This window comes from Sorghum bicolor, chromosome 9 (assembly GCF_000003195.3).
Source record: "Sorghum bicolor cultivar BTx623 chromosome 9, Sorghum_bicolor_NCBIv3, whole genome shotgun sequence".
In the NCBI taxonomy this organism is placed as follows: domain Eukaryota; kingdom Viridiplantae; phylum Streptophyta; class Magnoliopsida; order Poales; family Poaceae; genus Sorghum; species Sorghum bicolor.
The window spans coordinates 53,071,803-53,181,920 of NC_012878.2; the positions used below are offsets into that span (position 1 = coordinate 53,071,803).

The window sequence follows — 110,118 nt, forward strand, 5'->3', positions numbered from 1 at the left end:
CATATTTTTTTCTGCTAGCCAATAGTGTTTTTATCTCATAATAATTCAGTGAACAGTATTTTCAGCCATGACTTTTCATACAAACGAACAAGCTCGAGATGGCCGAGGGCAAATCAAGATGTAATCTTAATGTTATTAATTAATAATTGGAGGCTGTAATTGAGCCTGTATGTTAATCCACACGAGAGGCCTTAGGGCCTGTTTAGATTTGAATTTTTTTGGTCTAAAAAGAAAATTTTTTGTGGAATTGGGGCCTGAGAACTAAACGAGGTCAAAAAAATTTTGAGGCCAAAATTTTAGGCTACAACTGTGCACACACTCCCATAGAAGCCCACCAATGACAACTTGAGCTGCATGCAGTTGCAGTTGTCATTGGTGGACTTCTATGGGAGTGCGTGCACAGTTGCAACCCAAACTTTTAGCCCCAAAATTTTTTAGCTCCGTTTAGTTCGTAGGCCCCAATTTCACAGAAAATTTTCTCTTTGGGTCAAAAAAATTCAAATCTAAACAGGCCTAGGAGAAAAATATATCTTAGTAACTCTTACAATAAACAGAAACATATCACAATATTAATTTGGCATATTCCAATGATTGTCCATATTAAAGCTAGTTACGAGTTTAACTAAATACATGCATATTAAAATACACGTAGAAGTGTAATGTAAACGATGAAAACACATATAGAGTAATTGATAATTTGTTTACAAATCGGATAGAGATTATTGAATACTCCCTCAGTCTCAAGATATAAGGCGCGATTTGACTTAGTATGGTCTTCAAAATCATACTTTAACTATTAATTTATATTATTATATATAATTTATGGCAACAACAAAAGTATCATTAGAAAGCATTTGTGAAGACAAATCTAATATTACATGATTGTACTATAATTTTTTATATTAGTAGACTAATTATTAGTCAAAAATAATGAAGTTTGAATTTTGAAATACGTGCATGTCTTATATCCTGAAGCGGAGGAGTAATATCTAATTGTATTGCGTTATAGGAAGTTAATAGAGAAAGTAACATAACCATATTTTAGTTAGCTTTACCTACTGAATTTATCAATGGAACCTTTAACGATACTTATAACATAAGATTTTATGTCACGCTGAGACAATGAGTTGATAAATATAGGCTAATTATATTAGTGTGCGGAAGGAAGTAATTGTTTGCGACTGGGGTGTAGTAGAAACATGTCTGTCTTTGTAGCTAACATCGAGACATATACTACGGTTGGTTGTACGTATGTTCCAATCGAAGAGGCTGGCGTATCGTGTCGAGGATGGGATCAGTGGCTTCATCAAATCCAAGGATAACCACGAGCAAGGATCGGAACAAACGACTGGTTTTGATAATTAATCCCTCCCCCTCCCCCGATTAACTTACAGGGCGGTGTGTGTACAACCCTGCTGCAAGTAACGAGAGAGGACTCATGTTAATTTTTTACGTATCTAAAAGAAAAGTAACGTGGACTTGAATTCTCCCTTGTTTTCCATGCGAGTCATCGAGCAAGTTTTCTAAAAAGTCTATTTTTCCTCTCCTAACTTTCACCCTCAACTTTAAAACCGAGCAAACCACATCTCTTAACTTTTGAAACCGTGTATTTTACCTCTCTGGAGTGGTTTTGCTACAGTGAATGGTGGTTTTTGCTACAATGACGATGGTTTTGTCTTAGTCTTTTTTTATTTTGGCTAAATCTTTGAAAATCATAGTAAATCACAGAAAAATCATAAAATAGAAAATCTAATTTGTTGAATTCCACATGAGTAGATCTACACAGTGAATATATAATATAATATATTTTAGTACAAAGTTTTTGCTATGAAGGTTTTGTCTTTTTATTTTTTATTTATTTCAGCTCAATTTTTGAAAATCATAGTAAATTATAGAAAAAACATAAAATAGAAAAAAATCATTTTTATAAGAATCCACATGAGCATATCTACACAATGAATATATAATATGATCTGCTTTAGTATAAATTTTTTGTTGTAGCTTTAGATCCATGCTTTTCTATATTTAATTAAAATAATGTATAGCTGCAATTTCTATATTTATTTTGTTAGACTAAAGCATATCATATTATATATTCACTATGTATACCTACTCATGTGAAGTCCAACAAAATTGCATTTTTTATATTTATGATTTTTCTGTGATTTACTATAGTTTTTCAAAGATTTGGCCAAATACTAAAAAAGAAAAAGACAAAACCTTAATAGCAAAAAACTTTATACCAAAGCATACCATATTATATATTTATTCTGTAGATATACTCATGTGAAATTCAACAAAATTGGATTTTCTATGTTATGATTTTTTTGTGATTTTATTATGCTTTTTTAAAGATTCAGCCGAAATAAATAAAGCAAAAGGACAAACAACTGTCATTGTAGAAAAACCATTATTCACGGTAGTAAAACCACCTTCAAAACCGTTTAAGGGAGGTAAAATGCATAGTTTGAAAAGTTGAAGGAGGTGATTTGTCTGGTTTAAGAGTTGATGGAGCAAAAATAGAATTTTGTAAAAATTGGAGGAGCAAAAATAGACTTTTTGCTTCTTTTTGGTAGAAAGTTTCCTATCTTCTGGATGCAATGTACTTGGCCTTCCTAGTCCAGCCAACAGCCCAAGACAGTGATGCAGCTAAAAGATGTTACGTTTTCTCAAAAAACAAAACAAAAACAAAACAAAAACTGACAATATTACGCTTGAGACCAAGACCTGTCCAGACTCAGGTGGTCCCGAGTCCTGACCATCGATTGGATTTGTCGGAGCCGACTACTTAGGCTTGTAAAAATGTTTGATTTTGGATACCGCAGTATTTTTATTTGTATTTTATAATTATTATTCAACCATAAATAAATTAGACTTAAAAGATTTACCTTATAAATTACATAAAAACTGTATAATTAATTATTTTATTTAAATGCTCCATATATATAACGTAAGATTTTATTTGGTGTGAAATTTTTAAAAAAATTAGGAACTAAACTAGGCCTTACATGTGACTGAGAAGGTGATGGTACACCACAGAATAGTACTAGTGGAGTACTAGGATGATTTATCAAAGTTGAAAGTCCATCTCGAGGTTTGTACTCACAAAACCCTCAGATCGATTGTTCTTTGAGCAGCCCTATGCAGGCGAACAGCTGCATTAGCGTAGGATAAAAGTGTTATGGCATATAGATAGAAAAATCCGAGGCTTATATTTCTCCCAACACGACATACTGCTTATCTATCATCTCTGTTTTGCATGCACAAAAAAGTAGGCACTGTTTTTGTGGCATAACGTGCAGGAATTGGATGAGCATTGGTGTGGTCTCGTTAAAAATATGCGCCAACACTCGTATTCACTGGTGGCCTGAATTTTTCGTGGGACGGGGCTATCGCCTATCGGCTCCTCTGCAAACCACTGTAAGGCTGCTATTCAAACTTATGTTTTTTTGGCATTGGATTTTTGGCTACTGTAGTACTTTCGTTTTTATTTGACAAATATTATCCAATTATGGAGTAACTAGGCTCAAAAAATTTATTTCATAAATTACAGGTAAACTGTGCAATTAGTTTTTATTTTCGTCTATATTTAAAGCTCCATGCATACGACCAAAGATTCGATGTGATGGGGAATCTTGAAAAAAATTTCGAACTAAACAAGGCCTACCCAAAAACCAAAAAGTTTTTAAGATTCCTCGTTACATCGAATCTGGCGACACATGTATAAGCGTATTTAGTCTGTTATTAGATAATAATTGTCAAATAAAAATGAAAATGCTACGTACAAAAAAAACAAAAAGTTTCGGAACTAAGGCCTTGTTTAGTTCACTCCAAAAAGCAAAAAGTTTTCAAGATTCCCCGTCACATCGAATCTTGCGGCACATGTATGAACCATTAAATATAGACGAAAGCAAAAACTAATTACACAGTTTAGCTGAAAATCACGAGACGAATCTTTTGATCCTAGTTAGTTCATAATTAGATAATATTTGTCACAGACAAACGAAAGTAGTAAAGTACCGAAATCTAAAATCTTTTCGGAACGGAACAAGGCCTAAATATGCAAGTCGTACTGGTTGAGGCCACAAGACAGGGTGGAGCGTTGGGGCCGGCCTCACATGCTTCTCTTTCCTGCTCTAGGATCAAAAGATTCGTCTCGTGATTTCCAGCTAAAATGTGTAATTAGTTTTTGCTTTCATCTATATTTAATGCTTCATGCATGTGCCGCAAGATTTGATGTGACGGGGAATCTTGAAAACTTTTTGCTTTTTGGGTGAACTAAACAAGGCCAAGGCCTAAATATGCAAGTCGTACTGGTTGAGGCCACAAGACAGGGTGGAGCGTTGGGGCCGGCCTCACATGCTTCTCTTTCCTGCTTGTGCATACTAGTCACGGCTACGTCATAACAGCGTCACATCACTGTCTGTATTCTTCCTGTTTCCTGGAATCCTGGCTGCAATGCAGCCGATCACTCCAGCACGCTTTTGCCAAGCTTTTGTCACCCTTGTCAAACTTGCACAGCAAATTTAATCCACTTCTGCCAGTGTCGACATGGTGATGCACGGAAGGAAACATCGGATGTGTCGGAAGGACGTCGGGAGGGGTTTTTAGAAACTAATAAAAAAACAAATTACATAGCTCGCCAGGAAACTGCAAGACAAATTTATTAAGCATAATTAATCTGTCATTAGCATATGTGGGTTACTGTAGCACTTAAGGCTAATTATGGAGTAACTAGGCTTAAAAGATTCATCTCGCGATTCTCAACTAAACTGTGTAATTAGTTTATTTTTTATCTATATTTAATGTTCTATGTATGTGTTTAAAAATTTGATGAGATGGATGAAAAATTTTTGGGTGGAGAACTAAACAGCACCTTAGATTCACCAAGCAGAATCGCACCACCAGAGTCATAAAAGTGGTGCTAGGCATGGTGGCTTTTTCTGCCTTCGTTAACGTTAGCGGTGGTTTTCCCCCAAGAGCGTGCCTTGTTTCGGACGTAAAATATTTCAGTAACAACACGGTAACGGTAGCGATCAACATTGTTGCTGATAGATTATTAGTTATTACTAGACTAGAAGTAGCTTTCAAGCCTCACACACAACCCTCAGGAGCAAAGGGACCGGAGGAAAAAAGGATAGATTTTGATTGAATAAATAAAATAGGAGGAAAAAAAAATCAAAAGGCACGGTTTTCCAGCTTTCTTGCGAGTGCCCGGTGCCCCGGTGTCGTCGTTGTTCCAATTCCAAACATAGTCACGCTCACGCCTGATGCTCTCAAGGCGATTAGCTACATCCACATGCATATGGGCTACTGAAAATCAAAAGGCGAAGAAAAGGGCAAAAAGCCAGCATGCCCTGATCCTAAGAGTCACTTAGGCTTAGCTGAGCCGTTAATCCACTACTGTTTTCTAATAATAATATGCTCCACTGCCACTACACTACAACACTAGCTGGTAAGTTGTGCTCGCGCTTGACTTGCGACGCCCCGCAGCGGCTGGCATGCGTGCATGAACACCTGCCGACGCACTTGGCCGTCGTCCATTATTTTTGTGCAGCAGGTCGCCCGGCCGTCGTCGTCAGACGGCAAAAGTTCTCGGAGAGGCGCCTGATTTTTTCTGAAATGCGGCATGCTTGGCCCTGGCGCCTCTCCCTGCGCTTCCAATTCCAGCAAGGTGATAGAGCGCGGACATTGAGGTTTCTTCTTTATGCAGCAAGGAATCTGCATCATCAGGAGGTGCTAGCAATGCGTCAAATGCACAAAATTCTATTTCTGCAGGTCAGCATAATGAGAATGAAGATACACAGGTGCTTCTTTCATGTGATGAGTTCAGACTTGGCCTTCTGGCCAATCAAGCTATTTGCTGGTATCCAATGCTACTCCGTGGTGTCAAGTGCTACTCTGATGCATCTACTATCCCGGACATGATGGCATCCAATCCAAGAAAAGCAGGTCTTGGGATTTTTATCCTAGACCCAAGAAACCAAGCCAAGTTCTTCATCAAAGGCCTTGTTTAGTTCCCAAAAATTTTGCAAAATTTTTCAGATTTCCTGTCACATCGAATCTTTAGACGTATGCATGAAGTATTAAATATAGATAAAAATGAAAACTAATTGCACAGTTTGATCGGAATTGACGAGACGAATCTTTTGAGCCTAATTAGTCCATAATTGGACAATATTTGTCAAATACAAACGAAAGTGCTACTATTTCTATTTTGCAAATTTTTTTGAAAGTAAACAAGGCCAAAGCCAAGATCAGAAATGTCAGCTCAGTTCTCATGGCTGAGGCAGCTGGTCTCGTCTTGGCAGCTTCAGTCAACTCCTTGCTCCAAACGAATGACATTTCTTTCTTATCAGACAACCAGCGCTGCTTGTCAATTTCTTCAATGGCCAAGATCTCAGCTCACCCCCTCACTGGGATATAAAGCCTTTCACTGATTTTTTTAAAGGAAGTTTCCAATCAGAAAACTGAAGATTGCAAGGAGCTTCAATACTACAGCCCATACACTTTCTGCTCAAGCTCACAAGCACTTAGATGATCAGTGTAATTAATCCACCTTGTATAACTTGTACCAATGAGACTCATGGTAGCTGTTGCCCTTTGCGTACAGCACTGCAATCTGTAATTTGGGATTCTTACTCCCTCATTGCAGCTTCCTGCTGCTAATAATATATTGTTGTATTTGTCAAAAAAAAAAAAAATCCAGCAAGGCAGAGCACAGAGCAGTGCGTGCCGAATTGCCGACTTCACTGTAATTGTCACTGTGAGAACTGGGCGGAGACTTGAAACCAAGTGGTAAACAAAATGTTTTAATTTGGAGAGAGCAACAGGCAGGACCGTGCGCTTGACTTTTACTTTTACTGGTCGTCTGGTGCCCTGTGTTTCTTCCATGTGTGTGTAGTGGACTACTAGTAGTATCGTCCAAGTTCTACAGGGCTAGAGGAGTCATGCCGATGGCCCGATGCTGATGCGAATGCGATGTCGCCATGTCATGTAGCATAGGTATGTGAGATGCAGCAAGCAAGCACGCCATTGCTGCTTTCTCCAGGCTGGTGCTTGTACGAAAACTACGAAGCCTACTTGTGAAGGCTGGTGTTTGAATCCTTTTATTTTAGAGAAACTAAAACCTACTTAATGGACTAGACTATTTAGCTTAGAATTTGACACTCAATAACTTTTTAAAGTTCACATATAAGAGTATCACAAATTCATAGGGTACAAGATAGAAATTCATTCCATAGATCATCATGTTATATTTCTACTCCCCAACTTATAGCACACTCTTTATCTCGTTCCCCTATAGCAGAAATACAACACATAATGGTGCTTATATATTTATCTACTTTTGATCTTCAATTGAAAAGTTGAGTAAATTTAGCACCTTAACTATTAATATTATTTATTTTGGACCTAATGGTCTTATTTTTGTGGATTTTAAGTAGTTTGAGCCTACCTATCATATGCTTCCTCTCTGTCCACACCTCCCTCTCTCCCAACTCACCTATCATAATTTGTATCCAACCGTGCTAGTTTTTGCGCTGCTTACGTTGCCATTGCACTCGTCTCTGTTGTGTGTACACCGCCCTGCAGCTTTGCACACCCTGCGTTTCTAAAGGCTAGCAATTAGATCCGAAGCTGCGTCTGCTAGATGAGGGGGTAGATAGGGAGAAAAATGGGCTATGATGGATACAACAAAAGGGAGGTGGAGCCGTGGAGGGCTCTGAGCGCACACATTCTTTTAGCGCAGTGAGGCACACTACCGTAGACGATGGTGAAGTGAGAGGGAGTTGGCAATGAGAGAGAGAGAGAGAGAGAGGGAAATGGAGGCGACGCTGGTAACAAAATGAGACAAAGAAAGATGGAGTGTGTTACATGTGAGTTTGAGCCGCTGGAACCATCAAAACTAGGGTAAGAGGTTCAAAATAGAACAGTGTTAGTAGTTAAATAGCATTTATCCAATTTTGCAGCGAGAGATCAAATTAGATAAACATAAAAGTTAAGGAGCAAAAAAATAAATCATTACTGTTTCGATGGATGGATTGAACATAACTTTTTTGCCTTTATGGATATGTGCTCTCATTTATATGATGACAAGTTTAACTTCTTGGTGAGATAAAGAGAGAAAGGACAGAGGCATTACCACATAGCACCATGGGGAGGCCAATTTAAGTCATGGCTGAAATTACTGTTGGCTGATTTATTGTGAGAGAAAACATTGCTGGCTGGTAGAGAAAGTGAACGGACTCGATGGAGAACTCTGAGTGCATGTTTTTTTGGGTGTGGTTGGATATAGGTGCTATAGATAGTGGAGTGGGATAGAAACGACGGTAGAGAAAGATTGAGGCAGTGGTAGTGACAAAAAGGAGGAAGAGAGAACTAAGGTGTCTTAGGCCAGTCTCAGTGGAGAGTTTCATAGCGTTGTTTTCAAGGTTGCCATGTCATATGAAATGAAATGAAACTTGGATGAAACACTCATTCTCAATGGAGAATTTCATTCCATAGTTTCATAGACATTTAATTTCAAGACTCATAGAGAGTTGGTAATCGTGCCAAGAGAGTTTCATCTAAAATTTCATAGAGAGTTGGTAACCCATTTCTTCTCTCTCTTCTTAAATACGCTGACATGTCATCTAAAATGCCTATGTGACAGCCTATTTAATGTAGATGAAACCCAGATGAAACTCCCACTGAGACTGGCCTTATATGTGTCCATAGAAAAAGCACTGTAGGATTGAAAAAATTGGTGTTAGTAATTAAGATGATATATTTATTGAATTTTATAGTTAAATATTAAAACTAGATAAATACCAAAGTTAAAGGACAGAAAAGTAGATTTCGTGTTTTGAAGAGGTGGGAACCGGTGAACATTATTGTCACACAAAGGTTATATATAACGAGGAGGCAACGACGAAGCACCCACCACCACCGCTGCTCCGCAATCCACCACCACCCTACCTATATAAAACGCGCGTGGCGCGTCGCGACGGCGGGGCTCCTCTTGGCTACTGTCATCAGACTTCAGTACTCAAGTACTACTAGTAGGCTAGCAGCGCGGCGCAGGTTGCGTAGCTGCGGGAGTCCCTCTTCCCGCGGGAGCGGTCGCTGAAGTAAGCAAGCGGATAGGATCGAGAGAGGGAGGCCGGAGGAGCAGGGCCGCCTTCTCAGTTTCTCACTTGCGCCCCCTCTCCGCTTCCTCCTCCGCTCCGCTTCGTGCAGAACCTGAACCGCCATTTCTTCTTGGCTTCCTGAAAAGAAGAGCTTTTCAATTGATTTTTCAGGTGAGTTCTTGCCAAATCCGTTCATCTGGTTGCAATCTACTTGCGTCGCGTACAGCGCTCGTGTATCTATGCTTTGATATTAATTTTGTTCTCGAGTAATTATGTTCTGCGAATGCTCGCGTTAGCTCAGTGTTTGTTAGTACTTTACTTCTTGGAGTAAGAGTAAAATCTTTTCTACCGTATTCCCTTCTCGGACAGATAAGATTCGATTCTGTTCTTTAGAGGAAATAATCTGTGTCTTCGTCAGTACTTATGCATCAATTGCACAAGTATCCCTGTTTCCTTTGCTAGTTTAGTTGGCAGGTCGTGATTTCAAAAGTAGGAAGGTGTTATCGTCAGTGTAGTTGAATTGATTGTCAGTGAAGCTGAGCGATATATATGCTCAAAAAGGGGTTCAGTCTCATCGCTCTGAGTCATACTTGCTTCCCCTCTCCAGTTATACATTTATTCTGAACAGAGGACAGCTGGGCCAGACAGGTTGTTAGAACATGCCAACATGGTAGGTGCACTACTGAACATGACTATATCATATTTGCACATATGGTCATTATTTTCCCCTCCATTAAAAAAATCATGTCAAGATAGATATTTTTTCCCTGATCGAGTGCAAATCCACATCACCAAGAATGATGCTGCTGCTGCTGCTGCTGCTGCTGCTACTACTACTACTACTAATCATTGTTTTAAATAGAGCTAAGCGATTCTCTTTTCTTGGATGTATATAGGAATTGAAATTTTGAATATTTGCGCTGTTGGGGATATGACAAGTTGCTAATTTTCTCGGAGGGATGGCTAAGTTTGGAGACGTCCTCTGTGCATTTACCCTACTTGTGTTGCTCCCCTGCTCGGATGTTGCATTGGGGCAGACTACTGACCCTTCTGAGGGTAATTTCTGTCCGCCATATGTTAATTCGTGAGAATGTTTGGAACTTCATGCAAGTGAATGAATGGTTTCTTCCCATAATGCAGTCGATGGGCTCAGGGCTATCAAGGGAAGATTAGTTGATCCTATGAACAACCTTGAGAATTGGAATAGGGGAGATCCGTGCCAGTCAAATTGGACAGGAGTCTTCTGCCACAAAGTGAATGATGATGCATTTCTTCATGTGACAGAATTGTATGATCAGCACTTCTATTTTATTTATTCATCATAATTTGTTTCTTCTATCCGTCAGTCTTGGTTATTGCTCTTGTTTAATAAAAATCAATTGACACTATTATTGTCAAAGGTAGTTTGTACGGTCCAGTGCCAACTTCATGTGACTTCTTGAGGAAAAAAATAATGTTTTATTCATGTACACAAAAATCCAACTGTAACATGAACTGCCCTTGGTTGACAATTGTCCAATCATCATGTAAACATGAAACATCAGTCCTGTTAGTCATATCAAACTAAGTTTACAAATCCTAGTACCATTGCTCTCTGGCTTCTTTTCTAATGCTTTTGTTTTGCTTGAAATATCATGGGTTTTGTAAAGTTTCTTTATTTTATTACATCAGCACAATATGGAATATAACAACCCACTAACTCATTAAGTCGTTTCTGTAAGGTTGAAGCTGTTCCTAATAGCATTATATTTTATCTCCATGCAGGCAGTTATTTAAGAGGAATCTCTCAGGAACTCTGGCACCAGAGGTCAGTCTTTTATCTCAGCTGAAAACATTGTAAGTATTACTCTGAAATTCAAACTTCCTCTCTATTTTTAGTTCTCCTGCATTTTGTAAAATCATGGTGCCTTGCTAGCAAGTTTTCTGTCACAATTTGGATTCCTTATTTCATGGTTTCAAGCTGATTTTTGTTCTTGATTCCTTTTCTTTGAGGGAACATTTATTCTTGATTCTTAAGCTATTCAACTAAATGCTGTGTTTCTTGAAGGGATTTTATGTGGAATAACTTAAGTGGTAGCATCCCAAAGGAGATAGGCAACATAGCCACACTCAAACTTATGTAAGTTTTATTTTTTCTATTATTTTCCTTACCTCTCATTGAATTATTCAGCATGCACACAAAACAACATCAGTTCAACATTACCATTTCTAATTTATAAACATTTCTCCACAACATCTGTGTTAAATAACATTGATATAGTTATTTTCATGCCTTTTGCAGACTTTTGAATGGCAATCAACTCTCTGGTATTTTACCAGATGAGATCGGCAACCTTCAAAGTTTAAACAGATTACAAGTTGACCAAAACCAATTGTCTGGCCCCATACCTAAATCATTTTCCAATTTAAGAAGTGTGAAACATCTGTAAGAGTTTATTTCCATTGTCTATTTGTCTCTCTGTTTTTCCGTTTCATTTGTACTTATTTCTAACATCAACCATCCTGTTCATTTTAGTCATATGAACAATAATTCATTAAGTGGGGCCATCCCGTCTGAACTTTCCAGATTGCCTCTTCTACTTCACCTGTATGTGGAACTCTACTTCTTTCCCGATTTTTATTCTTCTGTAAATCAAAAAAATGAATATTAAATTAATCTTCATTCTCATACTTCAATGCAACCTTGCAGGCTTGTTGACAATAACAATCTATCTGGACCTCTTCCTCCAGAACTTGCTGAAGCGCCTGCCCTGAAAATATTGTATGTGCCTAAATTTTCTTGCGATGGGTTTGTATTTACCCCACTGATAGTCAGAATAAAATTGCTTATAATGGAAACATATTACATATAACTGTTTCTGACATCATATCGTTCCATTTCTACTAGTCAGGCTGATAACAATGATTTCAGTGGAAGTTCCATCCCTACTACATATAGCAACATATCCACACTACTAAAGCTGTAAGGATGGTCTTTTCTGTTATTCTTTTGATTGCTTATCGTTTCTCCCTTATTATATGAAAATTAAAAGGTGTGAATATCTTTTGTTCATAATACATCATATAATAATTTAGTTTTAGCCTTTACTCAAAAGGTAATTGCAAGCATCCATGGTCCCAACATCCAGCTTCCATAGCCTAAACTTATACAGAATTAAAAAGACCTGAGGAGAATATTTCTTGTTTTACCAGGAGTCTTAGGAACTGCAGCTTGCAAGGAGCTATTCCAGATCTGAGTAGTATACCTCAGCTTGGCTATTTGTGAGTACATCTCAGTATTAGTTCCCAATTAATGTATTTTAGCATTATGAATATCGTTTGTTGCTATGAACTTGGCTCTTTTTTTTTTGAGGGAACTGGAGGGGTTTACACCCCTACATGAACTTGGCTCGTGGAACAGTTTAAATTAGAAACTTATTAAGATTAGTGTGGGTTTATCCCTCTTCAATAGGCACCGAACTTTTCAGTTCATACAGTTCAGGACATGTCTTAATATCTCTCACATTCATTTTTCAGGGATATTAGCTGGAACCAGCTGACAGGATCTATACCAACTAATAAGCTTGCTTCCAATATCACTACAATGTATGTAGTTAAGATAATGCTTCTCTATTTTTGTTAATCATCAATCTAATTCTAGTTATGTGGCAGTGATTTGTCGCACAACATGCTCAATGGAACTATCCCACAGAACTTCTCTGGGCTCCCCAATCTTCAGATATTGTAAGTGTAGCTTGCTAAACTGTCTTCGAACAGCCTTTTGCATTGAATATGTATATGATTTCTTTTGCATATGGTTGTATTTATTTTCACTGCAAATATATGAACTTTATATACATCTTATCCAGTGAAGAGATTACAACGACTTCTGTTTGTAATCTTCTCATAACTGGATTCAAATCTGTAATCGTTTTATCTAGATCAATATAAACCGTGAGTCATATTAGTTAGCTTATAAAAAATGCATTTGAAAATAAGAATACATATTATTAGACTATACTTGGTTTCTCAAGTGACTTGATCTTAGTGCCCACAATAGATAGGCTTCCCCTTGCTTGTAGGCATGATGACTGGGCACGAATGGCCACCAGTGCTCCGGCACATCTATATGTACCTGCACACTGTGATTAATGAATATCAAGCATTCATACCAGCATTCACATTCTTTCGTGGCATCATTCGCGTAGGTTTAGATCCTTCACCATCAGCTTTCGCAACTGCGCCCCCCCTGGGAGCTCGATCTCCACCGGGGACAGTGCCACTGTTTAGGCGCCCGATCCTATTGATCCCGCAGCCATCCTCGTCGTCATCAGCAGCAGATCGGGCCTTCTCGCAATGGCGCACCACCTCGTCGCCCTCTTCACGCTCGCCGTGGAGGACGCTGGGCATCACCTCATCCCACGCCACCGTGGAGGTGGCCCGAGCTAGGTCGACCCAAACACTGAGCCGCCATGGTGGTGGCCAGCCGTCTGCACCATCCTCATGCGACCTCGTGCGAGTGTGACATGCCGTGCGATCCATGCCACGCCACCTCGTCTGACTCTAGCTGCTCGCGCCGCTGCACGGGACGAGCTGCGCGGGGCCACACTGTCGACCAGAGGTGCCGTCCGATCAGGTCGCGCCGCTATTGGCTGGGTACACCCGATCGGTTTGCGTCGCCCATCGCTTATCGACCTCACGCATACCTACTACAACTTCGGCATTGACTACATCTACGTCTCCATCGTTTGTTCGTCATCGATACCATCATTGAGTACTACGCGCATCTTCTCCGACCAACGAGGCTGCCGTTGTGTCACCTCATCAGGTCGCAGCACCGCCGCCCGTGTGTTTGCTTCGCCATTGCATCTACATCGCGGTCCCCTGTGCATCGACGACTGTGCTAGCAATCTTTGCTGCGCCATCTGTCTGCACAAAGTCTTCGTCCTGTTGATTGGGTCTTCGTTATCGAGTTGCCGCTACTTGCGCCATCGCTGAGCCCTGCTCGCCGCCTGCCCCCTCGTGTCGTTGTTGAGCCTACTTGCCAATGCGTTCGCTCCTGCAGTGCTTCTTCGTCCAGCACAACCATGCAATCAGTGTCGCCATCTTGTTCCCACCTACTTTGTCTACTCTGACAACCGTGTGTTGCACCTTCTACCCCACTGCTCCGCACGCCGCAACCATCATCGAGACCTTCTGTGCTGGTCCGATATTGGCAACACCGGTGTGTGCGTTCGTCCTCGACGCGTTGTTAGGTTTGGCAAACCCAGCCACGCCTTGGCTCAGGCGGCTTACTGCATCGACTTCGGCATCGACCCTCCCATTTGTACCCTGTCTGCCTCGATTGCATCGTCGCCTTTCTTCTATGTCCACGATGGCCTTGACTGTGTCCACTTCGGCATCGCCCCTTTCCATGACGACTGCCTTGATGCGTCTCCGTCATCTCCCTGGTGCCCCTTATGTGCCTGCAGCTCCATCGACACGGCAACCCGACCACAACCACGTCAGCTTCTTCGACTACGGCTATTGTACCCTCATGCTCGGCTACCTCGACATTGGCATAAAGGGCCATCATCTACATGAGTCCTCACAGATTTTCTCTCTAGTCGCAGCATCAGCACCGCGCCAAGTTGTGACTGAGGGGGATGTCAGTTGACTTCTTCTCCAGTCTCACCATATGCAACGCTCCCACTGTGACTGCGGGTGGATGTTAGAGTATATTTGGTGTGTCAAGTGACTTGGTCTTAGTGCCCACAATAGATAGGCTTCCCCTTGCTTGTAGGCATGATGACTGAGCACAATTGTCCACCGGTGCTCTGGCACATCTATATGTACTTGCATACTGTGATTACTGCAAGCATTCATACCAGCGTAACATTCTTTCACATATGTAAAGCTTTTCAAGCTGTCATATTTTTATTATCTTTTGTTCTTAAATCACTTAAATTTTATTTTGCAGGTCACTTGAGGATAATTATCTAAATGGTTCTGTTCCCTCAACAATCTGGAATGGCATCAGGCTTACTGGAAGTAGAAGCCTTATTCTGTATGAACTTTTCTGCAGAAGTAATTCTTTTCAGATCTAACTATACATATGTAATAATATTTTTATAATAACACAGAGACTTCCAAAACAATTCTCTCAAGACAATTCCGGCCGCATTTGATCCTCCCCCAAATGTCACTGTCATGTATGTTCTCATACATTTATGCTCTGCATTTCAATTTTCATCTCTACATTAATAATCCCTGTGCATACTGAATTGCGATTGTGCACCTTTCTTTAATGGATGCAATAATAATTGATATCGTATATTCTGTCAAATTAGAGCTGTACAGAGCTCTTTTTTCCCTTTGATACTAAGGTTTTATATCTGTGTAAAAGTTTGAGACTGTTTTAAGTATTTGAGAACAGTTTTCTTCATATCCTACACTTGAATCGTCATGCATGTGTAAAAATCAGAACTAGAACTGAAGATTGCACTTTTCTCAGGGGCAAATAAAAATATTCCAATTCCCTTTTTGAGTAACCTTTTCATGCAATGGATAGTGATCACTACTGCTGTCATTTTTGGCAGGCTATATGGAAACCCTGTGTGTGAGGATACTAATGGAGCTCTGATAACCAACCTGTGCCAACCCATGTCAGTAAACATGCAAACATCGAAAAATGAACAAGGATATAGTTGTCAACCTTGCCCAACAGATAAAAATTTTGAGTACAATCCATCATCACCGATACCTTGCTTTTGTGCGGTGCCACTTGGCTTTGGACTTCGGCTGAAGAGTCCAGGAATCACAGATTTTCGTCCCTATGAAGATGCCTTTGAGATCAACTTAACCTCTTTATTGCAACTGTTTCTGTATCAGCTAAATATTGAGAGCTACATATGGGAGGTTGGTCCAAGGCTAAATATGCACATGAAGTTATTTCCAAGCAATTCAAGTTTATTCAATACATCTGAGATTGTGAGACTCAGACACATACTTGCTGGCTGGGAAATTACTCTTTCAGATGTATTTGGTCCATATGAGCTTCTCAACTTCACACTAGGTTCTTATGCAGATGGTATGTGTTCACTATGAAGATATTAATTCTATTATTCAAAACTATGTGCTGCTAGTAGCTTATTTTTTTAGTTTTCCTGCAAGGAAAAAGTACAGTGGCAGGACTTCAGGGGAGTTTCTGTGTTTTATTTCGTGAAATTATTTGGACCATTACGATAGCTTTTGTATTGCATTTCTGTTAGCATAGTGTAATGATTACATGCAACGAAACAGCATGCGTTACTTCCTCAAAATTAAAATATTGTAGAAATCCAAACGATAAACTAATGCATTTGCTTTTTACAATGATAGGCTGATTGGCATTACTTTTTCCTTGACTTATACTTCATTGAATTTATGTCCACTCACTTAGCCCAGTTAAACATCTATTGGTGCATAAAAATATTCTATTTATCGCATTTTGCAGAATTTCCAAATGCAGCCTCAACAGGTTTAAGTAAGGCTGCACTGGTCAGTATCTTGGTTAGCTCAATTGCTGGCGCTATTTTACTTTCTGTGGTAGCTACCATGCTTATAGTAAGAAGGCGTTCAAGACATAGAACTGTCTCAAAGCGTTCATGTAAGTCATTTACATTTGGTTTTATGAGTGACCTTTTAGCTGTGTAGCACATAGCTCGTTCAAGAGAGAGAGAGAGGACCTGAAGATACATATCATGCTGTTTGCAGTGTCAAGGTTTTCTGTCAAAATTGATGGCGTTAGATGCTTCGCATTTGAAGAAATGGCTATAGCCACAAATAATTTTGATCTATCAGCCCAAGTTGGCCAAGGAGGTTATGGAAAAGTCTACAAGGGGATTCTAGCCGATGGAGCAGTTGTTGCAATCAAACGAGCACATGAGGATTCTCTTCAAGGTTCAAGGGAGTTCTGCACAGAGATAGAGTTATTATCAAGATTGCATCATCGCAATTTGGTTTCATTGGTTGGCTACTGTGATGAAAAGGATGAGCAGGTGAAACCTTTTGAAAAGGATGAGCAGGTGAAACCGTTTGATTTTAATAGATTGTGAGCATCCCTGAACTGCTCCTCAAATCTTGTTTTGCAGATGCTGGTTTATGAATTCATGTCAAATGGCACTTTACGTGATCATCTTTCTGGTAAGTAATTGGAGAGATCCATTATCAGGTATTTGAACATTTTCTCTTTCTTATGCTAATCAAAACACCTCTTCTTGTTTTCCATCATTTGCCAACCGCAGCCAAGTCCAAGAGACCTCTAAGTTTTGGTTTGAGGTTGAAAATCGCATTGGGTGCTGCAAAAGGAATTTTGTATCTACATACTGAAGCAGATCCACCTATATTCCACCGTGATGTTAAGGCCAGCAACATTCTGTTGGACTCCAAATTCGTCGCGAAGGTAGCTGATTTTGGTCTCTCAAGGCTTGCTCCAGTGCCAGATGTCGAAGGGACATTACCAGCTCATGTCTCCACTGTTGTTAAGGGCACCCCGGTAAGTGTCAGTGTGTCAGTCACATCGACAATGTCAAAATTACCATGCTTTCTTTTGCAGCAGTACTATATCATACCATTATTATTTTGGCAGGGCTATCTTGATCCAGAATACTTCCTAACTCACAAATTGACGGATAAGAGTGATGTTTACAGCCTCGGTGTCGTGTTCCTTGAAATGTTGACTGGTATGAAACCAATTGAGCATGGTAAAAACATCGTGAGAGAGGTATGCACTCTTCAGCTATGGATACATTACACTTGTAAAGGGCAGCCAGTTCTCACAAAATTATATTAAAAAAATGACAGCTGAAACCGGTTCCAATCCATAAGCTTAGACTGTTATTATCATGAGACTTGCTGTCGGTAATAAACCAAGCACATATGTAATGACGAACTGCATTTTCCTATTCCTGTAGGTAAACTCAGCTTGCCAGTCAGGCTCAGTTTCTGAAATAATCGATGGCCGGATGGGCTTGTACCCCCCAGAATGCATCAGGAGGTTCCTATCACTAGCAACCAAGTGTTGCCAGGATGAAACTGATGACAGGCCTTCCATGTGGGAGATTGTGAGAGAACTTGAGCTCATCTTGAGGATGATGCCTGAAGAGGACGTGATTCTGCTGGAAACCTCAGAGACAGACTCAACCGATGTCAGTAAATCGTTGTCAACTTCAGCGACTGGGACCCTCTTCATCTCGTCACAGGCCTCTGGGAGTCTTGATGCGAGCAGCGGCATGATCTCTGGAAGGGTAACTCCTCGGTAGGCATGTGCAATTCTTGTGAATATGCAGCAAGTTTGTTCTGTAACATTATAGTTATAGACTTAGCACTCCCAGGTCCTGTCTTTTCTGAATTATTCAGCCGAATGTATAGTAGATAATAGCTTATGATACACAGGAACATAGCTGGCATTGCCTTCTTTAACCTTCTGATATGTTAATCTGCTTTCTGTAAATGAACACAGCTTTGAATGCTGACACGTTTAGGGTCTATTCGGTGTTAGAACTTAGAAGTAACAAAGTTTTGCCGCAGAAAGTCATTGCAATTAGTCTCTTTGCTAAAGGACACATGGGGTTCTGAGAGCGCAAGTGCTCCACTGTCAAACTACTTATTTACATGAATCAAGGACAACCTACATTGATCGATGTACTTCTCGCCGGTTGTAATTGGACACCCATAATTTCAGAAAGAACAGGTCAACAAAAAGGAGCAAAATGGATGACCTGACAGGAGAGCGCATCACTAGCATGGCGGGCTTACCAAAAAGCAGCATTCCCTTACCAAAGAGTGCCTAATATTGCAAGTTTGATGTAAACTAATTGGAAAACTACCGGCGTCCTCGGAGTTTTCTCCTTTTGGCACCTTTTGGAGGCTCAGCAACAGGTGATTCTTCCTGGTCAGGCTCTTCCTTGGTACCCCCACTGGCATTCTTGTCATCAGGCTCAGCCTCTTTCACATCATCATCAATAGCTTTTATTATATAAATCTGCAATAGAGAAGAGATTTATGCGGAGTTCATACAATCAGGTCCAACAAAATGCAGCTGAATATACACTAGAACAAATGGTTAACCTTGAGTGCCAAAAAAAATACAAAGTTGTTGACAAGATATTAATACAACCTCATATTTATTTATAAATATTGATAGTGCAGGACACAGGAGAAAGGTAAGCATCAATGTCTCTGTGCAGTAATACAAATCTAACAGGCCCAACAGCATAAGATGGCTAAACTGGATTCCAATTCCTTGCCATTGCTTGCTTGATACATTATGGGGGCACTTTTAGAAACACGTTCTCTTCCAGAGTATTCATGCCAGAAACTTGACTTTGTTTTCATTCTTATGACAAATGTGGAATTAGCAGAAGGTGAAAAACTTTTGCAAGTTTAGACAGCCATGATAAGAAAATGAGTACAGTCCACCAATGGTCCTCAAACTTGTTCGATTGTGTCATCCTGGTCCCTAAACTCATAAATCAACCATTTAGGTCCTCAAACTTGTTCATCTGTGTCATCCTAGTTACTAAACATGCAAATCGCTCCTTTAGGTCCTCAAACTTGTTCGGCTGTGTCATCCCGGTCCCTAGACTTACAAATCACCCGTTTAGGTCCTAAACTTTTACATTTGTGTCATCCCGGTCCCTAAATGTTGTAAACTAGAATTGTCCAAAAATTGTAAATCTAATTTTGTTAGACTCCTGGTAGCATGTACTTTAAATTAGAATAAAAGAAATCACCATGTACTTTCTATTTTTAACTCTGCGGTTAAATAACTAAATAGGCACATAAGTTTTTATATGTTGTTTGCAGGAATATTGAGCAGATTGAGAACGTCTAATTTAAAGTACATGTTATGAGGAATCTAACAAAATTGGATTTATATTTTTTGGACAGTTCTATAAATATATATTGAGTTTACAAGTTTACAACATTTACACCATTCAGGGACCTGGATGACACAACTGGACAAGTTTGGAGACCTAAACGGCTGATTTGCATGTTTAGGGACCAGGATGACACAGCTGAAAGTTTAAGTACCTAAATGGTTGATTTGCGAGTTTATGGACCGAGATGATACCGATGAACAAGTTTGATGACCTAAACGGTCGATTTGCGAGTTTAGGGACCGGGATGATACAGTTGAACAAGTTTGAGGACCGTTGGTGGACTTTACTATAAGAAAAATCTATTTGGTCCAAAGTAGTGTGCAATGTCGAAGTAAACAAGCATGATTTAGTACCTTAAATCTGTCATGCTCAGCCAATTCAAAGACCAATGAATCCCCTTCCTCCAGGTTGTGGTGCATTGCAAATCCCCTCCATCCACCACTTAGACCTGTTCGGTTTCCAATATAGACAGCATCAAATTCAACACCCTCTTCATCCTCCAACACCATCCTAAACTCTTTGGAAGGCAGATTATCTTTGCAGAAGCTTGTAGGAAGACCCTTGTAAAACGTAAAGAAAATATCCTTGATTAGAAATTGATCCTATGCTTTTCTGACAAATTAGTCAAACAAATCCTAGAATATCTTAGAGCTTACAAGCCAAAAGCAGCTGGACACATGTGATCGAACCATGGTCTTAACAAAAGATGGGTTATTAGGGTCTAGACTGTCTTGAAGTTTCTCAGCTTTTCTGAAAGCACGTTGTTGCTGTTGATAAGAAGAAATTCTTCCTGTGTATTCTCTTCCATGCTCTGTATTCCTACCACCACCGCGCCTGTTCAACAGAAGAAAGTAGCTCATGGTTGAGTCTAGTCACAAACTCACAATACCATCGAATCTACATTGATAAGGTAAACAAACGCATTACCTTATGCCACGCAGAAAAGTATCTAGTTCAGCAAACTAGCAGAACAAACAAAAAGCATGTCAGTGTCAACATTATTATGAACAAAACCTCCTCGCACTACTAATTTCAAGAAGAACTAATTTGATACAAAATCACAATCTTATGGGATCATAATCGCCAATCATGAGTTTGAGAGATTCTAATGTCATCCCCCAAAATGGAATAACAATCCATAGTGGACTAACTCGGTTCTTGGATGAAGTTCCTGAAACCAAATGCCCCAAAACCATGGGCTTGACTGTTCATATGGGATATGACCTATTCAGGACATGAGATGTCTCTACCCCACACAATCGAAATGTAAAATAGGCCATACTACAAGAATTACAGGAATAAAATTCGACGGGATATTCAAGCAGGGTATAGTAACAGGCAGTACCAATTTCACGAGAAGCGTGTGTTTTTTATCAGTATTACATACAGTCCAATGAAGAACTCACATCGTCCTTGTAGGAAACCGTGGTCTTGGCCCTCGAAGAACGCCGCACCTCGGTGGCGTCGAACTTCTTCCTCGCCTTGGGGCTCGCGCGCACGCCGGCCTGCAAACAGAATCACAACAACAGGTCAACACAGCATCGCCACACTAGCCCGTAACGGCGTAACGCGCACGCGCGAGAGCGGCAAAGCGGTGTACGTGCGGCCCAGCACCTTGTTCTGTTTCTGCAGGCGCGCCGCCTGGAGCAGGCTCTTGGACATCTCCTTTATACCCAAATCCTGCGCAGAGAAAACGAACGGGCGCGAGGGTTTTATTAGACACATACAAAAAGCAGATCGATGGAAGAAGCCGCGGAAATCGGCAGGGACGAAAGGAAGAAATGGAGGGTCGAATGGAAGAAAAGAGAGGGGGATCCATCATCCATGGATTGGTCCGTCATCCGTCGTCTCGAGGAGTAAGGGGAACGGGCCACGGACGGGCGTGCTCACCTCCAGGTGCTTGAGGTTCTCGAGGACCCTCTTCCTGCGCTGCTCCTCGTAGGCCGCGCCGGAGGCGGCTGCGGCTGCGCTGCTCGCTTTCGCCGCCATGTCCGTCCCCGCCGCTCTCCCTCCTCCTTCCCTTTCCTCCCCTCTCCCCCTCCTGCTTCCCTCACTCGGCGAGAGTGGAGCGAGAAAGAGAATGGTGTGTGTGGCTTTTAGAGTTCTTTTCTACTAGAGAGAGAAAAAGGCAGGCGGAGGAGACGACGAGAGTTGCTTGGTATAGTAGTAGGCATTGAAATTTCAAATTGGACGGGAGCCGAGGCCTTGTTTAGAAACCAAAAACCAAAAAAAATTCAATATTTTCTATCTCATCAAATCTTGCGGCAGATACATAGAGCATTAAATATAAATGAAAACAAAAACTAATTATATAGTTTACCTATAAATCACGAGACGAATCTTTTAAGTCTAATTACTCTATAATTAGTAAACAACATTTGTTAAATAAAAATAAAAATAACATAGTGTTAAAATCCAAAAGTTCTAAACAAGACCCGAGAGAGATTCCCCGTGGAATGGGACTCGAGAATCTACACGCCATGGCCGTCCAACGGGCTGGGTTCAGGGTGGCTGACGCAAGGGGTCCAGTAGACCGTGACAGCAAGACGTTGACTCGTGCTAGCCAAGAGTTTACTCCCTTCATTCAAATTATAATATAAGTCATTTAAACTTTTTAATAAATATATTATTTTTGCTACAGTTTAAATATATATTGTACCTAGATATACATGGCTACAACTCGAAAGGGGGAAGTAGAGATTTATAGTAATGATATTTCATTCGTTACAGAAAAAAAACAATTTTTAGGATCACCTGAAGTTCAACTATCTTAAATTTAACTAATTTTATAAAAATAGTAACAATATTTATGGCATCAGTTTAATCAAAAAAATACTTATAGCATCAAATAAGTATAGTATTACGGAAATATATTTCATGGTATACCTAATGATATTAGTTATGTCTTTTTTATATAAATTTAGTCGATCTTAAAATAATTTGACTTAAAATAGCTTTAAAAATTAATTTAATTTAAGACGGAGAGAGAGTAAAGGAGTTCAGGAGGTTAAAAGCTTGTAGAGTCAGCTAATTGCATGTCTTCTCTGTAGTTTTTTTTTCTTTTGTCTCTAGATAATTAATTTATTAGGCTAGCTAGGTAGTTTATAGAATTTTATATACATCAACTTTGCCATTGTTAACTAAAGATGTTCATGGCATATTACAAATAGTTGTTTTATTTGTCCAGCTCGGTCTTCTTAATATAGATTTAGAAACTTTTCATGTTTGTGTGATAATGATGTTAATGATGTTTACCTTCCGGGCATATAGACATACTACCTTTGTCATGTTTCAATAGTCATTCTGGCACTATACATTCATAATCTCCTTCATGCATACGGACACACCCAACGTTCAGGTCCAAAGAATCTTCGCTACACTAGGATGAAAGCTTGCCTAAATAACACACTAGGATGAAAGCTAAACGACTATTAAAATAGGACAAGAGAGTATAGTTATAATTGTATTGTTAAAGTTAGTGCATATCCAACTCGCACCAGAAGTCCATTGATCAGTGAGACTAGTAGATGTGCGCCCCCAACATAAAAAAATAGTGCTCACCTTAACACTTTTGTCTTGTACATACACACTCTCTTAGGACACTCTCAATGCTAATACACACTCTCTTAGGACACTCTCAATGCTAAAAACTATATATAGTTTTTATACCTATTAATTTCTATAGACACTATGTATAGAAACTATAGTTCCAATGGATAGTTTCTATACAATAGTTTTTTATCCAATCACATTCATTCTCTCTCCATTCTCAACCAATCATACCACTTTATGTCTTGGATCTTGTGTAGACATAGTTTTTAACTTAGACCCAGTTTCTATGATTTTTGCTCTCTCTTCTATAACTACCTTGCCACATCAGCCAAATGCTTAGGTGGCAGCATAATTAATGTCTATAGAAACTATGATAGTTTCTGCATTGAGAGTGCTCTTAGACCAATTTCAATGAATAGTTTTATAGTATTGTTTCCAAGACTATCATGTCATATATAATTAAATAAAACTTGGATGATGCATCACTCTTAAAGCAAAGTTTTATTCTACAGTTTCATAGGCATTTGATTTCATGACTCATAGAGAGCTGGTATTCGTGCCAAGAGTGTTTCATCTATATGAAACTCATTGCATCTCTCTCTTCTTAAATACATTGCCATGTCATTAAAAATATCTCAAGAATGTTTTATCTAGATGAAACTCATTCAATTCTCTCTTCTTAAATACATTGTCATGTCATTAAAAATATCTATGTGGCAACCTATTTGATGCAAATAGAACTTACATAAAACTCCCACTGAGATTAACCTTAAAGCAAGACATAACACCGAGCATGTCAGCTTGTGTGGCTAAGTTGGATGAGGGAGCGGAGGGGAGAGAAAATTGCTTGTTGCTTCTGCAATGCCTGACACATTGGCTGGGCCCACTTTGAGTAACGGAAGAGAGAGAATATTCTTTGTTTGCTCTACTGGAGTTTATGAAAGTAGATCTGAAGAGAGAAACAAAGAAAACTAGTAATAGATTGTGGGATCGTGAATGAAATAAAAAAACTATTAGTATATGATTGCTAGAGAATAGCAAGAGACAAGTTATTGTATGAATTGGCTCTAATTTTGCTAATATAGCTTGTCTTATAGACAAAGTAATTGGCTCTATTATTAACCATGCTCTTAGAACATCTCCAACAACACCCTAAATGGAATTCCCAGATCTAATAGGGTCACAAGTCAAGTCCCTACTTTATAGAGGCCCCTAAATCTCCTTCCTCAATCACATCTCCCACGGGTGTGTAGAGAGCTCTCTACACCCCAATCCAACTCACTCTCGCGTGTCTTTTTTCATCATGATCATGACTCTCGCGTCGCTACCCTATTTCCCTACCCCGGCGTGACTCCTCTGGCAAAGCCCCTTGGCCTAGTGTGGCTCCCCTCTCTAAGACTTCTCCGATGGTCCTCACCCTCCCCATGCCATCTCCAATGGTCCTTCCCTCCCACGCCAACATAGCTTAGCCAAATGGGCGAATAATGGGCGAACAATGGATATGGGTAAATAATGAGTGGTCCCATATGTCATTGTCTATTAGAATGGATTTAAGGGTTGTTGCTTGAGTAGATGTGAAAATAGACCCTTGAGAGTAGGGGGAGCCCTCAAATCAAAAGTAAGGGTCCTGATTTGAGGACTCATGGTGGAGCATTTCCAAACATGATAGCTCTTGATTTTAGTGGATATCTAGATTTTTGTGGATATGCCAGATACAAAGTTGTATTGCATCCTAGTTCACTTTATAAGCTAGGAAAAGGTAGCTCCAATTTCGGATGGGTAGAGATCCCGTTTATGACCCCTAGCTCCATCTTCCTAAACCAACATACCGCCCTAAGCATCGCCTCCCCGATCCAACCTCCATCGCTTGAAGCTCTGCCTCCTCGAACTCCACCTCCTTGAATCCCACTCGTCGTCATCCTCGACCTGTGTCGAGAGGCGCACTTTTAGAGAAGAACCACTCTGATCTTAGCCTTGGCAAGCTTATTAATTGTGGCTGCCATCGAGCTTAAAGAGGAAGTGTGGTCGAGGACATGCCCATATGGAGTGGCGACTGTGCTTGATGAGATGGTTTGGAGTGGAGAGGTGCACTTGGCGATGAGTAGGCTGGCATGGGGAGGTGGACAACACGGTGAGGAGGCAGGCTCCAGATCCATCATGGATCTACTCCACTCTGGATTTGTGAATTTGGGGTTAAAATCTTGATCTTAAGACCTGCAAAATAAGGCTAGAGTACATAGTGAAATCAGACTAAAGTACGTCGTTCTCGAGCATATTCTAGCAAAAAAAAACAAAGTAAAGAAAGGGAGGTCATTTCATTTCATCATTTGGGTCCTAACTTTGAGCTCAAGATTTCAACTATTCTACGAGCTTTACTAGGATCCCAGCCCATTCACTTTGTAACGGGCGTCCTTTGTCCGTACAAACCTAGCACGATGTTCTTGGAAAATGGCACATGAACGTTGAACCTAGCTCCTGCATTGCAAAGGTACCAACTTGCAAATAAACTTAAGAACATGTGTTGCACACTTACTTCAGGTGTACTCCTACTTTCCTAGCAGTATGGTAACGAGAAACGACATGTAGGCATGATCGTATTGTAGAATATGTAGCGTGAGTCCCTGCATCAAACCGTATTTATCCCTAAGGTATTGCTAAGTCCTACAAGGTATTTATCCCTAAGGTATTGATAAACAAGGCTCCAAATACCATGGCGTCACCTAATGGGTCATACAAGTTGCTCATATATATGTTCCCAACTTCAGATGCACTTGTCAAATTGTCATTGCACATGAAGGTTTGAAAGTTCGTACCAAATTTTGTGGCTATTTGGCTTAAACTGTGGATGCCAAACTTTGCCTAAACTTGGCCACTTGGACCGGACTGAGTCCGTGTTGCAGTTCTAGCGTAGAGAATAGAGATGCAACATGAGGTATTGCTAAGGTGTATCGCCCAACTTTTTCTCAACAGTGTTTAAGATAATGCCTGATGCCTGAAAATTGATTTAAAAAAATGGTAGTACCAAGCGAGATCTGAACTAGCTAGTGAACTCAAATCCATGGTTGTAGCCTTGTAGGTAGCCATAGCACCTGCAGATGCGATCCATATGCTTGCCAGGGACTATTTGATAAGAGCTCGAAAATACGTTGCACTGAAAAGCAAACAAAATCGAGACAAATACCGGCACACTAGTTCACTGTAACTCAGAATTCTGCACAGTACTATATCTCAGCATTACCAGTAACAAATAAATCAAATGTTCTAATTATACAGCCATAGAGGATACACTACGCATAGTCATCTGTCACTCAAGGTTAATGTCACATGGGATGAGAGATCAAAATTCACCTGCTAGTACAGTAAAGGATGTCACACACTATCAACACCGTCATGAAAGCTTGCTCATGGAAAAATAGGGTGTGAAGGCATGGACGATTGGGGTTGCTGGAGAGTCAAGATGGAGGAACGAGCCTCCGCGGTGTCATTGTTTCACTCTTTTCATGCCGCCATTACTGAAGGGACTAGGAGGAGCACCACCTGGATGTGGACTCTCCTCTCGGAGTGGCGAATTCAACATTGCAAGTTCTCGGAGTTGCTGTCTCTTGTAGTAGTCTTGTGATTCATCCTGTGTACAGTACAGGTACATATTAAGAATTATGGTTTAGAAACAGAAGTCGAAGCAGCTAATTGTCTATTCCTTTGTGGAGAAGTATTCTTAAGCTGTTAAAACCACTCTCTTTTTGGCACGTTTGGATGTTTTGCCACATGTTTGGGATAAGCAGCAGATTCAAAAGCAGAAAGGGAGATGAAATTGAGAAAACATATGCATACCACTGGTTTCAACAACTCTTCGAGGATCTCCTGGGCCTTTGCAAGTCTTGCATCAATCACATTAGCGGGTAACTCAGCTTCAATCAAGATATGGAGGGGTTCGCTCAAGTGTTCATAGCCAGTTCTTCCCTTGAGTTGTTCCTCCTTTACAAGATGAAAAAAGCAGCATGATTAATATTGTAGGATTGCTAAGTGTAATCAGAAAATCAATGCCTACTTACAAAAACGAAACCCTAAAACAATCATGCAGTCATTTTAAGACACAGCACACAGCAATATCCACCTAATTCTAGAGTAATGCTTACCTTGCCAGAATCTTTAATTGAGCCCTTCCCTCTGATGAAAACACGACAGCCTGTAGAGGCTTCAATCCTCTTTAAAGAGTTTCCTCTTGGTCCAAGAAGACGGCCGATAAAATTGAACTGTAAAAAACAGCAAGTTCAAGTATGTGTCATACTGCTGTACCTACCTTTGCAAGTACAAAAAAATGAAAACATACATTAGGGTATGTTTCTGTCGGTACTTCCAACCGCAAAATCTTCTTGACAATGTAAGAACCAGGGCTTTGTGGGGGTCCTTGCCAACCCATAGCTCCTTGTGGAACACCTACTCTCTGATCAATGGCATTAGTGTTAAGGTGATATACTTCTTTGGACTTAGTATATAGGATGTAGGAACTCAGAAGGTCAACATTATCATCAAAAGAAACAGACCAAGAAGGAAACATAATCGAACAAGTCTTAAATATTACCTTCTGCCTTCCAAATGTTTTTTCTAGTATGTCCAAGATTCTGTTAAAACTTAGTTGAGCCACAGATGCAAGCTTGAAAAGGTCTGTTTTCTACAATTATAAATCCCTTTGTTTACACATTTCAACTTCAGTACAAGGGTAAAGCATGGATTCTTTAGTCACCAAAAGCAGATATCGGCTCTTTTGTGCAAGTACATAATATCAATCCTCCACTTAAGTTAAAGAAGAAAAAAATCAGTTTGATCTTATATTTCCTCTAGGAGTGTATAAAAAACTCGACCAGCCGGACGTATGACATCCCCGAGTAGAACTCAACCTTGCTGGCCGAGAAAATCCCCGAACTCCAGCTTTGCTGGTGAGGGGATTTGTTTTAACCAGCCTAAATTCGTTCCCACGGGGAGTCGAACCCAAGGCCTGGAGGTGCTACTAAAGCACTTGCAACCACTATGCTATGGTCTCTTTTGCCTCTAAGAGTATATAACATTAAGCATAGACCTTCTTTCAGTACAGAAATATTTATGACTGCTTCTTTTCAAGCATTTGTTGGACGTATTGGAGGCAGCTTCTTTGAGTTCTTTCCAAACATTTTGCTACAAAACGGAGCTCAATATATGGCAGACACGCTATCTCTTCATGTCAAGTGTGCAGTTCATAGAATATTCAGATGATCTGAACAATATGGATTGTAGATGTAAGTGTTCTAGGATACAGGTTCTGATCGTCAACTTACAAATGAGAAAACTTTAAAAAAAAGGATAGAAATTGACAAGATACTGCCTTAGCAGGTTGGGAATTTGGTGGTAATGGAAATAATGTAATATTGAAAAGGAATAAAATGGTAAAATAAGATAACAGAGAATTCAATTGTTGGTTCGTACCAAACCATTTTCACTTTTAAGGAGCTATGTGCTTGAACACCATAGGTTTATTTGCAGACTTTTACGTTCTAGCGGTATCTTTGATAATTCAAGTGTCAAGTACATTTGGTTATTTGCAACCTCTTATGTAATAAGGATGAGTACGTGTACTTGAAAATAGCGCAATAAAAAGATAGTGAAGGAGAGTAGAGATGAATACATGTGTTACATTGAGATAGTGACTACTGTGGTGCTTGCTAATTCAAAGGATGTTGAAATGGGAAGGGGAAGTGTATCAACAGCACAAATGGAGGAAAAACCGATGGCAATGCCACTTCGAACTAAAAAAAAGGTTCGTGGAGGACCACCTGTTGGCTTATATCTAGTATATATAAGAGTCCACATACTTTGTACTCTTTGAAAGCTAATTCTATTTTGTGAAGGCCTTGATGGATAAACTTGATGATGCAGGCATATTAATATGGCATGGATCTTAACCCTTGTTCGATAACTTCAGAAAACGCAGAGCAACTTATATTTTAGTTATAATGTCTTATATAGATTCTCCTTTTGTCTGAAAGTTTTTTTTTACAGCCCATGCCGCTGAGTAAACAAGTATGCTAGCTGAAGATGACTGTAGTGTATTTGTAGATAACTAGAGCAATTACCTCTGATTGCATCCCATTCCAAGGACTAAAACCGTTTCCACAAAAGTTTGGCATGGGGGGTGACGGATGCATCTGGTTGGGGCTTGCGGGTGGAAACCTGTCAAAGTCCCCAGCAGCACCATGTTGGCGCCGGATATTCGACACCCGCATTATTTCTGGTATCATGCATCCATAAGCAAGCGTTAGCACATAAACATCGACATGGGAACATGAAAAATATCCTGCCACTGAAGAGAAGGCACTGTGTCTCTTAAGAGCAGATGAGATTTTTCATATCATAGAAAGAGCCGAAAACATAGCAGCCAAAACAGAAAGACAGTCATCGAGGAAGTTTTCGTCAGCCAAAGGCCAGTTTACATCGCACGGTGATAGCAAGAGAAGTCCGGAATCCAATCCACTGCAGCCGCAGCAATGCTATCCGCACAAGAAACATAGCAACGAGAGCACGTTTTTCACAAAACTCGGATCGAACCGCTCACCTTGATTCAGCAGCCTGCTGCAGATTGGGAGCACCTGCATGAAGGGCCCCAGCTTCTGGTGCTCCTGCAGCAGCTCCGCCAGGTACTGACTGCGCCACCGGCAACAATCCAATCCGACCACACAAAGGAGACGAGAAATCGAGGCACAGACAGATCAGATGGCCGCCCCGAAAACATCAAAGAACCAATCTTTTCGTTGTTCCGAGACAAGAGAACCCGCGCCCCAACCCCAAGCGCCGAGGCTTACCTGCCTACGTCCGGCGGGCCGGCCGGGGGCCTCACCTGCGGCGAGATGGCCCTCGCGGGGGAGAAGCAGGCGTCCGTACCGTGCAGGCCGTCCATGGCGGCGCGCGGCGGCGGGCCGGGTCGGGGATGGGGCCGCGCCCGGGTGCCAATCGGGGGGAAGCCGGGCCGCTACGGACGGGAGGAGGAAGAAGAGGAGAGGATGGAGAGGGTGTGTGTTTTTATCGCGGTGTGTATCGTTTTCTTTTCTCGGTGCGGGTGGCAATACCCTTTTTTGGGAAAATCTCGGCAAAACCCTCCGCCCGGCACGACGTGTTGCGTCGCGGCGGCATACCTCTGCGCCCTCCTCTCCTCTCCTCTCCTCTCTCTCTCCTCTCCTGCGCTGCCTCTGCCCTGCGCGCTTATAAACCCCTGCCGCCCAGGGCAACTGCAGGCAGGATGCGCATCAACCTACTTGCCATATTCTGTTTCTGGGTGGGTTTACCGGTTTTACTAGGGCTACTACGCCACATGGCTGATGGCTCGGTGTGTCCGCATCTTTTCTTGAAGCTGTACTACGTTGCTCCATTATTCCACTGGCTACGTGATAGGAATAGAGTTAATCAATTGTTGATACAATACGCATATGGTGGCATATAAATCGCGGTAATATATTTGCTATGCATCATTAAGTTTTTCGTATGTAATATAATAAAAATAAAATGTTTATGAGTTATATATATTGGTAACAATTTAACATAGAACATGGTTTCTATTCGTTTTCGAGGTTGCAATATATTCCGCTAGCTCACACTTTTCTAAAACTTTCTCCTATGCATAGTGATGCATAGATAATAGTATATTGTAACTATTTTTTGTTAGAAAGGGACAAGATACATCATCAATTGTCATGATAATTATTGGCAACCGTATATGTGGCATGCTATGATACAACTTCAACAATAGGACAAGTTGTCACAACGATAAAACAAGAGACATTTTGTGTATATTATCTTTATCGGTATCATGTGGGTCTTGTGTTACTAGAGTTGACTATGGGGCTACACGTGTGTTCGGGACGGCGTACGCGGACTGCACAGTGCGGATTGTGTAACGTGGCCATCCCACCGCGACACGAGGATTGTGGCTTTTAGTTATTTTCATGGTGCGGATACCATGTGTGGCGAAAAGAACTGCTCCTGTGGCGAGGTGTGTTAGCGTGATTCTTTGCTTGTTTTAGCCACTATCGCCGAAAACACAGTCTGAAACACGCACTATCAGACATATGGGCTAGGGGTACCCACGCCACTTGTATACGCCCAATTATCATGCCAGCAAACACAACGAAGGAAGCTCGCGCTATCAACTTGAAGTTGAAGGCACCTCAAAAATATCTGAAGCCACTGTATGTGGACAATAGTGTAAGATCAATTTAGTACACATTCCATGTAACAAACTTAGAAACCAATCTGTTAGTCGATCGTCATCATTGTAACCCTACTCCCTCGAGCTATACAAGAGGAAGTAAGGGCCTTGCGGTAGGGATCTCAACTTATTCTCTAATTTCACCCAATCTACTATGTAGTTAGGAGCAACAACCCCTAAAACTAAGCATATGAATATAGAGACCCACCTTTAAACTAGACTCAAGGCACCTCACGTTCCCAAACTAGTATAAACCTTTTTTGTCTCGTGTGCTACCATCTGATTTATCTTACGTGATTAGTTGCTAAGTATTGTTGAAGGTAAATCTTTCGACAACGCCCTACAACCATATTTGTGTTGTGCTAGTTAATTGAAGTCCAGGTCATGTTACCACACAACTAAGGTAGTGACAAAACGCCATGTGTTGCTAGATAGTGGATTTAATGTTCTATAAACTCGTTCAAAGTTAGATAAATTTTATTTTACTAAGGATGGATCTTTAAAACCTTGTTGTGGAATGGAGGGAAATATTATATAAATATTGGTGGTTAATGCAACATATGAATCTGATGAGACTACCACAATTCATCGCAGCACACGTGTGTTAGAGTGGATTTAGGTGTAACTTAATTCAAAATATATCTGAATGTATTCTAACATATGTGAATTAAGGTGGATACGTGTGTATTCAGAGCTGATTTAATATAAGTGCATTAAAAAAAACTCTGGTCGGAGATTTTCAATTTATATCTAGCTTAACAGAGACCGTCGATTTTTTTTTTAAAAAAAACAAAACTAACCACAAGACAGTGCTAATCTCACTGAATAAACCACGAGGGGACAAAAATATTTGCATCGAGGTTTGCTGGTTGACCAAACCGGTAAACCAACCATTGGTCACAACACCACGTTGAGGCCGCGAGCAGAGAGGCGCGAGAGGGCGCACGGAGAATCGCCCGCCCGCACCCGCGCGGCCGCGCCCCCCATCAACACGTGCGGCGGCGATGGACAGGCGCCTGCCACCCTCGTCCCTCCGCCTACGTGCCCGCCCCCCCTGGCCCCCTCGGCGATTTTCTAAAACGGCGACCGTACATCGGAAACGGGGGACACGCACATGCATGCGCTACCTGCTGCCTCTGCCTCTGCCTGCTGCCGGGATTTGTTTTTCTTTTCTTTCCCAACGAGAGCGCGAGACCGACGACGCCATCCCGGAATCCGCCCGCCCATCCCCCCCCCCCCCCCCCCCCCCCCCCCCCCGCGCGCACGTTCGCGCGGTGATGGTGTCGTCGCCACACCGCACACGTGCTCGCTCGCCTTTCCGCGGGGCGGGGGCGAGGGCGAGGGCGAGGGCGAGCCATGCCACGCCGTGCATGCGGCTGCGTGTCAGCGTGCGCGCTCGGCGCTCGGCGAGACGAAGGCTTGGGCCGGGCCTGCTGGGGGCACGCATTGGATGCTCTGCTCCAGTGCTGGGGTGCGGGGGCGACCACGTAGTACGTCCGCGCGCGGCAGCGCATGTTGGCGGGGTAGGTTGCGGTGCGCCCGTGCGGGGGGGCACGTTGAGTGGGTAACCGGTGAGGCGGTGCGTGCCAGTATTTGATGCCGTTCAGCGGTTGCCGGTTGGCGAGGAAGATATACGGCGCTCCGTTTACTCTACACCAGGCAACAACAAAAAAAGTGAGGCAGCAGTGAGTTCAGAAACATCCATGGCGCCTCGAGACTGACCTTTTCTTTTAACCCAAGTAGGCAACTAGTATGTTCTCAAAAAAAAAAAAGTAGGCAACTAGTAGTAGCCTCTGTAAACTCAGCGTACAGACAGTGTACAGCTACAATACGCACGCACGCAGTAGAAAAAGGAGTTAAAAAAAAACGTCGGAGCCTCTAGTCCCCGGGCGCTATACGCCGCCTGCGACGCCCCCACCAGCGTTGTTGCCACGGTCACCACGGCCGGGTGAAAACTGGAAAAGGGCGCCTGATTCACCCAAGACAACCCGCCTCCGCCTGTGTTCTCTTCTCTCCCACCCGGGCGCTCGCTTTCCATGCCCCCCTGCCCCGTGTAAAGCAGCAATATTTTGGGGGGCTTTTGGCACAAATCCAGGCGGCCCTGTCACCCACCGGATCCCCCCCCCACCCCCGCCCCCGCACACCCACACCGGACGGATTCCACGACAAACGCGGCCACGTCTGTTTGTTTTGTCCCACGGCGACACCAGCCATTTCCTTTGGGCCTTTTTCTTTTCCGCCGGGACGACGACGCCGATCGCAACACATTCACACCATTCGAATGGTCACGGTGGTCGGCGGTCGCTGTCGGAGCCCTTCGATCTGTAGGAACTTCCTTGGGCCGAGATATGGAGAACAGCGACACTTTTCCCAATATCTTTCTGCTACTCGTTCGTTTGCCAGGACAAGCAAGCTCGGCAAGTCTAGTCAGGTAGAGAGAGAAGTTAGGTTCGCAGTAGAACCTATCTATATGGGTTTATAAATTCTTGATTTGACGTGGTTGCTCGTTTTTAAAAGTTTGGTGTGTAAAGTAGTGTTTCGTTTAGAGACATCTAGAAATAGGATGGTCTTGTCATTGATTTTCTGGAACGGGATGATCTTATTTTTTGTTTGATTCAGTGAAATAGAATGACTTATAAATTAATAGTTTATTTCTTGGTTTATTCAGAGAAATAAAATGAATGTATCAAAAAAACTCAAAACGACTTATAATCTTGAACGTATAGTTTAGAAAGATACATATGAATAAACATATTTAATTCTTTATAAACATTTATCAAGAAAGCGCTCAATGTTATTGCTATGTGAATCTGGATCCTAGCTAGACCCTATCTTTTCACAAAATTTACAATTAAAGATGGGGAATCCAGGATGTAAAGAGATTGGAAGACATAAAACAAATTAGTTTATTTCTTGCTCCAATATAATATATACAGGACCTCGAACGGCCCATCCTGTTGCCGTGGGCGCCCAGATTTTCGAACAGCGCCTACTGGAAACGATCCAGCCCATCAGGAAAAGGGCGACACACAGAGGCCCAAACAAAAAGCCCCATAGTAAGCCAGTGGCCCACCACGAGGTGCCCTTCCACTCAGAGAATCCGAAAAGCCCGGCCCGCACCGCCTCATCCACCCAAAGGCACCTCTCTCTGCCTGTGTGTCCATTGGCTGACGCCGCGACCGCCCCCAATCCACCTGCCCCTCTTCGGAGATCTCACCGCCGCCGTCGACCTCCGTCGTTCCCCCTCCTACTCAGCGTCCGGCTTACCCGATGGCGCGGCTGCACTGGCTCGAGGCCGTCCTGCCGCTGGGAATCATCGGCGGCATGCTCTGCATCATGGGCAACGCCCAGTATTTCATCCACAAGGCCGCGCACGGCAGGGTACGCGCTCGTCCCCTCCCCTCCCCCCCTGTCTCCCGGTTCGAATCCTACACAGTGCTGACGCGCGCTGCTGGTTCTATCCTGTGTGTATGGATGCAGCCGAAGCACATCGGGAACGATATGTGGGACGTCGCCATGGAGCGCCGCGACAAGAAGCTCATGGAGCAGTCCTCCGGCAATTAGGTGTGGATCTGGTCTCTTGCCTCTGATCTCCATGGATGTTTGCTAGGATTCCCCTTTGGTGTCGGCCTCCAGGGGTGCGCGACTCTGGTGGAATTCGTGGTGCGTTGCTGCGGGATGATTCTAGGGTTTGGGCTCCATTTGGAATTCGTGGTTTGGGCTGGGTTAGGATAGGTTAGGAATTTAACTCTCTTGTGGCCCGAGGATAGAGGAGGGAGGGGGTGTTATTTTAGTGGTTGAAATGGTTTGCGTATTCTGAATTTGTTGTTACTTTGTGCCAACCGAAACTTCCTTGGTCACTGCAATGGAATTGTGGAAATGGGAGAGCGTCAGGTTGTTCCCATATCAATAGTCTGCTCGTTGAAGTGTATGGAGCTGGACACCAGTAGCACCAGTAGACTGTAGTTAGCTACTTATCTCTCTACAAGGAACCCTTCTATCCAACAGATTCCAGTGCATATTTAAAACTACAATCTCTTAACAAAAAAAATATTTATTCAGCTTGTGGCTGCTTTCACCTTTCTTTGCTTCATTTTTGCCTCAATATTTAAGTTTGGGTGGCACACTGTAATTATTCACAAAAATAGGGTTTGGACTCGATTTGGGGCTTGATTAGGTTGTAAATCGCCCCCTCTTGTTGTCCGAGGAGGCGATTTAATCAAGTGGTGGAAATAGGGCAATTCCGTGGCACTCTTGAGTGTCGATTGGCGACTTCTCTGTGATCTCAACAAGGATTGGAAAGCCGCAGGCTATTATTTCTGTTGCACTAGTACTCCCTCTCTTCAAAATTATAAGACATCTTGACTTTTTTAGATGCATTGCTTTTATTAGGTATCTAGACAAGTGTATATCTAATTTCATAGCAAAAGCTATGTATCTAGAACAGCCAAAACATCTTAGAATTTGGAATGGAGGGAGTACTTCTTTTCAATCATATTATGTTAGGCAAACATAGTTTGATCTCTGAAACAACAGGACTGATGTTGCCAACACATCCCTAAGTCCTCTGTACCATAAACAACAAGACTGATGTTGCCAACACATCCCTAAATCCTCTGTACCATAAACAACAAGACTGAGTTGCCAAATTACCATGAGATTGACTGGATGTAATAGATCCTGTCAAGAGATGATTTTCAGCCCTTGTATCATTATTGTGCATGCCTATAGATGCCCAGATGGGCCAAGCCAATTGGGTCGGCACGAGGCCCTGCTATTTTGGCTCGATCCAAGCATGGCTTGGCCCGTCCGATTTGTCGTGCCGTCAGGCTGGCACGTACATGGTTCGATAAAGAGCTAAAAAATATCTCTCCCATATCAGCCTCTCATATCGTTATCCATACAACAAACACCAAACTCTAGGACTCCAGGAGCCTCTCGTTTATCTTGCCTCTCATCTATATCTCTCACTCCCACTCACGGTATACAACCTGCACCATCCCCATGGCAAAGAAGGGGCCGAAGAGCAAGCACTTCCACCCACAGACCAGCTAGGGAGAGGAGTGGCCGTGTGCACCACCAACAGCAGCCACGCGTGATGCACAGGGAGAACGTGGGATGGGGCGGCGTGGTGCGTACATGAGGGTGAGTCGCAGTCCCACTAGGTGGCAGGAGACAAGCACAGCGTGTGGGGAGGGTATGGGTGTGTGGCTGCGGGGAAGACGACGTGGTGTCAACTGCAGGAGGCGAGACTGGCAGGGTGGAGAGGTGACGGGCTGTTGGAAGCCTCCCGGGTCGTGCAATGCCTTGGGCTGGTCTGGTACAGCATAATAGCTGGCCGTGCCATGCCTTAGCCGTCGGGTATGCCCATGGGCGTGCATGGCAGGGCCCACCTCCTCCCTCGTGACGTTCCTAATCACACTCAGTGCTGGGCTGGGCTGTCTGTTTGGCCATTTATATGTATGTCTACTTGTCTAGGGCTCTAGATAGTATTACATAGACAAAACAAGAAACTGAATGAATAGTTCGTTTGATATTGTATTCTACTACTATTCTTTTTCTACAAGCTCCCTCACCCCCTTATATATTTATAACCCTCTATTAGTAGCCTCTATTCTATTGTTATTAGATAAGGAAAAAACAAAAAAAATAAAGCTTAACTATTAGTAGATGCAGCGTTTATCCAAAACATGGATGATCATGCACTTGATTTATGATTTCTTGTACTTGTCTTCTGCTGGTAAGATTTTGTGATGTCCTGTGGACCTCCTTTAACTTATTGATACACGCTCACTGTAGTTGTTTGTTAGCATTGTCAATAATGTAATACAAGATCACTGAATGAAATTGTTATGCACATTTCTGCAGGGTATTGATCAACCTCAAACTTTTCTGGATGTTGACGAACCTCTTTCAAAAGCACAGAAGTACTGCTCTTTAGTTTCCTGTACAATGGGAACCAAGGCTTAATTGTTTTGCTTTGAAATATCAACAGTTTGGAGAATAATCTGTATCTGACATCTGTTTAATTGAACAAAGCCAAATCCTTTGTCAATTGCGTACCACATTTCTTTCCGCCTCTGGAGCAGATCGATGAACAAGAAAAATACATTTTGCAATTGTTTTGACTTTTTGTAAGTATATATATTTTGATCTGTCCATTTTGGATCCAACGGGGGTAGATCTGAATGATATAAGCATATTCTTCTAAAATTAAACAAGCTTCCGATGGTATTTTTCATCAAGGAAAAATGCCAGTGAACAGATGTGCAGAAGAGCACAATAAGCGAGAAAACTACAATGTTACTGATTCGCGGCAATCACTCATCTGAAAGAATATTTGGTCACTAGATATAAGCGCAACATCTGAAAGTAGAATATTTGTTCAACAATAGTTTCTTTATTTCCACCCTGAGTCCCTGATCAGGTGAATTAGAATTTACATTCAACAAAATCCCAATGACAAAAACAGAAACGAAAGACCGTCAACCATCCCTCGTCGTTTCTGGCGAAGAACCATCGTCAGCCTTGAAGCTCCGGGGCGACTCGTTTGTGTTGCCGCCGCTGTTTGTGCTCAGCATCCTAGGGGATTCGCTAGCAGCAATTCCGACGCCGCTGTTTGTGTTCAGCATCCGCGGCGATTCGTGGCCAGGGGTGCCGCCGCTGTTCGTGTTCAGCATCCGCGGCGATTCGTGGTCAGGGGTGCCGCCGCTGTTCGTGTTCAGCATCCGCGGCGATTCGTGTTCAGGGGTGCCGCCGCCGCCGCTGTTCGTGTTCAGAATCCGCGGCGATTCGTGGTCAGGGGTGCCGCCGCCGCCGCCGCTGTTCGTATTCATCATCCGCGGCGATTCGTGGTCAGGGGTGCCGCCACCGCCACCGCTGCCGCCGCTGTTGGTGCTCAGCATTCGCGGCGACTCTCTGTGCCGGGAGGGCGACTGGGGTTCGGTGGCCGGATCGGCCGCCCGGTGCTCCTCTTCCTCCAGCTCAAGTTGGGACGGCGGGGACTTGCAGCGATCTTGGTGGTGCTCAGCCTCCAGCTCAGCATCCTCGTCCTCGACGTCGTAATCATCTTCTTCCTCGATGTCGTCGTCGTCAAGGTTGACGACGTCCTGCATGTTGAGCTGGTGGTACTCGACGATCTCCCGCAGGAACCGGTTCTCGCGGGCGTACACCGTGTTCTCGTGCGCCAGCCGCGCCTTCTCCGCGACCAGCGTCTCCAGCTGCTGCCGTATCTGGCAGTAACACGAGCGACGACGGTAGGAGTGACATGTGAGCATTTCACTTTCACCTCCACCATTTGGCCCGTCTCGATCGAGCACGTACCAGGTCCTCGTCGGCGTCGGCGTCGTGGTTGCCGTCCCGGAGCAGCCGATTCTCCTCCTCCAGCTGCGCGCACCGCTCCTTGGAGAAGGCCAGGTCGGCCTTCACCGTCTTGAGCTCACGCTGCAGCAGCTTCACCTTGGCGGCCATGGCGTTCGCTACCTGAAGGGTCACATTGCCATGCCATTGCCAATGTGGGAGCTCTTGTTTCATATTCATAGGCAGCAGAAAGTATTTCGCGCTTCTAACGTCGTCGCGGCAAAGAAACTAAACTAGCGGCGGCCGCAGCATCCTCCTAACTAATGGCTAACGCGCAAAACGGGAGGGCACCTTACGTCGCGAGAGGCCTTGATCTGAGGCGACTCCGTGTCGGCCAGCATCGGCGACGTGTCGGGGCTGGCCGGGGTCAGGTTCGCGGCCCGGAAGTCCATGCTGCACGCCTTCCTCCTGATCTGCAGCTTCCGGGCGGCGACGACACCGCCGTGGGTGCCGGACGTCGCGCCGTCGGCCACCGCCAGGCCCTCCTGCTGCGAAGCAAACGATCGATGTCTCATTCATCAGGCAACAATGTCGTCAGCAAATGAAATGTGTGCGCTGAAAGCCTGAAACTCACTTCAAGAACATCCTTGATCTTCCCTCCGATGTCTAGTCTCCCATCCAGCGATCCTCTCCGTGACATGGGGCTCTGGCTCTCCGAGCTTCGGACCCGATCGTAGGACCATCGAGATTCAGAAGTCTGGGAAATTCCCATGGGAAAGCGCGGTGAAACAAGGGTTAAAACTGACAAGAGGATCACGTGAACGTGCCTGATGATGAGTCTTTCGTCCCCTTTTGTGTGTTCAGACTTCAGAGTTAGTTGTTACCTGAGTCTGAGCGGCGCGTGGTGTGCCATTTTCGTCGAGCATGACTTTGGCTTTCTGAGCCACGAGCGCCCAGAACCCATGCTTGTGGTCTTTCTTGGATAGCTCGATGTCGTACTTCGGCCCCTCGTCGTTTAGGCTCGTTGTCGATGTGTAGAGGTGGGTGACAGGGTCCTACAATTGTTGAAGGAGCAGGTCGTTCATGGACAGGGCCCAATCTTGTTTGCACAAGAACTATACTACTTGGAATTGCAAAATGGCGCAAGTTTTTCAGTTTGGTTGGAGTAACGGCGTCGGCAATTCTCGATCAGAGTTCAGAGAGGCACAGGTGATCCTAGGGAGACGAGAGTGCAAGGAGGAGAGGGAGAACGGAGCGCACCTGCACCGGGCTACTCGGCTCGGCGTCGCATTGGGACGCCGCCGCGGCGGCGGCGGGGAAGCGGTCGCCGAAGGAAGGCAGCGTTAGGTCCTCGCGCGCGGCGGAGGAGGACACAAAGGCCTGCGCGGCAAGGCGAGAGGAGCGGTCGGGGCGGCGGTTGTCGTCCGCGAACCGCGTGGCGCGCGGGGACGCGATGGCCGGCGACGCGGAGCCGCCCGACGACGTCTGGCGGTGGTCCTCCACGAAGGTGGCCGACCGCTGGATGCCCTGCTTCCGACGGTACGCCATCGATCACCAAGACGGCGCGCGCGGTCGGTCGCACGCGGAGGCGGACGGGGGAGGAGCCTAGCCTGGGCCTGCCGCTCTGCGCACCGTTTCTTGGGTGGAGCGAGCTCCTAGGCGACGACGAGCTCTTTCCGGGGCTCCTGTTCCGCGGGCCGGGAGCGGTGGGTGTGTCATGGCCGTTATTTGGTAACCGAACTCTGCCCGCGTTTTCAGGCGCGCGAGTTTCTGTAGCGTGGCAAGGTGACCGGCAAGGAGCTCTGCATGGTTGCGTAATTGCGTTACGCCGATACGTCAGTGAATTGCCGTATCGATATGGCGATATGCCGTCGATACGGTATCAGCGAAGTATCGAGGAAATAGCGAAATAAAAATACCCCTTAGATTGAAGTTTATCATCTTAGCAGTCCGTTTTGATGGCCCATTTACACAACCTCAAACCCTAGTCAACAAGAATCGAGCCAGCCTAGACTCCAGAGAGACCGTGGATGCTCCTGCCAACGCCGCCTGCTCCTGCGCTCGCGACACCGACTGCTCCTTCCGCCACCAATGAGGCACCGACAACGCCCGCCCGCCCTAGTTGCTGTCGCCGACGCCTGCAGGCCACAGGTTGGCGCTCAGGTCAACGATTCATACAACTTGTAGATCTCCTCCATCTTCGATCAGTTTTTAATCTGCATTCCATATTGTTCAATAACTATACGAGACCTATAAGAAATTGAGCATAAGAATCATTTATTTACTTAACGGCTAAGCTAAAGCAAATTAAAGGGAATGTACTTAGCTTATGAGTACATAGATATTTTTCGAGAAGATGCATATATAGTGAAATTTTAAACCTAATCATTATTTTTATATTTTTTAATGGTGCATTTGCATTCGTATAATCAACATGTAGCTTCGCCCCCTGTGTCCACTATATTAATAATCACGTATTAGCGCTGCGGTCTAACGCCCACACGACCACACCTGCAGGTGTACCTGACGGGCTCACGTGACGCGGCGACTGACGGGCCTTTCCGTTCCTCACGGGCTCATCAACGGCTCAACCATTCTCGGAGGCATTTCGTCGAACGTCTGACTTGCGTCGCGGTGACCGCGCCCCCCAAACCCCCATAAACCCCAGAGCAGAGAGCACCGCGGATGCCCTCCCGCTTCCCGTCTGATGGCCTCGGCGGCGCGAGGTAAAGAGGGCTCCGCCCGTCCCCTCTTTTCCCACTCAGATGTGGCGGCTCCCTCTGGCGGCGGCGCTCCTCCGACGCTCGCTCGCCGCCACCGCGCGCCTCTCCGCCTCGGTACTGCCCTCCCCGGCTTCCCCTATTTTTTTTGTGATTTCAGCAAAATAAATTCCGTCGCGGTGCTTGGTTAGCGCGGACCTGTCACGAATTCGAGAATCAAGTACAGCCTCACTTGAATCCGAGCGCTTGCTAGATCACTAACGCGGTTAGGAGGTTCAGCGCTAGATTACTAAAGCAGCGAGGGGGTTGATTGGTTCCTTACTTCCTTGCAATTTGAGTTTAGCGTGAATTAAGATCCCTGTGGCGGATTATCTAGTAGACCGTTAGTGCCCCGTCTCAGTTAATTAGTTTTTTCTCTTAGCAATCCGGACCTAATCCTTGGTTTAGTTGAACATTTGAATCTGTTATTTCCTTCTTCCTTTTTTTCACCTGTTCTGTTTGAATTGTGTAGCCTGTGGCCCTGTATTCGAAATAGTGAAATGATCTCATAAGTTTCTTCCATTTTTACATCCAGGGGTATTTGATGCGTGCCTGGCTCGCAGAACAGCCCACTGGACGCACTAATTCACCCATCACTGTGCATTGCCTCCAACAGTGTGGTTCAGATAACACCGTTGATGATAGGGTCAGTCAGGCATTTAAGCGGTGCTGCTCAACCAGTGCAAGTAGTGGTGTTTCAGATGCATCACCTTGTGCTTCTTACATCGAGAACCTCTGCAGATCTGGCAATCTTGTTGATGCTGTTCGTGTTCTTCGACAACTGCATGACGAGCAGGTCCATGTCAGCCTGCACACCTTTAATATGTTGCTGCAACACACAGCTGAAGCAAACATCTTTACCCTTTTTGCCAAGGTATTCAGGTACCTGCTGCTTTCAAAACTTGCTCCTGATTCAACTTCATATATGAATGTTGCAAAGGCCCTCCAGAAGTTGGATGACTGTGAATTGATACTCAAATTTGTAAGGGAACTTTTGGAAATCACACACCATAGAGATCCTACAGTTATGAATCGCATTATCTTCGCCACAGCTCAATATGGACACATTGATAAAAGTTTGGTTATTTTCGAAGAGTTGAAGAAATATCAGACCAGCTTGGATGTCGTCACGTTCAACACTGTTTTGGACATGCTAGGGAAAGCTGGTCGGGTGGACGAAATGCTTCATGAGGTGAAGCTAATGGAAGAACTTGGGCATTTTCCTGACATCGTGACATACAATACACTGACGAACTGCCTGCGAAGGCTTGGTAGACTAGATTTGTGCAAAAGGTTTTTTGGGGAAATGCTAGAGAGAGGTATCGCTCCAGATTTGAGAACATACACTGCATTGATTGATAGTTTTGGACGGTCTGGCCATATTACTGATGCCCTGGAAATGTTTCAGAAGATGAAAAAGTCGCACCAACCTTCAGTTTATGTGTACCGTGCATTGATCAGCAACTTGAAAAAGGCTGGGCAATTTGAACTAGCAGAAAAGCTCACTGAAGATATGAGTTCAAGTGCTTCAGAATTAATAGGCCCAGAAGATTTCAAGCCAAAGAATAAGGGAAGAAGGTTTAGAAAAAATGGCTAAGAGGCCATTGATTGATATTTGAGGCCTGAATCCTTTTTATTTGTGCTATGTGCACATCTCTAGTCCCATACTGCTAGAGTTTCTGGAAATGGTTGAAATGTTTTGTAGAATGAAGCTCACAGTATTATAGAGAAATACAAAGCTTTAAGATGACAGAAGCATGATGGTTAGGTAAACATGCAATGATACAGGGTCAAGAGGACCTGCTGACCTGAATGGGTCATTTTGGCTGCATGATTTTAAGCAGCTCATGGGTCACGGGAAATATTAAGATTCACCAAATTAGAATACCTTGAAGCTGCATCTGTTACTCATTAATCAGCTTTATGTAACATGGACACACTGCAGGATTTGGCTTGAGACATAGGCGAGTATCATGTGAGGCAGAAACATGTAGAATTACAGCTTCTGCAATTAGTTTTTTCTGTGAATCTTAGGCATGAATAGAGACAAGATTCCTTGTTTTCTCCATTTCTTTTCCCTTGTAATCAGAAAGTGTATAATGTACTAATGTTAGTTGATTGAATTCAGTTTATTATCTTAGCTATTTGATCATCTACCCACTCCCCTCTATCCAAATTATAAGTCATTTTAGCTTTCTAGGCACATATTCATGGTGCATTCTTGTATACTTATTTTTTAATAGGGTACATAAATTCTATTCACATAATCATGAACTGCATATCTGCATACCGGCGTCATAATTATCTGATACTTAAAAGTTTGTTTGCTTGTTTTGTACATTGGGTGAAACACGTCATTGATGTCAAAAGTATTTTATAATTGTGAAATTTCTTGCTGCATGTATTTTTCGATAGTAATCCTGTGAGAAATTTCCACTCAAAATCTCAGCTAATATTGCTGCAGTGATGTCAGGTGCTTTGGGAATTCCCCTGTTATGTGAATTGTGATACGTGAAAGCTGTTTGCTTTGTTCTTGGTTTTCAAGCTTGTTATCTGATATATTACCACCAGGGGATGTGGGATACGATTGTTTTAGGAGGAAACCTCCAAACTGATTCAGAGGGACCTATCATAATTTTTAACTATGTGTGCCCACTTTCAGTTTGTATAACTAAGTTTGTGACATGTACTGTATATTCATGGTCATTCTTGTATACTTTTTTGTGAATTGGGTACATCTAAATTCTATTCACATAATCATGAACTGCATATCTGCATATACTGGCATCATAGTTATCTGGTTTCTATGATTGTTCTTGTTTGTTTGTCAATTGCTAATGTATCTACTTTAGGTACTAGTTGAGTTTTCTGAAATTTGGAGTTACTGCTTTCAGTTGTCTTTTAGAAATTTCTATTCATGAGGTGTATGTGCATAGTAGAGAATGGTGTACTACATAAAGTAGAGCTGATCCTTTTACCGATGACGGTGATGTTGTGCTGCAACTTCTTATTCAAGGTCTATCATGCAGCTTGGTGATTAATATTACTTCAAATGCAAACATTTTATCTCTTTGCACATTGTTATGCCATCATTTCTATGTCTTTTTTTGGAAGAAACTGGAGAGGCCGTGGCCCCTACATCATTTCTATGTATTTATCTGTTAGTTGGGTGCCTCACGATAATATACCATGGCCTGATGGTGGAGCAGACAGCAGGCACTTGATTTCCATTAGTCGGAATGCCCCGTTCTCGTATCGTTCCTGTTCGCTTGAGTTTATCGGCTAAATTTGCCAGTCGTTCAGTAGTGTTTTTCTTTCACAATAAATTACTAACAGTACTTTCAGTCATGTCTTTTTAGATAAATGATTAGGCTCAACTCAACAACTTAATACTAGTAGTCTAGTACTGAACAATAGTTTTGCTTTTGCACAATACATGTGGGTGTTTTGGACCTGCAGTACCTTTGAGCAAGGTTTCTGTCGTGCGCATTGCGTGCGTGCTATTATTTGATGAAAACTTGAAGGAAGGTCCATATTGCTGCGGGCACTGTGGGTGACAATGTCCTGAACGGAAATTCGACGGCCTGTATAATAATTGGCTTATATAGCTCATTAGTATGATGTATGGAGAGAGATTATCTTAAATGAATGTTAGTGGATGATGTTTCCTAACTGTTGTGGATAGGTTAGTTTGCATGAAGAGATAGATTATCAATAATGTTAAGGGCCTATTTGGATCCATTAGCACTGAAAATTAGTTAGCTAATAGCTACTAATTTTAGCTAGCTAATTTTTAGCAAGGAATTGTTTGAACCCACCTGCTAGCTAATTTTTAGAGCTAATGGATTCGTTGGTATGGTCAGCTAGATAAGTGTTAGTGTGTGATATGGATCGATAGTGAGTTGAAGGAGTATATGAACTATTAGCACATATTAGCAACTTCAAACTTGTTAATGGAACTAATAGTTAGCAACCCTCTAGCTAATAATTGACACGTTTATTAACAGGTCTGTTTTTATCTATTAGTACTAACTTTAGCCGCTAATTTTTTAGTGCTAATGGATCCATACACTACCGGAATCCGACTCTTTGCCGAGTGTCTAATGGTTTGCCGAGTGTTTTTTTTCGGACACTCGGCAAAGAGCTTCTTTGTCGAGTGCTAAAGAAAAAACGCTCGGCAAAAAAAAACACTCAGCAAAGAAGGTCTTTGTCGAGTGTTTTTTGACACTCGGCAAAGTACCCTCTTTGCCGAGTCCAAAAAAAGAAACACTCGGCAAAAAAAATTTCAAATCAAAATTTGAAGCCCTAAACAAATTCAAATCAAAAAGTTTTGTACTACAAAGTTGTATAACTTCTCAAGATCTATAATCTTTATTTTGGCCATTTCTTCATTTGGCATAATGAAAATAAGTTTGTTCATAAATTTTATATCTCTCTTATAGTTCCTAGAACTACAAGAGAAATATATAAGATTTGTAAAAAAATATTAGAATTACCGTGTCAGATGAGCAAATGATCAAACAACCAAAATAAACTTTATAGATTTTGACAAGTTATGAAATTTTATAGTTGACAATTTTTTCATTTGAGTTTACCTTATCATTTAAAACTGAGTCTTTATTTGAAAATTTTTAATTTTTATTTTTTGAAATTACCTCGGATAAAAAAACTGACTAAATAAACTTTATAGGTCTCGAAAAGTTATGAAACTTTGTAGTTGATAACTTTTTGATTTGAAATCTTGTTGTCATGCAAAAACTATGTTTAAATTTCTCAAATTTGAAATTCAAATTTTGTAAACGACTTCGGATGGAGAAACTTTCTAAATGAAAATTATAGATCTCTAAAAGTTATGAAACTTTATAGTTAACAACTTTTTGATTTGAAATCATTTAGAGGCTCAAATAATCAATTTACATGTGATTTAGTATGATATATGAAGAACCAAAACGTAATGTAATCACATGTGATGGTGTAGTGTAGTGGTGAAGGAGAGAGCTCTATGACCTCAAGGTCTTGGGTTTAAATCTTGGTTCCGCTGATTTTGTAGAAAAAAGCTGAAAAGAAGAAGGTGGAGGAGCCCTTCCCCAAAAAAAAACAATTTTCTTTCTATTTTTTTGGCTTTTTTTATTTTTTTTCTTTGCCGAGTGTATTTGGGCCTTTGCCGAGTGTTTTTGACACTCGGCAAGCGTCTGTCTTCCCGTAGTTGGTATGGTCAGCTAGATAAGTGTTAGTGTGTGATATGGATCGCTGACATGATAGTGGGGTTTGCAAATGTGGTTGTGCGTTGTAACAAGAGGAGGATAAAAAACTCTATCACACATCTCTAGCCTAATTGTCTAAATAATAGGACATGTGACAATTTGACTATGATCCTATTGTTAGGTTGATCTCCCACCCAGTTGGCCTAACAGCCAATTTGGATCGGCTTTGATCAAGGGCGTCCAACCCTACATGGTTGATGAACCCCTGTTGCACTCCTCTATATAAAGAGGTGAGGGCCGGCGTCTCAAGACACGAGGTTCACTGTAGCCATTGTTCTCCACAAACAAACCCTAATCCGATACGAGAATATGCGCAGCCAGCGACCAGAAGCGCCACTATCCTCATTATTACTGCCTTTGCGCTACCCCGACGTCCACGCTGCCGCTGGGACGCCGCTGCCTCTTCACCGACACTCACCATCGACGCCATGGACAACTCCTCCTCCTCTAAGTCTGACGGTCAGCGACATCTACTCCTCTCTCTCTCTCCCTGTGTGTGTGTGTGTGATTACTCTCTCCACTTCATGTTTTAGGATGCTTCATACCATATGTAAGGTTGTATTCCACACACCCACTAGATCTATTTCTCTAATGGTCCTGTTTTTCCTATCATCTATGTCAGTCAGATCACCTCAGTGCAAACGGATGGAAATTTTCAGGATTTGGTGGGCTCGTCTCATCTGCTATTGGAAAAATGACCTCCGTGCAATTGCCGCTGCCGAAACTTCGTCTGATGGTCACAAGTTTCAGTAGCAGGAGGCCATCAAATTAAACGGAGAGACTTTGTGTATAGCAGCCATCGTCGTTCAACGACGTGATGTGAAATTGATGGACCCAACAAGGCCCGGCGACAGGAACATTTGGACGTCAACCCAGCGTCAATGAGTACGATTTGCCGATGCTTACCATGGTGGACCGATGGGGAGCTGCTGAGGCGGCCGATGACGTGGGCACGTTCGCTTGAGTTTATTAACCAAAATTAATAACTATTCAATTATATTTTATTAATAAGTCAACCAATGGTATTTCATGGCTTATCAGGTAAACAAAGAAGTTGTCGCCATCCGTCCGCTGAAGCTAAGGACGCCACCTCAACCGCATCACATCGTCGCCTGCCGGTGCCTGATGGTACCTACGTGCTGTACGTGCGGCCGGGAGGAGGGAGACGTGTGACGCGGAGGCGACGACGGACGGAGTAGTCGAAAGCCGCCGGAGGAATCGACGAAGCTGGTGGCTGCGGAGTGACCAGACGGCCGGCCAGCCGAAATCAGTCGCACGTACCATTCGTGCCGCCGTACGTCCCGTCAGGCCGGCCGTCACCTTCTCCGATCCTGTTACCGCCGTGGCGTACGTGGATGGACAAGCTAGAATTCGTCCTTGATCAGCTGGAGGCTGAGCAGGGTTAAGGCCTTGTTTAGTTCACCCAAAGAGCAAAAAGTTTTCAAGATTCTTCATCAAATCGAATCTTGCGGCACATGCATGAAGCATTAAATATAGACGAAAGCAAAAATTAATTACACAGTTTAGCTGGAAATTACGAGATGAATTTTTTGATCCTAGTTAGTCTATAATTAGATAATATTTATCACAAACAAACGAAAGTGCTACAATACCGAAATCCGAAATCTTTTCAGAACTAAATAAGGCCTAATTGCCTGGATGGGTGGATTGCGCCTGCGTGCCTGCGACAGCAAAGACAGATGGTTGAAGAATTGGAGTTTGGTTCCCATACGTGTTGTTCGTACGTGTAGTGTCGTCGCGGCGGTCGCGGCCAACTGACGTAGCAATACACAGTGCTTGCTCCGCTCCGTCGCTGTTGAATCGTAACACGTTTTGACTTTTTTAAGTACATAGCAAAAGATAAGTATTCGAAAAAAACGTCTTACATAGAATGGATGAAATATTATCATGTCGCATAACCACACCTAGCCAAGTCAACATATTTTTTTTACATTTTCTTGGAATACATGTGTCTCACCGTCTATGGCCTTGTTTAGTTCCGAATTTTTTTTTTGGTTTTCAGAACTGTATAGCACTTTTGCTTTTAGGCCCTGTTTAGATTGGAGATGAAAAATTTTTGTGTGTCACATCGAATATGTCGGAAGGATGTCGTGAGGGTTTTTAGAAACTAATAAAAAAACAAATTACATAACTCCTCTGGAAACTGCAAGACAAATCTATTAAACATAATTAATCTATCATTAGCACATGTAGGTTACTGTAGCACTTAAAGCTAATCATTTTTTTACAATATTTTTGACTGATCCGTTATTTTTTTATTATAAAAAGAAGAGAAATAACAATAATAAGCTATGTTTTTACCACAAAAATACCAACCAATAGAGTAATTAAGGACTATTAGGACCACTTAGTTTCTTAGCTAGCAACAATGTTGCCCTCCCTCTGTGGCTCTGTTCGAGTATATGGAGCCGGCTTATTTGTTTGCATACCTAAGTCAGAGTGTCTTGTAATCTGTGCATGCAAGATTTTTCTTGTCTTTGTGAGTAGGAGCAGAGCCAGGGCTGAGGCTGCAGCAGCCTCTAGAATCTCGTATAATCCATAAAAGAAAGACAATCCTTAAACTTAAAATTCAATCTATTTTCAATCAACTTAACACCCCTTGTCTAGTGTAACACTTTTTTTGTTGCCTTTCTAGCTCCTCCACTAGTTGTGAGAAAGCCTAATAGGTTATGCCGCATAGACGAGCTTCTATAATACTAGCCACATCTAGAAATAAGCATGCCTTGTATCACACTAAGAAAAAGTCTAAAAAATTTGTCTACTAGCCATGTCATGAGACGATTATTCTTATAGAAAACTCACACAATAAACCAAGGTTCTTTCTAAATTCTAAGAATATCTTTTTAATTGTGTAGAAACTGCCAGGGCTCATCTTGTCTCGTTTCCCTCCCTCTTTTTTTTTGTCCAGAAGCTAGAAAACCTGTCGCTTGGCTGATAAAGCCATGGCTATTGTTCGCTGATTTGTTACGAGAGAAAAACGCTGCTGAATGACTGATGGATTCGACAGATTATCTCAAACGAATAGGAAAACTCTATTCTAGTCCGAAGCAAAAAACTTCTGGCCCCACACATGTGAACCTTGGAGGCCACGAGCAGCCAAGTTTTATCTCATTCTCTCTCACGTTTTCTTTCTCTTCCAACTAAGATTTTGCTGAGTTATCTTAAACATTAGATGAATTGACATGACTTATTTTACCTGGCTCAGCTACTCTAAGGCCCTGTTTAGTTCCCCACCCAGAAAATTTTCATCCACACTACACCACAACACCAAAATTAACGATGGATGATCTGACGCTAAAAGTGGCTACAGCGACAAATGATCTGTCGCTAAAAGGTTATAGCGACAGACTTCAGCAGCCGGTGTAAGTCCTGTCGCTAAAAATCTTTAGCGACAGACAATATTTTCAGCGACAATTACTCAGTTGTCCTAAATATTTATAGCGACAGATAGTCCATCGCTATGTTTTAGCGACAGATGCTCTATTAGCAAGCATATAGCGACAAAGCATCCAACAACTTATGTATTTATAGCGACAGATTGTTCAACAGGACACAAAAAAGTACCCAAAAAAATAAATACAATTAGAAAAAACATTTGGCACATATCAAACCCACAAGCTTAATTAGCTTAGTGTCTATCACATAGAGATATAGAAACAGATACATCACATCATGGAGGTCAATACATATATAACATACAATCTTGTCTTACACACCGTTTGAATAATCCAACAAAGTCAGACACCAAAAGCAATACTAGTATTTCTAGGAACTCAAAAACCAAAAGGACATCCACCACGTTATATGGAGAACCACTTTCTAAAAGCTCAAGCCAAAAACTGTCCAACACTTCCTGGAAAATAAAACAACCATGTATTAGGCAACTGAAATTCAGATTATTCATTATTTACTAAACTGAAACTCTAAATGTCTGCTCTCATGAACACACTAAACTGCATATTTGCTGAACTGCATATTTAACAAGTTTTTGAAACTGAGTAACTGACAATTGAGAACATATAGCAGCAATAGTAGTTATCACTGATGAAGATTTAACACAGAAAACTACAGTTCCTGTAGTTGTAGAGCTGATCAAGGTCGAGAAAGTAGATAGCTACAACTATTGTTGTAAAAGAATAGCTTATGTTGTTGATATGAATATCAAGGCTTCCAGCTGTGAGAACAAATTGCTGCTCACTAACAATAGGCAACCTGCTGCACTAAAATAAATTCAGAGCAAAAGCCAGGCACGCACTAGAGAAGAAACTACAGAGCTGTCGATAGAAAAATCAAGAACAGCTGCTGTCTTTGTTCCCAGCTCAAGCAAGAAATCAAGAGCAGCTAAAGCTGCAGGTGCTGGTTTGCACCGAACAGCAACTTGTAGAGAGCATGCCCAGGCACCCAACACCAGAGCATACACCGGTCAGAAGCACAGAGCAATGACATAAATTATATAATTAAGAAGAAAGCTGCAGACATGTCAATCATGGACTGATAATATTATGTTAGTCATTTATATTTATCTGGCAAGATTGTTTCATAGATAAATTACTTGCTGCCTTAACTCAAACAACAGTAGACTAAGTTTATCACTCCAGTACACTAAGTCCATATAGCTAAGAGTTGTGAAAAAATGCCAACCACCTTTTCTAATGTAAAACATAGCTCACAGTAGCCTAAGCTTATCACCTCCAATTCTAACAATATTTGAAAAAGTATATTATGACGACTCAGCTATTGAGCTATGGTACTAGTCAAGGTTGCAGTTGAGAGGCATTACTTAATATTATGGCTAACTCAAATGCTGGCTGGAGCAGCTGCCAATGCCATCTATACCAATGTTTTGAGGGCATTACAATGTAATTGCTTGTAATTCCTTTCAACTAGTAATTTACAGTAATAACCACATATAAAAACACATATACAAGTACACAAGTTCAAAATAGCCCTTCAAAACTAGGCTAGTGATTTAACTGCTCCTAAGGAAATATTCTAATATAATTGCAACTGCTTACTTATAGTGTATAGAGAGGATTTTGGTTCCATCTGTCTAGTTGAATGTCAAGTAAAGCCAAAGCAAATATCTAATAAGCCCAGTTGAAAAAATAGAGACTATAGCTCTAGATACTTAATTTTGTGCATATGAAATCCATATGAGAAGGAAGCTAGCCTCTGAAAAAATGTCATGCCCATGCCACTATATGAGGTCCCCCACAATGCTTGTGCCATTATTACCTTCATAGCAGCAGTGGGCATGCAAGCATGGTGACGCAACTGAGGCACACGATGGCAGCCCACTGGTGAGCGGCTCCCGTGTGCCATTGCTTGTGAACTGTACATATGCCCCATCGCCATTCTTGTGCTACAGAAACCGGAGCATGTTTATGTGGTTAATAACAAAAATTGTTGTAGAGGCAATTCGGTGAGCAGGTGGTGTGCATCATCCATAAGTGAGCCATTCACGAGTAGAAGATGGAATTGGACTAACACATAGCACACGATGATGAGTCGTCGGTGGGGAAATCAAAGTTTTTTCTTCAAGCCCTAAGTCACGTTTTTCCCCCAAATCAGTTCAATCCGAAACCTAGACGTTTAAAATCCCTAAACAGTCCATAAGTTTCACCAGATCCGGTCAACATCCAAATCCTAAGGTGAAAGACAAACTCTTTTCACTCACCGAGTCACCGTAAGACATCGTTGTGCTCGCCCTTGGCCCTACGGCCCAACACGAAGTCGCTGACGGCCACTGAAGGGAGCTGCGCCACCGCCGCCGGCATTCTCCCGTGCGTGCTCACCTCCAGCTAAGGGCGCCGGCCCAGTGGCCGCTCAATGGTGCCGTGCACCTCCAGCTAAGGGCGCCCAGTCGTGGTAGATGGCCGTAGACGCGGGGCGGCCCGGGACCGTCGCCGTTGCTGCTGCGGAGAGTGCGGGGGGCGACGGCGCCGCAATGGCAACCCGGCGGGCGCACAGGCAGAGCGGCGCGAGGCCGCAACACTCGGAGGAGTGATGTCAGCCGACCGGCGAGGGACGATGCTAAGGTGACGCCATTCCTTCTCCATTCTCGATGTCGTTGTGGCCGCATCTGGCTGCTGCGTATGTGGAAAGATGATGGAGAAGGAAGGAGTAATACGCTAGGGTTTCGATGGAAGACGGTTTTGTATCAACCGAGAAAGAAGGCTGATCGTCCGATAAGGATCGATGGCTGCGATGACATATGCACTAAACGGGCCTACGGGAGAAACTAGCCCAAGTGGCATTCTCGACCTGGGCCCATGTTGGCCGGCTGCATGGCCTGCGTGCGGCTGCAGTGTAATAAGAAAGGAAAAAAAGTTCACTTTAGGTCCCTCAACTTTCACGAAAGTCTGATTTTCGTCCCTGAACTCTAAAACCGGGTAAAATACATCCCTCAACTTTTAAATCCGTGCAGATTACATCCCTGACCTGGTTTTGAAAGCGGTTTTGTCTTTTTCTTTTTATTTATTTTGGCTGAATTTTTTGAAAAATCACAGTAAATCACATAAAAAACATAAAATAGAAAACTCAATTTTGTTAGACTTCAGATGAGTACATCTATACATTGAATATATAATATAGTATATTTTAGTACAAATTTTTTTATGCAGCGTTAGATTTATGCTTTTCTATAATTAATTAGACTAATTATAGTTATAGTTTCTATGGTCCAATTGTGATGAAAATTATATAGTGGGCTAATTATTTATGATTGAGTTGCAGTAAAAATTTCATACTCATTGGATCATGTATTACTTAGTTATCGATTTATTCAAGTTTATGCTTGTTAAATCTTAATAAATCTATAACTAAGTTATACATGATCTAATGAGTATGAAATTTTTACCATAGTTTAAACATATAATAATTAGCACAACATAAAAAATTCACCACAATTGGGCCATACAACATATAGCTGTGAATTATTCGAATTAATTATTGAAAAACATAGATCTAAAGCTACAACAAAAAACTTTGTACTAAAGCATACCATATTATATGTTCACTGTGTAGATCTACTTAGTCCAACAAAATCATATTTAATATTTTATGAATTTAATATGATTTACTATAATTTTACAAATATTCAACGGAAATAAATAAAAATGAAAAAGACAAAACTGCCTTCAAAACTGCTCATAACCATGTCAAGGACGTAATATGCATGGTTTTAAAAGTTAAGGGATGTATTTTATCTGGTTTTGAAGTTCAGGGATGAAAAATAGACTTTCGCGAAAGTTGAGGGACCTAAAGTGGACTTCTTCCATAAGAAAGGCCATAAGAGTATTTTTAAATCATTTTTTATTTATTTCTTAAGTGCCCTGTTTAAGAATAAACATTATTCACTATTTGATTTTAAACTCAACAACAAAGTTATAGAACTCATGTAGAGTTGCGTTATCACTCAGCATTACACAAGTCACCTTGTACCAATAATAATGCCAGGTGTGCGATCTAGGTGGGGGCCACTTCTTTTTGGCGACAGACAGATCGACAGTATATTTGTTTTTAGCGACAGATAATTCAACGTTAAATATAATTACCTATAACGACAGATGATGAATCCTTAAATGAGGAATTAGCGACAGACTGTTTGTGAGTTATCTTTAGCGACAGATTATCCATCGATAAATATAATTGTTAGCGTCAGATGTCTGATGGTGATGCGGTGTTGTGGTGTAGTGTCATCCCATCGAATCTTTGGACACATGCATGAAACATTAAATTTAGATAAAAAATAAACTAATTACACAGTTTAGTTGAGAATCGCGAGACGAATCTTTTAAGCCTAGTTACTCCATGATTAGCCTTATGTGCTACACTAATCCACATATGCTAATGACAGATTAACTATGCTTAATAAATTTGTCTTGCAGTTTCCTGACGAGCTATGTAATTTATTTTTTTTAGTTTCTAAAAACCCCTCCCGACATCCTTCCGACACATCCGATGTGACACCCAAAAAATTTTCATCACCAATCTAAACAGGTCCTAACCAATTTGGGACCAGCGCAGCTCGAGCTACTAAACACTTCCATGTCGAGCGTGGGGGTTTCCATGCACCACTTAGCGGCGCTGTCTTACCAACCGTGCTGTCTTTCCATGTTTTTAGATCTGTCGTCACTGTGCGCGGCTCGCCATATGGCGTCGGCACGCCCGACCCAAGCACCGCGGCCAGGCCGCGGAACGGGACGGCCGCGGCGCTGGTCCTCGATCGATCGGCTCAGATCGGGCACCAGACTGGATGCGCATGCGCGCGCCGCGCGCGTGCACTCCCCGGCCACGGCCACGGGCGACGCGTACGGCGCGTGCCCACCCCCGTGTTGCGAACGCGGCAGGGCCGCGGGCGGCGCTCGACACGTCGGCAATGCAAGGCGGCAGGACAGCCGCATGGGCAGGGGGAGACAGCGGCAGGCAGAGACGCCTACGCTACGCTTAGGCTGGTCCCGGTCCCGATCGATCGATGGGCAGCGGTGGTGGCATGCATGGCACCACACAGCACAACAGATCGATCATCATCCAATGACCTGTGGATTCCTTTCCTTGGTCGCATAATAGAGACAGCATGGAATCGAGAGACGTACAGCCAAGCCGGCCGGACAGGTCGTCCATGCACGCACCTACAAGTGCTCCATCCACCATCCGCCGCGCCGGTGCATGCAGTCGCGTCGTCGATCGATCTACCACCTTCCGCCAGCTAGCTAGCTAGCTTTCTCTCGATCGACGCCACTAGGATGCATGGAGATGGAGATCCTTTTATATATATATATATATATATATATATATATATATATAGTTACTCCCTTATTCCATCCTGGCTTGTCCCGCACTACTGCTCGCGGATCACAAACGACTAAACCCAATAAAGCATGTATACGGTATATAGCGCATACTATTAGTCATCCACCGAGTAAATGATTTTTTAATTATTTAATAATTATTCCAGCGCTTGACTTGCTAGATGAGATACGTACGACTTCCATTCAAAATCATATCTATTCCGCGATTCATTATCCTTCGTTCTCATCTAGACGGGTTGAGCAGACACTGTCGCACGGCAAGGATGCAGGGCGACGCGCTGACGCCGGTGGTCTATGGAGCGGAAGCAGGTTGCCGCCGACTGGGTTGTACCTGTCTCTCCATCGGACGACGCTGCGATCAAGATCCTCCAGGCATCTAGGCCATCCTTCCACCGTCGCTATCTTACTTCTCCGGCCGGCGGTAGGGCATCCCCTGTCTCATCCTTGATCATCCCCCTAGACCGGATCGGAACGGAGATCCAGAGATTTAGCCGGACCTGCGATAATCCATTTCTTTCCTCTGTATGTCTCCTTGAACAGATTTCCCATTTTCTGTAATATAGATTCTTGAGTCCTCGTATCCAAAGCTTTTATGCGGTGAATACGACACAATGGATTTAGATTTCAGATTTCAGATCGGATCAAACATTATAGCGCTCCATCTATTTAAGTCGACGAGCATGAGTAGTAAGTATATGGACATACTACCATACATGTATCTACACATACTATATTTTTCTTAATGTATATGGACATACTATCTAATAAAAAAAAGTATGAACACATACTACCATACATATATATGGACATACTACTGTATATGTATCCACACATACTATATTTGTCTTCTAGTGTATATGGACGTACTTACCCTCTAAGAAAAAAAATATGAACGCAAGTATGACTTTCGATCTACAGTCCTGGAGCTGCAAGTATGTAGACATACTAACGTGCATACGTATATAACAAACCCAGCGTAAATCTGAGCCGGTGTTCGCGGTTAAATGGGTCACGTTCTCAGCCCGTTAAGCATCGTCTACCTTGCCGAAGCTCCACACAGTACGTATACTATGGGTGGGAGTAATTACTCCTGGGAGTAAAAAAAACCTATATATATATATATATATATATATATATATATATATATATATATATTCCATCATAGACGAACTAGATTTAAAAGATTTTTCTCACGATTTACAAATAAATTGTGCAATTAGTTTTTGTTTATATTTAGTGATTCATGCATGTGCCGTGTGAGATTCAATACGACGGAGAATCTTAAATTTTTTTTTTGGTTTTTGGTTGAAATACTCGTAGGCTGCTGTCATCAAATCAAAGGAAAGGGTACTGTATACCTAGGCAGCAGCTAGACACGGCTCTAGCACTGCGGTAGCAAGAGTAGGTTGGTCGGGCCATGTTCCAATTCCAATCCGGTGTGTGCAGCTGCATGCCCAGGGTTTCAGGGTTTGGATCCGTAGTCACGTGTAGTGCTTTGAGCTAGCCCTAGCCGGGGCCTCTGTACCTGTATGGCCTGGAAGCTAGGCCCATGGATCCAAAGACAGGTCACTGTTGACCTCGTCCACTCTGATCTTTTGAATTAGTTGCACGTGCCTGTCAATCGGAATATACGGATACTTTCCTTCTTCATCGACATTACACAATGCAGGCATTATTACATGATGATGAAGGGTTAAAAACCTTTCAAGAACCAACATTTGATACTTGGTGGAGGTTTTATGAGAATTTTGTGAACATTAAATAATAAGGTGACATCATATATAGTACTCTATTCCGGATTATAGTTACATAGCTTTTAATACGTATCTCATGTCTAGATACATAGTAAAAACAATGTATTTAGAAAACAAAAAGTATTATAATTTATTAAAATAGGGAGGTATAAATAAATGAAGGGAGATGTGATAAAAGTTCTATGAGATGAAATGAGTTTACGAGAATGAAACTTGTGCACATTGTTTTCAACATATGAGCCCATTAGAAATTGATAAATGAAACTCCACTGAGACTGATCTAACATCACCTCAGCAAAGCGACATGAGGCCATAGCCGCTATTGTTTGTCCAATACTCGTCATCGGTCGGGACAATGTGTGTGGTATTAATTATAAGGGACATGTGTGTTTTCTCAATTACTCCTACACAAGGATTATTGATGCGCACCACACGACACCACACACATCACACATCAACAACAATAAGTACTCCCTCTGTCCCATAATAAATGCACTTTAACGGTTCAAAATTTATCCCAAAATAAGTGTGTCTTTATGTATGAGACGTTGTTTTTTCTACTCTCTCTCTCCTTGAAGTCCAATCATTACATCTTTATAATGGTATATATGTAATTTCTCACTAATATTGATCTCTTCACCAAAACCAGAAGTGCACTTATTTTGAGATGAAGGGAGTACCTTTATGGCTATATATACTCCCTACACATTCCAAATTATATGACGTACACACCTACCTTACCGTACACACCTAATTATATGGCACATTTTCTCCATTCCAAACTATATAAAGATGTTTTGACTTTTTGGATATATTGATTTTACCGTATATATTTAGATGTAGTGTGCATGATAAAAGTTATATCTAATTTGTTTTATAATTTGGAACAAAAATACATACATATTCTTGTATACCATGTGGTCTATGCACATATATGACATATGTCATGATTCGTGAGTCATCTCTCAAGGGTAAAGAATGGCCTAAAGATGTCGTGGCTAGGTTTTAAGGGTGTACAACTTTAGTTTTGAAATCTAAACTATTTTAAATGTTTTTATTTAATTTAAACGATAAATAAATTAAATTTCAACGTATTCCTAGCTTTGGGTTCATGTTTTTTTAGAGCTACAAACAAATATAAGATATATACCTAGCTCCAGTAGATTTCTGGAAGCCGGACTTTTTATCAAACGAGATCTAATTAAGTATAGGGGTTATAATAAGGCGTGTTAATAAGTCGTCATTCGATGTATACAATAGAATCAATAGGAGATCGAGACACATGATACACTAGTTAAAATCGACCAGTTAAAAGTAGCATCACCAGTTGACCACCCAATAAGATGATTTCACGTGGTTGTTTATATTTGCCGAGTGATACGGTCCGTCACGTAAAAGTTTCTCATTAGTCGCTGCAACTTAAACACTCCAAACACTTCAAGCGACTTCTTAAATCAATATAAAAAAGGTATTAGGAGTCACACAACACGCTCAGTTTATGAAATTGGAGGAGAATTAATTATGCACACCACTTGTGCCACACTATGTGAATGTTGATCAGGTTGGAATTATGGTAATGTTGTCAAATTTAGAACCGTTAGTTAGGTACTCTCTCCATACCCAAAAAACCTAACGTTTAGGATACGATTATTGATAACCAAGGAGTGATTAGTTAAGAGTTAGTTTTCCTTCTTTGCCCCTAATAAATAGGGTTGCGATTGCTCCCTGTACGAGAAAGTTAACCATCTCAACTGGCTGTGAGTGGCAGCTTCACTGCTGCGAGCGGGCAATTGCTGCATGGCGCGTGGTACGGCCAGGGAGCAGGCGATTGGGCATGGTGCGGCCAGGGAGCAGGCTCGAGCAAGCGGCCGCACAATTAATCAGGGGAGGGAGGGGTAAACGAGTCCAAGGCCTCCCTGCATAGATAGAACGTCAAGTTTTGTAAAAACTACATGGGAGTCCAAAACGTTAGTTTTTTAGGTATAGAGGGAGTACGTAAGAATCCATACTAGAGGTCTACTCATATACTAACATGCATCCACATTTGTTATTAGGTCAGCTCCAATATTAGTTAATAATAGCTAGCTCATAACATATTTTATTTGGGAAGAAAGAGAGAGAATTTTGAAAACAACTAGATAGCTCTTTATGAAGAGCTAAGCTTGCACACTTTCATGTGATTCATACGTCTATACTTACATGTTTTTCTATGCTAGCATGTTAGTATGCTCTATTTTTTTATCTTCTTTTACTTCATATGAGTTAACAACTCGTCATTAAGGGTGCCCTTAGCATAGCTTAGTTGGTGAAGAAACATGCTAACCTTGCTTTATCTACTTAACTTGACGGGGATGCTCATGTTTTAAGCCTAGTCTCAGTGGGGGTTTCACCAAGATGTCATGCACATTTATTAGAGCGCCATGTCAGCAAAACTGCACTTTTTGCATAAAACGAAGAGGAGAGAGAAGGAAGTAGTTTCACCATGGTGAAACTCCGTGGGCGTTGTTTCCCACGCGGTGAAACGGGATGAAATCCCTATTGAGGACTAAATCGTTTCACCATCTTGCATGTGATCCAATCATTTTGCAGTAATTAAATGCTTTGCCCAGCCTAGGAAACATCAAGGTGAAACTCATGCATTGTGGAGGTTGTTTCATTGTTCGTTTCATTGATGTTCTGTCAGCAGATTTGTTTTGAAAATAGTGCATTGAAACGGACCACTGAGACTGGACTAATGAATACTTGTTATAGGGGATTATTTATATGCTATTAAATTCTTTTGATGATAGACCATGTCGCCGTCGACAAGTTCTTTAAAAAAATATTTAAGGCCGCAGGTGCCACTCCAATTCAAAATTGACCAGGTTAAATTTGTATCACCGCCCACTTGGTGCTTTTCTACTGTTTTTACTCTTTTATAATGACTCATGTACTCGGATGACTCATTTACATGACCTAGATATATCAAACATTCCCGCCGTACCTATCCTAGCAACAAGTCAGCAACGCAACAAACTCGAAAATCAAATATCCAACGACAACTTGTACGTAGTATTCCATCTTAAATTTGTAGGCGCATTTGTTTTAGGAGGAAAAGGCTTTACCATTTACTCCTTTTGATTAAAATTCTAAGTTATTTTGACTTTTCTAGATACATATTTTTTTATTACATGTTTATATATAGCACATATTTAGGTTTACTTTGATAGTGTTGGGGCTTATCTAAAATGGTAAAGCCAGAAGAAGTCACGTTTTGGTGGCTTCAGTTTCTGGCCAAAAACGGCTTTGACGTCACCATTTTTGCCTTGGTTTTGGCCTTAGAAGGCATTCTCTTATGTGCTCGTTTGGTAGGACTTTTTTAATTAAGTTAGTCAAAAGCCCTGCCAAAATGGGCATTAGATCGATATGCGTAGAAAAAAACTATAATCTAGAAAATAAAAATAACCTATATATAATTTGGGATGAAGTATAATATAAACTGAGGTCATTAGAGCAACTCCAAGGGAGTTGGCATTTGTGGTTTTTTGCAAAGTCCCAAATACAAATGCAAAGTCTAAAAATAGGAGTACTCCAAGGGACTTTGCAAATCAAACTTGGCATTTGTCTAGGTGTACGTCGCGGCCACGAGAAATCCGCGGATATGCCGTTTGCCAAGCGAAGGAAAGTTTGGCATTTTTGCCAATTCTCCTCCTCCAAATGCCAACTTGCCCAAAATACCAAACTCAAATACCAAACCATTGGACCCCTCTTTTTCAGTTTTTTGGCAAATTCTAAAATGCAAAACTCATTTGCAAACTCCCTTGGAGCTGCTCTTAGGTCGGTGTTGCTCTCTGTTGTGTTCTTGAGTGAAAATCTTCTCTCCCACAATGACTTTTTTACTTTTCTTCTCTTTCCATTTCTCCTAGATAGAAGTAGAATCTATTGGCGGGAGTTCCACACTCGACTAAAGGAGTGATATATAAGAAACAGATTTAATATTCCTTCCTCACATCTAGATTTTTAGTTGCACTAATTCAATCTAGAAATGACACTAAAATAATCAAGTAACTTTAATACGAACCGAGTGCAATAAATCTGACATAACTTGACAGTAACTAAAATCAGGGTTTTGGATACAAAAATAATCAATGTAACTCTAGTACAAGTTAGGGTGTAAATCCAGTGTGTATGCTCACCGTAGCTTAAAGTTAGGGTGCGAGAGAGAATATTTTCATCTGAGCCTTAAAGTATTTTTTTCATGCATGCTTATTCCCTTCCATGATTCTATTTACAAAGAAGAAAAGAAAACAGAGGGAAAAACTAGGTACGGGAGCGATGATTTTACCCAGGTACATAGTAGGGCAATCCCCATTATATTAGATTGTACATCATCGAAGAAAATATTTACATTTGATTGTGATTTTTTTTGTCCCGAATCAAAGTCCAGTCCTAATGAAATGAAACACATAAGCTAATTTTGAACAAAGGCAATATTATATACTCTCAGTTGTTGCTAGGTTGATTGGCTCCATCACCTAATTAAATTAACAATTACTAATAAATCAGCCATCTCACTAATAGTAGCACGCGGTGCCTGTCCAATCATGCACATTTGTGACGCCAACGCCAATAGAATACTTTCAGAAGGAATTAAATTTAATGCAGGAAACCGCAAAACCTACTCGCTTGACACACCTACAAGCAGGCATTAACGAACACAAAGTTGTTCCGATATGCTTTGCCGCGCTACTGGACTGCAGTTATTGTCTACTAGTGGACCAAATAGAAAGCCATCCCTTGTGTTCCTATATGTATGGACATGTGGGGCCAGTTTGTTTCCCAAACTATTTTTCATTGCTAATGTGAGAGAGGCCATATACTGCATTCTTAAGATAATGCCCTCTTTGATACCCTCTAATTATAATAATCATATTAACTAAATTATGATCTAAGTAGGATTGATTATACGATGGATTATTATGATCGAAGCCTCTTGTTGGGGTTATGGTACCCTGGATATCTCAGAACACCCGATTAGTCAGCAGTGCGAGCAGGCCACTACAACCAAGCTAGCGCAAGCACAACAGTTAAGGCCCGTGTAAGGACAAATAGACCTAGCCTAACGCTAAGGCGGGAGATCGATCGCGACCTCTTCCCTTCCATCACACGCTAGACGACGCTGCATGACCTCTCCTTCGGCCCGACCCTTGGGAGCAATGCGGAGAGGTCGAGCTTGGTCAAGTGGTCCTGCTCTGATAGGAGCAGGCATGCCTCGCTCACTCCGCAAGGACCAAGGGGACAACTATCTCCTCAATTTTGATAGGCACTATCCCTACGCCACGCTGCACAGACAAGACAACACAACGAGAAGGTGATGTAGGTATGGTGACCCACCATCCAAATATGGCCTGATAAAACGGGTGTATGACCCCACCCACACCGGATGGAGCTCACGACTATAGGCTTGACCTCTATGCAACCAAGGGCCACGACCCCAAAAGCCTAGGATCATGGTCACCGCCTCTACGACACGCAAGACTATCAACAACCCAAGGGTAGCCACCTGCTCCTAGATTGATGCCTCCAGAAGGATGAAAACGATGACAAAGGCCATGGTGGGCTCACGTCGCACACAACAGTTGGCGAACAAACACCATGCCAATAGTGCCGCCACGATTGGCACTGTAGAATTGTTGCTATAAATTAATGTACATAGATAAATTCACAAGCGTACTAATATTGTTGTAGCTTTCACCTGGAGGTATTCCAAGTATCATATCCATAGGGAAATATATGAGACTAACTACGGTCTAACTTAACCTAGAGTGATTATTGGGTTAAGGTTTAACTTAACTAGGAGTAGCAACAAGGCTAAGATAAGTAGGAGCATAGAAAGGAAAAATAAAGTTTTCTAGATCTAACTCATGTAAGTTATGTCTTCTACTATTCAACTAGGGATATTACTTAGGGAAAGACACCACTAGAGGATGATTTGGTAGTAACTATGTCCTTCTAGCCCTACAGACGAGAGGTGAAATACAAAGGATCAACGAAGCTATATAGAACAGATGTCACACATGAGATCTACCACCTTCCAAAATGCAGGTGACATCCACGATTAACCTAAGTCTAAGCACCACGCTTACACTTATGAATAATACTTAAAGCACTCAAAAACAGAGTCATGATTCTGATGAACAATATAAAAAATACTTACTTGATTTAAAAGTTGATTACTAGAGTAATCTTAGAAGCAAGCTCAAGTAGAACTTGATTCCACCAAGGTACAAGCCATAGGGAGAGAACACCGACAGCTCGACACCTCCTCCAAACTCTTCCCTCACTCTCTATCTCACTATTTCTAATTATAAGATTAGATCTTATGAAGGATTAATCTTCTCTTGATTGCTAACTTTGATCCTAGAGATATGAATTAGGGTTTTAGGTATCTACTAAGGGAGGGAGTAGGGCCGATATATATAGACCAAAACATCAATCATGAGCCCTCAGATCAAACCGACTTGAAAGAATGGCATAGATGCAATCTAGGAGGTGGGGGGGGGGAACTAACATATGAAGTAGAGGCTAATTGGTGGGGACCAGTAGGTCGACCGGCCTGACATCACTCCTAGTCTAGCCATCGATAGATCCTTTTAGAGCTACGTGTGGATCAGAAGTGGATTGATTATTTTTTTATGGTCAACGAGGTAACGATGTTCAACTTGGATGTAGCGATGATTGAATTCTACAATGTATTTTTCCTGAATTTTTTTACCCATTTTTAATTTCTTTACTATATCTTTTTCCTATACACGATTACTTCTTGATTTCTATGATAATGTGGCAGTTTTGCGTCCTTAGAGGAAACCAATGAAATTTATCTTCATTTATAATGATACATATGGAAATTAAGCTAATGTTTTTAAAAGTTTAGTTTTAAAATTTAGAATTAATTGTAAGGTAACAAATAATTTAAAAATAAGGATTATTGTGATAGATCTTGAATAATTGATGGCTTTTGATTGTATTTTCTCTATGAACTTTGTTGGTCTCAATGCCTTTTGTATCTTTTCTTGAAGATGTGTTTGTTGAAACGAGTGAAGATTTCAAGTTTAGAGTAGTTACAACAACATTACTTGATTATGATTTGATCATATGTTTTAGTTCTTTTTTATATTTACAACATCATAGGTGAAAAAGTTATTTAAATGTATATTACATGTGCCTAAATTTCAAATCTAGACCATTTGATGAAAACCAAAGGTGCATACTTTTTTCCAACTAATCTTGTAATTTTTACTAAATCAACATCAGTAGGTGGTTATCATAAAATCCAATGAACATTTTTTCCTTTTTCCCGATTCATCTTACATTTATAAACCCTCGTAACAAATGTAGAGCTTCTTCTAATACACTGTTATATAGATATTTATATTTGTACCATTGTTAAAGAGCCAAAATTTCATCATTTTTTCCGTCCGCCTTCCCTGACTATATGTCCAGGTAGTGGAAATTTTTGTGCCCCGTTTTTTTTACTTCTCAAACTACACTCATGCCATCCGTGCAAACATATAACCCTATGTTTGTCATATGTGATTTTGGACTCACGTCTCGTGTTTATATGAGTTAGAACAACTCACATCTAGTGATGATATATACAAAGTCCGATTTCTTTATATGTATATATATTGAGTCTTGTTGTAACGTACAGATATACTGTATTTACTAGTAATAGATAATGCTAAGCTTAAGACGATTGCCAAAGTAGTACCACGTGCCATGTTTGTGTACTAACTATCTTTTTGCTAGAAGAAACTAAATTCTTGAGAAATTTATGTGGATTTGCTATGTACGCTCCCAGCTGGCCTAGACATATACTCCCCTCCGTCCTAATATATAAGATGTCCCATAATACAAGTTGTGCTCTTTCACAAATATTAATGTAGTAGTACTAGTGCTGACGGAGAAAATTAAATATGGTCTTAGTTTTTGAACTAGAGCTGGTTACGCCTTATATACTATGGTAGATAGAGGACTCCCTTTGGCGAGTACATACTTTGAGCACCTCAAAATTATCGCGTGCGTCACTCATACTTCACCGCGTGATTTCTATTATAAAAGCTGACCATCGGGAGGAGCCGCCGAGGGAAGAGAACACATAGACACACAGACAAGTTTCTTCCTAGAGAGAGACAGGCAGCGCCCGCGCATGACCGCCATCATGGGGTACAACGGCCTCTTGCCGCTGATGCTGCTGGCAGCTGGGTGGTGCGCCGTCGCGGCGGCGCTCGTCTTGGCCATTTCCGCGTGGCTGCAGCGGCCGCGCCGCGTCGCGGAGGCCTTCCGTCGGCAGGGCATCGACGGCCCGCCGCCGTCGTCGTTCCTGTCGGGTAACCTCTCGGAGATGCAGGCGAGGGCGGCCGCCGCGGCGGTGGCGGAGGCCGCCGGCGGCCGGGACTTCCAGAAGGAAGGCTTCGACGACTACTGCAAGAAGATCTTCCCCTACTTCGAGAAGTGGAGGAAAGCCTACGGTACGTCGTCTCCGTCAAATCGTGCGGCTTGTTATTATTTATTATATATATAACAGTACTAATATATATATACTCGCTAGTAATTTTCTTGGATTATCATGATGAGGTCGCCGTTGTTCTCTCATGCAAAGGTATTGTAGGTTCTTGCGCCATAGAGAGAGAGAGCCAGCACAGAGAGAGAACGAAAGAGAACAATATTATTAGTAGTAGTAAGTTCTAGGCTTGTTGCCACCTTCAGCTAGCATGGGTATATACTGCTATCCCATGTTAAAGGCTGGACATGTTTTTTTTAGTAGAAAAAGATTGGGGTTTTTATGACAAACAAGATTTTGTGCCTTATTATTAAACCCAACTCATACAGAAATAGCTAGAACTGACAACATACTCGTATTCTCAAAATCTCATCTCAGTTCTACATGAACAACATATAGATCCATGTGGGTTGTAGTACTCTGCTGTAGCTAGCCCCAAGCAAGTTGACCATATTAACTAGTTGTAGTTTATTAACAATTACTGCTAGTACGAAAAATGTTGCAAAGTCACTGCTTACAACACACAAGTGGGCGAAAATAACACTGCACCCCTACCCAAAGGGGGTTTGAGTTGTCAATGAAGTCAACATCAGAAAGCTAGCAAGCAAGTTAAGGAAAATTAAAATACTAGAAAGAATGGATGAACAAACATGATGATAGAAACTGGCTGAGTCAACTACCGGGTGTCCAGCCAGGTTCCTGGATCACCGAGTACACTACTACAATACAATACAATTAAAAAATAAACAAATTAATAAAAATTCTTCAACAATATATATATATATATGGCTTTGTTTAGTTTGCGAATTTTTTTAGCTTTGGATACTATAGCTCTTTCTTTTGTATTTGATAATTATTGTCCAATTGTGGACGTACTAAGTATACTCGAAAGATTCATCTTGTAAATTATAATAAAATTGTGTAATTAGTTTTTATTTATATTTATATTTAATGCTTCGTATATACGTTTTAAGATTTAATATGATGAAAAATTTTAAAAAAATTTAGAAACTAAAGCAGACGAGTATATATATAAAAGTAGTAATTGCAGACAACACACAACCGCCTAGCTACACCTATAGGCATGGTAGCTGCGGATAATAGTATAGGGGGAGCGGGTGGCCATGTGGTCAAACTGTCCTGGGCTGCTGGTGCTGGGCATGCACTCCAGCTCCAGTCGCGCGCGCGCGGCCGGCCGACCTGCGCATATGCATGCACGTATTAATTGCCGGAGAGGAGGTGGTGAATGAAGGTTTTTTGGGACCGTCCGGTTTGACCTATAGGGTTGCGCGATGCATGAGCATGGCTACCATGACTAGTCACTACTAGCTGCTGCTGGTCCATTGTTCATGCATGGGCTGCACCTGCACTAGATCGTGTGCATGCGGCAAACCACTGTACCTTTCTGTAATTATTAGGAGCAAAAAAAATAATTTGCTATGGTTAGAGTAGTAGTGCCATGCTGTAAATCTAAAGAAAGGAAAAGGGACAGATACTCTAGACGATATTTCATTTGGTCTTAGCTAGCCAGCCCGGCCGGCCAGTGACTGACAAACAACGTACTCCTACTGAATAAGTAATTGCCCTGGCCCTGGCAGAATCCTCTGATCTAATCTAACTATAGTAGTATTATAGTCGCCTAATCAGGTAGGATTTCCGTAAACGGGCATGCATGCATGTGTTGCCCTTAGCTGTCCAAGCACACCGATCAAAGCTCTCGCTCCATTTCGATCGCGCTAAGCTTTCCTCCTCTGAATCTTGACGCCGCCGTCGACGCCCATGCTTATCCATTGCCTGCCTGCCAAAGAGATCGTCAGATCGAGTCCTCTGCCCGGACCAGTACGTGGTGCTTGCTGTCATATAGAAACACGATGTGGCCAGCTGCATGCATGCTATATAAACTGACCACGTCAGCGATGTGTGTGAGAACATGTATATTGTACCATACGGCAACCGCATGTATCTGATGTAATTATATGTATATATAGTTTCATATATAAATAAATAAATATTAATTTATTTATATATTTAGGATATTCCTCTAGTTTTGGTGTTCGGTACCCGGCCTGTATATGTTAGCTGAAGAAGAGAAGTAGAATACTAGGTACTCGCTGATGTACGTAGTTTTCTTGTTCTCATTGGTATATATAGGTCGTTAGATAATTCAGACCAGAATATATATGTATGTGCAGTTGGAAATTCGGTGCATGCATGATAGAAGCTGACTCTTCTTCTTTGCGATAGAGATAATAATGGCCTCTCCTGTGTACTATCTATAACTGAAACCTAAAACGATTATGGAAGCAAAAAAATGATATTTGTAGTCGATGTAAATTGCTATATAATAGTATGATAACTATAATATATAGCGCACTCCCGGTCGTGTTAGCTTGCGTGTGAGAATGCATATCATATTTTTCGCGCATGTTAAGTTTCTTGAATAATATGCATCTTGATGGAAACTTGGAGCAAAATGCGTGTATCTGAAGACTTGCTTACATCTTGCATTCATACGTGGTGCTATCTGCTAGCTTGTTGTCTAGGACTCTTGATTTAATTCTTTTCTTCCATGTCAAACCCATGCATCTTAATTATGGAAGTTAATTATTAGCTCGATTCTTCATCATAGCACGATCGATGTGGACTAGTCGAAACATTAATTAATTTTGTGATGTGGCCAACGTACGTACGTATGATGTGATAGCAATATACAGTATTAATTAGTTTGTCAAAATGATTTTAATTTAATACAAACAATTGTAGTAGTACTACTACTACACTACTACTTGTTTAACTTGTGTGTGTGTACGTGTGTGTGCTTCTTTCTCCCCTAATTCAAGTAAAGGCCGTTTGACCAATACACATACGGAGTAGCAGTATAGCTAAACTAAACTATCCTTTCAGTCAGTCAATCTTAAACTATAAACTTCTACAAAACTAATCAATCAAACAACACACACTCCCTCCCCCATATTCCTTCTTTCTCAAGACACCAATAAACAATGAAGCTACTTTAACATCGATGATGATGACGCCCTATATTATATATATCAATCAGCCAAATGCAATTGACTTGTGGTTATGAACATGTTATAAAATTAGTACTACTACATCATACTGAACACCAGATGACATGATATGATTTCCAACGGCTTCAAATAATTCAACCACTAATGAAACAGTGGCTAGAGGTACCCTGTACGTATCCCTAGGGGCCCCATTCTAGCTACTACTAATAATAAACCAGTCCATATGCTGGTGGATCAGTTGTTCCCGGTACACGCATGCATGCATGCTGCTGCTGCTGCTGCCTCCCCTACAGTGGCATTGACTAGGTTATCAGCCCTAACCTCTAGGGCAGGGCTCATAGCTACTGTAGCATTCCTAGTCGTCCTAGCAGCTAGCTGACGGAAGGATCATGCTCATGCATGCACACACTGCAGACAGCGCAGTGTGCTTGCATGCACACATGCACTGTGTCATTGGTACTGCAACAACCGTGCATCCCGGCCCTCTCTCTCTCTCTCTAGCCACCTTTAAGGACGTGCGTGGGACTGAAAGTCTGGAGCTCAACATTTTTTTGCGTCCATGTACGTCCATGGTCCATGCATCGATCTCTCTCCCTCCGATCCAACAAGGACACGTACTCCACATGGATCTGATGCATGCATCGTGGCTACCCTGATCATCCCGGCCACCTAGCTAGCTGCTAGGTGTACGTCTAGCACGCAGGTTGATCTTGAGATCGAGCGATCTAGCTAGCTATTTCGTGGAGCTGCTAGCACGTACGATCGATATATATATGATGCAGAGATCAAAGCTCTTTATCATCGTCTGATTAATTAGCTTTTTTTTTTAGAAAGACGGCAATCTCTTGCCGTATTTTTATTAGACGAGGAAAAATAAAAACAGAAAATATTATTAGTTAGCTTTTCAGAGCGAGCTTTTCTATGCCCAATATAATAGCTTTGCAGAACATGGGTCTGCCTAGTTGGCCAGAGTGTGATGTACGTGCATGCCTATCTGTGCTGTACGGTAATGTCTCGCCATTCGCACGATCACATATAGATAGGTAGGTATATATAGTGACCTGCGTAGATGGGATTCATGTGTTTGTTCGGTTTCATCTGTGTAGTGTATAATCAGAACCATGCATGGAATCCGGCCGTGGGATGTGTCCGCGCCACAAGGACACAGTAGCGTACAAGTTGTGTCCCCCATATCCATAGCACGACAAACGAATCAGTTATGAGGACTATATGCCACACAAGTTGAGGCGTTCCTGCTTACTAGCTAGTTGTTGAGTGGCTGCTTGCCTACATTTCCTTATCACGCCACGCATGAGATACTCCTTTCCGTTCCAAATTGTAAAGCCGTTCTGACTTTCCTAGAGATAGTACTAGTACTACAAACTATATATATCCTTTCACTACTGGAGATACGCTCTTTGCTAAGTGTCGCGTGTTTTGTCGTTCGCTAAGTATCGTAGACGACATTAGGCAAGGCACGCGATTCCAGTAGCGTTTAGAAGTGCTGGAAGAACTTATACTAGTTTATAAGAACACATACACAAACCAAACGCACGGGGACAGAAGGATACATACTATCACTGTAAGAGCAACCACAATGTTACAAAAAAAAAGTAGTCCATAAGCATTAGAATATTGTCTACCAGCTAGCAAAAACATTGTAGAAGTGGTCTATAAAACCGTCCATAAGTAAAGGTACCCATAGTCCTATGAGCTACCCATAAGAAATAAACAAATAATTCTTCTCTCTGTCCCCTGCCTCTCTCATATGGATTATCAAGTCTATATACATTGTGGCAACAACAATAACTATAGCTTACTGACTGCAAAAACTGTTCATATGAACTGAGTAGTCCATATACATTGTGGTTGCTTTAAGCGAGAAGCCATGGAAGGCACGTCGACATGGCGGACGTCATGGTGGACGTATATACATGGGCAGGGGCGAAGCTATGTTTATGAGAGTGGGTGCAGATGCACCACTCAAAATTCATAAAAACAATGGATTTTTTCTAAAATTTCTCCATATATGCACCATCTATAATACAAATCTATGCACTCACAAGACAAATGCATCACCCTCTAATTTGCTCTAGCTTCGCTATGGATGTGACGCGGGAAGGACGTACGATGCGCTAGCCTGCAACGGCCTAGTCCTGCTCGAGGCCCGACCAGCCGTACGTCCCTGTTGGATCGGTGGCATGGGCAAAGTGGCCTTCCTCCGATCCGGCCGAGGTGCCCGCGCGGGCGGGCGCTGGTCCAGGGGGCATGAGCATGATATGCGCAATGCACGCCACGCCACGCCACAACGTACGATCTCTGACGACGACCGACGATGATCGATCACTTCTTCGCCAAGCAAAGCAACGACCTCCGGTACTGATGCTACGTTAACGTTACATATATATACGTACTGCACGTGCACCGGTGCACGTAGACATATATATATACTCCTAGTACTAGGTATATATATGAGATTATCAGATGTGCACGCAGACGCACGCGCACGAGCACGAGATCGGCGACGACTGTGACCACATGACAGGGCCAGCTAACTGCATGCACACGCACTGGAGTAGTATAGTGCAGTATGTACTTGATTGCTTACGATGTCAGCGAGTAGTATAAGGGGGGCTTCGTTCGTAGTAGGAGTACGTACGTACGACACATCGCGATCGCGCGCGACACGGACACAGTCAGGTAGCTAGCAGAGAGGGATCGGTGATGCATGCATGCATGTGTGAACGAAGCAAGCCGCCGGTGAGGACGGATCGGATCGGAGGAGATCGATCATCGAGGACCACCATGCATGGGCATGGCTGCGCGCGGCCTGGGCTGGGCGAAGTGCTGCCGAAGTCAGCTAGCTGGTGGCTTGCATGCGGGCGCTGCATCTGCATCTGCATGCAGCTCAGTTGGTTGCGGTTGCGGTTGCGGCGTCAATCTGGATCTGCAGAATCCCGGTCAAATTCAGTGGAGTTCACTGCACTGATCAGTCAAAGATTCAGCTGATCAGGAATATTCTCTCCGCCGCGCTGTCCTTACAGCGGAGGGTACGGCCGGTGCGCGTGATGAGACGGTGAAAGGATCTTTTTTTTTTTGTTTTGTTTTGAGAATCGGTGAAAGGATCTTCTGGCCAAGATACCACGGAACAGTCAGTGCATGGGCCAGTTGGCCGGATCCACGCTGGGGATCGTGTAGCTTTGACCGGAACCGTTGTTAACGCCAGTCAATCGATGCCCAGATCCTCGAGTCTAAAATTATTTACTTAGAGTCTAAATAAGACTTCGAGTCTTATTTTTTCTACCTCTTTTTTAAATAAATATGCTGCCACCTTAGCCAAAAAACCATAAATAATATATAATTGATTGTCTTAGACTCGGTGATAGAGTCTTGCATTATGAATGCCCTTATAGTACTCCGATATACTATTGAATTACTCCAATAATTGTATACCTCGTTTTTTAAGAAATTCATTTAAAAAATAATTAGATTTATAGAAAATATAATTCACATAGTTTGATTAAATATATAGGTACAAATATTAATATTTATGACACAAAATAGATATACTCTCGTAACAAATCTAATAATTTTTATTTGGGATTATATAATTTAGTCAAATTCAAGATACTTAAATGTAGTACTACTGTTCTATAATTGTATTTTTTCCCATTTAACTTAGTACTGGTTTTGGGCGGGCGGGGTGGGGGGGTGGGTGGTTGAACGGCATAAGGTTGCCGTGAGGCCCATCTATGTTGGACGACATTGTTATAGGCCCACATGATAAAGGCCTCGTCTCAGCCCAAATTACAACGGGTCGGAACAGCTGCCACATGCACTGCCTTCGAGCCCAAGAGCATTCATTCCCAGTCCACTATTCTTTTCAAATGACCCGCGCGATGTTTCTGCAGGCGAGACATACCTGTACTGGCTACGCCGCCGGCCGGCGCTGTACGTGTCGGACCCGGAGCTGATCCGCGAGATCGGGCGCTGCGTGTCGCTGGACATGGGCAAGCCCACCTACCTGCAGAAGGGGCAGGAACCCCTCTTCGGCCGCGGCGTCCTCAAGGCCAACGGCGCCGAGTGGCATCGCCAGCGCAAGCTCATCGCCCCGGAGTTCTACATGGCCAAGGTCAAGGTAACAGACACTACGATCGCCGCTTATTGCCGTCCGATCGATCGATCGATCGACCTTCGCATCCGCGTTTGATGTTTGATTCGTCGGTTGCGCGCGCCGGCGCCGCGCAGGGCATGGTGGAGCTGATGGTGGACGCGGCGCAGCCGCTGCTGGCGTCGTGGGAGGACAAGGTCGCCGCGGCGCCGGGCGGCGTCGCGGAGATCGACGTGGACGAGGACATCAGGAGCTTCTCCTTCGACGTCATCTCCAGGGCCTGCTTCGGCGGCGACTACTCCAGGGGGCGGGAGATCTTCCTCCGTCTCAGGGCGCTGTCGGGCCTCATGTCCGAGACCAGCGTCATCTTCACCATCCCGTCGCTCAGGCACCTTCCCACGAAGAAGAACCGGAGGATCTGGAAGCTCACGCACGAGATCCGGTCGCTGATCCTGCAGCTGGCGAGCGAGCGCAAGGCAGCGGCGGCGCCGACGCCCGGCCGCGACTTCCTGGGCTCCATCATCGACAGCAGCCGTGACCAGCCGCGCGCGGACGACTTCGTGGTGGACAACTGCAAGAACATCTACTTTGCGGGCCACGAGACGAGCGCGGTCACCGCGACGTGGTGCCTCATGCTCCTCGCCGCGCACCCGGAGTGGCAGGACCGCGCGCGCGCCGAGGCGCTCGACGTCTGCGGCGGCGACGCCGCCGCGCCGGACTTCGACGCGGTGGCCAGGATGAGGACGCTGCACGCGGTGGTGCTGGAGACGCTGCGCCTCTTCCCGCCGTCGTCGTTCGTGGTGCGGGAGATGTTCCGCGACATGCAGCTCGGCACCAGGCTGCGCGCGCCCAAGGGCACCTACCTCTTCGTGCCGGTCTCCACCATGCACCACGACGCCGCCGTCTGGGGCGCCACCGCGCGCCGGTTCGACCCAGGAAGGTTCCGCGACGGCGTGGCGGCCGCGTGCAAGCACCCGCAGGCGTTCATGCCCTTCGGCCTCGGCGCGCGCACCTGCCTCGGCCAGAACCTCGCGCTCGTCGAGGTCAAGGCGCTCGTGGCGCTCGTCCTCGCCCGCTTCTCGCTCGCGCTGTCGCCGGACTACCGGCACGCCCCCGCGTTCCGGTTCATCATCGAGCCGGAGTTCGGCCTGCGCCTCCGCGTGCACCGCCTCGGCCACTGAGTGCGAGTAGATGTTCAGGTGTTTGGAGTTGCATTTTGTAAAGGCCTACATATACACTAGCTAACACGTTAAAAAAAGGAAAGTGCACCGTTCAACACGCAAGCAATAACAAGGTTATACGTACATGATGGATATGGTAATAGTAATACTGAAGAACTTTGTCAGCACTACCGTGATGTGAATTAACACCCGATAACCTCAGTTTCAGTCCACGTAACCACATCTTCTCGCGATTCAGCTGTTTAATTGGTACCAAACCATCAGCACTCTTGTAAAATCATGAGAAAACAGGGGAAAACGACTACGGTTGGAGGCCATTTCACTGACATCAAAACAAAGGAACGCGAAAAAAGTTTCAGAAATCACATCAGGGAAAGGGACGGTTTAATTTCTTGGAGGGGCTCTCTCGCTTGACACATGAGCAATTGCGCATCACGGTGGTGACTGGTGAGGCCGCGCGAGAACGTGCTGTATATATCTTGAATCCATTCTCTTATGCTATAGGCGTTTGGTTGAGTGAACAAACGCTCGACAGGGACACGCGTGACCGGTGTCCTCTAATTTCTAACTTATTAGCAGTGCTAATAAAATCCCGCAGGTTGCAGGGTTAAAATCACGAAAGCGCAGTGTGGAGACTGCGATGAATTAAACGTCGAACCCATCCATTATGCAACAAGAGCACATACATAGTTACATACACACAGGTCCTTGCTACTGTGACCGTATCTCTGCTTGGAACGTAGAAATGTCAGACTAACTTTGTTGAGTTTCGCGAGAAATAGTTCAAATTCAAATTGGATTCGGTAAAATCTCCTGCGTTCCAAAAAGTGGTGCTCTTCAAAACACACTCTCGCACGCTGTAAAACAGATCGAGCAGACATGGACCGATGTACAGCACACGTGTGTTACTGTCGCCAGTCTACTGTATGATTGTATCACTATCTAGTATCTACCCTGTGGTGTTAGCTCGAAGTACATAAGCAAGAACGCACTTCTGTGGGCGTGCCAGAGCTCGACAACGCCGGGTGCACGAGCGAGCCCGCCAAGCCGGCCAACCATGTCCGAGTCCGGCGGCGTGCCGCCCGAGCGCGACAGCCCGCCCCAAGGCCCCAAAAAAACCCGCAGCCGCCGCCGGCGAGTCCTCCTCTGCCTCGCCTTCACCGTCCTCATCCTGCTGCTCCTCGCCGCGGCGGTCGCCATCGCGCTGCTCGCCGTCCTCCGCCCGCGGGACCCGGTCACGGAGCTGCTCTCGGTCAACGCCACGGGCGTGCTCCCGAACGTCGTCTCGCTGCCGACCTTCTCCGTCCAGCTCAACCTCACCTTCCTCCTCGCGGTCCGCGTCCGGAACCCGAACCCGGCCGCGTTCCGCCACGGCGCCGCCACCACGTCGCTCTACTACCGCGGCGCCGCCGTGGGCTACGGCGAGGTGCCGGCCGGGACCGTGCCGAGCCGGGGCGCGGCCACCGTCCGGATGAACATGACGGTGCAGGCCGACCGGGTCGTGGCGGCCGCCGGGATCGGGGGACTCATCGCCGACGTGCTCGCCGGCGAGATGGAGTACGAGGCGAGGACCGAGGTGCCGGGCACCGTCAAGCTCCTCGGCTTGGTGAAGCGCAGCGTGGAGGCAAGATCGGTGTGCCGCGTCGTCATCGGCGTCGCCGACGTCAGCGTTCGGCGCCAGGAGTGCGACAACGAAGCCAAGCTGTGAAGCGTCTTGCTTGATCTCGGCGATCATGCATATGGTGTGCGGTGCCGTGAGCACGTACCGTTCGTGAACTTGTACATGTACTATAACATACACGCGTGTATTGTCAATTTTTTTAGGGAGAATAATTGGGTGAATAGCAGTCTCTGTTCTCTATGGACCTCCACATGTTCTACTTTACTTGGTTTTTTCTTAAAAAAGCAAAGGTGTCCGCACAAATAGCTCGGATATATCTAGCTTTTTCGTTGTAAATTTAGAATTTTTCTGTCGAAAATATAATTTTTACAGTAATTAATATGTAGTTTTTTGTTAGACTGTGTTGATTCTTCCCTCTATACACCCTATTTTATCCATAGCCAAACTTTATGGGTCATATTAGTTGCTGGCATATTGCGCGTGGTTGTTCAATTAGGCTTTAAATTGTTGTCTTGCAATTTCTTCGATTTCTTTACGAGCGCTACTGGTTCGTGTGGATGTGAAGACCGCAGGGTGAGAAGTGTTCACACCTTTACTTTTACGAATCGAGTGAACATACACCAGAATGGATTTGGGACTGAAGATGGAGAACCTTTGGGTCCTCGCTGGGACTCTGGGAGGGGATCAAAACTCCGCTGGGAACGATTCTAGGGCGTTGTTTAGTTTCGAAAAGATTTCAGATTTCGGTACTGTAGCACTTTCGTTTGTTTGTGAGAAATATTATCCAATTATGGACTAACTAGGATCAAAAGATTCGTCTCGCGATTTCCAGCTAAACTATGTAATTAGTTTTTGATTTCGTCTATATTTAATGCTTCATGCATGTGCCGCAAAATTCGATGTGACGGGGAATCTTGAAAACTTTTTGCTTTTTGGGGTGAACTAAACAAGGCCTAGATTTGGCACTTGAAGTAACACCTTGTTTAGTTCACTCTGAAATCCAAAAAAATTTCAAAATTTCCCGTCACATTGAATCTTGCGGCACATGCATGAAGCATTAAATATAGACGAAAACAAAAATTAATTACACAGTTTGTCTGTAAATCACGAGACGAATCTTTTGATCCTAGTTAGTTTATGATTGGACAATATTTATCAAATAAAAACGAAAGTGTTACAGAAGCGAAATCCGTTTTCGGAAGTAAACAAGGCCTAAGTTGTGTGCCCAATATATGGTGACGAATTGTCTGTCGCACTTTTAGCGTGGCTTCGTTTTCGATGGGCATATGTAGCCCGACACAAAACATGTTGAATTCCAGGCTATTCTTTTCTTTTTCTAATTTATTAAGCACCGTAAAATCATTTTGTTTAATTTCTCTTGACTCAATTTTTCCAAACTCATGAATTTCAGTAATCTCAGCTATGACCATACAAAACATACAAATCGAAATTTGGAACACAGACCTACAAACATTAAGTACAGTGACCTTGGTTCGGTTGCTTCTACGAAGCAGGGGCGGAGCTTTACAGCCATTTGTATTGATAAAATAAAAATTAAAGAAAGTCTTATATCCTCGACTACCTATGGCTATGAGATGCAATGTCTCAGCTACAGCTGGGTGACCGTAAGGACAACCTTACCTGGTGTTGGATGCCGGATGAAAAGTATTCCTCTAGACTCTCCTCATGGCATTACACTCGGTTCACGGATGCCCTAGGATCTGGAAGACATGGGCTCCACTCAGTGTAAAGATCTTCCTATGGCTGCGCCATCAAAGGATGGCTCCGCCATCAAAGGACGACACTGGACTGCAGACAGTAGACGACGCCACGGGCTGCACACCGACAACCATTGCTACCTTTGCGACCAAGACCCTAAGACCATCGACCACATCGTCGCCTCCTGCTCGTTCTCGCGTCAGGTTTGGTGGACCGTTGTAGTGGCTCTCAAGGTCAACGCATCTCAGATAGGCGACGAGACTCTGCTTGCCTGGTGGGACCGGTGGTGGCGGAGATGGCACGGGGAACGACAAAGAGGAGCCGAGACCCTTTTCGCGCTAGTAGCTTGGGAGATCTGGAAAGAGTGAAACGCACGGTGCTTTTGTAGCGCCCCTCCACCATCAACCAGCTTCTATCCACCATCAAATACTACAGTGACCTTTGGGTTGACGCAGGGACTTGAAATCTAGGTTGTCTGATTCGTGAATAGTAGGCTTTCTACTCTTGTACATCTGTTCAGCGCTAAGGTGCGTCTGTAAAACCCTTTCCTATTTAATACAAAGATGCGCAAACTTTTTGCGTATTCAAGAAAAAAAGAAAGTCTTATATTTTTTAACAATCGGCCCAGCTGGATTTAGGCCCAAACTGGCAGACTCCGTCAGTACTGCTACGAAGAGGCCTTTGCCGATGTCATCAACCTCAATAGTCAATACGGTTTGGCGGCCGAAGCGCTCCGCCGCGAGTCCAAGATGCCCAACTGGGTTGGTTTGGCGACCCACGGCCGACCCAACTTCCAGCCCAGTTCGCACAGGAAGTGTCGTCGTCGGATCTTGTCCAACTCCAACACACTCTGATGAACTTCTTCGGTTTCTTTTTTTTTTACAGCCGTGTGCAGATCTGTTGGAACAAACTATGATTTGTTGCTCGAAAGTTGTCGGCCGATCGACGAACGCAGGGTGGCGCATGCAGGCTTTATTTTATTGTTCACTGTACTGTAGTATATATTATGGGCACGCACTGCCACCCTACAGCCGTGAACAGCGATGCAGCGCGATTCAAATCAATGTCTCATTCTCTCCGTTACCGATCGCAGTCGCGCATCGCGTCGATGGGAGGAATCAGCATCTAGTCTTGTTGGGCGCGAATTCGCGAATCGCCCAGGCAAAAAATAAGCAAATCGGAGCATGCCCATGTGCCCAAGCCACGCGCTCCATGCGCACGCGTCATGGTCTCCCGATTTCCGAGCGCACGGTGCGCTGCAACTGGCAACAAGCTGGCCGTGCTTGCTCTATAAATTATGGTCACGTAATCACGTTCCAAGCAACTGTCCACAGAACGAAGTCACATGCTACTGCTTTGCTCTGCTAGTAGAGCTTAGAAGTGCCAAGCCAGTCTTCCCCGAGGCGATCGAGCTCGAGGTCGATCGGTCATGGTGTCACTGACGACGGCGGCGGATCATGGGCAGCGGCCGCACGCCGTGTGCATGCCGTACCCGGCGCAGGGCCACGTGACGCCCATGCTGAAGCTCGCCAAGCTCCTCCACGCGCGTGGCTTCGAGGTCACCTTCGTCAACACCGAGTTCAACCACCGGCGCCTGCACCGCTCCCGCGGCGCGCTGGACCGCGTGCCCGGGTTCCGCTTCGACGCCATCCCGGACGGCCTCCCGCCGTCCGACGCCGACGCCACGCAGGACATCCCCGCGCTCAGCTACTCCACCATGACCACCTGCCTCCCGCACCTCCTCGCGCTGCTCGCCAGGGTCGACGCCGACGCCGCGTCCCCGCGAGTCACCTGCCTCGTCACGGACGCCGTCATGTCGTTCGGCTTCGACGCCGCCAGGGAGTTCGGCGTGCCCGTCGCCGCGCTCTGGACCGCCAGCACGTGCGGGTTCATGGGGTACCGGAACTACAGGAGCCTCGTCGACTCGGGCCTCGTGCCGTTCAAGACCGCCGCGGACCTCGAGGACGGCGTCGAGGGAGGTCACCTCGCCACCGTGGTGACCGGCGCGCGCGGCATGTGCGACGGCGTGCAGCTGCGCGACTTCCCCAGCTTCATCCGCACCACGGACCGCGCCGACATCATGCTCAACTTCCTCATGCGCGAGGCCGAGCGGCTGTCGCTCCCCGACGGCGTCATCGTCAACACCTTCGAGGACCTCGAGGGCGCCTCGCTGGACGCCATGCGCGCGATCCTCCCGACGGTGTACCCCGTCGGCCCGCTCCTCCTCCGCGAGCGCCTGGAGATCCCCGCCGGCAGCCCGCTCGCGGGGCTCGGCTCCAACCTCTGGAAGGAGCAGGAGGGGCTCCCGGAGTGGCTCGCCGGCCGCGCGCCGCGGTCCGTGGTGTACGTGAACTACGGCAGCATCACGGTGATGACCAACTCGCAGCTGCTCGAGTTCGCCTGGGGCCTGGCCAACAGCGGGTACCCGTTCGTGTGGAACATCCGGCCGGACCTCGTGAAGGGCGACTCCGCCGTGCTGCCGCCGGAGTTCACGTCCGCCGTCGAGGGCCGCGCGCTGCTGACCACGTGGTGCCCGCAGGAGGCGGTGCTCCCGCACGAGGCGGTCGGGGTGTTCCTGACTCACTCCGGCTGGAACTCGACACTGGAGAGCCTCTGCGCCGGGGTGCCCATGCTCAGCTGGCCCTTCTTTGCGGAGCAGCAGACTAACTGCCGGTACAAGCGGACGGAGTGGGGCGTCGGGATGGAGATCGGCGGGGAGGTGCGGCGCGACGAGGTGTCGGCCATCTTAAAGGAGGCCATGGACGGGGAGAAGGGGCGAGAGATGCGCCGGCGCGCGGAGGAGTGGAAGGAGAAGGCCGTGAAGGTGACGCTGCCGGGTGGGCCTGCGCAGACCAACCTTGAAAGGGTCATCGACGAGGTGCTGCTCTCCAAGATGAAGGGACAGAAACAGACTGCCAACGTCTGATTGTGGGCGTACATATCTTGTTTGAGACTTGGCGAGCATATTTCATCATGCATTTTCCCCCTCATTTTGTTCTGCTCTGTGATAGTACGTGTGTGAGCTTTGAGCAATTAATCACTATCTCAACATTCAGCTCTCAAGCCTGAAACCCCAGCTCTCCACTGATGAAAGGCTGTAAACATTTTCGCATAGCCTATTTTTTTCAGTTTTCAGTGTGTGGTGGTGCGAAAAATTGGCAACGTTGGGCCATGGCTAGGATCCATAATTACATATTCATCACTTGGAGAACAACGACTCTCTCTCTCTCTCTCAACAATCATCATGAAAATATCTGTATTATCAATACACACAAAGATAGGAATCATATCAGAGGGGGTGAAAGCTTTGTAACACTCCTTAGCTACAAACCTAAATACATCTCTCTTACTACCGGAACATATTGTTGTGTAATCACTGAAATCAATGTGGACTAGAAAAACTTAACTCCGATTGACCCCAACCTTTAGCAGAACAAATTAGATAAAATTGTTGAAGTAATCCCACTAGAATCACGTCATTGGGAGTGATTCCCATCATGCAAAAAATATTTATCTAGAAAAATACAGTATTACCTTTTTTTTTATATACAAAAAAAACTTATTTGCACTTTACCTAAAATAACAGTTGATAGTTAGGCCCTGTTTAGTTCCACTTGCTAAATTTTAGCTAACTAAAGTTATTTTAGCTACTCTTAGATGACTAGTGGGACTAAATTATTCTAGCTCTTTTTAGATAATGTGTTTGGAACTTTAGCTACTAAAGTGACTAAAATTTAGTTGACTAAAATTTAGCAAGGGGAACCAACGGAGCCTTAATAGGTGAGATATTTATTTACTTCTTCTGTAAAGTAGAATAAATAAGAAAAGTTTAGATGTAAAAATCTTCTTTAATTTATAGATCTAATTGATGCATGTATAATCTATTAGCAGTAATAAATCTTTTTATTTTGCAACTTTGGATGCAATATATTTTAACTAGCGTGTTGGCTTTTTGTGCATGTATCACATCTGTTTTCGCCAGTGTCGTGTTAAGCTCACGACTTTTTTAAGTTCGATGAAGGTAACGTGTACCTGTAGCTAATAACCTGTTAAGTTTAGGCAGCGATTTTTTTCCATTCATGTGCATGTTCTTTTTTCAAACCTGCGTTAGTTGCCAATCTTTTTCGTCCATCTAAAACATATGTTTTTCAATTGTGTATATACATGTTATAGCTCTTAGCTAATGTTGTACTCTCTCTATCCCAAATTATAAGTCCTTCTAAAAATCATGGAGAGTCAAAAAATTTCAAATTTCACCAAAATTATATAAAGAACTATAAAGATTTATGACATAAAATAGATATACTATGAAAATATAATCAATGAAGAGTATAATAATATTTAGTTGAAATCATAAATGTTGTTATCTTATATCATATAAATTTGATCAAACTTGAGATGCTTTGACTCTCTAAGATCTTGGAATGATTTATAATTTGATACGGAAGGAGTAGTAGACTATAATTTGGTAACATGTCATGCACATGTAACAGGCCGCAATTTATATGTTAGCTAATTTGTCATGGAACATGTATATCACGAAGAGAAAAGGAGGGAGGAAGAAAAAAGAGTTAGGTGGCAAAATACCATATTTCAATATATAATAAAAAGTTCTCTCTCCTCTCGAGCCGGAAATGACCATTTTAGACGTCTTTATTAATATTTTTCACAACTCAGAGTGTCCAGACAATTAGCATGTTTTCCTCGAAATAATACTATGAGATGAGATATGTCCAACATTTAGGCCTTGTTTAATTGGGAAAAGTTTTTAGATTTTGATACTGTAGCACTTTCGTTTTTATTTGACAACATTGTCTAATCATAGAGTAACTATGCTTAAAAGATCTGTCTCGTGATTTACAGACAAATTATGTAATTAGTTTTTGTTTTTATTTGTATTTAATGCTCCATGCGTATGCTACAAGATTCTATGTGACAATAAATCTTGAAATTTTTTTGGTTTTTGGGATGAACTAAATGAGGCCTCAGTCACCTGAATCCATAAAGCTGGCTGGTCATTCCAAATCCACAGTTCAAATTTTCTCTTTAGCCTTTGTTTAGGCAGTTCATCCCAAAAACTAAATGTTTTTAAGACTCTCCGTTACATCGAATCTTGCAGCACATGCATGAAGTACTAAATATAGATAAAAATAAAAATTAATTACACAGTTTATCTGTAAATCGTGAGATGAATATTTTAAGCCTAGTTACTCTATGATTGGACAATATTTGTCAAATAAAAACGAAAGTGCTACAATCCCGAAAACTAAAAAGTTTTTGGAACTAAGCAAGGCCTTAGTTCCCTTTTTTTTGTTTCGGGGCACTGTAGCACTTTCATTTTTATTTAGCAATTATTATCCAATTATGGACTAACCAGGCTCAAAAGATTCATCTCACGATTTTACGGGCAAACTGTGCAATTAGTTTTTGTTTTCGTCTATATTTAATGCTCCATGTATACGCAGCAAGATTCGATGTGACCGAGAATCTTGAAAAGTTTTTTGTTTTGGGGGTGAACTGAACAAGGCCTTAGTTCAAAAAAATTTCAAGATTCTTCGTCACATCGGATGTCATGACACGTGCATGAAGCATTAAATATAAATAAATAAAATAACTAATTGTACAGTTATATGTAATTTGCGAGACGAATCTTTTGAGTCTAGTTAGTCCATGGTTGAACAATAAACAAAATTGCTACAGTAGCCAAAACTAAAAACTTTTGCCAACTAAATAAGGCCTTAGAAAGCCTAAGACTCGTTTGGGAGGGCTCCAACCGGCTCCGGCCCCGACACTGTAGATGTACCATAGCACGCATGAGTCGGAGTCGGAGAATGTAACATCCTAAAAATTCACATTCAAAAAAATTACTCGCATTAAAAATTATTTTTAAAATATATTTTATAAACTATAAAATAATTTAAGCTCTATAGTATCTCCATCTAATCCATCTATATTTTTCGCGCACAAATAACAGCGAGTACCAGTAAGCCTACATGCAAGAAAACATAGCAGTGCACCTACACGAATATATATCTCATGCATGCATGCAGGACGAGCATGCACCGTCCATTTGCATGCACCTGCATGCAAGGACACGGTGATTAGGCACCGTCCATTTGCATGCATCGTGCATGCAAATTAGGCACCGACCATACGCTACAGTAGCATTTTAATGGCAACGAGCTGAGCACTCTGGCCTATAAAAAGGCACTCTCGGGTGCTCACTCTCACCACCCGAGAAGCACGTTCGCTCACTCGCTCTCACTTCGTGTATACCATATACGGCCATACGCACAAGCCGAGCTCGACTGTCGTCGCAAGACGAGGTGAGCAGCTCATGAGCATCTCCTTGCTCTTCTCTGTCTTTCTGTAGTATTTTTTTCTATATTTCTCCTTGTATTTGTCTGTACCGATTCACTGCCAAGGACTCCACGAATAGAACCATGACATACAGAAGAGCTCTAATGACCCCTGCTAATTTCTCTCTAACCATGCATGCGTGGGCCATAAGCATTAACTCTAAATAGTACATGCATGCATGCACTACCAGTCAAGCAAATGCCCACGTGAAGCATCCATTTCTTAATCACCGTTAGCCTTTTTCGCATGATTAAATTCCGGTCATTTCACAAATACCACATGCTAACTCTGATTTTAATAATTCTTTTTCCTAAATTCATCTAAAATCTTGATCTACCTCTTATATTAATTTCATGATTTTTGGAGCTCATTTGAATTTATGTGATTATTTATCTGTGCTTGTTGTCTGTGTCGTTCGTCGCGTATTTTAGTTGACGGAGTGAACGAGCCGGAAAACGAGAACGTTGGAGACGAGTACCGCGAGTTTAACGCCGAGGACCCGGACTGTCAGCAGGAGTTTGCCGAGGACGCCGACGGAGGCAAGTCCAACCGATCCCCTTTGATGCATATTGATCCTATTTTTAAACACAACCCGTAGAAGCCGTTTTAAATATTGCATGTACGATATATGTACGAAGTATTTTTGCTGCTTAGTTAAAACCTGTTGAATAGCCATCCTTGAATTGATATTATCCGGTAATTGTCTTGTTCGAACCTAGGAACAAATAATATGCTATGACAGAAATATTATTATTTAGTATGCTTAGGACTTGTTACTCATTCTGGATACTCATCGCTATATTTTCCAAATATAATGATTTTAAAAGTAAAAGGTGTGAGTGGTGAAAATAAATTGTGGGTATTGTGAAAGGGTTAATGAACAAGTTATAAATGTGATTACTATGGAGATGGGGCGGATGGGATCTCTTTTGGGATGTCCTAGTGTTGTGGCTTATAATTTGCGGGGTTAAGCGTGAAGATATCCGCCTTGTCTCGATTAAGGACTGAGTTGATGATTCATCTTGCCTAACTCATTTATCGTACAACCACTCGCCTTGCATGGGAAAGGCTTAGTCTAAATCCCTCTAGTTAGTATTGGCAATCACCTGGAGGCAGGTGTGCAACGGGACACTAAGAGATGTATGTGAAATGGTGAAAATATATGAAATATAAAGAGCTCTGTGAATTATTGTGGTATCATGAGATGTGGCCTTAGTGTTCCCGTGGTGAGCGCCATTACTTAGCTATGGAGGGTAATGACTTTGATGGATCTGTGCTTGCACGACGGTGTAAGTTATGGTATCCTACTTGTGGGAAAAGTGTACAACCTCTGCAGAGTGTAAATCTATCTGGATAGCCGTGTCCGCGGTCTCGCACGGGTTATGGTTTGGTTTCAACAACTAGATGGGTTGGGATGAGTGAAAGCATGTGAGAGAGTGTGATTTTAGAAATAAATGGTTGACTGCCATTGTGTTGTGGGAACAAGGGTTCAACAACACTTAAAATTGTGATCAGATCCCCATTTTCAGAAATACTATCATATATGGAAAAAGAGGTCTTTTACAACAGTATTTGTGAAATGAAACCTTGCATGTGTAAAAAGATAGCTTTATGCAAATGAAACTAAGCCTCATCCTTGATTTATCCATATGCATATATATTGTTATCCCCTTCCGTAAGGTAAGGTTGGATTTGCTGAGTACTTTGTACTCACCCTTGCTTTATTAAACAGAGGAAGATCCGGACTTCGATCCCGAAGTGGCGTTCGAGTAAGGTCGTGTCTGCACCCAACTAAGCCTGTGGCATTGGGACTCGTCAGATGTTCGGTTGTTATATCGTTTGTTTCTGGGTCCTTTGGACCTATGTTGTATTTTGGTGTCTTATTATTATAGCGTGCCTTCATTGTCCACGCTTATCGAGACTACTGCGCTGTGGGGGTATAAACCCCTATACCCTTACGGCTAGACTTGGGCCAGGAGACTTGGCCCATTACGAGACAAGTTCAAAGTTTGATCCGACAGCTTGGAGTTTCGCGCAAGGGAACAAGCCGTGAAGATCAAGGAGGATTCTAGTCGGTTAGAATAGGAATTGATATCGAACTATCTATGGCAATTGTAACCGACTAGGATTAGTTTCTAGATCTGTAACCTTGCCCTCCGGACTATATAAGGAGGGGCAAGGGACCCCCCTAGGGGGCGATTATTCTCTCAACACAATCCAATACAACCAGACGTAGGACGTAGGTATTACGCCAACTCGGCGGCCGAACCTGGATAAAAAGCTTGTCCGTGTCTTGCGTCACCATCGAGTTCGTAGTTTGCGCACCGTCTACCGATAAACTACTACCGTGGGTATACCCCAAGGTAGACTGCCGACTAGCTTTCGTCGACATGCGCTGAAACTTATCTGATGTAATAAATGTGTTACTAGCCTCCTGGGACTAGTATTGTATCACATTTGAGTTCCTGGTTTACCAGGGGCGCTTGAGAGAAGCTCGATTTTCTCGGTTCGGGTGCTCCTCTTCTGTCAGTGAGAGAAGCTTGTTCGCTGATTTAAAAAGTTATGATTGAAAATACTATTAGCTAATTTATTATGAGAGAACAAAATACTGTTGGTTGGTAGAAAAAAAAAATACAATGCTGCTGTTAAGGAGCCAGAGCCGGCCTAGCTCTCCTCCCTCCAAGGCCTTTTGGAGCGACGAAACCATGCGCTCCATTCAAATTTCGAATTGAAACCAAAACCTTCCAAAAATAGAACGCTCCACGCCGAGCGCTAGTCGAGCTCCCAGCCACATCACCTGGGACGAAAATGAAATCACATCTCGTATAACACCAACGCAGTCCGTGGCTACCCATTTGACTGATATGTGGACCCAGTATATCGGGGCCTACTTGTCAGCGAAATCTTTCAGTAGGAGGCTAGGTCGCGTTCGCTCGGACACGACCCGAAAATTTCAAACGGCGTAGCCAACTCTTCGATCCCGCCCGCGCACCCCGCCACTCACTGACTTTGTGTCCCCACATGTCAGAGATTACCACGGCGCGTCATCTTTAACACCTGTCCATTTCCCTTCATCCATCTCCGTATCCCTGTTTCTCTCTCTCTCTCTTCTCCCCCCAATCTCCGAGCCGGAGCTCGAGCTCCCAAACCCTAGGCCTCAGCCGGGGAGCCATCTCCGCCACGCCAGCGATGCCTCTCGCCGCAGCGGCTTGACGGGGCGTGCCCCATCCCAAACCTACCTCTCGGCGGAGAGCGCGGCGTAGTTGCTGTAGGAGGCCCGGCGTGGGTGAGAAATGGAGCCGAGGCGGATCTCGGCGAGCCCGCGCCCGTGCAGCGGGCGGCGGGTTGTGGCGGCCAGGAAGAGGCCGAGGCAGGAGGCGGTGGTGAGCAGCGTGCGGAAGCTGCAGCGCCGGGAGATCAGCTCCCGCCGCGACCGCGCCTTCGCCATGAGCGCCGCGCAGGAGCGCTTCCGCAACATACAGCTGCAGGTTTGCCCCTAGCCCCGTTACCACTATGTCAATCGTCAGTAAGTTATATCCTTTTCGTATGCCCCCCGTGTCGTGGTTAGCTGCCAGTTCTTGGCGTGAGGAATTACGGGTCGGGGGTGCTCACTGGCCTAGTTTAGACTTTAGAGCGAGCCAGCCGATTTACTTGAGATCTGTTTAGCATGCTTTTGAACCCTTTGTTGGTAGATGCGACTGGAGTTCAGTGCTGAGCGGTGTGCCTGATGAGAGGTAAAGATTGTCTGATATGTGTTGTGCGGCTTATATAGCAATGCTTGTTTAAGGAGTCGCCAAATTTAATCATCAGCTATGCGACTGTGTGTGTGTCAAAACCCTCTTTGCCTTTGCACTGGTCTGCTTAGGCATTTGTACAGTCCGGCACACTTTTTTATTTTATTTTATTTTATTTTATTTTATTTTATTTTATTTTATTTGGGGGTCATATTGATATTTTATCGGTCAAGGGAAAAGAGGGCATTGTGCGCTGAAATGCTGATGTTTGAGATTGTCCAGACCTGAAAATGTAGGATTGTTTGAATCTGCTTATTCCCTATAGGTTGTAGCAAATGCCAGTTACAATTCTCTGCTGTAGTCTCTATGCAGCCAAGTTGGGTTGGTGCTACACATGCTGGAATCAGCTGCTGACAAAGTAACTGACTGTCACCTCTGTGCCACTTGATGTCTTTGTTCTGTAGTATGAATTTGTCAATCTTATCTTGTATTTCTGATTATGAATTTAGTACTTATTCTGCACTCAAAGAAGAGCAAGGATGCCTCTCTAGTTTGAATAACTAGGTTTGTGTTGTCATTGGCACTCCAATGCTCAAACACAATCACTCTGCCAGGAAACCACCTTATTATAGCTGTCAACCTTCGCAATATCTGTTCTTTTGTCACTGTATGCAGCAATAGATTTATCTCAAGTTCTCTGTTTGGTAACACCGATTGACTGCACTTTAAGTTTCTGATAAATCATCTTTGCTGTCACTTTTAGGAAGAGTTTGACACTCACGATCCAAAGGAGAACACTTCGTTACTCCCTTACTTGAGGAAAAGGTCAAAAATCATTGAGATAGTTGCAGCGCGTGATATAGTCTTTGCCTTATCACAGTCAGGAGTATGTGCTGCTTTTAGTAGAGGTATGGTATTCCTGCCTTCTTGCAATCCATTTCTGTTTCCTCTGGCTGGCCTGAGATTCTCTTTTTATATTTCCAGAGACAAATCAGAGAATATGCTTTCTAAATGGAAGTCCAGATGAAGTTATCCGCAGTTTATTTTACAACAAGAATAATGATTCACTCATTACTGTGTCAGTATATGGTTCAGAAAACTTCAGTGCTCTGCGATGCAGAACAACTCGAATAGAGTATGCTTGTGGTTCCATATGCTTTATCAGCGCAATTGTTTTTTTTGTTATGTCATCTTAAGATTTTTCCTCCAACAATTCAAGGTACATTCGGCGAGGACAGCCAGATGCTGGTTTCCCTCTTTTTGAGTCTGAGTCATTGAAATGGCCTGGATTTGTAGAGTTTGATGATGTCAATGGGAAGGTTTTGACTTACTCTGCTCAAGACAGGTATGCTGAGTCACAGACTTTGGTAATGGTTAAAAGAAACTGAGTCTTCTGTGAATCTGCTCTGATGCCATCTCATCAATAAACAGCACTTACAAGGTGTTTGATTTGAAAAACTACACACTACTGTATTCGGTGTCTGATAAGAATGTTCAAGAAATAAAGATCAGGTGATTTGATATTTCCTTCTTCCTGTGTTCCCTTTTCCTGTGTGTTATTGTATCTCATACTCTTTATGCTTCTTTCGACTTTGATGTGCGGTAAAATTGATCAGCTATCATTTTAATGTCTTTTGTATCAGAAGTCATAACAGCAGCGGGTTTGGCATTTAGGGGGTGTTTGGATCCTGGGGCTAAAAATTAGCCCATCTTGTGATAATGGGCTAAACAGGGGCTAATGAGAGCTAATGGGCCTGGGGCCCCACTAGTTCTTATTAGCCCATGTTCAGCCCTCCTATTTGGCACCCAAAACCCAGAGCTAATAGCCCATGTGATCCAAAACCCCCTTAGACATCTTTAAAATGACAGAATCATTCAAATATAGGAATATATTTCTAGCGCATGGACTCTGGGCAATAGTAGTTCTTACAGCAGATCCTGTCTGTATACTTTCAGATTAAAGTATTTTATTTGATTCTGTAGCTGGCCGTACATATTTGCAATTTGCATTTGTCCAATGTCTAATGATCTGTTTTCTTGTCACAGCCCTGGGATAATGCTATTGATTTATACAAGAACAAGCAGCTCGGTTCCTCTGAAGATTCTTTCCATTGAGGATGGTACAGTCTTGAAGTCCTTCAGCCACCTTCTCCATCGTAACAAGAAGGTAGATTTCATTGAACAGTTCAATGAAAAGCTTCTGGTCAAACAGGAAGGAGAGAATCTTCAAATTCTTGATGTAAGCCTTATACCTAAATGCAATCAAACAAAGTTTTTTTGTTTCGTCATTGGGGTTTTGACTGTGAACTCACTTGTACCTAATATCTATAGGTAAGGAACTTCCAGTTGACAGAAGTGAGCAGAACTGAGTTTATGACTCCATCTGCCTTTATCTTTCTGTATGAGCTGCAACTGTTCCTGACATTCCGGAACCGATCAGTAGCAGTTTGGAACTTCCGAGGTGAACTGGTGACCTCATTTGAAGATCACCTGTTGTGGCACCCTGACTGCAACACAAACAACATATACATTACAAGTGATCAAGATCTCATTATTTCATACTGCAAAGCTGACTCAACTGATTCATCTTCAGAGGAAAATGGTGAGCATCTTTTTTTTTGGGTAATATATTGTTCATCTGCTCACGTATTTTTATTGCAGTGCCTGTTGCATTCTCTTGGTTATGTTCTTTTGATTTTCCCTTGTAATGTTCTTTCACTACCAGTACCAGCTATCTTGTTTCTTGTGCTTCTCAGATCAAACTACTTAACTAAAACTGATATTGACTGATCTCATAGCTCACGATGCATGTTTTGTTCTAAGCTGGAGTTTGTTCAGTTTGATGAATTGGCCAAGCATGTGCATGTTTTTCACTTCAGTGTGATGTACATAAAATGGCACACGCATGATATTCACTACTTTGAACTTTTTTAACTTATAAATATAGTGCCTAGTATTTGTCTGGGACTTCTTGTTTTTAAATATTGCATTTCATCCATCTTTTTAAGATAACGGATGAGCATGAAATTGCATGTCTCATGCTGATGCTTATAAATTTATTGAACACTAATATTTATTTCCTATAATGCAGCTGGCTCTATAAATATCAGCAGCATACTGACTGGCAAATGCTTGGCAAAAATAAACCCTGGAAATTCAAGCAAGCAAAAGAAAGCATGGAGGTTCCAGAATACAGTCTCGGAGGCCCTTGAGGACATTACAGCTCTGTACTATGACGAAGATCGTGATGAGATCTACACTGGCAACCGGCATGGCCTTGTCCATGTGTGGTCGAACTGAAAGCTGAAACTGTGGTGGCCTTCACCCACAGGCACGGTGATCTTCACCTGTATGTGTATTAACAGCTAGTACCTCACGTGGCGGGGGGCATGAAGAGGACCCCCAGCCACCAGGTACGTATGCGATGCTTCATTTTTGAGGCAATTCTTATTTATCTCAGCATGCCAAGAGCTCTCTAGATACATTCAGAAATCAGAACCCACCAGATTTGTTGTAGAATTGGCAACTGTGCGTTTTCGCTGTAGCATGTAGCTTTTGGGAGTGCCGATGATGTCCCTCCCTCAACTCGGCCACAGAGCGAGTTCAAGTGTAACGGATGTTCCTTGCAAGTAATGAAATTCATTCGTTGAGTTCTCATTTCGTTGAAAAATGCCATGAGTTATGTATGTTCAGAAATGTGGAATCCTATACTCTTGAGTGTCTTGGGCCTGGTTAGGGTGCTCACTGTCACTGGAGAGGATGCCGGTCCTTTGAAAAGTACTGTAATTCATAGTGCATGCCCAAGCACAACTCAATCTTGCATCTTGGATTCTTGCCTCGCGGCCAGCATTTAGATTGGTCTAAACTTTGGTTGACCAGAGAGGAGCAACAGGCGGGCCTGAGGTTCGTTTGCAACACGGGAGCTGGAGCTTTGGCTGGGCGTTTGCTAATGGAACTCGTGCGTTCCAAACGAACTCTGAAACTCCTTGAATCCTGTGGCCGGCCATCCACTAGGCCACACTACGCACGGGCACGGCTCCACCACCGCCCTCACGGCCGCCCCGCATGGCACGGTAGGACTTTCGGCGCTCGGGATTTCAACACGCACCACTAGCAAGCAGACTAGCTTAGCTTGGGGCAAGCAAAGACGAGAGTGATCAAGTGCTGAGCAGACCAGGTTTTGGCGCCTGGAAAAGGACCACGCCACCAACCATTTGTTTCGCGTGCCGGCGAGGCCGTTAGGATTTCGGTCCCGGGCAGGTAAGGATGGGGTGGCCCTCCAAATGAATATCCACAGTTCGTGTAATTAAATGAAAAAAATGAGAAAATGAATTATCTATTTAGTTCATTTAATTACACTAGAGAGAACCATAAGTATTTGGAGTACCGTCTCCATCCTTACGGCAGGGCAGTCCAGATGCTTGGCCTGGATCCACCGTGCAGTCTCAGTCTCGCCACTTCATCATGGTATATGTATGTATGTACAGGGGCTCATGAAGTGGGGGACAAACAAGCGTGACGCTCAAGCTCAAGCTCAAGCATGCCCCTCTTCTCCTTTATGTGTGGACTGAATTTGAACCGACAGAGCAACACTGCCCAAGTGATTTTTTGTTGGCATGCCAGTCTTTTCTTCTGAAAAAGAAACAGTTGATTTTTCGGATGCAATTCAGACTGCGCATGAGAAAAATGTATAGTGGGGAAAAAAGAGGAAAAAACAGAGAGAGACAGGGAATTGTCCTACTCTAACCTTTTTTTTTTGTTTTTTTTGAAGTATTTACACTTTGCTCCCTCTTTACAAGGTGCATGGTTTTACTGCCGGGTGCCGGGTAAAAAAAATATCAAAACCACACACGCCAAGAGGAGCTTCAATCCACGTTCACATTCTATGACCCCCAGTTAATCGGCTTTGATATCAAAGAGGAACGAAAAAAAAAAATGGCAGCCATGAGCTAGCAACTGCTGTGCTCCCGTGCCCAAACAATTTGGGGGCAAAATAAGGTGAAAAAAAAGCACCCATGCCAATAATGGATGAATGGCACGGCGGCGATATAGAGAGAGCACTGCACTAGGAGGACCAGCTCCTGAGCAGGGACGGCTTGCCGAACATCTGGTCGAGCGCGAGGACGACGGCCATGGCCAGCGACACCTCCATCCCGGGCTGCACCACCAGCCGGAACACGTCCGAGCCCACCACCGCCTCCTTGGGGCGCACCTCCGCCACGGCCCGCCGCCGCTCGTCGTACACCGTGCAGCGCCGCCGCAGGTACGAGCCCTCCACCTCGTACCCGCCGGCGCCGGTGGTTTTGGCGGCGGCTCCGCCGCCAGAGCACGCCGCGACGTGCGCCATGGACTTGGCGCCGCCGCCGAAGCCGCCGCGCATGTACTGCGGCGCCGCCCGCTTCACGGCGTAGAGCGGCGGCAGGCGCCGGGTCTCCTCGCCCGGGTACACCAGCCACTGGTCGGACCCGAGCCCGAGGCCGATCAGCTTCCTGCGGCGGAGGGTGAGCACGGGGCAGCCCGCGGCGTCCATGAGCACCACCTCCGCGCGGGAGTCGGACGCGTAGCTGTCCACGCGGTACACCAGGTCGCCGCGGGCGTCGAACACCGTGAAACCCCTGCCGTTGAACAGCAGCGACTTGCGCCACACCGTCAGAGTCACCGGCGCCGGCGCCGGCGCCACCGCCGGCGGCTGGCCGAGGGACGGCGGCACGGCGACGTTCGGGTGTACCTTCGCCGTCATGCTTAGATCAGGAAGATTTAAGAATGGTGGAGTGATGGGGAGGGAGGAAGTTAGCTCGCTTAGCTAAGCTAGAGGGAGGAGAGAAATTGCAGTTTATGATTGTGTCACGGCTTGAGGAAGAGGGTGGACGTGAGCAGTATATATACACACTCCATGGACAGGAATGCCCCTGGATAATTAGGTTGGGTTGGAAGGGTTATGTGGCAGATGGCTCTCACGTGTATTGGGGCAGGGGATGAGATTAATAACTATATATCCCCACCCTAATAATGCTCTGCCACTTTTATCTAAAAGTTTAAACTAATATGAAACTTTAGACAGTAGATACACATTTATACTCATGTAAACATGAATTTTGGCCAGGATGCACTCGGGGACTACAATCAGATAAAACGGTACAAGCATATCTTGTTTGCTTATAAATATGTGGTAATCACTAGTTTCTTGAGGTGTTTTTTAAAAAAGGTAGATGTTAGTTAGGTTTGTTGTGATGGAACATATTCACTTGAGTTTAAATCTTGATTCAGCATAGGTGCACATATTTACAATTCATTATTTTTTTCAGCGTTAACTAAGTTACAATGACTTTACCAAGTTTAAGATATGCCAACATAATGCATAAGGTCATAGACACAAGCCGAGACGGATCGGAGCTATGTTCAGAAGAGTGGGTATGGCCACACTCACATAAAAATAAAATAAAAAAGTGATTATAACTAAATTTTCATCATACTCGTACCTTCATGTCACAAATCCTTGCAACCATGAAACAAGCATACCCCTTTGGGTTTTCTCTAGCTTCGCTCCATGATGCAGCCATGCAGGTTATGCAAGTGAGCATTCGAGGGCGTGTGCATGTACGTAGAGTGTTTGGCTGTTTGCGCACATTGCATTCCAAAATAATGACTGTGTTTTCTTCGAAAGGTGCAAGAGAAGAACCATCGTTTCAAGATTTTAAGATTGGAAGGAACCTTAGCCATACGACAAATCTGTTAGCAAAGCAGACTTATGTAGCCGCCTCTTCAAATCCTCCCCCACTCTTCATAATCTGTTCAAACCAGGCTCATGTCAATCAATGCCCCTCAAGGAAAGCACTAACTTCTTTAAACTAAGATAAGAGTACTTCTCCTTCTTAACAGCTTGTTGTTATTGAAATAAAGTTCTGCTTGAAGACAGGTGCTTAAGAAGACGCTAAAAGTCACCAGATATATGTTAAGATCATAACTACATCAAATTTCTTATGATAGATTCATAGATCATTGGAGTTTCTGGGAGAAGTTTAATTAAGAAAGACCTGTAAAATGAATTTCATGCATTTTGTTACTCATAAAAAGTTGTTAATTAGCCTTATTAGAATATATAATTACTGCGTTTGGTAGTCTCCTTGGAGCATCTTTTTCATGATATCACTTCTCTCAAACAAACAACAAACAGTAATCAGATAAAAACCACTTCCTCATTTATACTAAGAGCTAAAAAAAAATCACTTTTCACTGCTGCCTATTGAATTCCATCAGAGTTAAATTCCACCTAAACCTCATCTTACATTTTACAGGAATTACGAAGCTCTACCAAACAACAGGCTCTTACAGTCACTCGTTGCTACATTTTATGACCACTATAAACCCCGATATTTCTCGCATTTCGCAATCAACGTCGATGCTCTCTTGCAATTCGGGTTGGTAACGTTGGGTAATCACAACCTAATTCTTTAATCGGTTTGGCCATGTTCTACGCTGTCGTTTCATTGATTAAAAAAAAAAAAATCTTCTACGCTGTCGCTGGTCAAAATCATTCCCCGAAACCGACCGAACGCGTGGCACGAAGTGAGGGTTCGGGTGGCCAGGATGAGGCGAGCGCGCGCTGGGGGCGGCCCCCGCATCGGCGCTGCCGCCGGCCGCGCTCGTCAGCACCAGGCGTGGTCGGCTGGAGATTACAATAAAAACGATTGATTAGTGGCCATGAAGCCATCGAGATCTTTATCTCAAACCATAAGCAAGAACGCCAAGCTTATGATGGCTTTTACAATTGCTGATGTCGTTATTAGCTGCTATAGTTTAAGATTTTTATTCTACATATAGAGACAATCTAATCTAATGGTTACGAAGTGATTGTCGTTGGAGTTTCAGTAGCCAGCCAGCCAGCCAGCGTGCGGACTCGGTGTTGATATTTCTCTTGACTCTTGTGGCGTGATGGAGGAGACGACGTCGTCATTTGCATTAGTGTAATCTTTTATACATGAGATGAGAGTCCGATCGACAATTTTTCTTTGTTTCTTCGTGAAACTCGGAGATAGAGTCATATGAGCACACATAAGCGTGTCCGACCCTAATATGCATCTTCGAAGGACAGAGTTGCTTCGATAAATCTTGAAATTGGTAAAATAATTATAAATGCACCGCTACTATTCCTAACCTAATAAGCACATTTGATGGACTGAGCTTCGATAAATCTTAAGATTGATAAAGTCACTATACAAATATTACTGTCAATGATATGACGTCTAAAGAATAAAAAAACACCACTAAATCCTGAAAAATCCAAAAAAATATGATCACATATGTCAAATCAAAAAATTGAACCAATTGGATTGGTTCCTAAAAAAACCTAAGGAACTAAGGTACGCCCAGTTCGCGTGAGGCGATTTTTCAAGCACATGTCATTTATGACAAGCTAATTAATATAAGGTCTATTGTAACATAATTAAGTAAAAAAAATACTACTAAACTAGTAGTAGCTATAGTCCTCAAACTTCATCTGTGTGCTGAACTAATTAAGAATAATCCACGTAATATATTTCTCGGAAATTAGAAATTGAGATCGCTTGATGTGCTCCAGCCTGGAGCATAAGCTGTCAAATTGATTTCTTCCATTAAATCCACTGATTTGTAATCACAACTGACAGATGTGTCCAGAAGCAAAGCAATACACCAGATCCACAGATACGAAAATGTACTACATCATCATTATACACTAGCAACCTCATGCTGGCTCCAAGCCTTACAACCCATGAGTCTCAGAATGCAAAATATATGAAATTGAAACACATTGAAGATTTCAGATTCAGTTAATACTATACAAAGAAAAATATAAACTTTTGTCATTTATTAAGCATGATTACAAATGTAATGACGATAAAGACGCGGCATTTTTAGCTAGTAGTAGCTGATCCTGATCCAGTTCACACCGCGAGCACTGCCAGTGCCAGCCTAAGAAAAGATCAAGGCTTCATTAAATCGGGGTATCAGAAGCCAAGCTATACACAGATGACTGCATAGGACAACAACCATCATCAGACTAGTGCTGGACATGTACCCGATCTAATTGCCAGTAAACAAAGCTTTGGTGATGCTATCGTGTAGCGAATAACTAATGATTGATGGTCTGGTTGATTACTTTGCATGAAGCATTTTTCGGTTGCATCCGACGTAGATCCTTCAGCTGGTAGCTGGTCGTAGCCTAGCTGGTGTACTGCATGTTCTGTTTATATGTACACTTCCCTTTTTTGAAAGAAGGAAGTGAGATCCAACTAAGTCGATGGTACTTTTAAGCAAATCTTTATGCTATCAGTTTATTGCTTTGTTTCCTGCTTAATTATCTGGGGTTTCTTTGTACGTCCAAAAAAAAAAAACGCTTCAATTATATGAAAGTCGATTAGTGAATCTTATTGGCAACCCTTTGTTTGTGCTAAATCAATTTGTTAAATGTGATTTGGCAGATCTTCTTCCTACCAAGAACTATTTTAATTTCTTTTGCTTAGCCCAAAATACAATATTTAGAGAATCCGTTCTGTTCATAAACCAATCATTAGCTAGGCTTCCCTTATCATTGGTCTGGATGCAAAAATAAATAAAAAACGAACAGACCTACACCTACTACTAGCAGTAGATGTCAATCAGCTAGGTATTTTGAAGACAATTCAATACAACAGATGGAGTTGAGGAACTGGTCAGGAATTAACTAGTACTAGATTGGTAGCGTCTTCATTTTTCAATGTTCACAGGAAAGTGATGTTTTCTCAGTCAATAGATCATGTCCAAATCAGGATTAAGCTAAAAAACTGATCTTCCATTCCACCACTGTTCGAGAGCGTTCCATTCTGCCCACCTGGCCTGGCCCTCGGGGTTAGTTGAGATATTTGACAAGTCTACTCTCCACTGCATCGTTATGTTCATTCGATGAAGACTGTAACTCTGAGAAGTTGACCCTGCCTTTTGTGCTATCGGTCTCTTGGGTGTTGGCCCTTTCATTTGGATGGACTGATACATCATACAGCATCATGTCTGCATTAAAAAAGGTAACTTTCACCATCGTAATTTTGTATATGTGGCCTGAGTGAATCAGAGATTTCTAGTTTCTGTAGCCTGCTGAGTGAATTGCATCATAAGCCCATCAGCTAGACCAGTTCCACTGCACGCATCTCTGAAGCTCTTCTTTTTCAGAATTAATTCCTCTTGGACAAGAATTCAATCTAAGAACAGCGTAACAACACCAGTCACCAGCAGAAATATTCAGTACTCCTATATGGCCTTAATTTGCTCATGACAATAATCATCTGCGCTTGTGGCTGTGCCTTTCTGACGATCCATGCATCAAGTAGCCCTCACGTCATGCCATGCTGTTGGCCGGCCCCTCCATGATTCGACCGGGGAGACGCTGCTGCCCATGGAATGCATGGAGCAGACGAAAACCCGAGACGATTCTGCCCATTATATTCGATCGATCATCGATGCATGGATCGGCCAGCGACGACTGTACATGCATCCACAGCCGCACGCCGTCTGTGACAGGTGGTCGATGATCGGAAGGGTCCAAGAGAAACTGTTTGGTGTTCGCTTCACGTCAGTTGACACTTGACCGGACCTGATTAGGGGGCTCCGGAATGGCACTTCTTGCATTGCAGTGCTGCAGCATTATCTCCCTCTGCCTGCAGCTGCAGGGGTTGCTGCGCTATCTTCAGTTCAGTCAGCACATGGTGATGACACAGCGCGGGGGAAACAAACTGTCAATCGGCGCAGCCGGCCAGCTTGCGATTAATTCAACTGCCGGCTTGTGAGCTTTCTGTATGGATCTCTCTCTCTCTCTCTCTCTCTCTCTCTCTCTCTCTCTCTCTCTCTCTCTCTGTCTGTCCTAGGACCTTTTCAGAGTCTCATCTAGCTCGTGCCGTTCAGTAACTGGAACCTAGAAGTAGAGGGTGATCCATAATCCATTCCATCGCATGGAAGTAGTTGGGTTTAGTTGATGTATCTGCATCTCTGGATGCCTTTGATGGTACGTGAAAATGCTTACATTTTTAAAGAAAGTAGGAGTACATCGAAATATTATCTGGGCTCACTTTTCCTTTTTCTCTGATGTGGCAAATGCTGCTGCAGATGTTAAGCAACTTTCCCAACGTTAAGCAGCTTTCATCAGGAAAGCTCTGAGATCCATTTCATTTCGCAGAGATCGCGCTGAGGGGGATTTGCTTGCCATCTGAATTTTGGGAGCGATGCATGGGTCCATCCTCCTTTCTGACATCATTAGCAGATAAACAAACCGTGGAAAGGGAACCGGCCATGTGCTTGCAGCTCGTGGATCTTACGCTATTTGAGGGACTGGACTAAACCGCACGATCAAAAAAGATGATTATATAGGAAATAAACGTTAGGGGCACAGCCCTCCCTGCTCGCCATTGTCCATACATGTAGACCATCACCTGAAGAAAGAAAAGTCTGAGAGCCAGTGGAAGCATCCAGCTCCATGCATGTTTATCTACTGGAGTGAGTGGCAACTAACTAACCCTTCACAGTTTTCTAAGCAGATCAACTTTCCGGATGAGTCAGAGTCACCCCACGGCCCACGCGGCCGGCCCCTTTCAGTTGCGTGTGGGACCCATGCAGAAATTCTACAGCTGGGCCTTGTTTACTTCCATCCAAAATCCAAAAACTTTTTAAAATTTTCCGTCACATCGAATCTTTAGACGCATGCATGAAATATTAAATATAAACGAAAATAAAAATTAATTACACAGTTTGGTCGAAATTTACGAGACGAATCTTTTGAGCCTAATTAGTCCATGATTGGACAATAATTACCACAAACAAACGAGAGTGCTACAGTGTCGCGAAAACTGTGTGCTATGCTCCAATCCAAACAGATAGAGTACTTGCGAACAGTGAGTGATTCAGAGACAAGTGGTACCATAAAAGATGATCGTCTTGTTCTGAATCTCCGAACCTGAAACAGGGTATCCAATCACTGTCCGTGAAAGCCTCCCCACCTGATTCATTCAATTTATTGAAGATTGGCCCAAGGCATTAGTTACAAGAAGAAGAGGGGTTGTCGTAGTGCTGTACAAAAAAACTATGGAGATCTACATGTATCGAGTTACTAAAACCTGTAAGAATTAGCACCAGGCATCAGTAACATATCGCTGTTTCCTTGGGATTATGGGTCGCCACGCCTCAGCATCAAGGCAATGCATGCTTGCAGCACCTGCCTGAGCTCTCGTTTCTGAAGATGAATGCATTGCGACGCTTCCACAGTTGGCAGCAACAGAGGGCGAAGAAGCCGCTGTACTGCATGGATCCTGGGCAGGTTTTCCATATTCTGAATCGAGGCGTCATCTGCAACTGGTAGACTGACCGCATTCCAGAACGCTCTTGCAAAATTGCAATGAAGCAGGATATGATCCGTTGCCTTCTTTGAGTTTCCACAAACTTGACATGTTGGGGTTGTTAACAATTTTCTTCCCCAACAGGTTCTGTCGGCACTGAATTCTTCCTTTGGAGGCTAGCCACATGAAAAATTGCACTCTCGATCGGCGGCACGGAGTTTTCCCATATTGTAGATAGAGGATGAGTCTAGTTTCCCATGGCCACAGTCAAAATGGGATTTCCCTCCGGTCGTTTCCTGCCCTGCGAGAGAGTTGTTTGCTCGATGATAGAATTGATCTGGACATCAGTGCATTTCGGATGGCCGCCCATATGTACCGTAGAATTTACCAGTGTTGTTGATTCGCGAATGTTCTGGTGACAATTTGCAGGTAAGTGAAGTACAGAGATCAAACAAAGGGGGACGAGATAATACGTTTATAAACCGAAAAAAGATGAGACAGCACTAGAAGTAGGTCGCGTGGTTATGCAGAGCTAAGCAGCCGCCATCATGGTGTCTGTTTGCCACAACCACAACCTCTCTGTAGTGCAGGTCCAAGAGTGAGCCCGGCCGGCCCGGCGGCCTTGCCGCTTTTCCAACAACGCAGCTGAAAACACGGCGGCATGCCGGCACCCAGAACCAGAACACACCCAACCCTGTCTGCCTCCCACAGCGTCGGCCACCGTCGATCTCCATGGGTGGACCACGGGTGACAGACACCGCAGGAATTACTCCTAAAACGCACCTACGAACGGACAGACCACGCACGCCGGCTGCGCATCTACGCCGTCGCCGCCCCTGCCCGGCCTCAGCTCGTCGTGGGCTCTGATGGCTGATGGCAGATGGCAGATGGCAGATGGCCCGCGCACACATGGAGCACGTACGGCGGTGCGTGGCCGCCGCCGGTGGTATAGGTCGTGGGCTCGTGGCGAGCCTTGTCATATATTCTTTTTTGCTAATAGCGAATGCGCTTCCGGTGCAAGGGCCACCGCTACCTGGCTGTCGTGGACTCCTCCCGGCCAGCTCTCATCAAGCTATAGCTAGGCGGCCGTTGGGGTTTGATGAGTTGCCCTGCTCCAACATCCGAACGACCTCAACCGGCTCTTGATGAGCAGACAGTAGTACTACGTTCAAGACTAGCATCAGGAGTACTAGCAGCCGTGGTGGTGCGTGGCCCCGAGGCCCAGCTAGCATCGTATTCGTATCGCAATCGGCATCACGCTACAAGGAGACAACGCGCGCGGGGCAGACCATGTGGAAGGTTAAGGCCTTGTTTACTTTAAAAATTTTTGCAAAATAGGAATCGTAGCACTTTCGTTTGTATTTGACAAATATTATCTAATTATTAACTAACTAGACTCAAAAGATTCGTCTCGTCAATTTCGACCAAACTGTACAATTAGTTTTTATTTTCATCTATATTTAATACTCCATGCATTCGTTTAAAGATTCGATGTGACAGGGAATCTGAAAAATTTTACAAAATTTTTGAGGAACAAAACAAGGCCTAAAGAAATGGGAAATGGTGTGTGGCGATTTTTTTTATTTTTAACCCAAATTTGAAACATATTTCAAATTTGACCAGATCATGAAAAAATTTTCAAAACTAGACCGTTTGGACCCGCCACCATGCATGGCGGGGCAAATACACATAACCCCGCCATACATGGCGGCGGGGTACTACTGCTAACGTGGCATGGTACTTGCTGACGCGGCTAACACGTGGCGGGGTACGTGGCAATGAGTACCCCGCCACGCATCATGGCGGGATGCAACCCCGCCGCGCATCATGGCGGGGTGCTCCCTGTCTGACAAAACAGTCCACTCCATGCTTTCTCTGCGTTCCCTGATGGCATTTTCGTTAATTTGTGTTAATTATTGTCTGTAAACTGCAGTAATTATACAGTTTACCTGTAAATCACGAGACAAATCTTTTAAGTCTAGTTACTTTATAATTAGATAATTTTTATTAAATAAAAATGAAATTGCTACAGTGTTAAAATCTAAAAAGTTTTTAGATCTAAACAAGGCTATAGTGTGTATGTGTGGAGAGAGAGGTCAGGCTACGCTCGTATGGGCAAGTAGTCTAGGGTGTTGGACCTTGTTTAGTTCAAAAAAATTTTGCAAAATTTTTCAGATTCCTCGTCACATAAAATCTTTAGACGTATATTTCTAACTTAAAATAAATTTATTCAAAAATTAGATTTAAATATCTATCTAATGATACTAATTTTATATTATAAATATTAATATTTTTAATAAATATTTAATCAAAATTTTTTTATAAGAAGCGAAAACGATAAATATTTAGGAATAAAGAGGTAGCACATTACAACACACTTGCGCTGCTGTAGCCCTGGAGCAGCACACTGCGCAGCACTGTAACACTGTAGCAGGCACTGTAGCACTGTACTAGTTGTATTGTGCTACCTTTTTATTCCTAAATATTTGTCGCTTTTTATAAAATTTTTTTATTAAATATTTATAATATAAAATTAGTATCATTAGATAAATATTTAAATCTAATTTTTGAATAAATTTATTTTAAGTTAGAAATATACGTCTAAAGATTTTATGTGACGAAGAATATGAACAATTTTGTAAAATTTTTTAGGAACTAAACAAGGCCCAACAAGGCCCAACACCCTAGATTGCTGATGTTGCCCATGCAAGCGCAGCCTGACCCCTCTCTCTCCACACATACACACTATGGGCTGGCCTTGTTTAGATCCAAAAACTTTTTAGATTTTAACATCGTAGCAATTTCATTTTTATTTAATAAAAATTATCTAATTATAAAGCTAGGCTTAAAAGATTACTCTCGTGATTTACAGGTAAACTGTATAATTAGTGCAATTTACAGACAATAATTATCACAAATTAACGAAAGTGCCACCAGGGAACGCAAAAAGAAAGAAGGGAGTGGGCTGTTTTGGGAGCACCCCGCCATGATGCGCGGCGGGGTTGCATCCCGTCATGATGCGTGGCGGGGTACTCTTTGCCACGTACCCGCCACGTGTTAGCCACATCAGCAGGTACCATGCCACGTTAGCAGTAGTACCCTACCGCCATACATAGTGGGGTTCTGTGCATTTGCCCCGCCATGCATGGTGGCGGGTCCAAACGGCCTAGTTTTGAAAATATTTTCATAAACGGGAAAATATGTTTCTAAAAATAAAAAAAATTATGTGTGGCAGCCAAATGAGCTACTAGTACTAGTAGGTTTTCTTGTTCTTTTCTTTTTTTGAGAGAGCTTTTTTTTCTTTGACAAATAAGAGGTACTACTACTACTAGTTGTTGTTGTTATTGTTGTTGTTGTTGTTATTGTTGTTGTTGTTGTTGTTATTGTTGTTGTTGTTGTTATTGTTGTTGTTGTTGTTGTTATTATTATTATTGTTGTTGTTATTATTATTATTATTATTATTATTATTATTATTATTTAGCAAATATACTAGTAGTAGCTATACTAGAGGATCTCGAGGGTTAGAGATCCAAGAAGCTTGTGCGGATAAGCGGATAGAAAGCAGTCCAGTGTTCGAGCGCGGCGCGTGCTGGCGTTGGCATCCATCTCCCAAATGCTTGGCGCTTGCGGTTTGCGGCGTGCGCGACTACTGCTCGTCTTTGCCCTGTCCATCATAGACTGGACTAGACACGGTGTGGGTCACGCTTTTTTAAAAATAAAAGGACAACAAATTCTTTGTCGCGGATTTTATTGAACGATATAAAGAAAAACAAAAAACAAAGAAAAAACGACAGTACAACTCACGGCACAGAAAAACATGGGCAGAAGTGCTAGAAATCCTAATCCGAGTGAGTCCTCCAGTCAATCCGAGTGAGTCCTCTGGGCTTATGATGCCATCGCTAAATAATATTGTGTGATATCATCCTTACATAAGGAAGACATTTATATTGGTTGTAGACTGTTCTGTTGGAAGATCATTCTATTGCATCCTTTCCATATATATTCCACCAGAAACAGATTAGGATTCCATCCACTTTTTTTCTTTGGTTCTTATCAAAAATTTATGCCTGCATCTCAACCAAAAAGATAGAACCTCCTTCGCTCACTGTTTCCAGCATCGGTAGATTGAACCAATGCTTAATAATGCCCCAAACCTCCTTGATGAATGGGCAATCTTTGCCGAGATGAGTTGGCGTTTCCAGATCATTGTCACATAGCTTGCATTTTGTGCCTTCAGTCCACTCTCTTTTGAGAAGATTGTTCGCAATTAGGATTTTCTTATGCATCAGAGTCCAAGTAAAAAAACAATATTTATGTTCAGCTTTAGCCCTCCAAATTGGAATTATCTTCATTCTACTGTAAACTCTCACATACTGTATCTGATAAGCACTTTGTGTGGTATAGACACCATCTGCCGTCCATCGCCAAGTAATATCATCTTGTATCTCCACATTGAGAACGCCAAGTAATATCATCTTGTATCTCCACATTGAGAACAACTCCCTGTAGCTCTTTCCAGAGCCTTACGAACTGTCGCACTTCTTCAGGTGATGTTGGAGGATAAATATGATCGATCCACTTGTTATTATTTAGCGCTTGTCGCACTATAATATTCTTCCTTCTCGTCTTTTCAAACAGCAGAGGATCAATCGACTTTGCCATGGAGCTGTTAATCCAGTTAGAGGCCTAGAATGGGGCTATATTTTCATCCCCCATTGTGTGGGTCACGTATATTGGGGTGTTTAGAGAAGATACTGATAACACTCAAAACTGGCTAAACTGGGCTGCTAAATCGACTACACCGATTTTGGTAGGTTTGTTAAAGTGAAATTACACTTTATCATTGTGTTTTTTCTCGTCGAGATGATTGGAATACATATATAGGACATGTTTCACAATAATGCATTTCTTTCACTGGTGATCTGCGAAAACCGACTCATAGAGAATAGTTAGGCTTCACCACCAATGTGAGCTAAGATGCACGGAAAAGAGATGGATACTAGTAGAGCTCCATGTTTCAATGGCATTTTTTTAGATTCAGTAATAAAAAATATCTCAGCCTCACACATCGATGCATATGAATGGGTATAGCCGCTTCATACAACACAAAAGTATTTAGACCAAGCTTCGTTAGACAGAGCTTTAAATAGAAACAAAACCTCGTTCCAGTCTGCGCCTGGCTGCTAGGCCCTCCCCAGTGCCGGTGTCCCAGCGTGCTCAGCACAAGCTGATGAAGGAGCTCAGCTTCATGGGCAACCCGTCTGTGGAGCCAGATGCGGCGGTGACTGCCTACATCGACATGTACCAGGGTGATCTCCCAGAGCAGGCCGTCCAGGCAATTCGGGCGGCAACCAAACTGGGGAACAAGAAGCTTGCAAAGGTGCTGGAAGCGATGGCTGAGGAGGCCGGTGCAGCAGACGCGGAGGGCATGTGATTCTCCTTCCTCTTCACTGTTGTGGTGTCAGTTTGACACATGTATCTTCGGACTTGGTCAGCACCGGCCAGTCTTCAACCGGTTGAGTTAGGCTTGTTTGTGCTGTGTTGCTGTTGCTGTTGTTGTTGGTTTCATGGATGTTGCAACTGTAGGTTGGTTTCAGGTGGCACTTTAGTTATCTACAGTATGTTGGTTGTGACAGTGGAAGTGTTGTTCTCTCATTCAGTTAATAGATGGGTGTACGGTTTGCTGGCTGTATGTCTCACCATGATCCCTGCTGTGCTTTCCACCTTCCTCTATGTGATGATTAGACTACCTCCATGATTGACAACAACAACATAAGGATTGCGTGCTGGAATGTTAGGGGACTTAACAATGCAGCAAGGAGAGAAGCAGTACGTTTACTTTTGCAGAAAATCAGCCCAAACATCATATGTCTCCAGGAGACAAAACTAGACAATGTAAATGCACTGCGAGCAGCTGAATTCCTGAGGCTCAAATATAGTGGTAGTTTTGCCTCTCTGGATGCACAAGACACCAGGGGCGGCATCCTGATAGCTTGGGACCAAGATTTGATCAGTTCAGGGGTGCCAATTAGAGGAGAATATTCTATAACGCAAAGCTGCACCTTCTTGCCATCCAACTCGAATTTTGTAATCACAGTTGTCTACGGCCCATCTGAAAATGACAATGCCAGCAAGGATGCCTTCCTGAGAGAACTAGTCAACTGCCAACCTGCTGGGAACACACCATGGCTATGCCTGGGAGACTTCAACCTTATTGCTGAGGCCCGAGATAAAAACAACAGTAATATTAACCGAGCCCATATGAGAAAATTCAGAAGAGCCCTTGATGCCAGTGAACTAATTGAGATTAGGCTACAGAATAGAAAATATACCTGGAGCAACGGGCAAAGGAACCCAACCCTGGTACATCTGGATAGATGCTTCTGCAATAAGGACTGGGAAGATGTTTTCCCTTGCCTCTGTCTGCAGGCTGTCTCAAGTTCACTATCAGACCATTGTCCCCTACTTTTGTGTAACCACCACCCACACCCAAGACCTGCTGTGTTCAGGTTTGAGCAATTCTGGGTGAAAGCACCTGGATTCCTGGAAAATGTCCAATCAGCATGGGATAGACCAGTTAGAGGGACATATCCTTTGATGATCCTCCATAACAAGCTCTTAAACACCTCTCAGGCGCTACGACAATGGGGCAGGTCCCTATTCAGCCAAGCACGATTGCAACTCTCACTCACAAACGAGGTTATCTTGAGACTAGATATCGCCCAGGAATCAAGGCCTCTGACAAACTCCGAGGCCAGCCTACTTAGGGACCTCAAACATCAGGTATTGGGATGGGCGGCAATAGAGAGATCTCGCAGGCGACAAAGCTCACGTATGATACGAATCAGAGAGGGTGATGCCTGCACTAAGTTTTTCCATCAGCATGCTAAAGGAAGGCGACGACGGAATCTGATCTTGCACCTCCAGAAACCCAACGGGGAACTCACCTGGGAGCATAACGAAAAAGAGGCAATTATTTTCCAGTTCTTCAGTGAAATACTAGGCACCAAAAGGGCAAGGCTCCACACCTTGGACTGGGAGCGACTAGATCTCCCGCGCCTAAATGAACCCTTTATGGATCAACCATTTACTGAGGATGAGATCAAGAAAGTTGTAATGGAGTTGCCGGCTGAGAAGGCGCCTGGGCCAGATGGATTTACTGGAACTTTTTACAAGGTATGCTGGTTGATCATTAAAAATGATGTCATAGCAGCTTTGAACAGTTTCCATGATTTACGTGTGGGTCCATTGGACAAGCTGAATGGCGCGAACATCGTCCTGATTCCGAAGTCAGATTTGGCGGAGAGGCCGGGAGACTTCAGACCCATTAGTCTTATCCACTCCTTTGGGAAACTGATCACAAAGGCTCTAGCAACCCGTCTCTCCCCACACATAGGCAGGTTGATCTCGGTGGCACAGAGCGATTTTGTGAAGCGCCGGTGCATACATGATAACTTCATGTATGTGAGGAACCTAGCTCGGGCATACCACAGAAAAAAAACCCCAGCACTTCTTTTCAAGCTTGACATCTCCAAGGCTTTTGACACTGTCTCATGGGAATATATACTGGAACTACTACAGCACAGAGGTTTCTCTCAAAAATGGTGTGACTGGTTGGCATCACTGTTCAGGACCTCCCATTCCACAGTACTGTTAAACAGAGTCCCTGGAAGACAGATCATACATGCCCGAGGGCTTAGGCAAGGTGACCCCCTTTCCCCCTTCCTCTTCATCTTGGCCATTGACACCTTGCAAAAGGTGCTTGATATAGCAACTGAAGATGGGTTTTTATCCCCCTTGAGGGGACGACATGCAAAACTTCGGCTATCTCTCTATGCTGATGACGCTGTGATCTTTATCAACCCCATCCAAGAGGAAGTAAGAGCTTTGCTAAGAATACTAGATCAGTTTGGTTCAACCACAGGCCTGCGTCTGAACCTAGCAAAATGTGTAGTGGCACCTATCAGATGCGCTGGGCTCAACCTTGATGAAATACTGGACAGCTTTGTTGGCCAGAGAGCTACCTTTCCGATGACTTATTTAGGCCTCCCACTCACTCTAGGGCGTCTCAAGGTTGTCCACGTGCAGAGAATTATTGACAAGGCAAGATCCAAGCTGGCCGGATGGCAAGGGAAACTTTTAAACCCGGCTGGGCGCCGAGAACTAGTGCGTTCAGTCCTTAGTGCAATACCCATCTATTTACTGACCTCACTCAAACCACCTAAACAACTTTTCAAGGATATTGACAAGGCAAGACGACGTTTTCTTTGGGCGGGAGACAGTGAGTTTCATGGTGGCAAATGTAAGGTGGCCTGGGTCACGGTGGCAAAACCAATCCTATTCGGTGGTTTAGGAATCATAGACCTGGAAAAGTTTAGCAGGGCTTTGAGGTTAAGATGGCTATGGTTCGAATGGACCAACCCAGAAAGACCATGGAACGGGATGACATTACCAGGGGACTTGGCGCTCTTCAATGCAGCCACACGCATTACTGTCTATAGTGGGAACAGAGCCTCCTTCTGGCACTCCTGCTGGATTGACGGCCAGGCACCTGCTAAACTATTCCCAACTCTTTATGGTCACAACAGGAAGAAGCACCAAACTGTACGGGAGGCAGTGCAAGGGGGGAACTGGATAGGTCACATTGCGCATGAACTGAATGATGACATCCTAAGGGAGTACTTTCAGCTATGGAATGCGATAGAATCTGCCCAACTCAACTTGGATGATAACCGGGAGGACCAAATAATTTGGACGCTTGAGAGCTCAGGAGAATATTCAGCTAAATCAGCCTACAATATCCAGTTTGCTGGGCAGATCATCACAGATTTTGGCAACCTCATCTGGAGTGCGTGGGCGCCGCCAAAGTGTAAGTTTTTCCTTTGGCTCCTAATCCAGGATAAACTCTGGACTGCTGCTCGCCTACAACTCCGCGGCTGGACAAATAATTACTTTTGCGCCCTATGCGAAAGGAATCTGGAAACTGCAATGCACTTGTTCTCAGAATGCCCTTACTCAATTACAGTCTGGACCCTTGTAGCAGACTGGAGTCAGTGTTGCTCCCTACACCCATCACAATGGAGGAAGGAGCTTGACATCGAGGACTGGTTTTCCCACCTGTTGCAGAGAAAGAGCAGGATGGCCCATACACTTGCAATTTTAACCGCTTGGAGTATTTGGAAGCAGCGAAATGACACCGTATTCAGGGAGGTTAGGAAGACAGCGCCTGAGCTGTTTGAAGATATTAGGGACACTTGCTTTACGTGGTCCAATGCTGGGGGAAAGTGCCTTAAACCGCTAACTGTTGCCAGGAACCCTAGTGTGTAATAGACCTTTTCATTTTCTAACCCCCCCTGCAGCCTAGGTTGTCGGGGGGTTGCGCCACTCGCGCATGTAAAAGTGTTGTTTCCTTCTCTCCGCTTATTTTAATGATATGCCGGTTAACCGGATCTTTCAAAAAAAAAACCAGACCTAATAGAAATAAACCCAGGAAACTTAGTTCTCTACTTGTCTTTGGTATCTTCATCCCAGCTTTCCAAAGACTTCAACCACCAAGGCCTTGTTTAGTTCACCCCAAAAAGCAAAAAGTTTTCAAAATTCTCCGTCACATCGAATCTTGCGGCACATGCATAAAGCATTAAATATAGACGAAAGCAAAAACTAATTATACAGTTTAGCTGTAAATCACGAGACAAATCTTTTGATCCTAGTTAGTCTATAATTGGATAATATTTGTCACAAACAAACGAAAATGCTACAGTACCGAAATCCAAAATCTTTTCGGAACTAAACAAGGCC

General features: G+C 43.5%; 11 protein-coding genes and 1 long non-coding RNA gene across 17 annotated transcripts; 7 read left to right on the plus strand and 5 right to left on the minus strand.

The window, feature by feature from the left end:
* On the plus strand, positions 8,940 to 18,622 carry LOC8077011 (probable LRR receptor-like serine/threonine-protein kinase At1g06840). 3 transcript variants are annotated; one of them, XM_021447402.1, is made up of 22 exons: positions 8,940 to 9,281; positions 9,718 to 9,780; positions 10,007 to 10,166; positions 10,251 to 10,398; positions 10,875 to 10,946; positions 11,158 to 11,229; positions 11,392 to 11,535; positions 11,626 to 11,697; positions 11,800 to 11,871; positions 11,998 to 12,072; positions 12,303 to 12,371; positions 12,627 to 12,695; positions 12,762 to 12,833; positions 15,049 to 15,135; positions 15,212 to 15,280; positions 15,668 to 16,158; positions 16,564 to 16,716; positions 16,824 to 17,107; positions 17,201 to 17,252; positions 17,354 to 17,604; positions 17,698 to 17,832; positions 18,023 to 18,622. In XM_021447402.1, exons 3-22 carry the CDS (start codon positions 10,070 to 10,072, stop codon positions 18,368 to 18,370), a joined length of 2,832 nt encoding a protein of 943 aa, XP_021303077.1. In that variant the 5' UTR covers positions 8,940 to 9,281; positions 9,718 to 9,780; positions 10,007 to 10,069; the 3' UTR covers positions 18,371 to 18,622. The 3 variants fall into 3 exon arrangements, with proteins under 3 accessions (XP_021303077.1, XP_002439970.1, XP_021303078.1); XM_002439925.2 differs by lacking the exon at positions 9,718 to 9,780; XM_021447403.1 differs by lacking the exons at positions 8,940 to 9,281; positions 9,718 to 9,780; positions 10,007 to 10,166 and having other exon boundaries at positions 10,301 to 10,398; positions 10,875 to 10,917.
* LOC8077012 (B3 domain-containing protein Os05g0481400) lies at positions 18,628 to 22,106 on the minus strand. Its single transcript, XM_002441230.2, has 7 exons — positions 21,884 to 22,106; positions 21,608 to 21,673; positions 21,400 to 21,498; positions 20,921 to 20,955; positions 20,650 to 20,827; positions 20,347 to 20,553; positions 18,628 to 19,092 (listed from the first exon to the last, which is right to left on the minus strand). The coding sequence occupies exons 1-7, from the start codon at positions 21,980 to 21,982 to the stop codon at positions 18,934 to 18,936; spliced, it is 843 nt and encodes a 280-aa protein (XP_002441275.1). The 5' UTR covers positions 21,983 to 22,106; the 3' UTR covers positions 18,628 to 18,933.
* On the minus strand, positions 26,716 to 30,744 carry LOC8064147 (KH domain-containing protein SPIN1). The gene is made up of 7 exons (XM_002441231.2): positions 30,379 to 30,744; positions 30,132 to 30,220; positions 29,653 to 29,807; positions 27,876 to 27,989; positions 27,682 to 27,798; positions 27,377 to 27,520; positions 26,716 to 27,170 (listed from the first exon to the last, which is right to left on the minus strand). Exons 1-7 carry the CDS (start codon positions 30,471 to 30,473, stop codon positions 27,027 to 27,029), a joined length of 858 nt encoding a protein of 285 aa, XP_002441276.1. The 5' UTR covers positions 30,474 to 30,744; the 3' UTR covers positions 26,716 to 27,026.
* Positions 34,896 to 37,939, plus strand: LOC8064148 (NADH dehydrogenase [ubiquinone] 1 alpha subcomplex subunit 1). The gene is made up of 3 exons (XM_002439926.2): positions 34,896 to 35,159; positions 35,259 to 35,342; positions 37,647 to 37,939. Exons 1-2 carry the CDS (start codon positions 35,049 to 35,051, stop codon positions 35,340 to 35,342), a joined length of 195 nt encoding a protein of 64 aa, XP_002439971.1. The 5' UTR covers positions 34,896 to 35,048; the 3' UTR covers positions 37,647 to 37,939.
* Positions 38,163 to 40,758, minus strand: LOC8077013. Of its 2 annotated transcripts, none has more exons than XM_021448441.1 (6): positions 40,338 to 40,758; positions 39,962 to 40,132; positions 39,712 to 39,834; positions 39,434 to 39,622; positions 39,102 to 39,260; positions 38,163 to 39,010 (listed from the first exon to the last, which is right to left on the minus strand). In XM_021448441.1, the coding sequence occupies exons 1-6, from the start codon at positions 40,623 to 40,625 to the stop codon at positions 38,264 to 38,266; spliced, it is 1,677 nt and encodes a 558-aa protein (XP_021304116.1). In that variant the 5' UTR covers positions 40,626 to 40,758; the 3' UTR covers positions 38,163 to 38,263. The 2 variants fall into 2 exon arrangements, with proteins under 2 accessions (XP_021304116.1, XP_002441277.1); XM_002441232.2 differs by having other exon boundaries at positions 39,434 to 39,625.
* LOC8064149 (pentatricopeptide repeat-containing protein At1g11900) lies at positions 41,584 to 43,994 on the plus strand. The gene is made up of 2 exons (XM_002439927.2): positions 41,584 to 41,914; positions 42,372 to 43,994. Exons 1-2 carry the CDS (start codon positions 41,843 to 41,845, stop codon positions 43,431 to 43,433), a joined length of 1,134 nt encoding a protein of 377 aa, XP_002439972.1. The 5' UTR covers positions 41,584 to 41,842; the 3' UTR covers positions 43,434 to 43,994.
* Positions 50,683 to 53,263, minus strand: LOC110430017. Of its 3 annotated transcripts, none has more exons than XR_002447189.1 (3): positions 52,799 to 53,263; positions 52,357 to 52,722; positions 50,683 to 50,974 (listed from the first exon to the last, which is right to left on the minus strand). It is a non-coding gene; the product is annotated as an uncharacterized LOC110430017 (long non-coding RNA). The 3 variants fall into 3 exon arrangements; XR_002447190.1 differs by lacking the exon at positions 52,799 to 53,263 and having other exon boundaries at positions 52,357 to 52,483; positions 52,610 to 52,792; XR_002447188.1 differs by lacking the exon at positions 52,799 to 53,263 and having other exon boundaries at positions 52,357 to 52,792.
* Positions 65,823 to 74,721, plus strand: LOC8077014 (cytochrome P450 714D1). The gene is made up of 3 exons (XM_002439928.2): positions 65,823 to 66,198; positions 73,171 to 73,397; positions 73,508 to 74,721. Exons 1-3 carry the CDS (start codon positions 65,877 to 65,879, stop codon positions 74,549 to 74,551), a joined length of 1,593 nt encoding a protein of 530 aa, XP_002439973.2. The 5' UTR covers positions 65,823 to 65,876; the 3' UTR covers positions 74,552 to 74,721.
* LOC8077015 lies at positions 75,366 to 76,437 on the plus strand. The gene has a single exon (XM_002439929.2). It carries the CDS (start codon positions 75,609 to 75,611, stop codon positions 76,257 to 76,259), a length of 651 nt encoding a protein of 216 aa, XP_002439974.1. The 5' UTR covers positions 75,366 to 75,608; the 3' UTR covers positions 76,260 to 76,437.
* Positions 79,196 to 81,019, plus strand: LOC8077016 (7-deoxyloganetin glucosyltransferase). The gene has a single exon (XM_002439930.2). The coding sequence runs from the start codon at positions 79,321 to 79,323 to the stop codon at positions 80,815 to 80,817; it is 1,497 nt and encodes a 498-aa protein (XP_002439975.1). The 5' UTR covers positions 79,196 to 79,320; the 3' UTR covers positions 80,818 to 81,019.
* Positions 87,325 to 91,655, plus strand: LOC8077017. Its single transcript, XM_002439931.2, has 8 exons — positions 87,325 to 87,739; positions 88,749 to 88,893; positions 88,970 to 89,120; positions 89,205 to 89,330; positions 89,417 to 89,497; positions 90,032 to 90,224; positions 90,317 to 90,587; positions 91,077 to 91,655. The coding sequence occupies exons 1-8, from the start codon at positions 87,545 to 87,547 to the stop codon at positions 91,283 to 91,285; spliced, it is 1,371 nt and encodes a 456-aa protein (XP_002439976.1). The 5' UTR covers positions 87,325 to 87,544; the 3' UTR covers positions 91,286 to 91,655.
* LOC8077018 (protein LURP-one-related 8) lies at positions 92,658 to 93,852 on the minus strand. Its single transcript, XM_002441233.2, has one exon. The coding sequence runs from the start codon at positions 93,723 to 93,725 to the stop codon at positions 93,051 to 93,053; it is 675 nt and encodes a 224-aa protein (XP_002441278.1). The 5' UTR covers positions 93,726 to 93,852; the 3' UTR covers positions 92,658 to 93,050.

Bases quoted from the DNA above. Each gene is read 5' to 3' on its own strand.
- LOC8077015 (XM_002439929.2), top strand. From the start codon at position 75,609: ATGTCCGAGTCCGGCGGCGTGCCGCCCGAGCGCGACAGCCCGCCCCAA.
- LOC8064149 (XM_002439927.2), top strand. From the start codon at position 41,843: ATGTGGCGGCTCCCTCTGGCGGCGGCGCTCCTCCGACGCTCGCTCGCC. The intron at 41,915-42,371 runs GTACTGCCCTCC...TTTTACATCCAG, and splicing joins CCGCGCGCCTCTCCGCCTCG to GGGTATTTGATGCGTGCCTG.
- LOC8077018 (XM_002441233.2), bottom strand. From the start codon at position 93,725: ATGACGGCGAAGGTACACCCGAACGTCGCCGTGCCGCCGTCCCTCGGC.
- LOC8077017 (XM_002439931.2), top strand. From the start codon at position 87,545: ATGGAGCCGAGGCGGATCTCGGCGAGCCCGCGCCCGTGCAGCGGGCGG. The intron at 87,740-88,748 runs GTTTGCCCCTAG...TGTCACTTTTAG, and splicing joins TCCGCAACATACAGCTGCAG to GAAGAGTTTGACACTCACGA. The intron at 89,331-89,416 runs GTATGCTGAGTC...ATCAATAAACAG, and splicing joins ACTTACTCTGCTCAAGACAG to CACTTACAAGGTGTTTGATT.
- LOC8077014 (XM_002439928.2), top strand. From the start codon at position 65,877: ATGACCGCCATCATGGGGTACAACGGCCTCTTGCCGCTGATGCTGCTG. The intron at 66,199-73,170 runs GTACGTCGTCTC...ATGTTTCTGCAG, and splicing joins GAAGTGGAGGAAAGCCTACG to GCGAGACATACCTGTACTGG. The intron at 73,398-73,507 runs GTAACAGACACT...GGCGCCGCGCAG, and splicing joins TCTACATGGCCAAGGTCAAG to GGCATGGTGGAGCTGATGGT.
- LOC8064147 (XM_002441231.2), bottom strand. From the start codon at position 30,473: ATGGACGGCCTGCACGGTACGGACGCCTGCTTCTCCCCCGCGAGGGCC. The intron at 27,990-29,652 runs GTAATTGCTCTA...GCCATTGATCAG, and splicing joins GGAATGGGATGCAATCAGAG to AGAGTAGGTGTTCCACAAGG. The intron at 27,799-27,875 runs GTATGTTTTCAT...TGTTTTTTACAG, and splicing joins CGACAGAAACATACCCTAAT to TTCAATTTTATCGGCCGTCT.
- LOC8064148 (XM_002439926.2), top strand. From the start codon at position 35,049: ATGGCGCGGCTGCACTGGCTCGAGGCCGTCCTGCCGCTGGGAATCATC. The intron at 35,160-35,258 runs GTACGCGCTCGT...GTATGGATGCAG, and splicing joins ACAAGGCCGCGCACGGCAGG to CCGAAGCACATCGGGAACGA.
- LOC8077012 (XM_002441230.2), bottom strand. From the start codon at position 21,982: ATGGCGGCGAAAGCGAGCAGCGCAGCCGCAGCCGCCTCCGGCGCGGCC. The intron at 21,674-21,883 runs GTGAGCACGCCC...TTCTCTGCGCAG, and splicing joins AGAACCTCAAGCACCTGGAG to GATTTGGGTATAAAGGAGAT. The intron at 20,554-20,649 runs GTAAGCTCTAAG...ACGTTTTACAAG, and splicing joins TGTCCAGCTGCTTTTGGCTT to GGTCTTCCTACAAGCTTCTG.
- LOC8077011 (XM_021447402.1), top strand. From the start codon at position 10,070: ATGGCTAAGTTTGGAGACGTCCTCTGTGCATTTACCCTACTTGTGTTG. The intron at 10,167-10,250 runs GTAATTTCTGTC...CCCATAATGCAG, and splicing joins GACTACTGACCCTTCTGAGG to TCGATGGGCTCAGGGCTATC. The intron at 17,833-18,022 runs GTATGCACTCTT...CTATTCCTGTAG, and splicing joins GTAAAAACATCGTGAGAGAG to GTAAACTCAGCTTGCCAGTC.
- LOC8077016 (XM_002439930.2), top strand. From the start codon at position 79,321: ATGGTGTCACTGACGACGGCGGCGGATCATGGGCAGCGGCCGCACGCC.
- LOC8077013 (XM_002441232.2), bottom strand. From the start codon at position 40,625: ATGGCGTACCGTCGGAAGCAGGGCATCCAGCGGTCGGCCACCTTCGTG. The intron at 40,133-40,337 runs GTGCGCTCCGTT...CAACAATTGTAG, and splicing joins AGCCGAGTAGCCCGGTGCAG to GACCCTGTCACCCACCTCTA. The intron at 39,835-39,961 runs GTAACAACTAAC...GGAATTTCCCAG, and splicing joins CACGCGCCGCTCAGACTCAG to ACTTCTGAATCTCGATGGTC.